The 106703-nt window shown below is 41.3% G+C and overlaps 3 protein-coding genes across 3 annotated transcripts; 2 read left to right on the plus strand and 1 right to left on the minus strand.

The window, feature by feature from the left end:
- Nucleotides 1–20330: 20330 nt before the first annotated feature.
- Nucleotides 20331–24654, minus strand: barx1 (BARX homeobox 1). Its single transcript, XM_071538946.1, has 4 exons — nucleotides 24051–24654; nucleotides 22120–22411; nucleotides 21475–21559; nucleotides 20331–20877 (listed from the first exon to the last, which is right to left on the minus strand). Exons 1-4 carry the CDS (start codon nucleotides 24250–24252, stop codon nucleotides 20710–20712), a joined length of 747 nt encoding a protein of 248 aa, XP_071395047.1. The 5' UTR covers nucleotides 24253–24654; the 3' UTR covers nucleotides 20331–20709.
- A 5459-nt stretch (nucleotides 24655–30113) lies between these two features.
- ptpdc1a (protein tyrosine phosphatase domain containing 1a) lies at nucleotides 30114–44191 on the plus strand. The gene is made up of 10 exons (XM_071538941.1): nucleotides 30114–30242; nucleotides 33601–33696; nucleotides 37166–37337; nucleotides 37909–37989; nucleotides 38253–38371; nucleotides 39202–39339; nucleotides 39417–40579; nucleotides 41751–41936; nucleotides 42555–42665; nucleotides 42788–44191. The coding sequence occupies exons 2-10, from the start codon at nucleotides 33609–33611 to the stop codon at nucleotides 42899–42901; spliced, it is 2172 nt and encodes a 723-aa protein (XP_071395042.1). The 5' UTR covers nucleotides 30114–30242; nucleotides 33601–33608; the 3' UTR covers nucleotides 42902–44191.
- Nucleotides 44192–51944: 7753 nt separating this feature from the next.
- wnt7aa (wingless-type MMTV integration site family, member 7Aa) lies at nucleotides 51945–65199 on the plus strand. Its single transcript, XM_071538932.1, has 4 exons — nucleotides 51945–52476; nucleotides 53064–53290; nucleotides 57084–57355; nucleotides 63085–65199. Exons 1-4 carry the CDS (start codon nucleotides 52406–52408, stop codon nucleotides 63562–63564), a joined length of 1050 nt encoding a protein of 349 aa, XP_071395033.1. The 5' UTR covers nucleotides 51945–52405; the 3' UTR covers nucleotides 63565–65199.
- The last annotated feature ends 41504 nt before the right edge of the window (nucleotides 65200–106703 follow it).

A 106703-nucleotide genomic window follows, 5' to 3' on the forward strand; every position in this document is an offset into this window, starting at 1 on the left:
AAGCAGAGCAACACACTGCAGCGTTATGCCTCATACTTCTCTAATGAATAGATGTGTAATAACTTCAACAGGCAGTTTTCAATTACATCCTATTGGAAACAAATGGGTTTTATTCCTAGGAATACCAACTGAATTTTATACACGTCCATGCAAATACCTTGTGTACTTGCTGCTTGGGTAACAAATTGCCATATCATGTGTTACAATTACCTCCTCAGTTTGGCCAGCCAATACATCTTTCCAATGAAATGGGTTGAAAGCTATGAATTATGGCCATATTTCAGTCTAAAAGAAACAAACCACTAATTGCGACGTGGCCTCTCGGTAATTTCAAGAGAGAGCCCAGAAAGGCACTCCAGCATTGGGGAAATCATTTACTGCTGCTCCTGCTTTATTTTGGTTTCAAATAACAGACACTACTAATTTGGTGTGGGCCTGACCCCTGCCCCCCTCCTCCGCTCCCCTCGTGCCCCTCGGGGGAAACTCCAATCAGCCCACAGCTCAACCAACGTTTTTTTTCCTCCCTCTCTTTTGCAAGCCCTCTCCGCTACCAGCAAACTCGAGACCTTTCTGAAATGTTTCTGCTAATTCCCATTTCCTTTATAATCACAAGCTTTCATGTGAGTGGCTGGCCGAGTCGGTTGGGGGGGGAGTGGTAATTACTCTGGGGTCCCAGGCATTAACCCGGCCAGGTGTCACTGGATGGCCTGTTTACCTCAGTGATTAATGAATGGACTGCTAGTCTCTTACTACCCCCACCCGCTGCTCTTTTATTCAACATGGAGCGTGCCACTGAATCAATTTGCTGAGCAGTGACAGATCTGAGCCACATCAGGCCTCAGAGGCCAGCCAGTCCACCAAGGCCCTTCTCTTCTTACCGGGCCAACTCATCTGTTAGGAGTGCTAAGCTAATTAGGACAGGGTTTCATGAACGGCGAAGCAGGCAGCGTGTGCCCTATGATAACATTTGCGTACAGCAGTATGTCGCACCAGTGACAAATACCCTGTTGATTTTCCACCCCGAAGTGGCGCATGTATTTGTCTCACAGATATCCCCTATTGTAAGTAAAGGATATGAATTGTGATTAACTATGATGATCCTTTGGTGTGCTAGTTGTGGCAATAGTGCCGACGCCGCACTATATGTTTTTTTTCCTGTACCAAGAGTCAAAATGACTAAAGCAAAGGTGATGCATTGCCCAGTCAGAAAAAAATAAACCCAAACTTTAAAATATTAAACATTAAATTATTATACCTTTTTTGTAATCCTGTGCTGTGGCACCGATATCCAAGTAACATCTCATGAGCCACTGCAGGTTCAGGATCCAGAGTTCAGCTGCTAATAAGCCTCTGCCTGGCTTGCATTAACAGATTAACTTTTCATCATTTCCTTTTTTTCCCCCCCCTGATTGTACAATAGACCTGGCCAGACCTCACCTGATGACTCTCTGTTGAAACGGTAAATATGTTTTACCATCTCGCAGGCTACGGCAAAGCTGTTACCCATATTGTGATGAAAAGGGGTGTGAAAGCAGAACTGTGTCGTCCCCTCATGTCTGTCAGAGGGGATATGGAGAGAGGAGCGAGGAGGCTTTGTGTACACAGGTGATCTTTGTGTACACAGGTGATTACCTAATCAGCATGTCCTCTCTAAGAGGGGCCAGCGAGGGTTCACGTCACTCAGCCGCCACAAGCAAACCTCCCAGAGCCAAATACAGCTTCATTGCTATGATACTGAGACAAAAACACAACCGCTATCATAGAAGGGAGGAGATCAGACAGAAGTCAAGATCTGTCTTCCACAAATGTACATGAAGTTAAAAAGAAATACTGTAACTGAGTAGCTTGTGTACTGAAGTCAGTAATTTTACTTTTATCAAGTAGGCCTGTGTTTTAATGAAGTATTTGCTACATTTTAAATCACATCCATTAAAGAGTACAAATGTTATAGCTTCTCCACTAGCATTGCATCACAAACAGACCGATCTTAAATCGCATTTGCAACAAACACAACTATGTGGAGGAAACTGAGTTAACCAGCTGTAACATTAAATGCTCAAATTTATCCATGATAGTAGCTTAATTATCATCAGCCATCCATCCAGCTACAGTGTCATTGGTTTGCGTTTGCCTGGTTGTTTAGTTAGTTCCTTGCTAGTTAGTTTTAGCTAGTAGCAAAAGATGTCAACCGATGGCAATGTGTTAACGTTACTGAATAACAGATATAGGCATTTACAGTTGTTGTTTTTTAAATCATGGAATGAATAATGACATGAATTTCATCATATTTTTAGAATGCTCAACATAGTCTATAAAACAGCTGTGATATTACATATTAACCTCGTCCTCTCGCCTGTGTGCACTGCATGGAAAAGGTGTTTTTTTCACTACATAGTAGGCTACATTTTAAATGACTTACCTTTTACTTAAGTAGATTTAGTACTATTGCTACTAATACTTTTGTACTTTTGTAGCCGCATAACCAAATAACCATATTTCTACATTCTGCAACAGTAACATTCTGAGAGCAATAACACATTTAGCTAAAGAGGCGTATCAACCGCTCTTTACAAAAGTCGTGATATCTCATTTCCAACTAAAGCAGAGTCGGTGAGTCAGTAGTGAGACAGGGTAATAAAACGATCCCTTTCGCCATAATCACTGCGTGTCACGACAGACCGCATTCCTACTTATCTATTCAAGCTCAACCGGCGTGCCATGACATCAGCGCTCGGCTCACAGTGAGCATTAAGACGGGCCATTAACAAAGCTGATGAGTTACAAACTGCTGCTGCTATCATCCCGGAGCTCTTAATGGATTGCATTTTGATTGTGTCAGCCAACACTTCAGCAACCTTTTTACATGACGGTTGAAGTTCGGGCCGTACACTTCCAGCAGCTGCTTTCTTCAGACTGTCTGTCAAAACAACACGAGGGGAGAGGGGTGGGGGGGCGGCCGAGCCAGGCGGAGGTGGGTGTTGGGGAGAAGTGGATGGGGGGGGGGGGGGGGTATTAATTGTTGTGACTAACCCAGGTGGGGATGTGGAGAAGTCAACCTGTCACTGAGGAATGCTACGGAGAAAAGCGTCTACGCAACTACCTCCAGAGAGCCTGTGTTCACAGCACAGGTGTACTGGATGGTCAGATGGATTAATACAGTGTTAATGAAATGAAAACATGTCATCTCGCAGTGCTCAATAGAGTGTTTTAACACCTGCGGTTTTCTGTGCTGTTTGCACTTGTGTGTCAGTTTATCCAGCGTTTCGTAGGCCGAGGGCAGACAAGAGGAATTAGGCTATCATAACACCGGCATGAAATATTACATTTTGTTCCTGTTGACTGCATAGCACAGAATTACAATTACAAAGGGATCACAGTGGTGATTAGCATAGATGACAAAACATATTGTTTTAGGCACAGATTGACCATCATTTCTGTGTGTGTGGTCTTGCGTAATTTTTTTTTTTTTCCATAAACTGTAGACTGGCTTAATGTTTGTTTGGTTACCAAAATGCCATTGTGATTAACAATATGACATTTTGCCAAAAGCATGAAGCATGAAAAATGCCTTTAGGTTTTGTTGGCATTCATTCAAAATATTAATTAAATTCATTCTAGACTAGTCCATAACGCATATGGCAGTATGTGTTTTTTTCCCACAATGCTTACAAAAGCTGTCGTTTTCACTTTGGAGAAGCAGTGTCACAGTTTCAGTTAAGTGTGTTTAGTTTCAATACTTTTTGTACTCTCATGCACTAGCTGTTATTTTTTATCCCTATGGCAAACACACAATAATAGAGCTGAAAAGATTCGGAAAATGTCTCACTTCATGACTTTGACAGATGGTGACAAACGTCTTATTGAAAGGTATGAATTTGACAAATGACAATATGAGCCAGTCAGTGAAACTTGATGACGCAGACTGGATTTATTATACTGTAACGCCGCATGGGCATCTTGAATGAACATTAGCAACTTTCAGAGACGCACCGAGAGCAGCCTTTTCTCTCCGGTGGGAAATATCACAATACAGAAATGTTTTAAAGGTGTGCGCTCAATGCAAAAACGACCATATTTATCTCCTTTTGTTCTCTTGTCACCTGTTATCCTTTCCAAAACTCTACTCATTTGTGCGAAATTCAACTGTATCATGGGAGGCCGTTTCTCGCCAACACTCCTGCCTGGAGCGACAGAGAGCAAATCGAGCATTAAATACAAATCAACTGTTATTAATTCTAGCATGACAGGAGCGAGGCTGCTTTCATAGCTGTGACATTTCCTTAACGCCCTGGGAGTGAAGGACGGGACGGGACGGGGTGGGGCGGGGGCGCGCCGTGCCACGGGAGTCACGTGTGCACCGAGAGAGGGGCGAGAAAGCTGCTGAGGAACGGCCGCTCTTATATACAAACATGCAACAAAAGCAATCTTCGCCCGTCATCCATCAGCGGCTCCCCTTTGTAGGTCCAGGTAGTTTGGCAGACGGGGTCATCGGTCGGCGTCTGGTTTACACCTCTCTCTCTGTCGCGGGGCGGCGCGGAGGGGAGGGGGGGGGGTCATGGTATCGATCGGGGGGGGCCCGGGGATGGGAGCCCTTGACCCGGGCCTCCTATTTAAAAGCTATAAAGGAAGCCCCCCGCTCCAATCTAATGTTTTCCACCAAGGTGCCAGAGGAGGCGGCGGACACCTGCACTATGTCAATCTGTTTAGATTGTGAGCCGAGGCTGATAGGGCCAGCTGGGCCGCTCTATCATTAGATCCAGCCGCTTACAATAACAGAGAGCAAGGCAACACAGAAACACATTAGATTTAGCCTAATTTATGGCATTTGATGACAAGAGTACAGCTCAGAATCCAACTTGGACATTAGCTGGCTAAATTGATGCAAAGCACTTACGGAGCTCATCCACCGGTCTAGTGTCTAGTGCGAAGATGCTTGTCTGCTGTAAATATTATGTTTGAGGAATATTTCAGCTTGTCAAAACAAAGCCGCGCAATTGCTTTTAACGTCCTTAATCTTTGGTTGATTGTTCAAAACAGATTCTTGACTCACTCTGCCTTCCATCTGTTGAAACGGCTCCCTTCACTGCCTTCTAAAGCACGATCAGTTCAATTCAATGGTTAATTTTTGAATGGAAATATAAAATGTATTCTGCATAGTGAAATGAGGACTACATAAATATTAACTTTATTGTGAAAATGTTACGAATGAATTTATCACCATAAATAAATTACAATAATGATGCGTGATAATACCATTAGAATTAATTCATTGCCATAAATACCGTTTTGCACAGTATAATCATTTAAACAATATTATAGAAACGTCATTTTTTTCTGATAAACATTGTCTGAGAGGCATATTGAGATACCTGGTCAATTTATTTTAGGTTTTATTTTATCTTAATGTTTCAAAAGTGTTCTGCTCAGTAATAGCCTCAGAGAAACTAATCCCAGGGCTTTTCACGGTCGGGAAAATGTGCTGTTTGATTAACAAAACGAGGAGCTGGGAGTTAACAGGCCGTTGTTTCCCAGGTCCACCGCCATTTTGGTTCCAACTTGCATTAAAAAAATTCCTGCTGCAAGATGTGTTGCTCAGTTGGTTTAAGTAATTTGGCAATGATCAGAAGGTGTAGGGTTTAAACCCACAAAGCAATCATGAAAATAGACTTGTAAGACATGAATTTTTATGTGCGGTTACTGAAAAATGTTCGTGTTCTGGGATAGAGACAGGCGACCTAATGTTTATTTTTTTGATCTCTATTTTCTCCATGAAATATATTCTAGGCAGAGGGAATACCTTTGAAAAAGTTTCTATCAGGCAGCTTCAAGAGTTCTGCTAGGGAGGCAAGGAGAAGAGCCCATAAAGTGTGTGTGTGTGTGTGTGTGTGTGTGTGTGTGTGTGTGTGCGGTGGGTCCCATTGCTAAATCTAAATTGCAGCTAATTACTGGGTTGTTTTCTGTCAGAAATTTCCCTCACTGTTTCCATAAACATTAACACCTACCCAGCTTTATAATAGAAGTCCTGTGCTCCCCGAGTCGCCGATGCTGCCGCCCAGAACCACACAACTTTACAGTGTTATGTTGTCAGCTTGTCCACAGTTATCATAAGGGACATGAACTTTTATTCATAGCCAGCATACGCTTTCATTTAAAAGGAAATTAGAGTCATGGTAGTCAGTTTTTGTCAAAGCTCACAGTCCTGTGCGCATGGGGCCAGGGGCTGCAACAGAGAAACAGAAAACCAGAGGGAGGTAGCAACAGAAAGACAGAGAGAGAAAGAAAGGGTGAGAGAAAGAAAGAGAGAGAGAGAGAGAAAGAGGGAGCGAGAGTGCAAACTGAAAGCTCCACTTTGCTCCGTGTGGCCGAGCAGCCTTGGGCAAGGTTAGCAGAAAGGCACCCATCTGGCAGCGTGAATTTTGACTGGCACATAGTTAAACAATGATGCAGTTTGACAAATTTCAAACAGAGCTTATGAAAAGATAACATAAACACAATAGTCACTCCGGGCTCGGCGTCCACCTGTGTGTGTCACCCCGGAGTGTGAGGTAAAGGCCACTGCTAATGAGCAGAGCCGCTCTGCGCTCTTGGATTAAGGTCTTTGTAAAGTAAATCACTGTCAGATAAAGGCACAGTGTTTATGCGTACCATTAATATTTTGATCAGTATGTTTAAGAGAGCCAGCTCCTTAATGCACACTGTCTTGTGCTTTAATGGGATGCACTGGCATATCTGCCTCTGCCCCCCATTGTGTTAACAGGTCATGAATCTTTTGCCAAATTAAGCACCATACTGCTAGACAGGATTTTTTTTTTTTCCCTTTGTAGAGACATGTGTCCGTGTAAGGCTAGGTGAGATTTTCTTGGCAACTGCAGCGTTATTTCATTTGTGTGGGGTGAGGTGGGGTTGGGGACACTAATGTTTGAATATCCATCTTTGATTTGCCTTAAAAGTAACACTAAAATAATACTAAAATGTGTCATTTTGGCTTGGGTGGCCTTGGAACAAAAACACCTTTTTACCCTTTTTTTTTTTTTTTTTTCGTTTCAAATGTCATTGCACCGTTTAGAGCTAGCTCTTGAAATGTGGTTTGGCAGTTCGGCTGGAGAACTTTTGGCTTCATTCATTCATTCCCGCAGCAAAAACATTACGCTTCACCAGGAGTCACTGCAGAAGTACTACATTAAAGAGCAGTTAGCATTATCATATGCACTACAGCACAGCAGTAAGGCACATGGTTTCTAAATCTCTTTGGCACCTTCTAAGTTCAATATCAATAATAGTAATAATAGTATCAATAATGTGGCCGATGCAAGCTGTACTGCAGCAACAAAATGAATCCAATACACCATCATATGGACTGAGTCAAAAATCAGTCAACAAAGAGGCCAAAGCATATTGCATTACTTTGGATTGTATTACTCAGCCAAAGATCAGATATAGATACTAAAATTGAAGGTGATACGTGTAGCATTTGTAAACATCACCGTATTGTTGTCAAATTAATTGTGATACCTCAGTATAATTACTGTAAACAAATGAGACCATGGTGGAGATGATTGGTAGCCTCTATCTCAGACCAGTGGTATTCTAGTGCTAGTGTTTCTCCAAATGAAGACCACATTTCCCATAAACCCTGTTGCTTCCTGTCACAAAGAGGATGTTGCTTGTCTCTCCTCCCACTCCTGACGTCTTTGGCTTTACTGAAGAGGATAAACATGATGGAAGTGATTTTTCCATCAGTCTTTCACTCCTTCCGTCATCTGACAGTGTGAGAAACTCTGGAAGCTTTAGCAGTCTGCACTGGAAGAACAGCGCCCTCTTCCTGTTTTGTTCCATAAAGCAATTATCCTTTGTGCCGTAAAGCAGTTTGCAGAAAACTGAACCCAGTGCCACACAATGTAAAATGCAATGTAGCGGCTGGTAGAGGCTGCCAATCTTCTCAGTGATCAGTGACTCTTTTGTTTACTGCAATTATACTGAGGTCTCAAAATGAATTGGCAAAGATTTATTAATGTTAAAATGTTACACAGAGCACCTTTACTAACTAAATTAGATTCAGTCATTCACACAAACTAATCCTGGTTATAATGTTAGGTGCACCAGTTTTGTCAAAGTCATGTACAACATGTCTTTCATGCACATCTTTTTTGCCGACTCCACATATCTTGCCATTAGTCATGACAATACAATGGTGATTATAACTGTCACCTCTAGTTAATGTCTTGGAGGCCATCATAGAATTACTTACAGTTCCTGTGCCAGGAGTTTCTGATTGTTTTTACTGAAATCCACATAAGGCCAGTGAGGAAACTTCTCCAGTGATTCCAGAACCATGTGAGGCACATCTGGGAGATTACTATGGCTGTGTCTTAGAGGCTACAAACACCAAAGGCCTTCTGCTATTTTAATCCACTTTGAATATTCCACCAGCCTGCAATCAAACAAAATGAGAAAGGATTGGACATACTACAGAAGGTTGTAAAATTAAAAACAATTGTGGGAAATTAGGAAATATGATTGTTTCATGCGTGTCCGATTCGAACGAATGACCAGCCCCCATGCATCCTAAAACTACAGCAATACTTTCTTGAAAGATGCTACTTGTAGGATTTTCTCATCCATATATTGTTGCTAAATTAGTTGTGATGACACATTCTAATGCTAGCCAAAAAAAAGAAAACCTGAACAACCGTCACTTTTACAAACAGCAGTGCCAATGATCTGCTTTGTGTTTTCATCTTTGAGCTGTTTCTTCAATACCGGTTTTGTCAAAATTGTAAACAAAAGAGTAAACACCAAACCCAAATCTGTGTAAAGCACTGACATCTAATGGTACTGTAAAAACCATGCTACTAAAATTGCCATCTGCTATCGCCTGGTCTTTGGTGATGTCACCACCTGTTGTACTCTATAGAAGGTGACATCATCTGGCACCAAAGACCAGCCAATAGCAGATGGCAATTGCAGTAGCATGCTTTTCACCATTAGATGTCAGGCTTTACACAGATTTGGGTTTGGTGTTCACTTACTCCTGAAAAATTCAAAAGTTGGTTGATCCAGCGCAGACCAGAAGAGGTTAGAATACACTTTTTTTAATAAACTACACAGTATAACAAAGTGAGCGAACAACATATTTTGCATGTCGTTGCTTCATCAGTTTCGCTCCACCATATCACCATGAAACCACCATATAATAATCGCTGCTCATGCTAACTACCCAGTTCTTCTATTTATTCCAAACAAACAGAAATGCGCATCACTTCCTGTGCAGCAGAGGATTTTTCCCAGGAAGAACCTACCAGACACCGGCTGTTTAGAACAGCAAATGCAAAAGCTTTCATGAACTAGATATAGGTTGAATCATTATTGTATTAATATGAATCGGAGCTAGAGAGTATAGACGTACTATACTAGACATAGTATAGTAGACATTTACTTATTATTATGATTATTACTTTAAGCACTTGCACAATACTTTTTAAAAAATTTAGTCTCCATCTTTGGTGCTCAGCGTTCATTGCTGTGGTGTTTCTGCACTGCTCTTCCCAGATATCACCTGCCAATCAAACTGTGTCCAGTACTATGTCCAGTTCTTCTTCTTATTCCAAACAAACCAGACATGTAAAACACATCACTTCCCGCGGAGCAGAGGATGCTTTTTCCCAGGATAACAAATGTAAAGTGTTTAGGATAACAAATTTTTCATGATTCCTCCCCATGGTTCCTCCAGGAACCTTTTAACCATCTGGTACCTGAAGGGGAAGAGCTTCTCCACAACCATCTGAGAGGTTTGGAGACTGGTGCAGAGAGGAAATACTGTGAAGAGACTCCCAAACAGCATCTTAGCGCACAAATAGTACAACAGATATTGGACAATGGTATTCAGCTGGTGTAGGAGCCCAACTACAGATGTTCAACAACACAGATTACATCCGAACATTCCTGATGAAAGACACCAGACATACATTATGTTTCTCTTTCCTGGAATATATTATGTGGTATTTGTGAGCGAAAGCAGTGCATGGGATTCTCTTTTGTCCTTCAACCATTTGGTACCTAGAAGAACGTATATAGTTGTGCTCCAGGCAGGAACTTGTTCTCCAAATGTTTATAATCTGTATTTTTTTTTTTTTTTACAGCAAATGCACCTTCTATGGTTCTATCAGACAGACGGAACTTTGACTAAAGTTTTGAAAGTAGTCGATTTTTTGACTCCATTCATTGACAATTTATGAAGTTTCCTTGCCTATTATAGCTCTTCATTGTGTCTCACACCTTTACACTTGGACATGCATGATGAAACGAGCCCCATTTGCCCTGTGAACCTTTGCTTTTGGCCACAACCTACAGGATCCATTCGTATTCACTATGTAAGACCTACATAGAACCATGAACGATTCTTCAAACAGTGAAGAACCCTTCAGAGGATCAAGTGGTTCTTCAAATAGTGATGGTTCTATAAAGCACCATTATGCCCACAAAGAACCTCTGAAGATCCAAGTGTTTTTAGGACATAATACACTGAGCGCACCGACTTGAACTGCTGATACTAGATAATAATAACATGTTTCGCTTTGTGAGTCACAACAGGAGCTCTGCTGCGAATGATAAGCATCAAGAGTCAAAAGTGCAGAAGCTATAAAGCTTCTAATGTTTTCTTAGAAGTTCCTTTGGTGGACACACTAAGTTTCCGGTTCTTGGGCTTCATCTGTTTTCATAATCTCTATCACTTGAGACATAGAGTGCTTTTGCACGACTGCTGGTGACCTGCTTTCAACCATTTAGCTAGTATAGCAGTGCTTAAGACTATCAGCTACATCTTGCCAAAACCTAATAAGTAGCACTGTAATACAAATATGAACACAGCACACATCCACATCACATTATGGAGAGCAGTAATAAGAAACGAAGCCGCTTCCTCGCGATCGTCCAGTGATAAGATGCCTATTGTAAAGTATCTCTCCAAACGGCTCTTGGGAAACGATTTGAGGCGTGCAGAGAAATCATATGTGACAAACTGTCATGACTTTTCTATTTTGTTTAAACACAACAGTCTGTGTCGGGAGGAAGGCTTCACTTAGTTTTGGGGGGGGAAACAATTCAGCAACAATTCAAACCATTCAGCATAAAGCATGACAACTGGCTTCTCACGAGGGAATTATCCGAGAAAAAAACGCATAAGAGGTAGAAAAGCATCTCGGTGTAAAACACACACTGAAGAGGAATTTTACTAAACAACAAATGAACGATTGGGCAAATCCTTTAGCTATGCACCGTAAGTGCGTCTTGAAGTTGTTACCAAAGATAGGCCGGTGCCTTGTCATGTCTTACTTCTGAAAAGCCCTAGAAAGTGGGATTGACTTTCAAGCTGGATTTTGAAAGGAAAGGGGTTTTGTGCTGTAATTGCTATATAATGAGGGTTTCAGTGACCTCCTGCCACATCTTGGCCATGTTTTTTTATTTACTCGTCTAGTGAAAGGCAATGGCTCAGTTAAACAGATGGAAAAAATATGTCTCTCCAGCTCCTGCAGGAATTTGATTTCTCCCAACAGCTGTCTTGCTTTATACAAGCATGAAGTCAGGGAATCGCCCATCTCAAATCAATCACGCCGGTTGACGTTTCCTGCAAACTGTGTTCACAGAGCTAACTGGAGGGGCGGCGGACTAAAAAGGGAACATCACATTGGGTAGAGGAGCTGACGGAGTGATGTGCTCTTGTTTATGTCCTCTAATGCCTTCTCCCATTAGCTGCATGACTGTGAGCAGTGATTTGGGGCTACAGGAAATCACCTGACACCTGCAGGAGGAAGCCGTAATTTTAATAGAACTCCATTAAATCTGAAAATTGGTGTGCGTGCATGTGTGGTGATGATGTTAGGGTTTACTAGTATTATCATTTAAATTTCCTATTGACATTGAATAGCAGCAATACCATTAAAGTAATAATCCGTGACATTTTCATATAAATAAATGTCGGTTTTGCTACTCTCTCTCTGTCATTGGTGTAAAACAGTAGGGATTCAACCTATAGTCAGTTCATGAAAGCTTTTATATTTGCTGTTCTGAACACCTGGTGTCTGGTAGGTCTTTCCCAGGAAACATCCTTTGGTGCACAGTAAGTGACGTGTTTGATGTTTCCGTTTTTTTGGGGAATAAACAGAAGAAGAACTGGGTAGTTAGCATGAGCAGTGATAGCCACCATGGCTGAACAGACAAAGAAAAGAGAAACTCAAACTGCATCAACAGAAAATCCAAGGAGAAAGACAGTACCGGACACACTGTTTGATTGACAGGGGATCTCTGTGAAGAGCAGTGCAGAAACACCATAGCAGTGGTGTATTATTACCAGTGATAAAAAATCAAAACAAAATCAACAATACAATTTCTTTGCTGTATTATGTCAACCAAACTGTGTTTATATCTCTGATATGGCTCAAATACCCACGGGTGTATTTTGGCATCAAAATAATAATAATAATAATAAACAACCTCCAGAGAAAATAATTTTCCCCCAGATGGATATGACAGGTAGAATGTACATACTGGTCATTATGAATTATAAAATGTGGCTCTGAAGTCTGAGGACACATACAAATTGTATTTATTTAAACTGCAGCCTTGGGTGAGTGCCCACTCACTGGCACAAGTTGTTGTAGAGAGCAAAACAGTGAGGACTTTATTCCCCATCACTTCAAACTCCAAATGTTGTTCTCCGGTTCAGTTCATTTCCCCCTACGAGTGGTGAGAGTTCAGCCTCATAATGAATGGCCGCTACATGGAACTATTTATAAAAGCTGAGCGACCGTAAAGGTGTCATGTGTAAATGTGCCTGCAGCTGATTGCCACGATAATGGATTTTTCTGTATGTATGCAATGTCAGAAATTACCTGGGAAATGAATCATTAAATTAATTTTATTTACAGTATGTATTTGCAGCGTGGCAATCGCATTGGTCACAAGTCCTTAAAGGAGACCTAAGCATGAATCACGAGAAGTCAAATCGGTTTATAAGCGACTGGTCCCTCTTGCTTTCGTGTTTTTAGACAATTCTTGAACAATACTTTGAAGAAAAAAATTCAGATTCAGAAACTACATGCTCGTGAGAACATTAAGCTAGCATCGCATATTTAGAACATTATACCTATAATCACCGCAATACTATCCTCACAGGTATTATTGGTAAGCTTTAGTATGACACACTGTTGGAAAATGATCTATTTAAATTTCATTTCGAAACTTGGATGCTCATACAACGGAGTCATTCTGGCTGCACTGGCTACTTTAGCTCTACTTAAGTGTTTGCCATGCTAAGCCCCCCCCAACCCCCCCACCCCCCCCCCACGCATTTCCATCGCAAATGCATTGAGCAACGATAACATACCTCCCCTTAATATCAACATCGCTCAGTTGGAATTATCTCTACAAATTTAATTTAGAACAGTTTGACAAAAAAAAAAAAAAAAAAAAAAGAGTCATGTTGTCAAGGAGAGTCCAATGAAAACAAAGAGAAGAATGGCAGAGCTAATGTGGAGCCGGGGCCTGGACAGAGTTGGGTTTCAGTCTAATTGGGATCATACGCCGCATGTGCAGTTTTGGCACATACGTTAGATTAATCAGAGGCTCTTTAATCGTGGAGAAAAATTCTCCTGTGCGTGGCCGGGGCGGGACGCTCGGGCCCCCCCCCCCCCCCCCCCACCAGACCCCCAGCCTGGGCTCTGTCTAAGCATGCACCTTTTGACTCCATAAACACCCGCCTCAGAAATTGGGGTCAACCCCCTTCGTTTCGCTCGCACCAGAACGCTATCATGCCACCACGAAAAGGGGTCCCCGTAATGATTAAATTGCGTTGAGTGTGGATGTTTCCCGAAGCTGCGGATTCCTGGCGGCTGACTCTTCCTCCTGATTGTAATTTATGTCGGAAGTCATCGCTGTCCAACACTCGGCCTGTTCAGAAAGCCCAGGAGAGAAAGCGCGCACGTGGATCATGCCTGCGTGGTCCAGCCCCGCCGAGGCCTTCGCTCCGCATCGGGAGACAAAGGCGACCTCACACGTTCTCATTTGTACGATTAAAAAACACAAATGGCCAAGTGCAATAAATGTATTTCTACGATTTGGTAATGTTTTTCTTTCTTTTTAGCTCGGCCCTTTGCCAAAATCCAGTCTGCTGTTTGGGTTAACCTGTCATTAATCTGCATATGATTAGGCCTTGACATAAATTTGACATTCTGGGCAAGGACTGATTAGCCATTTGCTTAGATGGTGGTGGTGGCGGTGGTGTGTGTGTGTGTGTGTGTGTGTGTATGGGGCAGGGGGAGCTGCAGATGTCCATGTCAGCCAGGGATCTTTAAGTGAAACTGAGATCTGTTACCCAAGACCACCGAGTAAAAGGAAAGGTGCACTTTAGCTGAAATGATATTTTGGATGATTAGCAGGAATTTTAAGAATCTGGATTCCATAATTGAGTGGATTGTGAAGAGCCATCGGTGAAAATGAACACAGAGGATTTATAAAGCCTCGGAGGCATTGCCGCACTTCAGCAGGACGGAACTCATATAAATATTATGAACGGGGGTTTCACAGACATCACGATAATTTAAAAATCGGCTTCATGATGATTTCATCCGTGCAAGCAATGATTCACAATTGTTATTTTTTTCATTATAATTATGATTTTGTAATTTATGTATATGTTAATAGTGTTTAGTATTTACCTAAATATTGATGCTGAGATTGTTGAAATAAGTTCTGATCCTCACTGCTAAGAGAAAGTCTTTGAAACTCAGAAAGTGGCAGCAACTGATTCATGATCTCATATTATTGGTGCTAGCAGACCACACAAAAACACACAGACAAAATCAGTAAAGAAAATGATTTTGAAGAATAGTGTGGTGTTTACAAAGCGTTTTGAAACACCATATTGTGTGTCAGCCAGAACTCAGAGATTTGGACCTCTAATTTAAGACACTTTTCCTTTTAACTGAATGATCTTTCTGTCCCTTTTGTATTTTTTGTTTACAACACTTCACATGTACACCTGGCAGAATTGGCTTTAGCCTGCTGGAGTTTAAAAAAAAAACGCCCACAAACTCCCATTCTCAGGGCAAACACCTTAACCTCAAGGCCATTGGGATTTTGTGACATTATAAGTATGATTTCTCGGAAAACTACATTGATACACAGGAGCAAATAGAGACAGACAGATAACAAACTGCAACTAGTTAGACATTCATTTGAAGGTTTTTTTGGTTTCACATACAGTGGGACTGCTACAGAAAACTTATTTCAGAGTTTTGCTGCTGTTTTGGGGTGTCCCAAAACATACAAATGGATTTAGGCTACAAACATTTCAGATTCAATAAGATGCTTGGTGATTAAGGGAAATTTAATGCTGTTTTAAATCATATTTCCTGGTGCCAAAACACAATCATGGTGTTTCAAATCACTTTTTTTTTTAAAGAGCCCTTGCTGTCTAAAGGACGTTGAAGTCTTAGGCCTACTTGTAGGCTCTCACTAAATACCTTTATTTATTTACAAATTATCAGGAAAATATGCCTGGTTAATTGAGAGAACATTACAGATTTACCTTTTTTTCCCTCAATTCTGAAAACTCAGCAATCATGCCATTTTCAGCTTGCTTTTACCATTAAGACATGATTACAGAAATGTAGTTTAGCCACTATTTTAATGCCTAAACATCACTCAAAATGTAATTGTCTAAAATGTTTTTTCAAAGTTGCAGTTACTCTGGCCTCAAATAGAACAAATTGGAGCAAAATGACATAATCTGTCATTGTGGTAAGTATTAGTCTAATAATCTGCAGGCGGTTGTGGATGTGATGTAATGTGATGTGATGTCAAGGTTTATTCCACACTGCTGCAAATTGTGGCGCAAAAGAAATAGAAACGTCTGTTGATGAATGCTGATAAGAACTAACTGATGAATCATGTTGACGCAGTGAAAGGGGAAGGCATTGATATATTTCCATGCGCACTGTATTTGATCAATATCTGACTTCAATGTGAATTTTGTTAGATTGCTGTATTAGAGTGAAAGAAACGAATGAACGCGATTTTTATTTGTGCGTGCGTGTGTGTGCGTGTGTGTGTGTGTGTGTGTGTGTGTGTGTGTGTGAGAAAGAGAGAGAGAGAGAGAGAGACTACACTAGCATTTCCCTTACGGAGGGAGTAATCCTGTAATACATTTTAGAGGGATAAAGAAATATCACAGCAAAATTTAGCATAGGCTACTATAGGAATATTTCAGTAATAAAGCGTACAAGAGTACAAAAACACCATCAAGCACAATAAGGTCACTGTAAACTCACTATTGAATCATTATATATTGCCACAGACACAATATATAATGATTTTTCGTTTGCGTTTGAAACCGCATTTTCAAATCCACGGTTGCAGTTGTATCTGTTTTGCGTGGCTATAGAATCTATTGGGCCGAGCTGTATGCTGAGTGAGCTGCCTGGAGGCCATTGGCTGGTTTTCAATGTGACTGCTTAGGCCTGCATTAAATGTGAATACGGTAAATGCAGATGTGAATTGGCCTGATCGACAAAAAATGACGCAAACCTTTTTGTTGAGCTGAGTGAACATAAGGAGTGAAAACTATTTAAACCCTGTTTTGTACCTTGGCCCTATTGGACCGTGATAGCAGCCACAGGCCAAAGTAGTATCAGTATCATTCATAAAGCTACAATTTCCTAAACTGAAGTAGAATGGCTGTAGGCTGTAACACCCATAATAGGTCCATCAACAAGAGCAGTGATTCTCAACCTTTTTCATATCAAGGACCCCTAATTCAGTCCACATTAGAGCTATGGACTCCCATTTGATGATATTTTGTTTTTTGGACTCAAATATTTTTATTGTAAGATGATTTTGTCCAGAACTCAGAAACTATGATCAGAACAGTCATTCTTCTACATGCTCTAACTGTGTTAACTTCTTGTAAATTAAATAATGGTGAAGTTTAACAATTTATCAACTTGCTGGGGACCCCCTGGAACCTCCTCAAGGACCCCTGGTGGTCCCCGGACCCCACATTGAGAACCACTGAACAAGAGTGTCGGACTAACCAAAATACCCGAAAAATCAATATGCTATTAGTTTAAAGTGCCCTTACCGCGCTTAATAATAATGTTTTAATCACTATAATATTTATAGGGGCATACTGAATAGGGACCTTATAGTGACTTTATCTTAGCCTACGTCATGGCATTTCTATCTCCTAGTATCACTATAATATTCCAACTCCTATAGGGATTTAAAGTGTGTCTGTAGCACCCAATAGTGAGTTTATGGAGACCTTGCCGCACTTTATGGTATCTTTTTCTGGTCCGGAGCGTCTTGCATCCACGCATCCATCTAAAATTAATAATAGGATTACCATAGTTTTCCGTTAGGGTCACACTAAAACCTGGACCGTCACTTTGACCACAGTCACTCACCAAGGACACTTTAAATTTGAAGCATAAGGCCAATGGGCTCATTTGGCTTTATGGCGCTCCATTAGGCCTCCTGCCGTGCTTGTTGTGTCAAGCCTAATAAATTAAAATACTCTCACCATTGCGAGTTCAATGATACTGAAACACACATAGGGAAGTGAATAGACTTTGTACTACAGGCTCTTATGGGAGATGACCTCTAATATGAATGCGTCATAGCATTCCCGAGATCTATTCTGGATTTCAGACAAACCCCTACGAGAACTACACAGCAGGCTGATTCTATTTTAAAGAGATACTATTCAAATATCACAGTGAAGCTATTGGGCTATTATAGGAATACTAAAAATTCCATAAAGAAGGATAAGGTCACTATAAACTCAGTATTCATCCCACAGACACACTATAAGTCCCTATAGGAATATTATAGTGAATATTCATAGGGAAACTGTATACATTGAACCAGAAATCTATCAGTGTTAACAATTAGTCTTCGATTTATGCACCGTGAGAGCATCTAGGCCCTCAGATGAAATATAAAACTTGATATGTAAAAAATGATAATAATAATAATAAAAAGAATAGGTGTATAGAATCCCACCTATGTTGCGGTATATTATTAAATAATGTTCCCTAGCTTTTATCATCAGAATTGGTCATGTGGTATCAGACCTGTGCGCGCTGGCTTTGATCATATATAGTATCTCAGTGTGAATTAACGCCCATTTGGTCTCTGTTAAACCTTCAGCCTGAGACTCAAATTTCCCCGGGCTTTGTAGTTTAAAGATTGGACTATTTTGAGTATGAGGAGTTACAGGAAAGGATAACCTAGTCCTCAATCAACAAGGCGAATTCTTCTGAATCTGGTATACTAAAACGAAAAGTGATAGTATGTTGTGTTGTCTATTGATTATGGCCCATGCTTTCATCTGAGGCTATTCTTTTTTTTTTTTTTTTTTTTTTTTTTTTTTTACATATTTCTGGGTGGATAAATTGGCATGCAACAGAAAAAAACGGACAAAATTCCCGATCTGCATTGAAAGAAAAGGTAACATTTTTCCTGCTTTTCTGCTTTTTTTCTGCTTGCAAATAGGCTAAGAGTGTAAATTACAGTCAACTTTAAGGACTTAGTATTAGTTATGGGAAATGTGACCTCAAATTCATTTTTTTTTTCTGCAAGCGTTTTCCTAGAGCTGCAAAAAATGCGTCTCCGTTGGGGTTTAATTCCCGTGCCATCTAGACATCATTCAGACACAACAGTTTGCTGGATGCAGCTTTTTCCTCCCACAACACTGAATGGTGGTTGACATAAAGCTTTAGTATGAATTATTAATAAGCATAAACATTGCACACACAATAACTGAGCTGTTGTCCTTACCTGGATGATGAGAATAATTCGAATAAACTGCAACAAGTAGAACAAATTCAGGTTTGATTAATATTCATGTTTTCATGCAATCTTGCTGCGATTAGATTCAACGCCTCCTCCCCTATAAACGCAACAAGCACCGTCAACCCTCTCTACCCCTCTACTGTCATAAACTATTTCTCTCATGTAATTTATGATTAATCCAGTGTGGAGGCTCAAGGTAAGGTTGAATGTTAAATAAAGACAGTATCTGTAAAAATAGTACAAAATAATAAGATAAGAATAGAAATAAAACAACATTTTGAGCATCTGCCTGGCCGGCTTCAAGAATTATAGCAATACATTTTAGAAGGATATATATATACTGTATATATACAATATCAGCAAAACTTTAAATATCACTATAGGTCGAAAACCAGAGAAAAGATAATAAAATACCATAAAGCACGTTAAGGTCACTATTAACTAACTATTGAGCACCACAGACACAGTATAATCCCCTATAGGAATATCATAGGAATGTAACAGACTAGTGGTTTTTCGTAGCCTACTCTCAAGCGACTGATCCATATATAATTATCCGAATATTACATGCAATCGACTATTGAGATGAATATGAAATAACATAGACCGAATTAGGTTAAATTGTGGACATGAAGCCATGTAACCACAGTGTTCTCATAATTGCAACAAGATACATTAAATCTATTAAAAACAAAAGCCTACTAATAATGTCACACCTAAAATATACAGTAATGGGAAATACTAAACAATCTTTAACTAATGCATTTCATTGATTTGAAGTGGCATATGCCCAAATTATTTTTACAGTAAAGAGTTCCCTTGGACTCTTTTCTTACTTTCTACTTAGTCCCTTTGTCTCAGTCTTGCTCTCTCATTCTGCTCAAGACTCTCTCACAGTTACAAGAAGCAGAAACCTCCATCTGAGAGCACTGTCTCTTTTTTATACTCAATTCAAAACAGAGCGGTGGTTCACTACTGTTCAAAGATGCATGGTGTCACGTCCAATTCTAAGCAAGGGATGCATGGCTCCTACTAAATGGGGATGTGATTTTCTTGTTTATACAGAAGAGATGGCAGCAATAAACCTGGATGCATTAGTCTCTCTCTCCCTCTCTCTCTCTCTCTCTCCCTCTCTCTCCCTCTCTGTCAAGCACGTCCATTTGCGTGTGCACCAGTTGCCATATGGCCACATGCCCTCCAAAATATGTCAGGACTTAACGAGACGTTTTCTGATGATGACGCTATGTAGCCATATTAGGCCCTGTGCCATGTGAATGACCGTGTGTGGCTGATAAGCCTATAATCTATCATCATCACCGACGTAAAAACCTATATATTCGCTTGTAACCTAGACAAACTAGATCAAAAGCCCAGCGTGGGCCTATTCCCTTTAGAATGAAAGGAGCACCGTATTAGTGAAAATATATTTAATAATTAAACATAACATAGTTACACAAAAGGAATGCAAAAAAAAAAAACGGAAGAGTGAAAGTGGGTCCTTAGAATATGCAATGAAAGGGTAAGACCTACTGCGAAGGTTTGCGTTCCCTCCTCAGCAGCGGGGCAAGTTCATGGTGAGGGAATGCATGGTGGGGCAACAGACAAAAACACATGGGTCTGGAAAGCAGCCCGGGCCTTTCTGCGGGGCCTGTCAGTCCTTTTGCAACGGGAAACAGGAGGCTGCAAAAAAGAAGTTCCACCTTCGGGAAGATCGGTGCAGATCCTCTCCACGCCGTTAATGCCATTTTTTGGGGTTTTGGGGGGGGGGGGGGGGGCCTTATCCGCGTGGAGCGTCCCAGACGTCGCGCACACGAGTCAGAATTCAGAGTCAAAACAGAATCTGGCAGCCGTTTTGCCGGGTCACTCCTCCTGATTGTTGTCCGAGTGGGAGCCGGAGGCTTCGGACTGGCGGTCGAGCTCGCCGGCGGACCTTTCTTGTTCGGAGAGCTGCTCGCTAGTGGGTATGGAGTTCTTCTTGGGACGGCCTTTGGGTTTAGTGGGCGACTCCAGGCCTCCTCCTTGTAACACCTGCGGGTCGAATGGGAAGAGAAAAGTCAGGTTTAGGTCGATTCCTACAGGGCTACAGACAGTCATGTGGTGGTAAATGCAAAGAAGGGTGAACTATGACCTCCTGTCAGTGATCTGAAGGCCCAGCAATAACTAATATAATCAAAAATCAATTATACTCTGAGAAAATCATTAATTTTTCCCTTGAAAGACACCATCCTAATACTACTTACTATGATGTATACAATGAATTTCATATGATAAAGGTTTATGTCTGCCTATAAAGGTGGTAATCTCTTTTCCTGCAAATAAAAAGATTGGCAAACTGATTTATAGGTGGGTTTACACTCCATTACATCCCATATTGTACATCTAAGTCGGCCCTAATGCAAAGGTCAGGGTCAATTTGATTCCATTTCAATTGATTCCATGCTAATCCATTCCACTGCAGTTCATTTCCCATAAGGCCTGTATTGCACAACGAACATCTGTATCAGTAGTGTAAAACAGAACTGATCCCAATAGGTTGTTGTTGCATTAACCTTATGTAAAAAGTCCATTACCACAACATCATTATGACAATCATCATCATCATCATCATACGGAAATAGAACTTACTATTTTCTTCCATTTCATCCTTCTATTCTGGTACCACGTTTTCACTTGCAGCTGACTGAGGCCCAAAGACTCAGCAAGATCTATTCTGTAAGGAAGAAAAAAAAAACATATTTTCAGGCTATTTTTTTTATATATATATAGTCATATTTCTTATTGTTTTTAAGCATAATAGGCAGTTTTGGTGTGAGGTATTTTTCTCATTCCATGATTATAGCAAGGGTGTTGACTCACTAAACCATTTGCCACAAAAAAAATCCATATAAACTAAATTTCTGGGGACAAAGTGGAGCAATGACTGATGACTGATGATTATTATTTGGTCAGTGTTATAAATGATTAGACGTATGTCACAAAACTATCAGCTTAGAGGGAACATTGATCCTGAATGCTCCTCTGATGTGATTTTATTATTTTTTTAAGTTATGGCATAACAATGTAAATAATAATACTATTAATAATAAAAATAATAGTACAAATAATAACAATATTAATCGGCTACATAACATCAATAATAATAATAATACAATATAGCCTAATAATAATAATACATGTCATACGATTTCATAAGATTTTGCTTGACCTTTGATCTACAGTATTCAATTTGGACTCGCGCCTTGCCGTACCGCGCACGGACTACACCCCTACCTGTCCGGCGTGGAGAGATACTTCTGCTTCTCAAAGCGCTTCTCCAGGCCCATGAGCTGCAGCTCGGTGAAGACGGTGCGGCTCCGTCTGCCCTTCTTGGTCTTGCTCGCTCCGTCGCCGCCGTGCTCCAGCTTCCCCCGGAGGTGGAGGTCCAGCGGCAGGTGGTGGGACGCCGGGCCGACCTGCAGGCCCGGCGGCCCGGCCAGCAGCGGCGAGCCCAGCGGGGAGCCCAGCGAGCAGGACAGCGGGGACATGGGGAACTTCAGCAGGCTCGTCTGGTCGGCCTTCAGGACTGCGGGACCGCGGGGGGAAGAAAATCATGGAGGTTGTTTGATAAATGTAACCGAGGCTATGGGTTGTTTTCATTGGTCCTGTAGGTTCATTTAAGCTGTTGTAAAAAGAGATAAAATGCACGGAGCCACAGGGAGACGGATGTGCAGAAGGCTATGGGGTCCTGGGGAGCTCCGGGGGCCCTTGAAGGAGTCTCCAGCAAAATGAAGAATCATTTAACTTTTTTATTTCACTCAGTAGAGGTTAGACCCTTATAATTATCCACACTTGCAGTGTAGACAGTTATGTAGCCTATGTAGCCTATATAAAGTCATATCTGACAATAAAATCCTCTCAGATGAGGGTCAATAGGGTCAAATGTTATTAAATGGGGGCCAATGCTTGGGTGTCCTTGATATGAAAAAGTGTGGGAACCCCTGGCCCTGGCCTCATAGGATTTTTATCAATAATGTTCAGAAATGTCTTTATAACAAATATGACACTGTAGCTATTATTCCTGGTGCAGGAGGAGTTTCTGGACAAAAATAATAAACGCGCAGGGCCTAATATTTTGGGATATGACATTTTATATAATCATGTAACTATTTAAAACAAGGCAACTGGTCAATAATGATGTCAATCCACCACTTATTGAGCCCACTCGTTAGAGTTATGTTACCTAATTTGCTTCATAATATAAAAAAAATATATTTGGGATAGAGCCTACACAACGCATGACATGGGCTACTTTTCATACAAATTGGAATGAATGGAAAAAAAATTCTACACTTGTCAACACCGTCTTAAATTATTGTTTTCAGTCAGATACATTTTTTAAATTTACTGGTGGTTCTTGCTCTGTGAATCGGGTCGAAAACCTCCGAGACACGACGCGCGTCTCTGCGCACTTCTCCTCCGTTTTTCGATTGGTTTCATGGTATAAACCGGCCTTTGTTACAGAAACGAATGGATGTTTTGCATTGCGGTATTTAAATCTACCATAACTATAATCACGTAGAATATTTTCATCTGGAGAGCTCTTTGGGCACACTGATGCGCCTGGATCCAAACGGATAGGGTATTACCACACAATTTTACGCACCCTGCGCAAAATATTTAAGCTTGTATTGAGTCTTAATTTCCCCCCCATTCTTCTTAAAACAAGTGAAATCTGCCAATAGGATGAGATAACTCCACTTGTTTCTAATCAAATCAACTTGTTCCAAGAGTTTTCTTAAATTAAGAGACGTTTCCTTGATACTAGTGGAGCGATCTGACTTATCCTGCCTATTTCAAGTCATTATTAATTCTAGAAAAAAGAAAGAAAGAAAGAAAGAAAGAAAGAAAACAGGAATGAAACAAAACTGAATTTGAAAGAAGTGAACTTATCTGACCTCACACTGGCAGATTGTTTCATTTGTTTAGAAATAATATTTTCAGACGCAACACAGAATGGCTTCTTCAGATAAACATGTTTGCACTGCTTTTAATGCGGAAAGCTCATCGTAATCTTTCACGCACGCAAATAATTAACCATTACAATACAGAATCTATTAAAATCCTACAAATTTCACCGCAATGCCAGACCGCTCATATCGACACGACCCCGTCGCTTATTAAAACTTTTCATAGCCAAGGAGTTGAAATCCGGCCCAGCTTACCCAGGTGGCTGTGGAAAGGCCGGGCCGACAGGAGAGCTTGCACCCCGAATTTGAGCAGCTCCCCGGCCGGGGCGGACACCTTGTGCTCCGGATGGTCGGTCAGGATCTCCTCTATCATGAAACTCCTGTAACGATGGGATCTGTGGTCGGGGTGAGCCTCCGGAGGATAGTAATGCGCCCCCAGGTCCAAGGGATGCTGCATTATCTGAGTTTTTTCTTTCTTTTATTGTCACCGTAAAAGACACCGAGCGATTACGCACCGATTCTCACTCCTTCAGTGGCCCAAGCCAGCGCTCATATTCCCTCTATAGACTGGAGAGCGGTGCTGTAAAGAAAAATATCCTCAGGTTCTGGATCAAACAAAACAAAACAAGAAAAAAAACAAGTCCAGGTAAGTGTTGACTTCTTGTCTGCGCGTCCTCGTCGGGTTTTGCGCGCTACTGGAGTCCAAATTTGGTTGAATTTGGCGAGGAAACGGGGAACCAAGCGCAAACCTTTGACCCAAAACTTCCAAAGCCAGCCTTGTTCATGCCCAGTGTGTGTGTGTGTGTGTGTGTATGTATGTGTGTGTGTGAGAGAGAGAGAGTTGTAGAGCTCTGAGCGATTTGTCAGCCGCCGAGCGCGTCACCTTGGCAGTGAATTGAGGAATAAGCTTTGGGTTTTATGAGTCTCGTCTCTTAGCTCCACCCCGGTCTCAGGGCTTGTCTACTCGCCGCCTTCCCAGGACCCAAAGTTAAATGCAAAGTCGCGCTACTCCCGCGTGGATTTGCATGCAACAGGGGGGAAGATGGAAGAGGGAATTAGGACCTAAAACGACATTTTAAATTCCCTGCAGGGGATACTGAAAGTCAGTGTAGCCACGAGTCTCAGATCACTATGATGATGATGTGGGGCTGCAGGAACCTCTGAGGAGAGGAGGTGACATGAAAACTAAAAAACAACACGATATTCTTTTTTTCTGCTTAGGTCTATGCAAGGTCATCAATAAAGATTTGAAACTATAGCCTATTTCACTGCTTGATAATACCCATACAACACACCTTCAGGTCTTATAGGCCTATATTATAAAACATATAGGATTTTTTAGATTATAGAATATATACATTTACTTTTTTCTTTTGTTTTTAGGACAGCAAGATTATCCAATGCATTTGGAGGTGTCAGACCATACCAGCAAAACCAGATTTTTTTTTTTAGCATAATTATTTTTGGGAAAATATGATTTGTTTGCTACTGCAGATGTTTATGCTGTTTTATGAAAGAAAGAAAAAAAAGGAAACATGTCTCATTGGCGCATAAGATTGATGGCTGTTTGTTTTGTAGCATGTGAATAATAAACCTCATCACCTCGGGCCTAACACTTGTTCATGTAGCAGTACAACATGTCTGTATGTCTGATGATATAAGGCCGTTACAAAAGCAAGCAAACATCAGCTGATGATATCAGTGTTTAAAGGCTGCAGTGAGGACACTGAAGCAGTGCGAGGGAAAAACTATCATGCCTGAGATCACAAGACCCATTCCACAGCACCTCTGGGATTTTTCCTTTGAGGTTATTTGCCCCCAAAAAATTGAGAAATATCCACCACAGCATATTTTTAGCATGACTCAGGGTTTATTTGTGAAAAGTTCTCTGGTCTTCTAAAATCAACCATGGAGCTGAGAGCTTCAAAGAACCGTAGAATGCATGACTGTTGATTGCCTATTTCGATTTTTTCTTATTGAATCCTTATTTGTTTTACTGTTTTCTTGAATGCATTATATAGTGTACAGTGAAATGTGAAAGGGAAGACTGTAGAGAGTGTAGAGAGAGGGAGGTGACATGTGACAGACATCATGAGCCTGACTCAAACTCACAACATCATGAGAGGGTCATGATGGGAAGCAGGGTGCCACGTTTAACCTGCTGAGCGACAGGAATACCTCTTAAAAACCTTTATTTAACCACTTCTTACGCAAAGATTTTCAGGTGAACCTTAGCAACATCCAAAAAAGTTACAAATTATACATATGAAAAAATCCAAGCCGATAAAAGCAGTATAAAATGCCAGAATGTGCAGCCTTCCCTTCCCAATTTCAGTATTCTCACCCTGTTTTGTTTATGACCTGTGGATGAGCATACAATGATAATGCCAAAGCACAATATTGTTGAATAGTAGCATGGGTCGACCCCTTCAGGGACAGCGGTGAAAATCGGAAAAAAAAAAAGGCACTCCCTCAAAAATGCTAGAGGTTTTATGGGCATGCGTTCCCCAAAAAAAAAACATTTTGAGAAACCGCTTTTAAATACTCATTTCTGGGGAGAGAGAGGGATCGTGACTTTCAACTATTACATTAAAACAGCATCAGAGGCTGAATCTTTAAGCATCAACACAACAGAGAGAAACATTAGAGGAATATAGTTTTCAAAATTTCAAATTGCTCTAAGTGTTAAATGTATTTTTAATCTGTGAAAGGCATGTTGAGGTATGTGTGCAATGTATGCAACACTATGATTTCTAAACAAATCAGCTGGAAACATGAACACTGTAACGGTGTAAAGCTTCAGGAATTGTGGAATGAAAAAATAATCTTTTAAGCAAAATCTTTTAAATTCATTTCATAATTCCATATGTGCCTTTTGAGAATCTGTGTACACCTTAACATAGTCCACTGAGAAAAGAAGGAAAGAGGGGTGCTCTCTTCTCTTTTGTGTTGTATTATTACTTATTGTTTACCTTTTGCATTTCCTTGTGGATTTTATGTAGGCCTATGTAAATTATAATATCATTGCATTTGTTCTAAATTGATTTATTTTATTCGAATTATTTATTATTTTTCAAGTATGTACCTCTGTTATTGTTGTTAAACTCAAACAAGTCATGCTTTTGGTTGTAAATTGTGTGTTTTCATTTCAATAAACATTTGGTCGTAAATAAAGGAATGACTAGTTAGACTAATACTGTTGTGTTCAAAGGTACAAGGAGGTGGCATCTTTCAGTTCACAGACCTTAGTGTTTCTTCTCCAGTAGAATGAACTGACATTGCTGGACCTTTTCTGCCTCTGTTGGTCACTGCTGAGACTGCAGGTGGAGTAAAAGCTTTCCCGCCTGCTCATGTTGAACTGCTGCCACTGTAGTGCGTGATCTGCACTGTTTAAGAGAAATAGTGGCAACACACTAGGTTTGAGAGAATAGGCGTATTGTCTGTTCTCACTGGAAAAGATTACATGCAACAACATATTTGCTGCTGTAGAGCCAGATGAAGATTTGTGCTGGCAGCTCCATCCATCACTGTTACTAATTTAGTCTAGTTGTATCTATCGTGATTCTATTCTTAAACAAACACTTAGAAATGTTACTTTCATTAGTGACAATTCATGAGCTATTTTCCATTTCCATTTATTGAAGATGATTTTATGCATTTCTGCTTCACTGGATATTTGAAAGAGACGGGTAAGATGGTAGAGGGGTGTGTGTGTGGGTGTGTGTGTGTGTTTGCAAATCACATTGACACACTCTGGTTTCCCTCAAAATTTACATGAGAAAAGAATGAAGAAAGAGTGATGGGAATTACTGGTCAATGTGAAATACCGTGAGAAATTGCTTAACTGAACGCTGATCTGAAGGGCGAACATTAATCAAAATATGAAAAATGTTTTCCAAGGCATTAATGGGAGAAGGACTCTATCTTTAAAAGGGGAATGGGGTGTTTCTGCTTGGGACCCAATCCTCTAACCCTAACCCAATCCCAAGCTCATGTCTATCATATCTCCACCACTTCTAGCCCATTTATCCCATTCAGGTTGAAATGCCACTGATAAGCATTCTGAACTGAAAGCCAAAACAGTCGTTTAGAGTACAACCTTAATAACAGACAGAAAGTTCCTGGATCAGTCGTGTTTAAATCAATACGCTCAGCAGGAAAAACATAGTTTGCAGTGGAGTTGACAGACAGATATATTGTTCATGAAGGAAGTGGAAATCCCTCATCCAGCTGGCTCTTCCTGTGGGTTTACACTGTATTTCATTCAGAAAATAAAATCAGGAAATATTAAGGGGTTAAAGTGAAATAAAAAGTGTTCTAAGAAAAGGCCCATTAAATTGCAGTGTCAGTATCAGTTGTAGAAGTGAGAATAGGACACACTGACTTCAAGTAATTACAGTCACAAACTATTAATAATATTGAGGCATAAAACGTTAATGGAATTGATGTGTCATGTTTGTAATACATCAGTAAAACCACACTGCTGGTGTCTTCCTTTGCATCTCAAGTAGGATTTGAGTCATGTGATTGATTCAACCTCGCATTACTCTATTACAATAGGAACATTTTAAACTGACAATTTGTGACATATTACAGATTTATTTTCAATAGTTTAAATTCCCCCTAATGAGTCATCCTGTGGTACCATGAGTTTAACCTCAAATTTCCTGGGGCAAACTAATCAAAAAGTAAGGGAATATCTTCAGAACACTTCACAAAGTTGGAGCAATGTAGCGGATCAGGTTACTGATTACAGTTTTAAATGAGTAATTAATAACCTTCAATTAATTATGTTTTGAAAGTACATTTCTAAACCCTGAATACAGAATATATGGATGACAGCCAAAAAGCCTCCCACTGGGATGCAGGAGGAAATTAACTGTCTGATGATACTGATAAGTCACAAGCTTCTCAGGCTTGTCTGTCCCAGTAATGCTCGCTTCTAACAGAGATTATCATGGAAGCAGAAAAATATCCATGATCAAAAGCTGACAGTCTTTACTTTTGCTTCATATTCATACTTTGATCTGAAATACAGATCAGATAAGTCTTCAATCAAAAGGAACAATTTTAGCTGACTGTCTCGATGTGTGTCTGTATTGCCTATCCATTTCCAATGCAACAGCGTCATTTTAATAAATAACCACTAGGCTGCAGCAGAGGACTTCAGAATAAAGATAAGACACACTGAACACAGTCACACTGAACACTTGCTGAGCAGAACTGGGACTCTTTCCCTTACACCTAGAAATGAAATAAAAAAGGGAAATGAATCTAACATTTGGTGATCAGAAAGCAAATTACAAAATAAACTGCAATGTTACTCCCTTCTTCATCGAAAAAACTGAATTAGGTCATTATCTGAACAACCAAAACGTACAAGAATGAACAATCCTTACAAATCTGTGGATTAGTGATCTTAATCTGAATACTGAAAGGGGGAGATATATAAAAGTATGGTGCCCAAAGACTAAAGGCTGTGTCAGCACTGTGAACTAAGAAGTAGAAACAGCATTGCATTTTTCTATTAGAATGTCCAAAATATTAAAGTATACAAAAAATATATAAAGTACAATTTGAAAGTGCCATTGTTAATTTCTATTTCCTCTGAAATTCATTCACACTCCCATACAATTACTGTATTTGCCTATTCTTCATTGCACCATATACATCTGTGTTGTACCTTATTTTATCCTGTACTATTGTAATAATCTTTGGCAACACTACTTGATTCATGCCAATAAAGCTTTCCCTGAATCTGAATCTAAAAGTAGGTACTTTGTAAAAACTTTGCTTCCAATACAATGTTCATGACCACATCAATGTGAATCACAGAATGTCATAGGTATACTATAATGTTTTTTAAAAATATGTTTAATGGGATTTTAATTGTATTTAAGAAAACAGAAAAAACAAACAGCACATCGAGGCACTCTTGACAGAATGGGGAAAAATAAAAAGGAAAAAGAAAGAAAAGGGTAAGAATGAGTGAGTGTATGAATAACTAAATGTTAACAATGAAACTGCCTACTTTGAAAGTTACCTACACTTGTTTCAAAGTACTGTAGACTGTTTCATTGTTAAATTGCCTGTAAATCAGGCAAATCCTACTGTAAAAATACATGCACAAACTAATAAACAAAAAATCAAAAACGTTATTATTTATGACTATATAGTTACATTATCAGAATATGATACAAATTTGATAACTACACTATTGATCTCTGGCTGTGGTCACGTGATGCTACTGGAGCGTTTCAAAATGACAACATGTCAGGTTGCTAACTTAGCTAGTAAGCTAGCTTTGCTTAGCGAGCCAAATGATGTGGCTAGAGGAAACATCTAGCTTGCTACGTGCAAGGGATGAAATGACTATGGCTTCAGGTAGATAAATCGACTATGTCAAAATTCCCACGGAAAGTACCGGACTCAGAGGAGAAAACCACGGTAAGTTAGGCCTATTGTGGCTACCAAGCTAACGTTAGCTAATTAGCTAACGCGTTAGCATGCAGCATCAGCACCAGTCACACTAGTTTGGAGTTACACAACACTCAGCGAGAATCAGCGTTGTGACGCTCGTGCATGTTGGTTATCAACTAACTTAACCTTAGTAAACATTATGAGCTAAGCTAGTTAGCCAATCAGCCAATTTAACCAGAGGGAGTGGACAGTTGTGCAGCAAAATAGCAAAGATAATCTGCTTGCTAGCTAACTAGACTGGCCAAACGTTGACTTGTACCCTATTTTTATTGGGGTTTTTTTTTATTTATTTTTTTACAGCCTATGCTTGTACCAGACTTTGACACGTACAGAACCTCTGAAACCTCTGAAAGCATGGTTATCAACAACTTGTCTCAGCTGGACATATTCTTTGGAGGACAAGGCTACGTCCTTGATATATACATATTTCTATCCTGGCTCATTTAGAGATGACAGGTGGAGTGACTCCTTTACTGTAGCTCAGTGGCTCAGTACTATTGTGCGAACGCTCCATCCATTGAATTTGATGTGATGAATTGAGCTCAGAGTTTTCAAGGACTGTATTCACAGAAAAGGTGCAAGCTTTTCCAACAGAGAGCCTCATCTGCTAACACATCACATTTCACTTGAATGCAATTCATCAACTTAAAATCGGTTATCTGCAAGCAATATTAGACTACACTTTTAATGTAATTCATTTATGGCCAGTTTAGCCCCATAAGATCTAGGCTGATTATAGTGTAATGTTAGTCACAGAGGTACTGTGTCTCACAATGTCTAACATAGCGGTTTTCAGTCTTGGTCCTCAGGACCCAGAACCTTGCTGGTTTTCATTCTAGCCATCGAATCAGGGACGATTAAACACCTGGGATGCAAGGTAAAAGCAATCAAGTGCAATTAACTACGTGGGCAGATAGAAACTCAGCAGTACTCTGGGTCCTGAGGACCAGACTTGCCAAACACTAGTCTCTTTACACTACACATTTTTAGCCCATGGTTATCATTAGTCCTTGGCTAAAGTTGACCCAGGGTTATTTCAGCCCTCTTTCAATCTGCATCCATTTGCCCAGGACCAGGTTCTCATGCCATGCCAAATCAGAGTTAGCCATTCTCTGGGCTAACTGTTCCTGGTCTACAGTCAGGGTTAGTAGCATAGTTAGCACACCATTAAAAAGGTCCTAGAATGCTGTGAGCCCTGTTCTAAGTACTATGTCCAACTGGATTGCAGATAGCAAAGTTGTAGTGTTAAGGCAGTCCACTCTGCTCTTCAGCTTGCTGTCTGATTGGGATCCCTTCAGACACGATATGTATCACATAAAACATGGAGTGACTGTGAAAAGCACCATGTCATGGGGCATATTTCTTTATTAGCAAGCTCAGTGGAAATGGCTCCCACGTCCCTCTCTCATGCTGACTCATTGGCAGCATCTCTACAAGATCACTCTCAACCTTCACGCTGTCTCTCGCTCTCACATCCACCAACAGATTGGCCTCCCAGTGGACACCAGCTTATGGCTCCACCGAGAGTGTGTGAAGCGTGCTTTTGGTTTGGTTGTCTCTGTAAGTGGATGAGCTGAGGGGATTGAGGTGGTGTTATGTGGTAACCATATTAACCCTGTTTCATAATATTTTATTCCTTTGTCAGGGAGAACACTACCTCATTCACCAGCTTGTTACCATCAAGAGCTTTCTATAAACAACGGCAAGTGGTGTTGGGCTCCAGCTGGACAGACTGGTGAATTGATTGTATGGTCTTCCTAGCAGTAATGTCGGAGACACTTCAACCACTGTCATACTGTGTTTTGGTGCCATATCAGTTTGTAAAGTGACGTGTAGATTACAGTATCAAAGATGCCCAAAAACACTGCTGGAAACACACAGACTCTAACTTTACACCATGAATTATACATAGACTAGAGGAGCATTGGGTCTCAACTGGTTTTGCATCCTCACCTAAATTTGACCCTGTCCATTAAGTTGCAACAGTTGCCATTAAATAGGTTATGCTTGGTATTGCTTAATTTTGTTCCAGCTCAAAAAAACGTTCTTCAGTTAAGATAGTGGCACTTGCAGCGCAGTAGGGAACAATGGATCACAATTAGTGAAAGCACAGTATTTTCCCCAGTGGGCACAGAAGGACATGTGAGCACAACATGAGCATCTTGTTGGTTGGTCTATTCTTGGTGGGTAAGCCAAATGAATCTTCCCTACGAATCTAACAAGCTTTTTACCTATTATTTTATTGAGAGGGATTATATTATGCAACTTTGTAAAGCCATGAAAATGGAAGGGAAACTGTGGTTTGTGCTTGGAAATTGCTCTTAATACAACAGTAAAGATAATACTGGAAAGGTGATTTGCAGAAGTTTTAAAAAGGTAAAAGTGCATTCAGCTTGTGGATAAGTTGGCAACAACACTCACATTTTCTATTTGGGTGAAAAATGTAAACAAGTCAAACCGTCCCTCAGGTAAACTCCCGTCTCTTTGATGAACAGCGGGCATAATCCTTGACCTTTGCCCATCAAAAAGTTAACGTGATGTAGAGTGTGCCTACTCAATTGTTAATGGATCACAGTGAAGCTGTAAAAGGTGCCGTGTTTCACTTGTGCAACACTAGTCAGTACAACAGTGGTGGGGCCTATTAGGGCTCTTGGTGTAATGTGAGAAACATTTGGGCCGCAGAGTTAAACTGACACTCTCGGTGCACTGTGTGACACCACTCTGATATTGGGGCTCATAAATCAGATGTGTAAGTCAAGACGTGTTGCTTCAAACCAGCACAATAGCCAGTGGATACTGTGGTCACATCAATAATTGATATATGTGGCATCTTCCTCCTTAAAATGCAGGATTTAATCTCAGACGTGGTTTAAGATAGTCTTGCAATTAGTAGAGTAGAGGCTCAGCTGAGTGTAGATGAGACTGGAAAGGCTGTCTGAATGTAAGCCCATTTGAAAGGCTCTTCATTTTCCTGCGTTGGCGACCTTAAAGTCGTCGCGGTTTGTAACTCGGCACCCCGGCTCTCGGACGCGCTCCCGGCTCCCTCTGTTCTCCCCCAGGCCACACCCACCCGCTCCCAGAGGTGCGGCGGTCAGACTGACACATGAGCTGGTGACATGGTGGCTCAGTTTGCACATTTCCCTCTCTTCTCCCTCGAGTCATCCTGCCAGGCAACGCAGCTCCCGCTCCTCACAGCTCGTCCGTGTGCACCTTGTGATTGTTTGCTTAATCAGCAGTAGCTTAGCTTGTGCCAGCATTTTTTTTTTTTTTATTTTTTTTTTGTTGGTCGTCTGCCTTTGACACAATGTTTGTTCACACCTTTCAGCCCCTGCCATGGCAGCTGGTGTCAGTCTGCTGAGTGACCTGCCTTACTCCATCAGTAGAGCTTGCAGTGGAGAGATCAGCGCAGACATGGAGACAGGTAGGGAGAGCTCTACAACACAACAATGGTGGGAAAAGGAAAGCGGCTTGATTTTTACTTCGCAAAGCCGAGGCACAGGATTGTTAGCTTGCGATGGTCTAATTCAGTTTGGTCATGTAGCCTATTTATAGCTTGCTGAAGTTAAAAGTGAATTACAAATCAGATTTTTTTTATGTGGGCTTATGGGTCACTCAATATCAAGGTCAGCTTCAGCATCAAGAAATGAACTTGCAAATGTCAGATGAAAGAAATTATACATTTATTTCAGTGGTCATTCTCAAAACAGATTTTTTTTTTAACCATTACATTTACCAAAATGTATCTGTTTTTACTATTGGCTGAGGTTTAAGAAAACTATAAATTCACCTGAGTTGACCATCTTAAACTTGGAGCTTAGTGAAGGCTAACAACAAAATGCAATAAATCAGTTGTCTGGTGGTTAATTATGGTTATTATTATATTTGATTTAAATAACCATACACTAAGAAATAGTCAAAGACATCATAGTCTGGACCATAATTGCCTATTAATCAGCACCGAAATCAGTGTAATTTGTTGATATTTCATCAGTAACCACATCCAATAAGCTGTATCAAGATATCAGTAACCATAATAAATAACTTGTATCGAGACGATATATATTAGTCCATTAAATATGTTAAACAAAACTCCCCTCATCAGAAATGACTACAGCATAGGCTGGAAGAGGGAGAAAAAGGGGAGGGGACAATAAACTGCATGAAATCAAGTTCTCTCTTATGCAATATTAAAAAAGAGAAAAGAGAAAGTAAATATTAAAAAAGAAAATATCTAGCCTATTCACAACAGTAACCACAGACTGCATCAAGGCACCAGCAACAACAATAAATAGCCTGCATCAAAACGATGTATCTTAGCCCGTTGAATATCAAAACCAACACTCTCCTAATAAAGAATTACTACAGCAAAAGCTGGAAAAGTGAAGAGGGGTCAGTAGGCTGCATGTAAATAGGGTTGTTGATTAATAAATAATAAAGAACAGGACACAAAAAAGATACATGACCTTACATCCACCCATAAATTGTAACCACGCATCGTATTGTATCAATAATTATCATATATAGCCTGTCTCAAGCAGTATGGCTACATCAACAAGTAGGGCTTGGCTTAGGGCTATAAAAGACAAGTAAACGCCTTCGCAGAAATTGTGAAACAGAGGCAGAATTTGAAATTAAATCTGTAGAAGTGAAAGAACGCTTTCGCAGCAGAGGAACTAAACGCCCTCTGAAACAAAGAATGGCTGAAGACAAGACTGATATCCGCACTAAAAATATGCACTATGCAATCGCACGCCATTCAATTTAATCATGGCTTTCCTGCTTCTCGTAAATTCTGGGGGATCGAAAAAATTACACCATCCCCTAGAGGTGGAGATATTATTAATAGATTGCTGTGCAGAGAAGCTTTCTGGATCACTGAACTTAACACTGTTGAACCATCAGGACTTAACAAGGAGCTAAGCCTTACTTGTCTTTTATAGCCCTAAGCCAAGCCCTACTGGTTGATGTAGCCATACCGCTTGAGACAGGCTATATATGATAATTATTGATACAATACGATGCATGGTTACAATTTATGGGTGGATGTAAGGTCATGTATCTTTTTTATGTGTCCCTTTTTATGTGTCCTTTTTATTTATTAATCAAGAACCCTATTTACATGCAGCCTACTGACCCCTCCTCACTTTTCCAGCTTTTGCTGTAGTAATTCTTTATTAGGAGAGTGTTGGTTCTGATATTCAACGGGCTAAGATACATCGTTTTGATGCAGGCTATTTATTGTTGTTGCTGTTGTCTTGATGCAGTCTGTGGTTACTGTTATGAATAGATATTTTCTTTTTTCAAATTTACTTTCTCTTTTCTCTTTTTTAATATTGCATAAGAGAGACCTTTGTTTTCATGCAGTTTATTGTCCCCTCCCCTTTTTCTCCCTCTTCCAGCCTATGCTGTAGTCATTTCTGATGAGGAGAGTTTTGTTTAAGATATTTAATGGACTAATATATATCGTCTCGAAATAGAAGTCAACTGATCAGTGTGGCCGGTTCTCAGTATATTTAGTGAGCGTACTTAGTTTCTACAACTAGTGACTCTATGCCTTCTGGCCCTGCAGCCTCTCTCATACTGGCTGCTGGATGCTTACAGCCAGCCTGCCTGCTCTTCCCACACAGAGAGGCCTGAGTGAGCCAATAGTATCACTTCACCTTTTGGCTTCAATTTGATGGTGAACTGGGTGCTGAATTGTTGAGTGGACTTTCAAGCCTGCACCATTACATTAATACCACAGTTACAAGTCTTACCATTGTTTGTAGCTGATCTAGTTTTTTTTTTTTATCTTAAAGAAAAGTGTGGAGAAAAAAATATACAATAACAACATAACTATTAAGTTGTTTTAGTAGTAGTAATTAAGTGTAATTATATTTAAAGAATATATATTCTTTTAGATGGAAAGAAAACTAGACTAAACTAGAAAAGAAAAAAATTGAAACTGTGATGTTTTTCAGATAGATACAGTTCAATTAATATTATTTCCTTAATGAATTGGAAGAATAAGTTTGAGTTTAATGAGTTTATATTCTACAGTTTTATAATTGAAAGATTTTGAACCTTTCTGTTAAAGCTACTACTTTAAAGTCACATCCCTGTGCTTTTTGTGTTAATAATGTGAAATAATGCTTAATCAGAAAGACTGTTGTGGAGGCAGTGTGTTGTGTACTTTATGCAACCACATGTATGGCCTTTTAGATAAAGCAAATGCAGCATCATCTTTCAATAACAAGCCCGTTGCCTCAGAGCGCGCACGTGTATCTGTTCACACTACTCGCCCCCATCCAGCTCCTACTGACGACTTTGGAGGTGGTTGTCATGGAGACACTTCAAAAGCTGCTGATGAACTGATAGGTTGTATTGGCCTCCCTTGTGCCAACGGGCGATTGTTCTGCGATGATTCACCGCGGGCACAGAGCCGCCGAGCCCCGGAGCCTCCGTCAGCAGAGAGGCGACACAGCCCCGGACCGTGAGATGCAGCGTGGAGGCCTCCCCCGCTCCCTGGCCGGGGAAACGACAGGCAGCGGGAGGAGGCGGGACCGCAGGCACTCGGCCTCGGACATCCTGCTGAAGGTCCTGCAGCGCAGACGGAGCTCCGCCGTGGAGATCCTGTCCTCCTCCTCCCAGAGGGTCATGGTGGCCGTCAGCGTAAACCAGGATCAGCCTCCCACCGAACGCAAGACCAGGAGATGTAATGACAGCTGAGATAGCGGAGATACCGTCTCACTTCGATTGCTTACCGCTGATAAAAATAACTAGCATTTTGCGTAGGGGGGGGTCTTGACGAAGCCTTGAGTCGCAAGGGAAATGAATCTTAGAAGTTTAGGAAAAGCAGTGATGTGTGGTGTTGTTTTGTTTTGATGTATTTTTTTTCCTGTTCTTCCCAGCCAACGCAAGGGTCCCCACAGCAAAGTACACCAAGATGGGGGAGACGCTGAGGCACGTCATCCCCGGTCACATGCAGTGCTCCATGGCATGCGGAGGGAAAGCCTGTAAATATGAGAACCCCTCTCGCTGGAGTGATGAGGAGCAAGCCATCAAAGGACTCTACTCGTCCTGGTAAGTCGTGCACTCTTAACACAACCCTTTGTACAACTCTCTTTTGTTGCATTATTCGTGTAGGGTATCTTCCCCCTCGGTACTAAGCTCTGTTAGAGTTCACATGGCGTCCACATCAATAACTACACACACGAAATCCACATCAATAACTACAGTACACACATGAAGTCCACATCAATAACTACAGTACACACATGAAGTCCACATCAATAACTGCACAAAAAAGTCAATATGTGCCTGGCTTCTGCTTTGTACTGTAATCCTTTGTCTCATGTTGGAACGGAATAATTGAACAAAGCAGAGCGTTTGTTTCAGTGCATCAATATGTTTTGCAGGGCTGCTTTGATATATCGAGCTCTTGCAAGTGTGTGTTTGCTTTGTATTAAAGTGAAAGCATGAGAAATTGCCTTTGCTCCTAATCAAGCCTAATGAAACATTTCTTTCTGTTTATGATTATGCTGTTTATACCACAGACCCCACACACACACACCCCAACTTTTTTGTACTTTCAGCATCTAAAATGACCCAATGCCCTCTCCTTCATCTAACCTGTAATATCCTCCACTTACAGGATTACAGACAACTTGCTAGCTATGGCAAGGCCTTCCACTGAAATTATAGAGAAATATAATATAATTGAACAATTTCAAAGGTACAGTATAGTTTCATGTTCTTTTGCAAACCTTATTTGAATTTGAAATTTGAGTTTGATTTACTTTTTATGTGACGTTTTATTAACCAATCGAAAAAACGATTAGATTGATTATCGAATGATTTGTTTTAGCCGTATAATATGCTGCAGTGGTCTCAGATGTCGGTGTCAAAAGAGTACTGCGACTGGATGCGGTCTGTTGTCTTGTGGTCTGTCGTGCGGAGTCTCCTTGCATGCTGACACGGGCATGTCGCTGTGCTCAGGTGCGGTTTGAGGACGGTCATTAACCTGCAGCGGCCCGGAGAGCACGCCAGCTGCGGCAACTCACTGGAGCAGGAGAGCGGTTTCACTTACCGACCCGAAACCTTCATGGAGGCAGGCAGTGAGTTTCTCTCCATCCGCCGTCACCAGCACATGGTCAGACCCGCCTGGAAGGGTGAAACATACCAACATGTATATACTGTATGTATTGGTAGTGTGATTCACAGACTAGATAGGTGATTGGAGAGCTTTGGGGAAAAAAAATCACTGAAATGTTGGTGGTGGACTGCACATGAACTGATGGTGATATGCATGCTGAAAATGTATTTTAATGTCACTCTAGAGTTTTGTTCACTATTTGCATTTTTCAAAATGCCAGTGCTTTTTTTACTTCACAGGAAAGAGGGAGCGGCTGCTTTTGCTGATGTTGTGTTTTTAGACAGAGTGGAGCGCTTTCTAAAATTGAGAAAAGTAATGAAAAGGCTTTTCCTCCATTTGCAACTTTTGAGAGATTTAGGACTCTAATCTGTAATGTGTCCCCTGGTGAAAGAAGTCTATCTGGGGCAAAGTCATGTCATGTCTAATAGTATTGACTTAACATTCTGGTATTTCCACTTTGTTTTGTTTGTTTTCCTGTTACATACCAAGGGATTACACACGTGTTATGTCTTCTGAGGTTGGCAATGTTGATTCCTCTTCCTAATAAGCTCTCCTGAGATCCCAAGCCACACACTCAAAGCATGAGCTGCACTTTGAATAGTCTCGTCCTTCGTTTGACACTCAACAATAAGCCTCCAGTGTAAACACTGGCTCCTTATGCAGCCCTGGGTATTCAGTGGACTGCATGCACAGTTCTTCAAGGTTAAATCGAGACACTTCTTTTTTTCTAAGCAAAACTCTGTAGCTAGATATTGATCTATGAATCCTATTTTCTGACTTTTTGTATTTCAGTCTACTTCTACAACTTTGGGTGGAAGGACTATGGTGTGGCATCTCTAACTACAATCCTTGACATGGTGAAAGTCATGTCATTTGCCATCCAAGAGGGCAAAATGGCTGTCCACTGCCATGCTGGTCTTGGGAGAACAGGTTTGTAACACAAGCAATCATAATGGTTTTGAAAATGCTCAATTTGGAAAAGTATCAATTGTATTTTTTCCATATAGGTGTGTTGTTGGCTTGCTACTTGGTGTTCACATCCCGGATGAGCGCTGACCAGGCCATTCTGTTTGTGCGAGCCAAGAGACCCAACTCCATCCAGACTAGAGGCCAGCTGCTGTGCGTCAGGGAGTTTGCCCAGTTCCTGGTTCCGCTCAGGAGCGTCTTCTCCTGCGCCGAGCCCAAAGCGAACGCCGTCACCTTGTCCCAGTACCTCACCCGGCAGCGCCACCTGCTGCACGGCTACGAGGCGCGGCAGATGAAGAACGTGCCAAAGATCGTTCAGCTGGTGTGCGGGCTCCTCCTGGACATCGCGGCGAACCGGCAGGTGCTGGTCGAGGAGGAGCTGCTGGAGATCCCCGACCTCACGGCCGAGGTGGAGAAGACCGTGTCCCAGCAGGCCCTCCAGCAGCTGGGGAAGGAGATGAGAGGGAAGGGGATCCCCGTGCCTTCACCGTGCTCGTCTCATGCTCCCAACCCGCCCGCTCCGCGATCTAGACCCCTTCACGATCAGCCTCTCGCCAGCGATAACGAGCTGGACCCGCTCTGGAGGCAGCAGAATGTAGAAAGCCCCCTGAGATCTCTTCTCTCTGGCATCAGGAGGCTCAGTTACAGTGATTCTGCCCTAAACAAACTGGGACCATGGCGGAACCATTTAGGGAGTAAGAAACTACAAATCAACCACCTGATCAAACGCTCCCTATCTCACAACAGCCTTACAGCCTGTAACCAACCCAGATTTCATGACCTCCCTCCTCAGGACGTTAACAACAGCATTCAGGACCCTGTCTTTGCGGCTCCTGGCTCCGATGGCGTGCCGAAAACGGAACCGAGCCAAGACACTGGATCCCCCTTTTTACAAAAGCAGCTACACAAGGGGCACCATAGTTTGTCCCTGGATCTCTCAGAGGGAAGAAAAGCACACTGTAATGCCACACTGCCAGCCTTATCAACAAAGAGTAGCTTAGTAACCAGTGAGGAGCACTCAGAAATGGATATGTCAGTGGTGGGAGGCGCAAACAAAGGGAATAACACAGAGGGGCTGAGAGATGTTCCCTTCATCACCCTCCAATCAGAGCTCTCCCTGGAGGCCAGGCGCCTACTGGTGGCCAAAGCACTGGCCATGGACCTGATTGACAAGGATCTCAGTTCCAAGGTCGCAATGTGGCAGGTAGGGCACATTCAAGACCGGCATGTAACAACATTTTGCAATACCAAAATGTCCAAACAGTAGGGCTGGGCGATATGGTTGAAATCAATATCATGATAATCATAAGGATTTTTCTCGATATCATGATATGGTTCATGTATGCAAAATAACGTTAAATAATCAAATTAATGTTCATCTCATTGAACCGAATGGTGATGTTAGGTGTGATGTCAAACAAAACTGAAATTTTCAAATAATATTCCTACCATACCTCATTTTATCAGAGTTTCTAAGTAAAATTTGCTTGTCATCATCAATTTAGACAGCAGAAATGTGTGTCACAATATTAAAATATCTTCATATCATCACAATATGATTCCACTGAAAGACGATAAACGATAATATTGAATCGCCCAGCCCTACCAAACAGTATACATTATGGACTAGGATCCAGTCTGTCTGCATTCTTACTCAAACATGGTCAACTTAAAGGTGGCACGTGTAGCATTTTAACACAAATAACACCATCATTACTACATTCATTTTGAGATATTATAATTACCATAAACTAACGAGACCATCACCAAGAAGACAGGCAGCCTCTACTGGCTTCTACCCTGTATTTTACATCGTGAGCCACCAGGCTGGATTTCACGCGGAATCTGCTAGATCACTTTACGGTGCGATTCTTCCAGCACAAATAAAGCTTTCAGAGTTTCTCACTATGGCAGATGGTGGAAGGAGTGACAGGCTGATGGAAAAACTGTCTTTGTGACAGGAAGCGACAGGGTTTAGGGTTAGGTTCAGGAAATGTCTTCTTAATTTTGAGAAACACTAGCACTAGAATACCACTGGTGTGAGATAGAGGCTACCAATCACCTCGACGATGGTCTCATTTGTTTACAGTAATATAAGGTATAACATTTAATTTTGACAATGATTTATTGATGTTTAAAAATGCTACACACAATGCAACACATGCTACTTTTGAAAAAACAAAACAAAAAAAAAACACTGATTCTTACAATTTGAAATTAAATGCATTGGCTTGAAATTGATTGTGATTTATTATTGAATTTAACAATTCAATGTGAGCATGACATATTCAAGAACCAGAATATTCTTTGCTTATTGACTCGTGTTCATTGTCAGAGAGTGTCACACTTGGTGTCGTGCTGTTTGTGCTCCGCAGACCGAGCTAAACTCCAGGGAGGGGGCATGGGAGAGGATGTGCATGGAGAGAGACCCTCTGGTCCTGGCCAGCCTGATGTGGTCGTGGCTTGAGCAGCTCAAGGACCCCGTCATCAGCAGTGAGGACGTCAAGGCCCTCAGCGAGAAGAACTACAACCCGCAGCGTGCCCTCGATTCACTGGAAAAGGTAGCTGCTTTAAACCATCTGTTTGGAACATCTTCAAATTAATCTGTACTTGTTTGTTACCATCTGTTTTAACACCAAAGTATGTCCAGATGACAAAGGATGGTCCACTGATAGGAACTCAAACAACATTTTCACATTCAGACTCAGGAGGATTTTTCCTCTAACACTGGGCCGATCTATTCTTTTCCACTTTGCTCATTGCTGCATTTTTTTCTAAAGATGCTCTATGTAAGGTTTCTCTGCCTGCTTCTCCATCCTTACTTTTGATTCACACGGTGCACATGGAGCATTCAAAGGTTGTGATTGGTCACACACAATGGAAGCGCTTGATATACCACACCAGGACTGTCAGGGGAACTGAAAATGTAACAAACACTTCAATATTTCCCAAATTACACAATTATTAATCGTTAGCGCCCCAACGTGAAGAATAGAAATGTAAAGCAGTTTGAAGTAAATGCCACCATTTGGGTAGCAAATGCACTGTCATGGTATTCAAGTAGTGTGTGTACTATTTGATACTGTTATTAATCACAACATTAAAATGTGTTCCTGTAAACTCTGATAATATTGTGTATAATGTCTACAGCACTGTCCTCTCCTTGCTCCCGCTCACAGGGCCACAGGCTGACTTTGCTGTGTGTTCTGGACTGTGCAGCTCATCTTCTGGCAATACCTGAAGAAGTGGAGACCACTTTTCTTAACCAAACAATAAAAATGTTTACCAAGGTGAGGTACCTCAATATACAACATAAGGTCAGGAACTAGCACTATTCTGTAGGTGTTAGTCATACAACTGTGTGGGTTTTTTATTTAATTTTTTTGCGTCTAATATTTCCTTTTCTCTCCAGATTCACGCTGCCTCAGAGAACAACCAGGCTTTATACAAGACTTTGAAAGCAATCCTGACACCAGTTCTGCATGAGATGCGAGGGAAAGCTATGGAGGAGAACGAGAACTCCTGATCCGGCCCTTCAAGTTCAAGTTCAGCTTTATCGTCGTCTGCGTCATAAACTTCATTTAAAAGATATTTAATTAGGAAACGCAACAAAAATGCTTGTGCTCTGGCACTCTCAGCTCTTGGACAAAAGGAACAAGACACAAACACACAAATACACCAGACTCCAGACAGTACAATCAACCAATAAGACGAGACAGGTGTATGCACCGTATTAGTATGCAGTGCCTGTGTGTGTATGCAAGTTTGTGCGCGTGCGGGTACTGTCTCTGAAACGAGTCCCGAACAAGGTTCCACTCTGACTTCTGGGCATTATCCCTCGCATCAGATACTGCTGAGTTCTGCCGAGCTTTAGTCCGACAAAATATTTTTTTTTACACTTAATATTTGAGGGTCATGCATGTCATCTTTCTTCGAAGCTCTTTATAGACTCTTTGTTTTACTAAGCACTGCCATTCTCTCTGTTCATGTGCCACAACGCTCGGTTTGAAAGCATTCCTCTGTCATTAAGTGTCCTGTTCTACTGTAATACTTGGATTCTATATTGCTTTTATTATGTAACTGTTAGTCGGTCACAAACGACTGAGAAGAGAATTCTCATGAAGTGAATGTAATGTTGTTCAGCTTATTTAAATGTTTTGCACAGCTGTTAAGGCTGTTAAAAAAAAATAGTAATTTAAACCAAAAGATGTTTTTACACTGTGCAGATGCTACAAGGTGTCTTATTTATTTGAATCTTCTCATTTGAAATGGAGCAATTTGTATGATAACTATAGCCTAGATGACAAAATGCAAGGTAGCTTTGTTTTAGATAGAAAGTAAGGAGTTCCTACTAGAATGAAATGCAAACTGATGCTACTGTTACGGTAATGCAAAATAGCAGGCCACAGTGCATTTGCTTTTCCAAGCAATTTTATGTCCTTAACACTATGTGCACCAAAAAAGACACAACTTCTGACTGTACTGTTGTACATGAATTTGTAAAACATCGACCTGCCTCCACTCTGCCTCAACTTAAATGGCCTATATCTGAACTTACTGTAATACGCTGCTGTGTGTAAAGTAGGCCTGCCTGTGTTATTTGTGTAGCTGTCGAGACGACTCGGTGACTCTGACCTCATATGTGGCATGTGTGGACACAATGTAATGTAGATCTGCTGACACGTCGTGAATGTGGAACACTTACAAAGGTAATCTGCTCAAGCCTCTGAAAGGAAATGAGACATTGTACTGTGGGGAATTTTCAACAAGCACTATTTTTTCATTGTTACATTGGGCTACTTCTCGAAGAATTAAACAAACTTAACGCAAGCCGTGTGGATCGAGTCTTTTCCTTGATAGAAATGAAAGGCCAAGAAGCCTTCCTTTTTTGCCATCTTTGTTTTTCATGAATTTCTATCAACTGATCAGTGAATGAGTTTCCATTTCAAAACTCAGAAAGGAGGCATACAGCGCCTCCTGGTGATGCTACAGCAGTTCAACATCCAACCTGAGATATTCACCATTCAATTTGAAAACAAATTTACACGTACTCTTACAAATTGTTGGCATGCAAGTAAAGCACAAAGGATAAATATGACTCCTAACAAATACTAACTTGTTAGGAGTCATCTTTAAACCTTTATACACAAAATAGTTTTTAAGCATAGAATAATCTGAGGTGTTTTTTTCTTTTATTCATGACTGATGAATGTCAGGGAACATTTTTTTCCTAAAAATTGATATATAGTGTTTTGGAATACAACAATTCAATTGTATGAATGATGCTTAGAGGGGTTTATTTTTCAGAAATGTGTCAGTTGTGTGATCCATTACATCCATCCATAACAGACTGGACTCCCTTGATGACAATTGTTTATGAGGGACCTGTAGTGTCATTTAAGAGATGTAAGAAATTTAAATCATTCCAGTGTGAATGTGTTGATCTCATCCTAACAGCAGTCAGGACAGACCTCTTGAATCAAAGTGGTCTACCTTACTAGATTAAATTACATGAAGGCAAACTTCCATTTGGCCTATAAGGCTGCTCTTGCCTACTGCTGACCTCTCAGGCTGTTTCCTCTGATGGATTTAAAGTCAAGGTGATTTATAAAAATATATATATATATATATATAAAACGTAACCGCAATGGGCCACCCACAGACAGAAATATAAGTGCATTAATAATATTAGCCATAAAAATAATAGCATGAAGAACTAAAGAATATTCTACAAAATACTTCCCTAAGCATTACTTTAGACCATGCAATGCATTTTGCTTGTTCTTTTATATAAATGTATTATATATTTATTATTACAGAAAATTCCCGTTTTCCCAGTCGTATCACTTTGTTTTGGTCGTTCGTTTGCGCCCACCTCTGACAGCGTTTGAAGACAGCATACCCTCCGATCACTAGGCGGCGGTAAAGGGCCTAATCAGTTTGTCAACTAACATTAAAACAAGACGACGAAGAAGAGCAGTCAGCTCAGATATGTGGTTTCTTCTTTGTCTTTGAATACTTTACAAACTTGGCCGAGGAAACAATGACCATGTAATTGCAAGAATTTTTAATAATATTTTTCTACATATGCCGGCCTGTATAACAGAGTCTAAGCAAGTCTGATGAAGCTGGGGTTTGTGTCGTCCTGTGGAGGGCAGTAGTAAGCCTAGTTGCATGTAAACTGCCGCAATTTTCAGAAGAACAAGAAGAGCAGCCAGAGGGTGGAGGAGCGTTTCGACATGGCAGACAGGTGGGTTGATAGTATTAGCCAACCAAATTTTAACTATATATCTTAATGCTTGGGTATGTATATATTAAAAAACTTCGTAAAAATACATGGTATTATTCTGTACCATCAAAACCAGCTACCGGACTTTTATCCGACGTTAGCTTACCAGGAGAACCACGCCGGAACGTGTTGCTAGCTAGTTGTTAGCTAAATGTATCTAGCTCGTTAACGTTAGCTAGCCAACGTAAGTTGTAAGGAGTAGTTAACAAACGTAGTTAGTAGAGTGAGATGCATTCTTCGAGCATTCTGTGCCTTTCTTTGCTGCATCAAAACGATATTTTATAGCGATACACTCATACAGCTAACATACCGTAACAATTAATGCTCAGTCACGTTGGCTGGTTTAAAACGAATATTATAACTAGCTAGCTTCCTCTGATGAACCAGCGTCACTGTGGTCCTGTCCTCAGATTGAGGCAAAATAGCTTACTTTCCAACGTTAGGGCTAACACAGATACATATATAGCTAGATACAAGTAGCCTAAACTCCGTTATTTTACCATGGATTTTTGTACGTTAAATGTATGTCAAATGACCAAAAAAAGCAAGTTGGTAATATCTTACTGGGACACACCTGAAGAGACATTATTGTTACTCTGTTTCATTTGAAGGGTAGCTTCCTTTACCTGGATACCTAACTAACCTTGAACAGTAAGAGTAAGGTGCCTCTGCCTGGAAGTCAAAAGAGAATTGGCTTTAGACAGGACTGACTGCAGTCCCACTGAGCTGGAGACTTGCAGCCACCAAGAGAAAATACAGGGTTTACATGGAGATGGGAATGGACGGGCTGCTTTCTCCCTGTTACTTGGCCACAGTGTGTGCCACAAATTGAAAATGTATAATGTAGATAGTCAGTTCAGGCAGCTGTAAATTCCCATACCAGTCTGGCTTGGTCAAGATAGTAATGCAAGAACAGTCAATGTTCTTCTCTTTATTGGCTGTTTGTTGTTTTGTAAGTGTAATATTTCAAGATATAATTACGAAAGTGATCAGAAGTGAAAGTGATCCCTCAGTGGCCTTGGTCCAAGATGGCGATGCTGCACCAGCAAAATAACCACTGATATGGTCTACCACAGGGTTGGGCAACCATGTGCCATGAAGTGCCAAGAGTCTGCAGGTTATTTGACTGATTAGTTCCTCCTCTTTGGTGGAAGTTTGGTTGGAATGAAAACCTATATACACATGGCTTAATGGCACATGGTTGAGAACCACTGATTTAAATCATTTAAACCATAACAGATGTTGTTTCGATTAGGCAAAGTGTAGTGGAACTAAAGTAATGCCATTCATCAATACAGGTTAAACACAAGGAAATCTGTAGTCATTGGCAGGGTGGGAAATTAACACCCCCCACCCGTCAAATGTGAGCGATTTTGCGTAGTGCCTGGTAAATGTTTTGGAGCCACTACTTGTTGTGGTGGGTGAACGAAGTCTGCCCATGGGACAAAATCACTAGGTATCGCACCCGTTACAAAGCGCCCACAGTGGCGCTGATACGCTTTTTTTTTCTCCACATGACCGCTCCGAGGCACCATATTTGGCACCGTAGTTTAAAAATAAATTGTTTTGATATGAAATGTAGTTACCAAGGAAAACATTAAATAGTGCAGCCTCACCGCCCACTAGGTTTGTTATCCTGAGGCTGATAAGATCGTCAAACCGGGAGTAGAATGTGGCAACATATTGTTTTGGAGTTAAGATGTCAGCAGATGCAGAGAAAAAGAGAAGTGGTACGTGCTGCAGTGATTGAAGAAGATATCAGGGCTGAAGAAAAAGGCGATATTTCAATGAGAAGTGGTGACATAAGGAGCAAGGCAAGATGCACGACTGGCTGCTTTTCAAACTTTCCAGCCAAACCATGAATCATATTTGGGCATTTTTGCCTTTACTAGATAGTACAAAGTAGAGAGAGACAGGTACACCAATTACTGGTAGTAATCAGTTTAAGGCAATAATTTGATTAAAACATTTACATAGTTTGAAGAGGTTTCTCTAATAACCCAGTTTACATAGATTAATTGAATAGCCTAATTGTTTTACCACTTGTGACGGCACTATGGAAGCCGAGAGCAGCCATGGTGGCTTATAAATTTGTTTATCCCATTATATCGACATCACAACTTAATCAAACTTTGTTTTCTCATCATCACAATTTATTATCTCATTATCATAACAAAAACATCTCAAGATCTCGACTTAAGTAGGTAACTGATTATTGTTGCAGTTTCTGCTTGTGGGGTACCTTGATTAAATAAATGCATTGATAATTCATGATCGCTTTCTCTGACATTGTCGGTTCTACTTCAGACTTTCTGCACATTGGCAACACTGTCAGGCTCATCTGTTATGTCCAGATAACAAGAGAATTCATTTACAATCCCGAGATAATGGAATAAAAAAATGAGCAAACATGGCTGCTGCTTCCGTATTGCACAAATTGACGAAGGCCAAGCCGGTTCACTATTTACTTTCTAAAGGAGGAAGTTCATCACCTACTCGCATCAACCAAGTTCACCTAGTTGACGATCAAGATGCAATCCAAAAATTAATCTATAGGCATTCAGGCAGCAGTAATAACCTAGCTGCTTTTTTCAAAATGGATTAAAAGACCTCCTAGAGTACGTCTTGGCTATTAAAAACCACTCATGCTGTTTTTTTAGAGCACCATCAATTTATTTGGAGCAATTTAATTACCTAGATTATGTAAATTACAAGAACATTGGCTAGCTAACTACTTTTTTCAGTCGACATTAGAACAGACCAATCGGATAAAAGTAAGCGATGGCCTTCTAGAGACGGTTGACTATACTAAAATGAACAAAATGATTCCATGTTGATTATTTCCAGGATTTAAAAAAGTGTTAGCTGTACCTAATTTTTCCATTTCATTGTGGGGCTAAAAACAATGCCAAATGCCCATCACAAGTTACCAGAGCCCAAAGTGATGTCTTAAAATTGCTGACTCACTGACCAGCAGCCAAAAAAATAACCCAAAGTATTCATTGATATGAAATGGAGAATGGCAAGCAAATCTTAGCAGTTGTGAAGCTGTAACCAGCAAATATTTGTTGTTACTTGATATATGACTAAAACGATTAATGGATTATCAAAATTATAATTGATTAATTTTCTGTCCATCGACTAAGTTTCAGCACTATTTCAGACCCAAATAACACTGCACTACAAATCAAAAATGTTGGAGTTCTTAAGAAATTTGACCTAGATGTGTGATGATCCAGTGTGTGAAGGCTCATACTATCTACTACTTAGTTGTCAGTTTGAGTATAGTTGCTCAACACATTAAAGTGAAATGCAACTAAAAATGCATAACACATCATAATTGACTTCATATGCCGGTGTTGGGTTGTGTATTCATTAGTGGCAAAACACCAACTATGTTGTAGGCAGAATGCAGTATGACAGCTGGAGTGTGGGTAGATTGAGTTGGCATTAGAATTCAGTGCTGACAACAGCTGTGATGTTTCACATTCTTTGTCAGTAATAATGATTTTAAGAGTGTGTTCATAACTTGTTTATATTGTTCTTTTGGTCTGAATCATAGTGGAAAAGTTAACTGTTGCATTTTTGTATTTGGTTTGTTTAGGTTCAATTACAAGCCAACCAGGGCTTGTAAACAAAAGTCACATGGACTCACAAGCTGCTCATTTATTGGACAGAGCTTTGGTGACCTGTCATCCTGTCAGGTTAGAGATATTGGCGGCAGGAGAGCGTCAAAACAATCTGATTCCAGTCTCTGTAACTTTAGCTAAGCATGATGGACTTATCTACGCTCTTTAATACCTGCCTTGCCTACCTGTAATTCACCTTCTCTGGTGTTCAGACCAGTTTAAGAACACATGAAGAAATAGCTGAATATGAGCATCAGTCCAGACTGCGGTTTGCTCTCAGTTCATTTTGTTATGCTAGGCTTTCCAAGCATGAGTAACTGCTAGCTATCAGAGGTCAACATACCTCTCCTTATACCCATAAACCCTTGCGTTTTGATTTGTTTCCTATAGTTGGACCGATTCTGCTCACACTCCTAACAAGCCTCATCACAGTTCTCTTGGAACAGGACTGAGACTTTCATTTTCAGTCGTCTTAGTGCAGTTATGTGTGCATTGTCCCCATGTGGCCAGATGAACTGAAGAAAAGCAGTAAACGCTCCAGAGTTTGAATAAACCACTCCTAACATGCTTGGTGTAAATGCACCTCAAGGAGTATATTGTTGGTGTAAAGCCTATTTCCTAACCAATCAAATCAATTTCTCTCCGCAGTCTGGGATCTCATCAGTCAACTGGTGTCAGAAGGTCTGGATTCACCATGTGCTTTTCTCTGGTTTCGAAGATTCTCTTCATCATCAAGTTGCCAGTGGTCCAGTCTTTCCCAGCAGCAAGCGGCTTTGTTTGCACTGTGGGGTGAGGTAGTAGGTTGTATAGTTTTAGGGTCACACCCGCACTGGGAGATAACTATTCAACCTACTGTCTTTCTCAAAGTGACAAAGACACATCTGAGTAGTCCGTCCTTCATTTCTGAAGGCCATTTTGCCAACATTACCACTCTAATGGATCACGATGGCGCATGCTTTGATGTTAATTTACGCATAGTTTTACTTAAATTGCTCATGCAGTGTGAGGTAGTAGATTGTATAGTTGTAGGGTAGTGATTTTGCCCTGTTCGGAAGATAACTATACAATCTATTGCCTTCCCTGAGGAGTGGTAACTCTTCTATTTAATTTGAACATTTTTATGTTTGGTTTTCAAAGTGGAGTTCAGGGACCACCAGGGGTCTCTGAGGAGGTTCAAGAGGTCCCAAGTGAAAAAAAACGTTGCCATTATTTTGTCTCTTAGGGAAATGGAACATTAGTTAGCATAATCTCAGATCAGGGGGCCCTTGACCAAATATCTCCTTGGGCACCCTCACCAAAAAGCCTATGTATCCGGGTTTTCTTATAAAATGTTTTGAGAACCCTTTGCTTGCTTTAGTCAGAGGATTACATAGGTTAATTAGTCCTGATCCAAGCAGTAAGAATGGTTGACCTGTGTAGGATTTCTACAACCATAAAAGGATGCAGTTGTTTTTCGAATTAGTATATTAGGGTTTTCTTTCCCCATGTCAATTGTGATAGAGCATTGACGATCATCTTTATGAAATACTTCTGAAACATTTATCCACCAAAATATGACTTCCTTAGTGGTTATGTTTTTAATATTTTGTTTGTGTGCAGATGGTATATGAATTGCATTTCCTTGAGCCTCATGAAGAATTATTTTTTCAATATGGAAAACAAGTGTTGGCTCTTAGTTGATCCACGTCAAACCAAATGTTTTAAATACATGTCACACTTCTAACTAAACCTTCAAATGGTAATGTATACAGTAATGTTTTGTTTTCCATTTATGATGACGCTATTCTCTCTTCGTCTGCCATGTGGTTTTTATGAGGAATGCTATTGCAGTAAGTCATGCTGAAAAAAGTTGTGTCCAGTTGGTTAGATTTCATGGAGCTTTTCTGCTCAAATGTATGGGTGTAATTGGAAATGCTGAGTAACTGGTTAATAAATCTCAAATTATTTTGATTTTTAAATTTGTCTTGTACTTTGTCTTGTATACTTATATTTGCGTGAATTAGGGTGTTCAAGTGGACTACAGTGTGCTATACCAAAGCAGTCACTTCAGTTCATCAGGCAACCCTCCCCCCCCCCTTTTTTTTTTCTTTATCCGAGTTCAGTAGTTACACAATTTTGTCAGCAGATGGCGTAATAGCAACGCCTTTTGACAACTCATGACTTTACTGTGAAGACCACCCTGAACTGCATACATTATTGCAGAATTATTGGCAATAAATAATGCAGGTTGGATAAACATGATTTGAACCAGTTGAGCTGCAGCTATTACAGACTGTAGTCTACCTGTTATTCTTTGGGTCGACTGTGCATGGTGTGAGAAACAGCTTATATGCACTGCATCAATTACCCGATTGTCAACAAATAGAAATGGAATAAAGTGAGTGAAGCTGTAGGTCTGTTAATGTGCGGTAATTGGCTGGAACTGGGAGCATGCCGCATCACAGGAAACGATCAGATATGAATCGCAGCAGGTCCTCTGTGGGGAGATGGGGGGTCAGAAGAAAAGTCAAATCCACTCCGCTCAGAGTGGGAGGGGCGTTTAGTGTTGGAAAATAAATAAAAACTGCCGGTAGTTGCCTATCAGAGTGCTACCGTTCAGTGGCGGGGTAGACTCATGAAATGAACACGAAGCCTGTAGTACCCCGAGAAACGGATTGGGCTTAGAGCAGGTTACAATAAGATGCGATGCAACAAGTGCAAGGACCCGAATAGTTTATTGGTTTCTTACTAGAGCTGCACGTCTTACCGGCACTGAGCGTTTTTCAGCCCTGCAGTAGGCTAGATGAAGAGATGAGCCTGTACCTGCAGGCTGAATGTGAGCGGCTCACAGGCAGAGACCCTGCTGAACACGCCCTGATAGAAAAGGTAGAGAGACGCGGAGCCTGATCATTAGAGGAGCCGCACAGCTTACCTGAAAACAAGCGATCCAATGCTACACACACTGACACCCGAAACATACCAAATGAAATCAGGACGAGTTTTTCCAGAAACTTTCGTTTGTCCCGAGGAGCTATTCACGTCTGCGGCTCAGAACACCTGGAGATCCTGCAAGGCTTCATAGAGAAATAAACCTGGTTGTTGCAACAGATCATAAATCCACCGGTTGAGCACCATGAGTAGGAAAACACGTCGGTGGATTTTCCATTTTTTCCTATGCCTTGGAATTGTATATTTGAAAATCGGGTGAGTTAATAGGATATGATTTTCTCTGCATTTTCAGATGGCCGCAAGTTTTCGGAATGAATGTTGAAAAATGTGTTGAATCGGCTAGTGCCCCGAAATTTGACGCTGCCCGATTGCTCGTATTGATAAATTGTGAAATGTTAATTGGAATGCTCTCTGCTTATAGGCTACTAGTCTATTCTGTAGATCTGTATAGGTAACTGAGTCATTTAGGTTAGACCAGTGGTCCCCAAAGTAGGATCCGGGGACCCCCAGGGGTCCATTGGGGGGTCCCAGGGACTCCCCCAGCAAATGAGGAATAGTTTAATTTACTATTATTTTATTAATGTGAAGTTTGAACGGTGTGGATATCTATTTTGATCAGTAGACTATAGGCAATGCCACCACCCCACCTAGTTATTTAGGTCTGTATAAAGTCATATTTAGCAAAAAATCTTCTCAGATGGTGGTCCCCACAAAAAAAACCCCAAAAAACCTTAGGCTCTCAAATGGGGGTATAATGGTTTATAACCCCCGTTACAACCAACAACCATCAACATTCATAGGGATATGTAATGTTTTATTTCCCCCTTCCATCTTCCTCACAGGGGTCTATCATCCGTCGTTGCATTGGGAGCAAGCATAATCTGTAATAAAATCCCCGGTCTGGCCCCCCGTCAGAGGACTATTTGTCAGAGCCGACCCGACGCTATCATAGTGATCGGAGAGGGGGCTCAGATGGGGATCAATGAGTGTCAGTTTCAGTTCAAACACGGACGCTGGAACTGCTCGGCCCTGGGCGAGAGAACCGTGTTTGGAAAAGAACTGAAAGTGGGTATGTTACACTTTTAATTTCATTTGATCGCATGCAGACCAAACTGTACATCTGCAATAATAGGCTAGGCACTGGGAAAACATCATGTTCCTGTAATATTCCTATAGGGAGTTCATACTCTGTGGTACTCAATAGTGAGTTTATAGTAACCTTATTGCACTTTATTGCATTTAAATCTCCTATAGGCCCTATACGGATTTATACTTTTCCTGTGAAATATGTTTAGTATCTTTCTATATTTTATTGTATGATTACTACAGTTTTGCTTCCTAATTGCAGTAGACTACTGTATGCTTCACTTCAATATTGAGGTATTCTTGCAAAGTGCTATAAAAAGCATTGTTGAAACATGTCAGCACACCCTGGATTTCCATGGTTATCATCCAAGCAAGATTTTTTTTTTTTTCACTATTCAAATATTTATTGCTGTGGAATGAGCTATTTAATTTTTTTGAGGCTGTTTTCCCTTTTCTCCTTTAATAGCTTTTTGTGCAAGAGCAGCATTGATACTTTGATTCCTTCCTCAACAATACTCTACTTGGCATAATCCTCATGCAAACACCTTCTCATACAATTCTGTTTCTTTGCAGTAAGCTAATGTAATATTAAAACCCCCAATCTCATATATAATGAGCATCTGCAAATGTAATGCTGCCTTTTTTTTACATTATCACTTAATATATTGCTGGATTACATAACAGCAACGGGCTGCTAATGCAGTGTTGTGTGCACATTGAGAGTCAGCACTTGATGTTTTCTTGAATCCTTAAGCTATATGTTATCTTCAGTTTGTTTGCACAGTGGAAGCAAAAGCCTTCAAGGTATATAGTAAAGCTGCATTCAAACACTGGATAGGAAGAGTTTTGAACATTGCTATAAAATGTCAAAAATCATGCAAATTCTCTTCCTTTATACACAGCATGTTTCCTCTGAGCTGTTGGACTGGTAATACTTTGACAAATGTCTGTAAAATTGAAACTGAGAGTCAGTCAGTGCATCTGCTCTTGGTGGGAAAACGAGCCAGAGATTTTGGCCTGTTTGTGGAATAAGGCTCGAGGCGATGGATGCTCAAATGACAGGACTGCGGAAATAAACGGGGAATCATATTTAACACTGGTTTCCCCATGCCTTGTTCATTCAACCCACTCAGTCACCTCAGTAAAAGGAGTTCGGTTAAGAGAGAGAGAAGTAGAACTTGAGTGGATGTTTTTTCAATTCAAGTTGCATGAAGGATCATAGCTCACATTTCTGTCTGAAGCATGACTTCGTTATGATCGCTGCATTGTACATGAAGCCTGTTAATTGCAGATCATAATGTTTGAAAGTTGTGGTATTAGCTGCAACAAAAATGTCTAACCCAATTTGCCTTACCAGTCGGATTAAATGCAATCCACACAGTAGTTAACAATGGCAAGATGAATGCCTTGATGGGCGAATGAGTATGCCTGATATAAACAGTGATCTGACAATTATTAGAGCATCCTATCCCCACAATTCAGTGAGTTACAAAGTAACTACTAATTATGATGATTATGATGAGACTTTGAACTGAAATAGTTCTACATTTTGATTCATGGTATTCCCTTGGTATTCATACTTTTTTCCATAATGCATGTCTACAGTAACTGGTGTGCTTTTCCTCACCATTATGTTATTTTTGATGTTGTAAGATCAAAACTTAAATGCTCTTTATCTGCGTTCAGCTGAACCACCTTCATGTATGTTCATAAAATACTTTTCCCTAAAAGACGAAAAGCTTCAAGTTCAGACAAGTGCTTTCTAGTTTATAAATTTACCTCCAGGTTTTGCAGCTTTGGCAGGGGAGGTTTAGAATCATTTTAAACCACTGCTTCAGGGAAGTACTAAAGCATTTTTTTAATCTGCCATATCTGTGCTCAGATTTATTCCAACTCGGTAAGAGAAAGTGATTTGTCTTTCAGGAATGAAGGCATAGTAAACATTTCAGCAGCCGGATCTTACCTTAAATTTAGTTTTCTACCATCCTCCTTGGTATTTGAGCTATTAAAAAGTTGAAAATCTACAAAAGTGGTTCATTTTTTGGGGGAAAGGAGTTCCAAGATGTTTAGGTCAGGAGACAGCAGGTCAACTTGAGCACTACTTGGGTCTAGTTGCCCTGCACAAACTCTGTCTGACTCCATTGTTTTGTTTCAGCAGACTGGAACACTGATAACTGACACAAAACATAAATTGGGTTTTTATTGGCAGTGATGCAGTAATGTACAGTATTTTGGCATTAGGATCAAGTATTCCCCCCTACCCCCCTCCTCCCTGCCCCCCCCCACAACTCTCTACTTGAAGTAAACCACCATTGGTAACCACACTGACTTCCTGTTTACTGGCTTGGAGGCATGTAAATGATTTATTAGCAACTTAGCCAGGCGAGAGTTCATTGAGCCAGGCCTCCTGTAATACTCATCTGCAAGGCAATGTCACATCTGATCAATGGCCTTGTCGATAACAATAATAATACTAATAATACAAATAATAATAATAACAACAACAACATACAGTATTTTATTTGTATAGTGGTACTCAACAGCAATATAAAAAACCAGGGAGTTGGGACCACCCAGTTGGTCAAAACATTATTCATAAAATTTGAATGATTAAACCTGAAATATTTCATATTTCTGGTTTAGATAACCGATGAAGGTGGGATGACCGAATCATTGTATCATTAATACAGTTCTCTCCAATGAGGACAGTGTGCGTTGTGCAGTGACTTCGTGCAAGTGGTGATATTTCAGGTTTACAAATTTGTTGCTGGGATAATAGTTTCATTCATAAAAAACAATCAAACAAAAAAAATCATTTTATTCTCTAAATATCAGCAGCATCCATCTGTGTGTGTGTGTGTGTGTATGATAGTGGTTGGAAGGCTATTAAAGCTTCATTCATAATTTTTCGATGATGTAAGTGAAGCACCACTGCTCAATAGCCTACTCTTGTCCACTTGTTCCAGCAAAGCTCAACACACACACATAAATTTCAATGGCTGAACTTGAAGGGAAAAAACATGACAATAAACTTAGAGTGCTACGGGGGCTTAAATATTAAAGTTGATGACTTTATTGCAGATTTCCTGGCACTACTAATCATTTTTGGATTGTTTTCGCATGTGCTCCAAGAGGAATTATCTCCATTTTAATTAAAAATGCAGTTGACCTGAAGCACTCTGATTTATAGAGTGGAAATCCATTCTATTTGGCTGTCCATGTAGGGAGGTTCTGCATGCCTCTCAGATTCACCTCCACAGGGTGGATCCCAGTTGTGACGGAAGCTGGGACAAGGGCCAGACTGATGCCTAAACATATCATATTTTCTCTCCCACTAGATTGTCTCTAAAGTGCAACATTGCCCACTCTATGTATTCAATAGATTGACCATTCCCTGGTGAAATGGTGTGATGACACCTGGATTCAGAGACTGGTCACAAGCCTAATGTTCCTATGATTGTCACTCAGTTGAAAGACAGTTGAAGCTATTTGCTTCCTAAAAAGCAGGGCTTTTCTCATTTTCCAAATACAAAAACCAATGCTCTATTATATCTTCTAGAAGATTCAGACAGCCACTTTTTTGCCCTCGCCTTTTTCCTGACATTTATCTGTTTAAAGAGAGCTTGATTAATGAAGAAGGCTTGGCTCAGCTCATGTATTTTATGATTTGGTTTGAAGCAGCTATGCCAGGTATGTAAGGAGGCTTGATGGTGCCTGAAACAGTGAATCTTGATGTCAGCAATTGTGATTAAAAATGTCTTTTCTTTTTATCCCAGGCAGTAAGGAAGCTGCGTTCACCTATGCTATCATTGCTGCTGGGGTAGCCCATGCAATCACTGCAGCCTGCACCCAGGGTAGCCTGAGCGGCTGTGGCTGCGACAAGGAGAAGCAGGGCTTCTACAACCAGGAAGAGGGCTGGAAGTGGGGCGGCTGTTCTGCAGACATCCGCTATGGCTTGGGCTTCTCCAAGGTGTTTGTTGATGCCCGGGAGATCAAGCAGAATGCCAGGACTCTTATGAATTTACATAACAACGAAGTGGGACGCAAGGTATGATCATGTTATGCTATAGTCTATTTTCATTTCTATTTTAATAGATCCACAAATCCAGTTCATCTCATAATCCCCTCATCATCATAATCACCTCATAATAAGTAATTTACAGTAAAAGCCCAGCATTGTGTTCTTAGCCTATGAAGATTATACACAGTTTAAGATTGAAGATTGTCAGAAGCACTGAACCATTGAATGTTTTTGAACAGGTGAGTATTAAGAGCTTTTGTGAAGGTGCCTAGTGAATTAGAGCCTCTGATGTTCCAGAGGGAAGGAGCTGTAATAGAGATACAGAGATGTCTATACACTTTGTTAGTTTGTCCATGTGGTGGAAGTCAAGACGTTTGCATCAGCTGATCTAAGCCTACAGGAAGATGTATGACACTGGAGGAGGTCAGTGAGATCAGAATGAGTGAGGTTACTGAGGGCTTTGTACATAGTGAGAAGCAGCTTGAACATAAGTTTTTGTAGAATGGGAAGCTGGTTGACATTTTAAAGGACAAGAGTGATGTGATCTTTGGAGCAGCTATGAGTGAGCATATGAGTGGCAGAGTTTTCGACGTATTACAGTTTGGAGGATGTGCTGTGGAGGATGCTGTGTCAGAAATGTGATAATTTCATGATTACATGTTTCAGCAGCTGAGAATAACAGAGAGGGGTGAGGATGGGTGACGTTCCTTCTGTTTTTGTTATTTGGTGAAAGCTGGAATCCGGCCCTTTATCCGGTAATAGTCAAGTTACACAATACCAGTTGGCAGTAATACGTCTCCTTGGTCTCCATGGTTGGAGATGCTCTCCATATAGACTGCTATTGACATTTTTGACCAGGTGGAACAAAAGCCTGCTAACTATCCAGCCAACTAGCCAACAAAGATTACCTTCATTGGGTAGCCGAGTAGCGCTAGCTAATTAGCATACTAGCCTACCCAAATAATTTAACCTTCCTGATGCTAGTGGCACACATTGTAGTCCGCTGTTACTGTCAAGCTGCGATATTTACACCATCAGAAGAGTTGTTATTGCCTAATTTCATTACAAAAGTTACAATCATTGAAAGTTAAATTACCTGTTATGGGGATGCCATTATTACTGTGGTGGGAACTGGTTACTGGTGAGCTGACGACACACGAGCGACACTGTCTGCTACACCATTGATAATATACTGTAATACTTCCGTGGTTGTTTGGTTGTAGTCCGAACCTCATTTCACAATAGACTTAGTGGCAATGTAGAGCCAAGTGTCATCAGCATATGAGTAGAAGTAGGGACCATGGCAGCAGATGATGTGAACGAGGGGAAACGTAAAGAATGAAAAGGTGGGGACCAAGCACCATACCTTGGGGGACACCCTGAGAGACTGGGCAGTGTCAGTTTTGCAATTGGTGTTGATTTCTGCCAGAGAACTATGACTTAAACCAGGAGAGGGCAGTGTCTGTGATGTTAATGGAGGACTGGCGCCAGGAGAGAAGTGGAGAGTGGTTGATGGTATTAAAGCCTGCATTTAGGTTTAGAAGGATGAGAATGTTTAGAGAGCTCGAGTCAGAAGAGAAGAGAAGAGGTAACTTTTTGGAGGACTGTTTCTGTGCTGGGCAGTGATCTGAATCCAGATGGGACATGTTCATACAGATTATTTGAATACAGGTGGGACTTAAGATGAGATTCATGTTTGGAGATGGGTCAGTAATTATTGCAGATATCAAGGTCAAGACCCGCCTTCTTGAGAAGAAGTGTTACAGCACCAAATTTAAGAGCCAGTGGATTTTTTTTGTTGCCAGTGGAGATTGAGGAGTCAGTTGCTGTGATAATGAGTGGGCTGATTGTGGGAAAACGTGTCTTAACTTAAATTGTATGATCTCTTGCAGAGGCAGGCAACTGAAGGAATAGACAAATGGACTTTTGGTGTGATACAGAGCGGTTATGTTTAGGTTCAGGGGTGAACCAGTTTATTAAGCAGTTCTAGAGATTGTGTGGCTAATTTTGAGTCTGAGAATTCAATCTGTATGTTTAAATCTTCCAAGTGCAGGCTGGAGGCAAGTTGGCGGTGTGTGAGGAGGGGATAAATAATAGAGGTAACTAACCAGAGATTTGGGGCCACAGATTTTAAGTGAGGAGTTCAAATGAGGTTGGAGCTTGCATGGTTATTTGACCGACTGTCTGGCTTGAGTAGTGCTGCAATGTCACCACCATGACTATCATGCTTTGTTCAGTGCAGACATTGTATATTGAGTTTTTTTTGCCAGTCTTCAGTAATACAAAGAAATGATTATCATAAATTTGCTGACGAAATGACTTTGTTGGTTAGGGACCAGGAATTTAACAGAGCAAGTTTTGAATGGTGTTTTGTAATTAGTTGATGACTACGATTTAGTTAGGGGTCTCAGATTGGCTGCATTCATTTGAGAATTCATATATTGAGAAAGTGGAATGCATCACCCAGACTAGAGAGACTGGAGCATGGTTGAAAACAGTGACATCAGGAGCCTCTGCTGACAAAGCGTGGTCACCGCAAGGTCCCATAGTCATTTAGAGTATACATTTACTCCAAAGTCAAGCAGTGACTGTGTCTGATAAGATTCACAGTGGAGTAACTCAGGATCATGACCACCAGTGAGTGCATTAGCCAAGCACTGATGCTGTTAACCTATGGCCAGAAGTATGGAGCTAAATGGAGGATCGATAGACACCACGGGACAATCCACAAAGTGGCACAGCGAGAAAGCAATCTACTGTGAAGCAATAGCAGGCAGATGGGATGGACCGATGGGAAGTCTGGGAAAAACTGTGACCTCTAAAAGTACTGCAGACTACAGATGTCCACTGGATAGTTCTGAGATTTTGATGTGCTCAAAATGGTGTAAAAGGATTGTTCCTTCATATGTTTTGGGGCCTTCAGGTCTGTGAAGGCAATTTCACAGATTTTCATTTTCACTATGTTCAAGACACAGCTGCCACAAATCCCTAATGACTCAAAGCATAATGATTTGCTGTACATCATCCAAGGCCTTCTGAAAGAATTCAGATGTAAATGTTGAATATTTACTATTCACAAAACTATTTTGTCCACGCTTGAGTAGATGTATCCTGAGGGTTTCATTATGTAAATAACATAACAATGATTAGGGTTAATCAACACTGTATGTCCAACCCTCTTTGTCCTGATTGTAGAGTGTGTAAGAGATACACTGTATCAGTGGCTGTGCAAGCTACCCATTACCTCGCTAGTTATTGTCTCGCTAACAAGGCTACTGTAACAGGAGAAACTCTCAGACCTTGTGAATGTTTTTTTTTTTTGTTTTTTTTTTACAAACAGTGGCTCTGTTGAATACTACATTGACTGAGAGGTGTGCATTTTTTGCCAAAAGCCCAATCAAAATGCCCAGTGTTGGAGTGGTACTGGCAATGTTGTTAACATTCTAATACGCTAGTCAATATTTCCACAATTGTTTTCCACTTGTCTTATTCTACAAGTGGTCCCATTCCCATTTTATTCCATGCATATTAAAGCAATATGAATTCACCCCATAAGGGTTTCAGAGTAGTACATGCTCATTTGCTAACACCCTCCAGCCAGTACTACCACTACCAGCAAGGCCCATCCCTTTGCTGTGTATTTCCAGGATTGTCTGTTTGAGTGCCCATGGTCCAGTGTATCTTTAAATGCATCTCCTTGTCAAAGTTCTTCAGCATGTCTAGGTAATAGAAATAGGAAACAGAGGTTTGAGGGAACTGTGTATATAAAAACTTGGGAATGTAAACAAATTTGCTAAAGGTCATTGGCTGTGATAGATTTCGTGTCAGTGCCATAGCGACAGGTTGTGGTCCCATCCTGCAGGAAAGAAGAGGTTGTTTCAGTACTCTGGACAAGGCTTTGGGGAGGGGGAGGGGCTTCATACTTGAGGTCTGGCATCAGTCAAAATGTGATATAGTGTACGAATCTCTTAATGTACACTTACTAAACCAGATTCCTCTGTAATTATTGTAGTAGGCCTTTCATATCTAATTTTAAATGATGTCAGATTCTTTTGAGTGCCAACTTTGAAATTTTCTTGAGAAGAATAAACAATGGTGTAAAAGGTGCCATGGGAGGCTTACAGGGGTTCGGTTAAGCAAACAATGGCAGCTTCGTTGGCATTTCACTTCAATGAACTCCATGAATTAAATGTTTGTCAGGTCTCGGGGGCATGACCACACTAAGCTGTATGCATCCAAGGCTTTTGACAATTACCCCAGGAGACTCCAGAAAGTCTGAGGGCACATGAGAGTGGAATAATTAAAAAGCTGGGTGAGGCTTCTTTAATGCCAGTAAGGGTTCCCACTCAGCGAGGAGGAAGGAGGGTTAGCTGATGTCATTCAGCCCGAGGCAGAGAGAGAATACCCAGTCTGCTTTGCCAACCACACCGAAATGTTCCACTCTAACCTTGAAAAGGCCATTCACCGCTGCCAATCTGCTCTCTATAGATGCTTCTTTCTGGAGACAACTAAATTGTCCTTTTAATCACCACATGCTCTCGTAAGTTAATCCAGCTTCTGTGTGAATTCACCACCTTATACAAATCAAGTTCTTACATCCCACATACGTGGAGGGGTTTTGTGTTCATTGTGTCTGTTTTTCCCTGTCTGTCCACCAAAATATCTTTGCAATTGGTCGAGAGAGAGAGCCATGAGACAAAAACCAGATTGCTCTGTGGAGGCAGGCAGGGGACAAAAGTTACATGAATCCATGACACATCCTTGATACAGGCATGGAAGATATTGCAGTCCTCAGACTACCTTATTTCATTTTGTTAATCTTTTATTAAATTGTGATTTAAATAAACCCTCTTAAAATCAATTGGATTTCTGAACACGTTAATGACACAGCCTCATTTATCAATTTGCTTGTATGTTGTTTAAATATGTATGTGTAAAATAGAGCCATAAGTCTTACGGCACATTTGGAATGAACTGTGGGCAGTTAGAGTATATCAATTACATTTATTAGCATATTTGTTACATCTTTTCTGGTTTCTGTAGCTGTGACACTTGAAATCTTTACTATTGGTTGATTGTAATGTTGGTGTTATAGGAATTTAATACAAAATTTGATCTAAAATGTAAATAGGATTAGGCTTAGGGTTAGTACCTTCCTGAATTTCCTTTCCAATTTTGGAGATTCAAGGATTTTCATTAGTCATTTATAATATTGCATAACAAAACATGCAATAAGGTAGGGAGAGTGCACGTGTTTTTGTATGTGTCGTCCATTAGTTCGTCGTCTTGTCTTTTAAAAGAATGGCATATAGCTACATGCCATATGGAGACATAGCAGGTCTAAGATCTGTGGAATGCTTACGTTCAATTGGAATGCTAGAAAACTTTTGTCTCAACCTGTTGAACTATTCATGAAATATGTTAGACCAAGACCAAGACTCATTCTGTGCTATAGGTTTCCTACCTGCTCATTATGAAAACGACATCAACAAAGAAATTGTTAGAATTTGTGATTAATGTTAGAAATTCTTAGTGAAAAAGATCTTCTGCACACTTCAGATCCAGATCCAGACAATTTACATTTATTAGGCCAAGCTCGGATGAAGGTTGTGTAGACCAAAAGCTTGGCCTAATAAATGTAATTGCATGGATCTAAGTCTGCTGCAGATCTTTTGTCACTGTGGATTCGACTGTTTCTCCAGCAGCTTATGTGTAGACAGCCCCGCTTCACCTGCGTTTTCTCCTCTTTCCTGTAGCTCCTGGAGAAGAACATGCGTCTGGAGTGCAAGTGCCACGGCGTCTCGGGATCCTGCACCACCAAGACCTGCTGGACGACGCTCCCCAAGTTCCGTCAGCTGGGCTACATCCTGAAGGACAAGTACAACCAGGCCGTGCACGTGGAGCCGGTCCGAGCCAGCCGCAACAAGCGCCCCACCTTCCTCAAGATCAAGAAACCCCACTCCTACCGCAAGCCCATGGACACGGACCTGGTCTACATCGAGAGGTCGCCCAACTACTGCGAAGCGGACCCGCTGACGGGCAGCATGGGCACCCAGGGCCGTCTGTGCAACAAGACGGCTCTGCAGCCCAACAGCTGTGACCTGATGTGCTGCGGGCGAGGATATAACACACACCAGTACTCGCGCGTTTGGCAGTGCAACTGCAAGTTCCTATGGTGCTGCTACGTCAAATGCAATACCTGCAGCGAGAGGACAGAGGTGTATACCTGTAAATAGAAGTATTTATTGGATGTGTATTCACGCACAGAGCTAGATCTGGGCGTGTGTGCGCTCGTGTGTGTGTGTGTCCGTCTGTGTGCGTGCGTGTGTGGGTGTGTGTGTGTCGCTAATGTATTTTTAAAAAAAGGGTTCTCTGTGGCTGATACACAAATGCGTGGAGAAACCGCCTAGCTGCTGGCCTGTGAGCTGGACTTGGCATCACAACAATCACAGCGAGTCCTGCCTTGAACGTAGGCTACTTATAGCCAGGACGATTGGTTCCTCCAACTTGTGTTGATTATATTGATGCCAATGGACATCTGCCATGACACTGGACTCCGCCATGACTGGACGGTCTGAGTATTGTTCGGAGCTTGTTTGTAAAGTACCATGTCAGTTGCCACGTCATGCCGCAAGCTCGACTTTTCCGCTGGACATACCGGCCTATCGGCATGAATCACCTCAAACAGCGATAGAAATATTTGCATTTTTTTCACATAGGAACTAGACTAATCATAATTTATAAAAAAAAAAAATGAGAAAACTACTGATGTTTTTAAGAGTTCACTGTTGACTAAATCTGGTAAGGTTTTCAGATGGTGTAGATGCCTGACGTTTTTAGTTAAAAAAAAAAAAAAAAATCCAAGTGCACTTAAAAGTATAAAGCATTTTGTTGTTGCTATCTTTTTTTTACAGACACAGCTTAAACACTGGAGTGGTATGTGCATCATGTAATATGGAGGCTGATTTGAGTCGATGAGCCCGGTCCCCAGTGTCTCAAGTCATAGAGTAGGTCAGATTTGAACTTGACTGAATTCAATATTTGGGACAATGCAGCTCCTGTGCATAAGCCTGGCAGAAGAGCGCTTAACTACTGAAAAGTGGGCTCAGTATGATAGTATTGTTTTTCTACTTGTTTCTATCCCCGTTCCCCTTCCACTTTGCTGCTAGTTGTCTGGAAAATCATGGAGTTTGTGACTGAGCAGCCATATTGACTCTTCAAGCTAAGATGACACCACCAGGTGCGAACATGAGACATCCAGACATAAATCCCCCTTAATGTTGGTTGATAGAATATATTTTGTAAGAGATTATTTTTATATGAATATTTTTTTATTTATTTTCTATTTCTTTCTGTAAGATATGCTCCCTACCCCGTTTCTAACTGTGTTCACTGAGTCCGGCAAAGGAAAGCAGAAATTGGAATGACCCTTAAATAGTAGTTTGGAAAATGTGCCTTGTTTCCTTTTCTCGGCAGAGGAGAATATAGTAATCTCATACTGGACTGTGTAGTAGTGTGGTTCATAACCCATCTCAGAAAACCAACATCTAACTCTGCTTCACTATCCATTCAACTATCAATGATCTTGTCAAGTTTATCACTAACACTTAGATAAAACAGTCAGACAGAGGTACCTTGAAAGGGACACTAGTGACCAGTCATGATATCACAGTATAATGACAGTTTGATCATAGACAGACTGAATTATAAACTGCCTTTGTATTTTGCAGAGATTTCTCCAAAATAATTGTGGTATATCGTGAGCTTAGAATTATACGTTTCTATCTGGCTGGAGAGCTATTCTGAGACTTTGAGCATCAAAGACATGACAAACCATCTGGCAAAACTGTTATGTGTTTTATTATGTTTTTTTTTTAAAAATATATATCCTAAGAGGTACTTTAAAAAAAAAACATAACACCACACAAGCATAAGTAACATTCAAAGATGATGAATATGTGGATAACTCAATTTTGACATATAGATATATATAAAAAAAGTCATTTAGAACCTTATAATTCCAAGCTCACAGTGTTTGTTTGGTTATTGATGAAACAGTTTTAATTGAAGTGCCAGTGTTAATAAATATTGGCTCAGGACATTCATTGTCTTTGCTGACTTATTACATGTAAGCCCACATTGTCTTTCCATTCTTTCTTTAGTTAATAAATGTTGGCTCAGAATGAACCGAAGGTGGTCTGTTTGTGTCCAACGCAGTTCTGTTTTCAACATGGCCGGAGCAGAGGAGAGCGAGGTAGGTGTAGCTGGTGCTGAGGGTGTCCCGGCAGTGCTGTGCTCCTCAATGAGGACTGGGAGTTCAGGAGCCGCGGGGCTGATGGATTACTCTGACATCTGCTTCATTCACTCCTCGGCAACGTTGCTACAACAACCGCACTGTGCCCCCCAAAAATGCTCCTCGCCTCTCCGAGAGGCCAGACTGCCCATTAGCAAAATGGTAACCATGCAAAACCCAGATAACTTTTGGATGCTATTTATTTTGTGGCAAAGGCAAATGGGAAGAAAGAGGGGGGGGGAGGGGGGGAGGGGAGAAAAAGAGAGCTTTACAATTGCGAGGGATGATGTCAAGAAGGATTTCAATCTGAGCGCTAGAAAAGGTCTTAACTCCCGGGAATAATCGGCACAAAACATTCCTCGCCTAAACGTTGCCTCAATAGACTTTGACGCTTTGAAAAGGCAGCTGGCCAAACAGCCTCGGTTAGAGTAACACCGAGGCTCTGTCACTGAGAACTGAACGACATTATCTCAGTGTTGCGGAGAGCGACGGGTGGTTACGTGCTTGCCTTTCCAATTCAGGTCGCTCATAATATGGCTTCCGGCTCATTTTGAACACAGAGGTAACAGAGAGACATGATCACAGATGGGGGGAACTGACACCTAATCATACTTTTCGTTCATAATATATTTTACGACATGCCTCCCTCTCCTCCGCCCCTAACTAATTCACAGACCTACTTCTGCACATATGTAAATCTGATCATGTGAATAGCCAGAGATGCACATTTGCATACTATGCACATACGGTATGCTATTGCACTGGACGGCTTATCGTTGACTAAACCCTCTCCAAAGACACTCAACGGTTTCTCACACCGGTTCATTTTTTGAGAAATTGGCACCGGTCTGGTAGCAATCCTGGTGCAAGTCATCGGGGAATGAAAGGATTTCTCTCAACACTGCAAGCCATCCCATTAACTCCCATAAACTGCACCAAGTGCCTCCCAATTTTTGTTTCCATTACATGAACGGGACGGATGCGCGCTTTCGTCGCATATTGAATCAAACCGCTTGCTTACTGAGAGGGGCGCAAAGTAGCTGGCACAGGCCGACTGCGGGAGGGGCCACTGTGACATGAAGTCAAAGCAAAGGACTGACTCATCCCCCACAAGCCTCGCTCTGTCTGTCAAAAGCTACACGCCAAAAGGGGATCACTGAAACACTAATTAACCGCTTCATGGTGTTTTTCCTATAAACACCGCTGCGTCACTGCCAAGGTCCCTGGGTGTTTGATGCCTCTGCTCGCTCAAGGGGGTCTGGAGGCAGCCTCTCCGTGTGTCTCTCCGTGCACCTGTGAACACCTGCATTGGAGGTGGTAGTCCCAAGATTTACGACTGCCAAATCTGTCGCGTGAGCTGGCTGTTGCCGTTGCCGCTGCTGGATCCGTGCCTTCGCCTCCGCGTCTGTTTCTGAAGCTGCTCCTTCCTGGCTCTGAAGCAAGACCCTCCAAGTTGTAATCACCAAGGACTCCATATTTCATTTGCGCAGAGCTTATCGCGTTGATTTAAACCTCTGTTTGATGTTGCGTTGCAGATCGGGGGGGCCTTACGGCATGAAAAAAGTTGGCGCTCCATTGTACATGGCACTGGGTAACAGTAGGAGGGTATCATACTAGGCTTGTGCAAATGAGATTCTTTGTCTCAGCGTTGATTCCTCAAGACGGAGCCTGCTTAATAACTATCATTATACCCGAACCTTCACAAGAAGGATTAATGAGGGTCCAAACAGAAATCTTCATCTCTGCGAGCGATGACGTCGTCGGCCAAGTATGAGCCAGAGACAAGGAGCGCATACCTCGGAAAGCCAAAGGGTGTTATGAAGCTTTATTCTAATTGAAGGATGCATAAATCAAACATTTCACGTCACATTCTTTTAAACAGTGAATCTATCGTAAATCATCATTTGGCTCAGAGGTGATTGAATAATAGATGTTATGCTATTTGTTGGTTATAATAGTCCATGGTTTGAGCATGCCAGGTAATGACAAATCTATAGCCCTGAGGTAAACTTCTCCATGTTATTTTTTTTTTACTTTGTGTCTGGTTGTAAAATTTTATCAGTGCTGCAAAGGCCATGCTCTTATGGCATTAGGCAATGAAACTGTTGGTACTGTGCATGAAAGCATGAAGAGGCATTTTAGAGGGGATTTTGACGTTATAGCCTTCATCTTTTAATTTTTTTTGCAGCTTTTAACTGCGGCGGCCTGCATGCCATCCCCTCGCCACTTCGGGGCTGATCTCACCTCACACTCATATTTTCTCATGATATTCGTGACAAAAACACGTTTTGTAAATACGACATCGAACTCTATATTTAAAGGATTACACGGGTTTTTGATATTGCACTCATGCCAACGAACTGCTTCTTCGGGTCCAAGCGAAGGCGTTCTTCCCTTCGTCTCGAGCAGGTACAAAACTTCTGCCACAGGCTCTGAGCTGCTCTGCTGTGGTGGTTACACACTGGGAGATGCAGCCATGCAGGAGGTCCTAAACCCCCCCCCCTTTTGTCTCCTCCGGTGATTGACAGTCGGCCTAATCCCGGAGAAGCCAAAGGAAATATCATCAAGATGCACTTAATTACACTTTTTTTTTTTCTCCTGCAGGCCTTTCTACCACATGTGTGGCATGTATCTGAAATTACACTCCACGTATGAAAAGGCTTAGCGGACGCTTTCTCGAGCTTGTGTTAGCTTGCCGTTCGCGCCAATTTGTGGAATATGTAGAGGAGCGTCACGTTGTTATTAGGGCTTACGGATGGAACAAAAATTACGAGTTGTCCCTACAAAGGTTTACATCAGACGCTACGCCCCCCCCCCCCCCCGCTCCGTCTTTCACTGTAAAAATGTGTGAAGAATGCAGTAATGACACACACATGAACCGGTACGCCGAGAGCACATGGGAGGTACGTCCCTGTGGCCGTGCTGACATGAAAACTAAATAAGCACGCATGAATACATCGGCCGCGCAAAAACGGCTTCCTGCTTTTACGCCCAGCAAGCTATAATTTCTTTTTTTTTTTTTTTTTTTTCTCGAAATAAAAAGGATGCAGAAGCTTCTTGAAGGACACGGGAGCACTTGAAGGATGAGAAAACTCCCATGTCTGGTGCCTGCAGCAGCAGAGTGTGGGTGGTGAGGTTGAATCAACAACGAATACATATCCTGCAGCCTGCGGTTTTATTGGCTGAAAAAAACGTGGAGTTCCTGCGTGAAGGATCCTGATTAATTGTAGATGAAAAGATTTAAAGATTTTATTTTTTTTTTTCTTCACAGAGACGGAATGGACGCTCCCCCCCCCTCGCAGAAGTCGCTCCTTCTCGGCGGTTTCATCACCTCGCGCCATTCACAGTTGATTTAGGCCGAGGAATGCGGCGGATCATCCCACGGAGGGCAGCTGGAGGAACCTGAAAACACGGCTGACAGTTGTGACAGTCGCGCTAAAATAAGTTTGAGTAATGAACAGCTTGATGACAGACCGACGCTATATCGACGCGCCTAAAACAATTGCGCCCTCTTCAAATGGTTTTGAACGATGAATGAAAAGGGTCTTGACTCTCAGCCAAAGTGATTCTGATGTTCCCATTGCTTTATCAGCGCTGTTATCACATATAGACACTGATGGCTGCAGAGGACACTAAAATGTTATTTTAGATGGGCATGATTTACATCCTACAGGATTCTTATATCATATTGTTCTTGTAAATAGTGCATATTATTTATTGAAAGGTCTTGGTAACAGCAAACATGCAACATGGCATTCTCAGATAAATACATTTCTGTTTTGCTACTCTCTATAGCACAATAGTGATTCAACCTATAGTCTTTTTTTTTGGAATAAACAGAAGAAGAACTGGGTAGTTAGCATGAGCAGCGATAGCCACCATGGCTGAGCACGCAAAGAAAAGAGAAACTCAAACTTCATCAACAGAAAATCCAAGCTCCGCCCACTCTGTTTGATTGACAGGTGAGCACCAAAGATGGAGACTACATCTCGCTCGAGCTATTGGTGATCATGCTTGCTTAGTGGCTGCAGTCCTCTCCGACCCTCAGCTTCACCTTAATGTCAGGGGCCGAGACTTTTCATTTCAGAGCCCGCACAGGAAAGATCCGGCACCAAACCCAGACTCCCGACAACCTGCGAGGCTTCGGCGGCCTTCTTCTCGTCAGCCCCCCCTCCTCTTCTTCTTCCCCTCTGCTCCACACTCTCCTGACATTTAGAAACCCGAGCGGAACGTTATCTTCACGTCCAATCACTGGTTCACGTGCTCATCGCTTCACAGCTAGGGGAAACTATTCCGCTCGTATTCATCGGGCGCATATCTCCATGAGCCTCATGAGAAATGGCCCGAGATAAGAGGGGGGGGGGGGGGGGGTTGCTTTTGTAAATGTGCATGAATCTGCCGTTCGCACCGAAGCGGCGTGCTTCAACAGCTTCTCCCATAGAGCTCTTAATCACACTGGAAGCAATACAGATTTTTTTTTTTTTTCTAAGCTTACTGGTATTATCTGTGTGCAAAATGCCCAGGTGTTTTGTTTTTTTTTGTTTTGTTTTGTTTTTTTTAGATTTAGAAACGATCCGCATTCAAAATAAAAGTCTTTTTGATTTGTCAATTTCGCAGTTCACAGTGAGGTCGCCACAATGGCACGGCCTTATAAACCGTGGAAACTGGGAGATTAGTATAATAATGATGACTGCTGAGGCTTAGTCATTTGCGCTGGCAACATTAGGCCAGGATCGGATCCGTGAACTCTCCCGGCGAAGCTCTCCGCCGTGTTGCTTTAAAACAACAAGTTTCGACAAGCGACAAGACATGGATTCTGCGGGGGGAAAAAAAGACCTCAGCTCCGCTCTGTGCCAAATGTCATGCAGTGGAAGACTAGCAGTTGTCTGAGATTATGCAGTTCCTTATATGCAAGACGGTGTGTGCCACAGGAAAAGGCAGATTCCGTGTCAGCTGTCAGGGTCACAATACTGCGGGGAACAACAACCAACCTGTGGGTTCGGTGACCTTTCATCTCGCTGCAGCCTCTGATGTTCACGACGATGTCTGGCAGAGGCAAAAAAAAAAAAAGAGGAGAATGAGATCAAAACCTCCTGAAGGGCCTCTGTCCTTGCAAACGGCAACCGGCACTGTCGGGATGGGTCTACCGCTTGATATTGTTTGAAGAGCAATTATATTAATCTTTAAGGGCAGGGCAGGAAGCTGAGGCACTTTCACTGTTTAACCAGCCAATTTGATTTTTGGAATAGAAAAAGGACATTGAAGTGATAGAAGCTGGTTAGCTGCCAGTGGCTGGTAGAGGAGACAAATTCACCACTCGCAAACCAATGGTTAGTGTTCAGCTGATGACTGGTGTTAATTCTGCACCCTGCAATTAGGGGATTAGCTCTATTTCATGTACGGCTTCAATAAAAGACAGACAATAACTCGGCTTCAGTGTTGACAGTTAAGTGCCGTCTGACTTGGCCGCTGTCAGTGCTGCACGGTGCATGTTAATGTGGGCTGTGAGAAATGTGTACATGTCAATAATACAACGCTGTGAATCGGGCCGGAGCGCCGCACCTGGCGACTCCAGAAGTTAAGCAAACACGCGCGGGATCTTCAAGTTCATATTTCTCGGAATAAGGAAAATAAAGGCTATTTCTTCCTCCTGCTCTCCGCGCGGCGCATTCTCCCTTTTTTCCCATGCCTGCCTCATGTTGCTTGTTGCTGTCCCCCCTTCTATCATTGTTTAGACAGCTTGAGGCCTCTTCAAGAAGGGAAAGTTGATATTTATGTTGAGGCTTTCGGACTGACCATAAGCAGGAGGAGCTCTTGCCTGTGCTCGGGCAGCCTGGCACCGGTACAAGCTTTCGTTCGCCGCTCTTTAGGGGAAGAAATGGACAGGTTCAGACAGCGGCGCTCGCGTTCAACAGGTGAGGCTTATTCCCCCCCCCCCCCCCCCCCGTGTCTTCTTTTTTTTTTTCTCTCGCTCGCACAGGCAGGGCTGCGTCACCGGGGCCGCTCCACTAACACACTTTTTCCATGGAGATACTCTGGATGCTCCTCTTTTTCCAATTGATCTGGAAAGACATTCCATCTCCATTTAGCCCTCGAGTGCGCTTGAGCGGGTTCCAGTGATCGCTAGCTGCGGGAGCGGATCCCCGCCCGCCGCTCCGATTGGCCCGAGAGCGCGGTTCAGCGCGAGGTCAGAGGTGTCCGCCGGTGTCATCCTCCGCCCAGAAAAACACAGCTGGCCAGACCAGTGATGTCAGACGGAGGATGTTAATTAAATAACCGATGCCGCCAAGGCTGATTGACATGGAATTAATATGTTGAGACAGGGAGGGTCGGCACGAAGGACAGATTCTGTACAGTCCTACAAGTGGTATTTGTGGTAGAACTACTGAATTATTAATTATTTAAATGTATTTCAGCTCTCTACTCCCTAGGTGATTAGCTGCCTTCATTTCTTCTATGGGGAATGTAATCATAAGCTAGCTGGCTGCTAGTTAGCATTAGCAACTGCCGTTAGCAAACATAGCTTATAGCATATTACATACATACATAGAAGCACTGCTAACAATGTGCTTTATTAAAAAATGCTAGTTGTCTTATCATCATTCGACGATTTAGCTACATATGTAGCCTATAGCACTATAAATCACTATAACGCAGCAGTCCATGCAAATCAATAGCCACGCTGACAAAACTCATTTGCATACAAAGAGGATAGGAGATTAAAATCACAGCTAAGGTGTGAAGATTTATAGATAACGGAATTTCCGGTGTTTACCGGCATTTTTATACGGAGTTCCCAACCGAAAGCTAGGTATCAAATTTCATAAATATCTATATATGTTCGTAAATTAGCATATAGAACACTAAGTTACGTACTTAAGGTAAACGCGATATTAAACTTTAAAAAAGACAGATGGAGGATTGTTAATTTATGAGAAACTTCAGTGAAAACAGTACAGGATGAAATATATTGGTATATGATTGTGATTTTTTGGTCATATGCTGTCTGGAATTGGATACCCTGATGTTAGTTAGATAGATTGATAATTACATTTTCACAATACACAACTTTTACTTTTACTTATACTGCTCAGTGCAGGACAGAGTTGAGTTGTATAAGTACAAGTGTCTCACTGCTAGTGTCCTTGGCTGACTTTGGCTCTGGAGGACCACAGTGCCAAAAAGAAGAAGAGTAAGAACCAGAAAGGACTGTACTCCTATTGTACACCTGACTTGAAACGGCAAAAACAGATCAAATCCAGCTATTTACTCACTCCTCCCGAATTTCTGGGCCACATGATAGGCCGAGCCAGCACTGTGCCATTGAGAGACACAATGGCCATCCCTCCCCAGGAATAATGTAGCGCTCCTCTGGAATGCCTAGCAGGTTCCTGGAGGCCATTCCCCATTCAGCAAACAATCACTGCCAGGTAATAAAAGAAGCATTTGTGTGATATGTCAGCAGTGTGTGCAAGGCTTAAAAGCAAAGAGATGGTGTGGCAAGATTGCATTCACTTGCTCTCCCAGAGGGGAAAGCTATACTATTATTACCAGTGGCCATTCACACAGCTACCTCTTTGAAATTAAATGTGGCAAGGCACTGTCAGACGATACTTGTGCGATCACAACCGCCATAAATTGCAGTTCCTGAGGAGCACTGATCTCTGGTTACAGCTGCAGGTACAACAAAGACTTATCCCTAGTCATGAAATCCCTCATGGATCTAACAGGAAAAATTATGGAGGATTCTCTCAGAAATATGACAGAATCCAGCTGGAATCTTGTCTTGTCAACTACCAATCCTTTAGGATCTCAACTGTACAGTCCAGTAGAATTGGTTCAGTCCTGTAAAAATGAGATTGGAGGCCTTCATGGGTTTTGTACAATTTTAAAGTGGTAATCTGTTTAATTTTTTATTTTTATTTTGTCTTTATCTTTGGTGCTCAGCACTCATTGCTGTGGTGTTTCTGCACTGCTCTTCCCAGAGATCACCTGTCAATCAAACCGTGTGGGCGGGGCTTGGATTTTCTGTTGCTGCAGTTTGAGTTTCTCTTTTCTTTGTCTGTACAGCCATGGTGGCTATCACTGCTCATGCTAACTACCCAGTTCTTTATCAATATAACTTATTTCAAACAAACCAGAAATGTAAAAGAGCTACCAGACACCAGGTGCTTAGAACAGCAAATGTAAAAGCTTTCATGAACTGGCTAATGGGTTGAATCACTTGTGTTATATCAATCAACCATATCAACCTTTATTTATATGAAAATATCTTGGATTATTATCCTGTAGTCATTCTACTAAATCTTATAAGACTAATAGGATCCTGGAAGATGTTTTTTTTTTTTTCCCTATTGGATTCTCTCTCTCACACACATTTACACACATACACACGGACTCACACCTTAAGGGAACAATGTCATTCAATTTATGACACGATCATTCTGTTGGCATAACCCGTTTATGTGAAAACGCCTCTGATAGGACCGACTGGAGATCCACCCGCTGCGCTTTGTCTTCAGCTGCTACAAGGCTGGGTGCCGCCGAGCCATAAAGCTAGTCTGTACATGTGTGTTTTCTACATGCTTCTTAAAACACATGGAAACACACACGTTTGTTTTGTCTCATCTGCCTGTGGTGTAACCCTGAGCTACAGACTTATTAAACCCATTCATCATTTCACCCAGCGCAGACTGTCACAGCACTTTTAGCTGGAGGACAGCACCAACAAAATATGTGGTTTGGAGCAATCAGCTTTTGTTGATATTTCCTTTTATTTGGTCTAGATTTGGGTGAACTAATTACTCCTTACGCGCACTTCTGTCCCTAAACCTTTTTCACACGTGACCTTTTATTGCCAAATAGTGATCTGAAACCGCAGTGTTTTGGCAGTCTGAGGCCGGTAGTGCCTTCACTATAGCTTGAATTTATATTTGAATGTGTTGAAATATATACAGTATAATTCTGCACACTGAAATGACAGCTTACATGTTGTAGAAGAAGGGCCAGGCTTCTTGTGGAAAAAAGGTTTCATCTTGAACACATATGGTTTACATATATATATCTGTCCATTGCATCACAACTCACTACTGACTCCTCACATCTGGACCTTAAGTAACTCTCAATTAGCTAATGACCTCATCATTCTGCCTGTGCAATTATGTCTCTGGCAGACCGATGGGCACATGGTCATTGTCTGAATAACAAACTCATGCTTTCCTTTATAATTAAGACAGACAAAGCTGTTGTGGGGCTTACATTGATGTCAGTGGAACGACCGAGTGCAGTGAGTTAAAAGCTACTACACCCAACCTATGACACAACCCATGTAGGACAGCCGCTGTCGTGTCAAAGCGTAAATCAAGCTATATATATTCTGAGCACGTTTCCCTGCAGAAAGTTATAAAGAAGTTTACATCAAAGAGTTTATCAGTCAGTGAGTACACTTTATTCCAGGGGAGACTGTGTCCGGTGACTTACGGTTAAGGGATTCTGTACGAATGTATGCCCCTGTCTACCGCTGGATTGTTAAAGTTAATCCTCTTAGCTCCAGCCCAATGTTAAACGCTGACAATGAGGCCCCATAATGTGGCTATCAGGAGCAATCTCATGGCTGTGGAGATGCTAAACAGCCTGCTGTGTTGGGTTAGGCCCCCAAAAAGCAGAATTACGCCTTGAAAGAGGCAATATTTTTCAAATTGTCGAGCTGTTGAGCAATGATAAAGCTGCCTGTCACATTTTTCTCCCTGGCTACAGAGGCTCCCTTTCAGAGGAGCTCCCGGCCCTCCGATGTGACACACAAACCCCCTTCCGGCCTTGTTTGCATTCAAATGTGATAAAAAGTAAAAGGTGACTTTCCCTCACAGCTGGGCAGAAAACGGATTAGGTCAAAGTGACAGGCTTCTTGGAGATCCCGCCTGAGCGGCGAGTCACACTGTGGAAGAAAGAGGCCTCACTAAGCTCAGCTTTGGAAGCCAATTGAGGGGTTTTGCTATCCCTTTCACACTTCCAGTGTTCCCAATGGCAGCTAGCCAGCCATGGTGACCAGCTCAGAGACAAGGTTAGTCATTCAGCAGAATCGCCTCCCGGTGCCAGGGTGCAAGCCTCCCCAACCTGGAGGTTTGACTGTGACTATATGGAGTTTGATTTGAAACAATATTTAAGTGCTGTCCGATTGTTGAAGGGAATATGTGAAAAAACAAAACATGTTAATCATTTTAGCTTGAATTTCAGTCAGTGATCGTCCACTTGTTACTGAGACATGTTTCATTCTAAAATGTGTGGCATGCTGCAGTATTTATTTTCCACTAGACCCCTACTCTATGGCTGCTGGCCCCAGATTACAACCAATTGACTGTCCCTAAAGCAGAGTTTGTTTAAAGCTCAACTCCCTGTTGACATTGGCTTAATCCACTGCAAGACACAGGATGCTTCTATTTGAAAACAAGCAAAGACAGTTCCATTTACATGCTATGGGACACAAGTTCACATCACCAGATGACTCGCACAAGTCTATGAAGTTGCGCTAAACTTTTTTTTTGTTTTCAACCATTTTGCTGGAATATTTCACCAGTAATGCCCTTCTGACTCACTGGTGAAAGAAATTATGTTCATTATCATAAGAAATTCAGGATGCAGCATATGAAAATTTGCCAGTGTGGGCCAAAGTTAGAACTGCATACTATTTCAAACTGCGTCTTATTAGAAAGACAGAGGAAGTTTGGGACAAACCTGGGTCTTTGGATTCACTTCAACACTTGACTTGATTATTATAGGGCTCAGGCACTAGGGCGCCATCTGCAGGCTCCTCTCACTTTCTCTAAGGGCTGAATTTCATGATTTACTCACACACACACACAGACATGGTGTGGTATGTATGTCAAAGTCTTGACATACCATCTGGCAAAACTGTTATGTGCTTATCTGTCTTTTTAAAATATTTAAAAACACACAAGCATAATATCATGAATATGTGGATAACTCAATTTTGATTAAAATTGTTTTTATTATTAATTATTGTTATCCCAAAGTTGAGTCAGTGTTCAGCAAACAAATTACAACCTTTGCCAAGACCATGATCTTAAAATGACATAGGCCTAATATGCTGCAACATGACATAAACACATTACTTGTCATAATTATGACTTTATCCTGACACATTATTCTGCATTGCTACAGTGTGCTTCCAAGTTTAGCCACTGGTGACCACCCAATTCTGACAAGCTGCCTCTGATAATTTTGTGTTCATTTAACGTCTGAATTAGAATTTACAACCTCACAGAACATATGCAGTTAGCTGTGCAGGTAAATGCATGCATGAGTCTGTTAGGAAAGATGGTGTATATCAAACGTTTAGTGTTGTTTCAAATAGAGAGAGAGAGAGAGACTTTAGAAAAAGTGTGGCTATGTTGAATACGTAAAGCTCTAAAAACCTCAATGTCATTTGATGTATCACTGTGATCACAGTCACTTTAAAATGCATTAATTATGCTGATTTATTTGGCTGATTTATATTTGCCTGCAGGGATTTCTCCAGTGATTCATTAACAGAAAGGCTTTGGAAAACCCATTCTGGCTACATTCAATTAGGAGTCACTGATTAAGCACCATCAGCTCTTCATGAAGCTAACAAAACCGCTTATTCAACTTGGCCTGGGGTTTCTGGGCTTGAGGGAAATGTTATTCTTAGCTGTGTCAGTTATAAGCCTCTAAATAGCATTTGAAGTTGTTTCACGAATTGTGACAAGTCTCATTTACAAGAAAAGCTGGTTACATCCCATTTAAGTCAGGCTAGAAAATAACTAAATAATAATTTGCTCATTTTCATTACAAGCCTCTAGGCCTGCTGTATATTTCAAGTCACTTAATACCATCTTAACTTATTTCGACTTGATCTGCGAGAGCGTTAAGTTGTTCTTACATCTAATAAATCAGTTACATGTCAAAACACAGGATTACAAAGTCCTACAACAAAATAAATGAGTTCTGTCACCATCAACCACATTAGGTAATTTATATATTTATAGTCTTTTTGATCACGATTCAAGGTGCCAACACCATAAATAAATATGTGTGCGATTTAGTTGTTCGGCTCTGTTATTACTTGGCGTGTAACACGTCAGGGTCACACAAAGGTGATCCCCTGTTCTTTCCATGATCATCAAATGATTGAGATCAGACTATATGTCAAACCTGAAGGTACACCCATGTTCAGATGGTTTTCTCTACTAGATTTATAGGGACTGATATCTGGTAATTAGTATAATTTAATAAAACTGTGGGCTAATAGGGAAGAACATTGTATTGTCCATTAACGTTCCAGATTAGGTAAACTCGAGTCGTTTTCATTATTATCTCATCTGTAAGGAGCGGGGGTGAGAAGGTGTTTTTCATGAGACAAAGGGCTTTGAAGAGGTTCAGACAGGATATCTGAAGGTGGATAAGATATCACCTCAAAGCTGGAGTGTCAAACCCCCAGCTAGGCAGCTGTGTATATCCCTGTCATCACTCACACATTACCTGTCTACACCTCACACACACACACACACACACACACACACATAGACACCATACAACTGAAATCTCCCAGTGACACACACACTGTTTTCAATGTAACTTTAATGAATAATCCCATGCATCTCTGAAATTCAGCTCTGATAAAGACACAGAGAATCATTATTGTAATCCATAGAGACAAACATTTGGAGGTGGAGGTGTGTTTTCTGCAAATTTTGAAATATCCCAGCTAACTTAATAAGTAAAAACCGCTCTTACCCCGAGGGAATTCCCTGTCAGTGAAATATACAGCGTTACTGAATATGCTGTTCTGTTTGAATGAGTCCACAGTATGTACAGAGTGTCTTTAAACACAAACACAGACCCAATATCTAACATCAACACAGTTAAACCAGGTAGAGTGTTTTAGAACAGTGATTCTCAACCTTTTTCATATCACGGACCCCTAATTTAGTCCACATTAGGGCCACGGACCCCCATTCGTTCGATAGAGAGAATATTTTTATTGTTAGATATGATTTTCTCTAGAACATGACTATCTGTATTGTAGGTAGAGAGATAACAGAGAAACTATGATCAAAACAATCATTCTCTTACATTCTCTAATTGTGTTAACCTCTTGTAAATGAAATAATGCTGAAGTTTAACAATTTATCAATTTGCTGGTGGACCCCCTGGAACCCTCTCAAGGACCCTTGGTGGTCCCCAGACCCCACATTGAGAACCACTATTTTAGAGAGTGTGGGCATTTGTGCAACATTTGTGTACCTTTTTATTACAGTTCTATTAAAGGTGCTACATGTATCACTCTAACATCAGTAAATCATTACCCCATTCATTTTGACACATTAGTGTAATTACCGTACAGATCGCCAAGAGAGAAGAACTGACTGACAGCCTCACTGCGTTTGGCGGGAAATCTGCGGGATTCTCAAAAATATCGAAAATATATATGTATAGAAAAAAACAAACATATTCCTCACACTACACCGGACAACCTTCATGCAACACTTGATAGAGCCTGATCCTTGAGGTGCAGATGGTGTTCTTTAGGCAGAAAATGCAGAGATCTGAGGAGAGTGGGAGCCGATGCGTATGTTTTTTGGGACGGCCCCAGAGCCTGTCGGACAGGTTTTCTGCCTTTTCCACCGACATAGTTTCCAGGCCCTCGAGGCTTCCACATACATCTCTGAGAGGCACCGCGGAGCTGCAGGAGCGAGCAGGCACCGCGGCAGATAAAGATGACAAACCTCCCCAGTTTAACCCCTAAATCTGCCATTCAAAATCACTCTCTGGATCTACAAAGACAGCTGCTTCCTCCCCGAAGGAACCGACGCAAAGCTTTATCTTATCTCCGCCTCATCCCTCTCCTGGTCATTCCTGAAGGGCAAAAGTACGTTGCAGTGAATGCATTTTGAATTAAAAAAAACAAACAAACAAAAACAGTGCATTGACAGCTTAAATCTAATTTAATAGTGTTTTGTTTCATGCCCGAGCGAATTTGGGGTAATGAAGTCATGGAAAAAGCCTCTGGAGACAGCAATTATCTTTTTAAAAAAATGGTCTCATGGAGTATTGTCTGCTGTAAGGAAGCGGATGCCATTTCCAACGCAATTTGAATTCTCAAAGCAGATTGTCTTGCGGTATCTAAGCACACCCGCCGAAACAGACAAACAAAACAAAACAGTCGCGGCGTAATTTGGCTTAATGATGATTAAGCAACGCAATCTAACTCAATTTTCCACCCTGGCGACATGTTGCCATACTTACCCGTTAATAAGACACAACACGCTCATGGTGTCAGGGAAGCATCACCTGGAGATACAGTGTGTATGTGATTTCACATGTACTGAGTGTGAGCCCGGCCTTGTCAGGAGGTCTCTGGAAACCGTCTTCCAGTAGACATTATATCATCAGCTCGTTTTATTGCGCTATGATGGCCGCCCAGTCAGCTTTGGCAGTAATTGTTGGAATGTACGTACTAAAAATGAAATTAAAAATGAATCTTCGCAAAGGTTACCGCCATCAGCAACACTGTTATCATCGTTATCGTCATCGTCTACACCCCCCGTTGCTATTTGTTGTTCATTTTGCCGTTTGACTTATTGGATTGAAGACACGGGTTGACAGAGTTCTTTATCCGAGGACTGACAGAACATGTCATCTAAACGGTCTTACATGCATTTTCAGGCTGTAAAACAGTTTGTTAACAGCGGTAATGTCAACGCTGAAGCAAAACAGAGCTGCATTTTGAGTTATGATGGGCTATGAACGTTGAAGAAAACGTACTTTCTGTGAAAGTCTTCAAAAATGAGTTGTGAATGTACTTAAGATTTAGCTGCCCTAAAGAAATCCTCGATTGGGGATTTTAATTTTGCCATGTCTCCTTAGATAAAAAGTGATTGACAGACTCCAATGGAACAGTACCAGCCTCTGTCATTTCCCCGGGGTTCAGTTTTCTTTCCTCTACTATATGGGAAGCCAAAATCTGGCTCTCTACTATATGGATAACATATGAAACTTTTTCAAAAACCAATTAGATAAACTCAAAAATGCATTGTCATCAAGCTAAAAACAAGGCTGTTTTCCTTAGATCCTGTAAAGTTGACATTTTGGAGATACAAGGTTTTCACTGACAACAACAACACTGACAACAGTGATATATTTAATTTGTTGTTCCTGATCATGGTTATCACATAAGTGTTGACAACAAAGGAACAAATTTACTATTGTTCCAGTGTATGAACCCTTCTAAAAGCAAACATGGGTCCAAGCAGCATGTATATATAGACATAAAAGGTTGCAAATGTTACAGTTGGTGGGAAAATGGGATGATACTGAGGATGCCAGCGGACTGTCATGCAAGAGAGGACCAAGGTCACAGTTCACTTCTGCACCTGGTGACCTTGACATAAATGATCCTCATAATAGGGCAATTAAGTGTTTTATCTATTCTATCATCACCTTCGTATAGCTGCATTTCAGAGCTAAACTGATGTCTTTATATTGCATGTGCTGAGAGAGAAGGAACCACGCACGTGAATACACTTGACTGGGAAGGATTCACGGAATAAAGTGTTTCCAATCATTTTATCGACAGCAGTGTCTCCCAACACCTGTTTTTCAAACGGCACTCCCTGAGACTTTCCTCATGAAAAAAGTGAAATGTTTGCGGTTAGCGTCCCCCGCCCCGGCTAAAGCTTGCCCCCTCGTCTCAAGGCAGCGAAGCTAATTATGTCTTGAGTAGCTCTGATGACTCCAGACAACAGGAAAATTACTGAGCTGTCCCCATCAGTCAGAGGGCCCGTCTGGGGGCTGGAACGGTAGATCACGGCGGAGCGAGACAGATGTGAAGCACAGGGCCCTCCTCCTGTTTCCTGCCAGAGGGCCGATGAAAGAACTGTCACTTTCCTGAAGCCTCTGGTAGCACGGCGGCTGAGAGATAAGCGATAACAAAGACAGCGAGATAGAGCCTGATGATACCCAGTCATACATCACAGCTCCTCTCTGCAGTTCGCACAAACAGCAGAAGAGGAGAAGGCCAGGGGCTGATCTCAATCATCAGATAGTTTAAGGCAGGCATGAGGCAGAGGTGCTCCGAACAGCGAGCGTGACGGGCGGACATGAAAACGGAGTTGCAGGGAAGAGTGTAATAATACCACAACTGGCATCAGACCAGACCAGTGGTTCACCACAAATTAGCACCTCCATGTGATATTACCAAAATAGGTGCAGGTGGGTCCATTTGGGAGTCGTTCAGCCTAGCCTTTAGTATAAAGCTGCAATAGGCAACATTGCACATTGGCGGCCCCAAGTGGCAGTGAGAGGTAACTGTTTTCAGCTGTCGCTAGATTTAGCAACTTTTCAGACCCCCTTAGCAACTTTATTTCTCAAAAGCAAGTAGTGACAAATCGAACTACTTTTTCAGCCCATGTGGGGAACAATTTTGATGTGTTGACTCCCCGGGCATTTGGCAACAAATCGGTACAGCTGATGCCAAAGCATGTACATTTGCGCTAATGCTTTATCTAATCCAAAGAGGTTAGATTCACAGCGCTTCCCATACACAGCATAGTGTTGAGTCCAGTTTTCTCTGTTCGCTCTTAAGTTTTTGATTTGTCACATCCTGTGTGCGGAGAAGATTCTATGGAAGCCCATTCCCGCCACTCAATAAAAAAAAAAAACGACTCAATTCTGACTTTATATTTCAGAATTCTGACTTTATTTCTCAGAATTCTGACTTTTTATCTCACAATTCTGAATTCCGATATATTCTGAGATATAAACTCAGAATCATGAAAATAAAGTCAGAATTCCAAGATATAAAGTCAGAATTCTGAGAAATAAAGTCAGAATTGTGATAAAAAAAAACAACTCACAATTGAGTCATTTTTTTTATTTTATTGAGATAAGATTCCTTGCCAGTGACCATACCTGACACCAGAATTTAATTTGGGCAAATATATATATATATATAGGACAAATCTACAGGGTCTCATTTAGTGGTGATGGGACACGTTTCTCTGTTGCAGCCCCACTTTGTGATTTAGGCTGATCGGACAGGTGTATTTTTACGTAAAAATCTTACCTATAGTGCAGCTTTAAGACGAGTAGCTGTAGCCACAGTCATAGTTGTGGCTTTGGCTGGACAGGAGCAGCCTGGCTGTGGTATTTGGGGGTAATGAGAGGGAGCATGACAGCCCTTTCACAGGCATGTTGAATATCTGTGTTCAGGAAGTTCAACACCTGGTCTGCGGTGTTCTTCGTCACAGTGAACGCATGCAGGCTGTCTCCTGAAATTATCATGTCTTCATAGACGTCCCCTTGCTGATCTCACCTCCACATTAAGTTATTAAGTTCTCAGCCTCTCCCCAAAACCATCTCCCATGCAGGTTATTAATAGACATAATTTGGGCTTAATTACAGGTTTATAACTCACCACTAATAATAGGAGGCACTGAGGCACTTCTCTTTGAAGAAGAGATCACAATCTTCTGGAAGATGGATAAGCACCGGTCCTGCAGATCAAGCTGATACCTTCACTTCAACAGCCTTGGGGATCTTAAGGAGAGAGGTTTATTAATTTACGTTGCACTTACACTATTGCTTCAATTAGAAAGTTTACATAGAGCTACATGGAAGCAAAATGCAAGCCTACATATGGTTTTGTTGTAGTGGAAACAAATATAGCTGAGGTACCACTGATGTTCTACCTCTCTTTTATATGTGACTGTGATGTGTTTATGGGTCACTGGTTGAGGGATTCAAAGCCTTCACCATTTGTACAGCTTCAAACACCCTGTTTGAGGAAACTTTGCTAACATCTTTCAGATGGATAATTAAAATTTTGGATTTAAGGGTATCTATAGGTTTCAGATAGCCACATTTAAAATGTTTTAAGACCTTCGTAATTCCACCTGACATTGAATTTAAGACCAATCCAACCGCAGCCTGTTTCTGATTGAACATCGCTGATTAAAGTTGTGAAACTATAAATGGGCAGAATAAGAAAAGGGACACCAGGACATTAATTGTTAAGGGACTTGAAGTCCAGTTGTGTTTAGTAAAGTACATAAGATGCATATTGCACTACTTAACCCTGTTCTGTATTAATCTAAGGCTGGACATGCAGCGCAAAGAAACCGGTCATTCCATGGTGAAAAAATAAGCCTTGTAATAACGGCATTTAAGAAATTCTAACACCTTTAATGCCTTATACCCTGGATTTTTACTGTACCACAACTCATTTCCAAACGCAGATATACAATATGAGCGGCTGATTCGGAGGTGGCCTGATTCGAACAATGTTCCCTTTATGTGTCCCGTCCCGTGAGCGTCTGTCAGCTGCCTCCCCCCCACTCCCTGCCCCCTCCCCTCCCCGTTAGGTTTCCCAGCAGTCAGACAGCTCCAGGTCAGTCTCTCAGGTGAGTTCTACCTGCAGCTGAACTCTCCACTACCTCCTGTTGTAGCCGGCAGCACCGGCAGCACTCCCTCTTATCCGCTAAACAAACGGTGAATTCCAGCTTCGTGCCCCGGGGCTGTGATACTTCCACCACACATAGGCCTAATATGTTTTTACATGAAGCTTCTAATAAAAAAAAAAAAAGGGAGGATTTGCTCCTGTGCTGCAGCTCACATCTAGGTGGGGATTATGTAGCTGGTTGTCAGAACATTTTCTGCTCAAAAATGACATTTAAATGCCATGATTTTACTTGAAGGAGCATTGCTGTAATCTATGCACTGTTTCTGCGTTTGTTTTCCAACTTGAGGAATATTTCCCACGCAGTGATGTATTACAGCAACCCAAAGTTTACACAACAGTAATCTAACCATTACCATCTACTGTAAGTACTGCGAATGCTAAAAACGACTTTTTGTTTTTTTTGGTATGGCATGAATAGAGATAAGTGCTCCATACATAGAGGTTTCTGCTTGGCACGGCTTCAAATTTGTATAGCCACAGGAACAAAATATCAATTTACAGGCAACAGTATAAAAACAAAACAGGATCATACCAGATTCTGCCAACTTTGAGGCCCGTGAACCCCAGTTTACCTGATCTTTCTTTGATGGGGACTCAGAGATGGAATCCCCCTCATTGGCATTGACAAACAACAAAACAGGTCATGTTTATGACAGATCTGTTTACTGAGTTTACAGCAAAGCCTCTACACGCCCGCACATTTCAGCTGGGGATAATTTGAATGTATATGTGCATGCGGATCTAACACAGATGTTGTGCAAAACAAGCTATCCACCTATAGCTAACCACTACATCAGCCAGGCTGTGATGCTGCAGGAGTGTAGAAAGTGGATTCCAGTGGTGCAGCTGTGCAGGAGTTAAGAGATTAGGAGGAGGTGTCTGAGGACTGGTCAGACTTTGGCAGCCAGGCCGGGGTCTATAAAATGAACATCTTTTTTCTGTGTATTTTTATAGCAAGGAGATATTTGGCAGCTATTTGTGCCAATTCATCACTTCCATAGGATTCAGGCTCATCTAGAAATGTATCAAAACACATAGAAAACCTATAAAATTACCATGTTTGATGAAAATTCCATTAAGCATTTTATGTGGTATTTGAAATAAGGCAATTTTCATTGGTTTAAGAGGTGTTGGGGATCTGGCCTGTTGGTCAATTTACCCATTCAGTGATGAGAACACAGACACCAACATCATTCCTTTGTCCCTGGTAGATCATTGGCTCCAGTGCTCCATGCTAACACTTTAGCATACACTATGTTGAGTGAGAGTAGCTCCATGCTAACACTTTAGCATACACTATGTTGAGTGATAGGCTCCATGCTAACACTTTAGCATATACTATGTTGAGTGATAGTAGGCTCCATGCTAATATTTTAGCGTTGAGTGATCTGTGGGCAGTTCGCTAGTGTGGGCTGCCCACAGAAAGCCCGCAGGGAGCCCAAAGGAAGGGTTCTGCTGTGGGCCTCGCCTGGGCAAGCCCGCATTGGGCCCGTTTGGGTTTGGTGTGGCTTGGCCCTAGCCCACAGTGCCCACAAAAAGCCTGCATGGGCCCTGCAGGGGCTTGTTTGCAGGGTAGTAGCTCCATGCTAACACTTTAGCATACACTATGTTGAGTGATAGTAGCTCCATGCTAACACTTTAGCATACACTATGATAAGTGATAGCATGCCACCAGCATTATCCAAAGTAAGAATACTGACCTTTTAGTAATAAAAATGTTGTTAATGGTTTTCATTATTTGCTGTGTAGATTCATAGCCTACATTTTAAAAACAAAATATCATTAATTCAGTATAGCTGACGTGTTGGGTGGGCAACCATGTATTCATCCACTGCACAGTGATTTTAAGATATACAGTCTCCCTTCTAGTTCAAAACCGTCCCTGCTATATTTCTTTGTGTAGCCTATGATATTTATTTTGTGTAAATTCTACCAGTCTCCCGCATAAAACTATCAGACTTACATATCAGGCCTACTTACCATTTAGCTTTAGTTCTCACTTTCTTACTTTTGAGATAATGCTAATTGCCTACTCAACAGTGTATGCTGAAGCGTTAGCATGGAGCACCAGAGCCAATGATCTACCAGGGACACATGGATGATTTTGGAGTCTGTGTTCTCGTCACTTAACTGGTAAGTTTGACAACAGGCCAGTCTCCCAAAAACTTGGCGTGTTCCTTTAAGGTGCACATTCAGATACATTTGATGTCAACACTGCCTCAAGCAAGAACCAGATTTTGGCTTTCCACTGAATCAACCTTAAGTGGTTATAGTATGAACTGTTTATATATGGATCTGTGAAGAACTTACATGGAATGGTTCTAGATGTCACATTGCTACTTTGCAAAACTACAGCAAAATGACTCTATCTAAAGTCCATATTGGTTCTTAGGGGGAAAAATATTAACAATACTAAAATTCAAAACAACATTTCAAAGATGTTCACAGATCTTTGAAGATACACTATCCCTTATAGGAGACATTTAGTGTACTGTAGTACATACAGTATCATCCTGACATGGTGCATGTTAAAACCATCTAGTTACAAAGAACACCAAATGCCAAATGGAAATACTGTAAGCCTCTAAGCATATACCTAACACTCTTGGCACTCACATAAGGAGCCTTTCACATGGATTCATTGTCACATATCATATTATATGGCGCACAGGTTTAAATTGCTCAGAACTGGCCTAGACCATAAAGCTTAGGGTTACAGTTGTGACACAGTTACCCAATGAGCCACACACAATGACAGGATTCATTATATTTTCTTAGTCAGGGTGGCATGAGAATGAACACAGAGGGGGTGCAATTATGGTTTTGTAATTCATGTTTTTGTAATAATCATCACAAATGATCAAACAGGTAATTTTCCTGCAGGGCTTCTGATGCCCAGCTAGTTTAATACACAAAGCTATTACTCCTGAGAATCATTTTATATCAGTAACAGGAGGTGGAGACGAGACTGGGAGGAGATTAAATGAACATGACTCACGTTTAACAGAATCCTCAAACCTGGAATTTAAAAAATTGTGTCTTTCGAGAAACGTTGACCTTTAAAAACAGCGAGTTATCATCAATCCAGCGTTGAATCATCATGCTCCATCTGCAAAGCATCCAGTTTCTCATAAACAACTTTAGCCGTTGCATGAATCCATGAAGGTATTGCTTTTTCGCCCTGATTTATTCGGGCTATAAGGGAAGAGCACCTAGAGATGTGTTTATGTGACAGGTGGAGGAAAAAAAGAAAGCACTTGCGCCTTGCAGATTCCTACCACAGACAATTAAACACATGGCTGTTTGGAGCTGAGCACACAAGCAGGTTTTACTAGTGAGGACAGGACCGGGGTGGAATTCCTGAGGTGTGCACTAAGTCGGCAGTAAAAACACTCCATGTATCTATCCCGGACTCCCACACACAGGCAGCCCAGTGTAAAGTGGTCATGCATCCCGACGGATCTGTCACCAGATGCTTAGTGTGTCCCACAGTCGCTGACGGCCGTGGCCCGGCTCTTTGTCTGCCTGACTGCCGCACAACAGAGCAGATTCACATTCCCAGATCCGCAGTCACCACTCGGCCTCGCTCTCCGGGAGAATACTTTATGACGACCTGACACACATTTTGTCTCCCCAATTTGTCATCCGCTGAATGGATGTTCATTAGTTGTGGAGGAGAGCTATTCCCAATCTGAAAAGGCAGAAGCAAGAGAGCATCTGGCCCTTTTGCGGGGCGGCCTCACGCTTTCAGCCAGGAACCCATACCGGTCCGGACTGGGCCGGGTCCGCGTTCGGCCTTACAGCATGTGTTCATTCAGAGTGATTATCTCCTGGGCTGTCGCTGGGAGCGGGTGAGGTGTAAATCACGCTGAGGAGACAACAGCTTCCTCCTCTAATTCACCGGGAGTCGGGCCTATCGGATGGACGTGTTGCGGCAACAGGCTGAAACCCGATGAAGATTCCACATTAAAGAGGAAAGATGCTTTTTGTAATGGCAAATTCTTGAAGCGGGGCTCAATACTTCAGTGACATCGTTTCTCCCGAGGCGAGCCCCGACTCTCCATCATTATGAAACTCTGTCCATTACTCGGCTTCGGGAAATTTATCAGCCCTAAGTCCATTTACAACAGACAACGCCGCATTCCTAAGCTGATTTGTTACTCAGGGCCACAACAACTCACTAGAAAGCATAGAGGAATGCCCAGCTGAGAGGAGATGGGCTGAGGGGAGAGATGCAGATAGAGAGAGAGAGGGAGAGAGAGAGAGAGAGAGAGAGAGAAAGAGAGAGATTTAGTGGTCTTTAATGACCAGTGTACCTGTATATGGTATTTACAACACAGTCAATAGAAACTGCATTGTATAAGAGTTTTTTTCTCTCCATCACCTTTACCCAAATGTCTGAAGACACACATTTCCACAATGTTAAAGATCCTCTTGTGAAAATAAGTGTTGTAAGATAACCATACAGTATAAAGGACACACTGGACTCAATGAAACAGGTGAGGACAGATAAATCCTATTTGTAGAGAATACGCTACAGCAAAACTAGAACATCATCACACACAGAAGATTCAGAGGAAATTCCTTTGGGAATAATATTTAGTTTGACTTGAGACCAAGACCAAGCAAAAAGCATATCCTTGGTCCACTGAGGTTGAGTCAGGAGGTTTGAGAGCTGATTAAGGCCAATGGGATGTGTCTGCAGACACAACAACAATGGTAGGAGATGCTTGCATGTCAATAATGTCTCATATAGACACAATCTGAACAGATGATACCTTCAGAAAATGTGTCCAATGAAATGAAAAAAATAAAAAATATTTTATAACATACTGTATTTCTGCAAGTATATCCAAAATATACTGGGGTTTTTTTTGTTTTTTTGTTTTTTTGGATGAACGTCATCTACATGCACAAATACATTTTTTGCCAATTTCAGTATAAGATCACTGAAACATCTCTAAACATAGTGTGAAATATATATGAAATGTATTTTTCCATATGGGGGCTCTACAGATCTTGTCTTGGAGAGACCATGACAAACCACATTTTTTTTTTTTTTTTTAATGATTCAAGGTCTAAAAAATGCATTCTGGATCTGTGAGTAACCACGCTTGCCATTGCTTGCTGTTTTTACTTGTGCGTGTATGCACTTGGACAAAACCCCGTGATTCACCTGTACCCAGCCGAGTCTGGTGGAAGTCTTTTCACGGAGTAAATAAATCACCTTGAAACTGAGCTGATCTTGGCAGAGCCCAACAAGGAGCTTTGATTGAGGCCTAAAGTAATGTCGCAGTCTGCCTACATTTGTGTGTGTGTGTGTGTGTGTGTGCATGTGTGTGTGTGTCACAGCAGTAACACCGGAGCAGACTGCATGCCACACAGTGAGACAGCGCTGGGATCCGTCATCAGAACCATTATCCTTTGTTGCAGCCAGACCCACCTACGTCAGGCGATGAAAGTTCAGGTTAAAGTGCACTCGGCTGAGGAAGGCTCTCTGCTCTCTGCTTTCTTTAATCCCCGAATTCATTTGGCTTGATAGGACAGGAAATGTTTGCATCCATTACATGGCTGCGTGACTCACCGCCCAGTGACCTTTGAGAGGAACTATTTAAAGATATTGGAGTTATGGTTCCGTCTAACTGTCAAGTGAATCTGAAGCGTACTTTTGTAAATGCAAATGAGGTGTGTTTCTGTCAGCTGGGTTGAGGCAAATAAATAAGAATTCTTGGAAACACATCTGCGAAAAGAATGTAAGAAATCTTTCAAGAATTGATTATTATTGAGCAAGCTGTTGTTGGCCATATTTCCTGCTTTCATCCACAGACAAAAACAAAGAAATGCACTTGGTGATATTCAAATACCAAAAAATGGTCATACAACCATCTTATTTATGGGAACGACAGTTGGTATGATTATTGGTATGAGTTGGTATGATATTTCTGGGAGGTGTTCTGCAACAAAATGTTACCCCCCGTCGAGCCGATCATGCTAAGCCTATGTCATTACTTATTCGTTATATTACTCACATAGTTTCTTCATGGACAATTTTTTTTTTCAGCGAGCATAAAAACTTTTTGGGGAAACCTTTATCAAATGTTGCTGTCTTCATTCAGCTTTTCTAATTTTCAAAAAATACTTTGAACGGAAACAACTCCTAAACCTCATGTTACTCTACTGAAAACGGCTCCATCCATCCGTTTGACTGTTCTGTTTCTGGTATTTTAGCAATTTTTTCTCTTCTTCTGACCATAACTGCACATTCCCACCATGGAGTGGAATGAGGTGAAGGATTATTATAGTGTAAAGTGTGCAGAAGGACAACAGCAGAATACAGACTCACACACACACACACACACACACCTACAGCACGTTCCCTCCGAGCCTTATAGCCTCACCACAAAACACACGAGAGGCCACCCACAAAAATGTTTCTCATAACAGCTCCAATCTCCACTGATAAGCCCTGAGCCAAGATAAATAAGAACACGCTCCTCTGCCAGCCTCCTGGTTTACACTGTAAATACTGCCTGAGTGTGTGAGGCAGTTGGTCAACGTTTCCTCTTTTTTTTTTTTACCTCTACCACACCCCAGCAAGCGCTGCAGGTCCTCAGCTGTTGGTTTTGTCACAATCAGAGGTGGTAATCCACTTTGCTCCAGCTCTCCTGCATTCTAGACATCAGCTGAAATAAAGCTTGTGCATTAACCGACACATAAACTGATATATTGCTTTTCCTATCCTGTAATTATACTAAAGCTGCGTTCGGAATGGTTGGCTCGTTCACTCACTCACTATTCCCTAGGGATGTTTGTCATATAGTGAACTATATCGACGACCTAACAAAGTTTCAGACACTGCATTAACATCATTGCTGCAAAAAAATGCGGCAGGTATTCGTGATGCACCGGACGCACCCCGCATTTCATAACCAAAAAAAGCACTCATGACAGCAGGTTTTGAATATTAAATTACAAATAAATTCATGTGCAAGTGTGGTTTTGTCAACTAAGGTCTCCTAATGGCAGTGGTGGAAAGTAACTAAGTACATTTTTACATTTTTTAGTACGTTTATGCTACTTTGTACTTGTACTCCACCACATTTTAGAGGGAAATATTGTACTTTTTACCCCATTACATTTATTTCACAGCTATAGTTACTAGTTACTTTTCAGATCAATATTTTATATTTAAAACATTTGATTCTTTATAAAATAACTATAAAATAGCATTGTTATAGATTAGACTACCCAAAAGTATAGCTACATTGTTAAGATTAGCTTCATGTTGACAACTTTAAAATGCTGCTTACATGTACATGTATGTCAATAAATCAGTATTAATATTCCAATAATTTATGAAAAATATAACTCTGTAAATGGGGACATTTTGCATAATGAGTACGTTTACTTTGATACTCTAAGTACATTTTGCTGCCAATACTTATGTACTTTTACTTAAGTAAGATTTTGAATGCAGGACTTTTACTTGTAATGGAGTATCTTTACATTGTTGTATTGCTACTTTTACTGAAGTAAAACATCTCAGTACTTCTTCCACCACTGCTTAATGGTAGCAAGCTGTTTTGATTTGGCAAACAATAAGCATGTGAGCTAACGATAGCTAGCTCACAAGCTAGCGACTAGCACAAGCTTTCATATTTGGTGGCTAAAGTAGCTAGCTGACCTGCAACAATGAGTCCTGTCAGAGCCGGCCCAAGCCTTTATGGGGCCCTAAGCTGAATTTGATTTGGGGGCCCCCCACCGCCTCGGCGCCGCCAATACTATTGACTATTGTCAATGCTTGATCATTCGCACACCTACTGTAACTCTAACACACCCATTATCAATTTTATTAGTTGTAGCTGTGTTGCTTACATCATACCAATGTCAGCCTGGCATGTTTTTACCCTTCTATGGTTTTTAATCTTAAAAGGTAGCAAACTCACAAGAGTGGTCTGGTGTTAATTTGCACTTTAATATTCAAAGTGATACAGTAGCTACTAAGTGGCATACTGAACGTGGTGTACTGAAAAGTAACAAAATAAACCAGCAGACAATGCCTAAATGGTCTGTTATTCTTTTTTCTTTTAGGTTTTGTTATCTTGTAGGGCTATATTTTTTTAAATAGGGAAATTAGTTTTGGTTGTAATATAATATATCACAAAAAAAACAACAACAAACATTTCAAGCGCTCTTGGGGGCCCTAAGCACGTGCTTAGTTCGCTTATGCGTTGGGCCGGCCTTGAGTCCTGTAGCCGTTTTACTGTTCTTGGTTCAGGTTATGCTTCTAACTCGAATAAGACGTCTTTTGTTGATTTGCCTAATGCTGACAACCGGTAAATAGACCAATTTCTAACATGTTGACAACTCTTCTTCTTCGGTAAGACACAATCTCATTGCATTGTGGTATACAAGAGAAACTGTAGGTACATCGTCTACTACAAATGTCAAGCTGTGGTCGGTTGATGGCAGTTTTAGTTGTTAGAATTGAAATATTGCAGCTTTCAAAAGGTCCCTCTGTGGCTTTTGTTAGACTCGCTTTCAGTGCTGTTAGATTTTCAAAAATCATGCAAGCAAATAGTAGTTCTAACACCCTTCAGCTGACGGCTTGTTGGTCTTCTCTAAACTCCCTGAGATCATAGGCCTTTCTATTGTTAAATTCATTCATATTATTAACATTGTATTTCTGAACTCATTGCGGTATTTCAGCAGTTTTCATGAATTCAGAGGTCTGTGCACGCACCCCTCGGCCTCCCCCTTGAATTCATTATCACCTCTGATGTGTAAATGGGGAACGGATGAAACAGATCCTTTAAAGCCCCTTGTGTTTATCAAACAGAAAAGTTGGTAAAATATCTGTCCCACTTCAGAAGGGGAGACCGTCGAACCGCTCTCCAAGGAGAATTAAGAGGAAACCTGGGAGTCCCGTGTCGAAAGACAACTGATGGAACGGAAGCGGAGTTGTGCTTTGTTGGCTGGTCAGGTGTCGTCTGTCCACTGACCCCAGCATAAGCCACAGCTTTCAAGCGGCAGACACACCCTCCACAAACCACAGGCCACAGGAGACGTACTGTAGTCCCTCACTCATAGCACATTCCACTGGGGAAGCAGAAATCCACAAGGTAAACTAAATGTCAACCCTAATGAAAAATAACTCTAGTCAATTTTAGAATACTATATCAATTAGAATGTCAAGAATGTTTTTGTTTTTTTTCAATAAATTAATTCATCATTTAAAGGCAGTGAGTTTCCCTACTATTGAATATGTATGGTTGGTCACCCTGCCTTAAAGAGCTGCTCACCCTTACATTATGCTGGGTTTCAGTGGAGAGTTTTGGGGTCCCATGATGGTCGTTTCAGACATGTTTCCACTCTGAAAAGAGTAAAACACTGAATCCTTGTCATTTTTGGCATGAAAATTATGATTATGAACCTTAAAGATACTGAATATCAGCGCAAAAAAACAAATATTGGTAGCTTCAAAAAATTGGAATTGGCCTTATTGGTCAAACAAATGTCATAGCAAAACTGTAAGTCCCTATAAGAGTATTTTAAGAATACTACAGTCATACCAGAGGCTATAAAAAATATCCTAAAGCACACATACTAGGTACTAAATTTGGTTATTACCTGCTGTTGGACATGTGACTTTTTCTTCATACCTTCTTCATTCATTTCATAAAACTTCAATATGATCTTAAGTTCATAAATTATTTAACTGGCAGTATGAGGGAGATTTCAAGGAGATATTCAATGTGACCCACACATACTGCCTTGAAATGCATATTCAGGACCCTTGCTATATGTAAATATATTTGGATAATATGTAAATTTTGTAAATTTCTAGCTACTATGTGCACATACTGCTGCCAATCAAACACGCTCAAAATATCGCCCCCAAGCTATAACAGGCATTTGAGTTTTTAGTCAGTTATATACAGTCAAAGCCCAGGTTCTCATTCAAGTAAGAGCCATTGGAACCCTTATTTTTTTCCGTGTGTATTGTTAAATATCTGCCAGGCTGTCTCCTGAGGCAATGTGCTGCCAGCCCATCACTCATGAGTGTCTTCAGTGTCGGCGTATTCCTCCACACTCATCATTTGATTATCTCTTTTTTGCCGGAAGCCTTGAGCTTAATACCTGTGTTAATAGTCTCACCTCCTGAGAATGTGCTGGATCAGACAGACACCCGTGACCGGCAGACTGAGGTTTTCTAAATGGGAAAAGTGGGAATTCCCTATATTGCCACTGATGAACTCTTCCCATGGTATTTCATAATGAGTGCTCACTAATTGACTTATTATCACATCAAAGGGTTCTGGATTGTGCCAAGGTTGTCACTCATACATAAATCCAGAAAATGAGGCAATTGCCAAATATAATGTGGGTGATTAGACAGCAGTTTCCATCACTTGTTTTGGTTGCTGTGACATTATCATGAAATAAGGCTTATTATTCAATTTGTTTCAGTATAATGTCTCTTTAATGAAGAACACTGTAGTAAATTATGGATGAATTACATTGGAGATAAGTGAAATTATCTCAACCACAAAGGCTTTTCACTGAATAATAGATTAAATGACGAGCGAGCGCGCTGTCCAGAGAAAGCTGGACTCACCAACAATGGCTGAACCTCTTCACCACCTCCACCTCCACCACACATTAAGAGGGACACATGTATTTTACTGGCGTCACCTGACAGGATTTCTGGGTAATGTAGTCCTTCAAACGTTCAAACTCTGAAAGTAATCTCCCACTTGGGGCTACCAAAGTTCAAAGTTGCCCAGTGCAGATGGACAATGGACATTTTTTGCAGACTGAAAACCATGACAACTGTAAGGTATTCTGCGGCTCTCATTCTAAGATTGCATTACATTACATCACACTGTAAGACATGCATTGGGATACATTATATATTAGTGGCATCCAGGGTTATTATGGTTTTTGATTTTTTTTTAGATTTTATTTTTACACAGATTTCAATTTTATTTCAGTTTCAGTGGTTAATTTTCTTTTTTTTTGTTTTAACAAATATTTCCTTTTTGTGTAGCCTAGTTATTATTTAGTTTTAGTTTTATTGGTATTTTGTATATATTTGCAACAAGTGTTGTGTAACAAGCAATCAAACAATAAATCATAAATTATTTTTACTTCATTCTCTTTTTTACCCTGCACATAATTAAAAAGACTAAAAATATTTTAACTACATTTTTATTTTATTTTAGTTCATTTTACAAGTAGACAAGATCATTTTAGTTCTGTTTTTATGTTTTTTCACCAAGGGTCGTTTTTATTTTTATGTCAGTTTTCAATAATGTTTCTTAACACCTAGTTTTCATCTTAGTTTTAGCTTTAGTTTACGATGGTGGCATCTCTACTATAGGTGAATACACTAATACACTGTATGTTTCCCTGGCTGATATATAGCTGAACCCTGCGAAAATAAGAGGTCATACGTGCATGCTAACACCAGCAAGCACAAGCAGGAACACATGCTTCCATAAATCAGCCTTTCATCCTCTCTGTACCTAAAGATACTGATCTACAGCATCTACTGTGTGCTCTGCATCAACGCAACCATGAGCACCGGGAATGCCCATACGGCCCAGCACAGCTCCAGGTTTACTGCAGCACCATCAATATGAAGCAAAGTTTCTCCATGGTCTGCAACTCAATACCTGCTTATCCCCCATCAGAGAGGAGATATCTTTTGATCACGGGACCCCTACCGTTTTCTCACGTTGCGACTCGACCACGCACTTCACTCGCACTTCACAACCACTTAAGAATGCATCAGTGGAATGATGCACACATTTCACAAACATCGGTGTAAACATGGCCGCTGTCATTCATTCAATTAAGACTCACTGTCCTGATGAAATGTCCCTTTAAGATGCTTCATAGGGCAGCACACCTGAGCTTGAGATAATGTTTGATCAAAAACAGAACATTTTCCACTGAGATATCACCATGTCCTTTGCTTCTTTCAAATACTGATGCGAGGAAGAGATGCAGAAAAACACAATCAATTAGTTTTAATATTATTTCTTATTTGATACAATAGCTCTGTTGAATACTTGGTTCTGATTGGCTGAGAGATTTACTTTTTTTTAACTTGCAAAACAGTGATATGAGCAAGTAAGTGGCAAAATAGCAGGGAATCCCAAATTACAAATACTTAATGAGAATATCAGTAGACCAGAGAGACTAATTACAACTGTATATTGCTATATTACTGTATTACTGCATTAATGCATTGAGCTGGAGCACAGCAAGTAAGAATTTCATTGTACTATGTACTTGTACCTGTACATATGAGAAATAAAACTTGAACTTGATATTGCGCAGGCCTTGCTCACATGTCCAAAGTCAGACATTGGCAATTGGCAAATCTAAAAACTGAGATGTAAAATCACAATTGAAAAGATAAACTATGATATGAAATTCTAGTATGATGATTGAACTTGAGTTACAATCCCATTTATAGATTTGGGGTTTGTGCATTGGGTTTGTAGCAGGTCTCTAAACCTTCCACATCTTCTAAATCTGGACATTGTTAGTGTCTTATAGAGAGGATATGACACCTATCCAGATGTACAGTACTGTGCAAAAGTCTTAGGCAGATGTTAGGGTTGTTAGATACTTTCAAAAATAACTAAATGAAAAGTTAAAAAAAAAAAGTACTATAAAGAGCAGTCTACGGATACTAATCACTAATGCAGAAGACAAATCAATAAACATCTAAGACAAAATTTATATAAAAAAATCTAGGGTGTCTCAGACTTTTGCTCAGTACTGTATGTGCACCCACATGAACATAAAACTGTACATACATGCATACGCCCACATATGTACACACACACACACACACACACACTCGAGGCTGTGAGTGGAGCCCATTCTTTACAGTTCTTAAGCAGATAAGTGTGAGAGAGGGGAGATAGCCTCAATCTGCTAGGATCTGACTGAGTGCACAACAAAAGCCACAGGTATCTGTAGGGATGATATGCATTCCATATATTTTTCTGCTGGGTGGCAGAGACAGTAATCTCCTGTGTGTCTCTCTATGCTGCAGGCCTGTATTAGGCCTCAGGCTATACTGAAGCACAGCCAGTCTACTGGCCTATCGGGCTCAAGCTCAAACTTGGAACACAGAGCAGAAGGACCGTCTGGGAAATGTCGGAACCTCACGCATAATTCGAGCCACAAATAGACAAGATACAGGGTTTCTCCTCCCATCAATTCTATATTAGGGATAGCACTGACGCTACAAACAGGTGGTGGATTTTCCAGACTCTGCTTTGGAACAGCGCTGACCGAGGGCCTGGGAACAACACGTTTTCTTGGAAAATAACAAACCACCTCCCACCAGGGACAAACCTACAGCTTCCCCTCTGTTCCTGAATACTTCAGGAGGACAAAGGTCGCCTCATCTATCAGATATGCCACCTTTCCTGGAGGTGCTGGGAAATCTGCAGATCAAAGGTGCAAAAGCATCTTTTCGGGGAAACAAGAAGATAACAATAAAATGAGTGTCCATCTTTCGAAATTAAAGTCCTAACTATCAAATTTATTGACTGTGCTGTTGATACAAGAACTGCCCATTTGAGTCAGCTCAACATGAGTGTTCCATGTATTTTAAAGCTTTTCTTTATGTGAAATTTATGCAGAGACATAAAACAGACCTGTGTGTTGAGTTGCAATGGCTTATCAGGGCTTTAAGTTCAGGACTACAGAAAAGCTCCACTGCCAAGTTACATGCAACAACATAATGATGATGTCTTGATGTCACCAGCAGAAAATATCATTATAGTTAACGACCTAACGTATACAAGCGGGCCACTTATAAAGCCTAAGGCATAAACCATATATTTGCATACCGCTGCTCTGCCACTGATGGATACTGATTGACATTTACACATGATAAGAGTGTGGACTTAATGAGTTTCTCAGTAGGAAGAGATTCATCATACGGGGTTGGAAAAAGTGGGTCAGAGAGGGTCATAACACGCGACTGTTAGTCACACGCATCGCGCTCATTTCCTCAAACTCATTTTGATCCTCCACCAAATGACTCATCTGCACCGAATTTCGCGATCAATAGACTGCATTTACATCTGTGCTCTGCGGAACTCCCCGAGTATACTCTTGGTGGAATAGATTGTATGCAAATGAGTCACGACTGCAATTTAATGCTCTGTTGAAAAAAAAAAAAAAAAAAAAAAGTCAAAAAGCAAAACACGCCTGAGACTTTTACGGTTTACAAATGTTTTACATGAGATCACTGATACATCATAAACATAAGCAAGTCATGTTTGTGTACTTGCTTATGATCCTAAAATCAGAACATTTCGATGTGATGAGCATGTGCCTTTGAAACCGCGGGAGACTGACGAGGGCGTTCTCCGAAGAAAATCCCTGCTGTAAGCGTCGCGGCGAACTCATCATCTCTATGTCCTGTGGACTAAGAGGTTTGGAAGGAGCGCAGGGAATTACCACTGTGCCCCTGGGGCCGAGACAGAGAGCTGATAATCGCTGAGCTGCGGTCATCATGGCACGCACTGAGTAATTAAAAGCTACCTGTAGTTTCTTGCTGCAGTGCACCTTCAAAAATGGGGCCCGGCTCACTGAGGGCCGATGTGAGGAGCGGTTTCTGTCATCGAATCTACTCTAGAGGGTCTTTCTTTTTTTTGCTCATAGGATGATAAATAAATAGGTGAAGGAAACAGGGTTTTCACTGTGGTTTTCACCATGTTGACACTCTTCACTTTGATAGCTGTGGAGTTGCAGGTTTTATATGATGGGAGGGGCTGAGGGGGGGTTGTTCAAAAATCTGTGATGGTATTAATGGGTGGAGTTTTTATGTTTGAAGCAACCACTAAAGATACGCTGTTTTCCAGAAAGCAAACGTCATGGGATTTTGACGTAACAATACAAGAAAATAGGTATTATTTTAATTTCCTTGCCATTTATTGTTAAACCCGCAATAAGCAATATCAGACCTGAAAACCAATCCTGAAACTAACGTGTGCTATGTGGAGATTTCATTGAGACATAATGACATAAACAAATATCCACACAGCAGCCGGCTGTGTTGCTGTTTTCACCTCTTTTCTAAAGCTTGTTGTCAAATTACGCTTCGGAATGAAGCTCCTCCCGCTCCATTCAGCAGCTTTTCATTTTTTAAAAACTAGCTTGTCTCCTGCCTCGCTGTTTAAAAGCAGCGCTCTCCCCCTCCCATTCCTGAAAATGTTCTCATAATGGCGGAATCGATGAAGCGAGCGAGTAATCTTGTTAAACTAGTAAACTTGTTGAACTTGTCAATGTGTTAAACTAGTAAACTTGCTACCATTGTGTCATTGTGGGACATGTAACCTTCAGCGGGAGACAGGCCTAGCAATTTGAGACTGGTAACCGTCTGGTAACGTTTAGTTTAGCTGTTAGCATTTGCAGTGTTTGTCCATGGCAGGCCAACGTAGTGCAGTTGCTTTGCTGTGTGTTATTTACAACTGTCTTGCGGTTTCTGTCGCCCTCTAGTGGTCAGAATCAGAATTTGCTTATTGCAGCTTTAAATCGGTGTGTGTTACGATATGGAGAACAAGCTAACAAGGTGAAGAAGTCGTTGTTCATTCCATTGAGACTTTAACGCTTTGCTCTTAGCAGCTGAAGTATCTCTTCCCCGGTGCAGCTTTGCTCTCGGGGGGGCTTCATAATCACAGCTCTGGAGCGACCTGTGTGGCGACTCAGCTGACCCGAGGATCAAAGCAGCATGGTGTACCTGTGCGAGCATCACTTGTTGAGTACAAAGGCCCGTGCTGTCAGACTGACCCACCATGTAGCTGACCTGCAGCACCCAGACAGACTCAGACATGAACACCCCCCACCCCCCACCCCCCCACCCCCTCCTCCTCCCCCAGCCTCGCCAAACACACTGCTGGAACACTTCAAACGCACCACTCAAGCTCTGAACTTCATTACCTCACATGAAAGACAAAGATTTATCTTTCCTTTGAGCCAGACATTTCGTTTGATGCAATGCACTGAATGGCATTCAGCGACCTATATGGGCATAGCGCAACTTTGGCCCTTGACAATCCCACTCAGGTCCGTCACAGAGGTCACCTGTCAATCAAACAGCGTGGGCGGGACTGTGATGTCTTTTTCCTTGGATTTTCTCTTGATGCAGTTTGAGTTTCTCTTTTCTTTGTCTGTTCCGCCATGGTGGCTATTACTGCTCATGCTAACTACTCAGTTCTTCTTCTGTTTATTCCAAACAAACCACTGTTGCTGCAACGCATCACTTCCTGTGTTTTCTTTTCCCAGGAAAGAGCTACCAGACACCGGGTATTTAGAGCAGCAAATCTAAAAGCTTCCATGAACTGGCTATAGATCGAATCACTACTGTGTTATATCAATTGCTGATAGAGAGTAACAAAACGGCAAAACGGTCTGATAACATCGCTCAACAAAAGTAATGTCCTCATCACACATCACTGATTCTACGGAGGAAACTCATTTCCTAGTGTTTCTGTTGGTAGCTCTTATGAGGCAGTTACTCTCCAGTGAACCTGGGAAGCAAAACATTTCAGCGTTGGGGGAAGGTAATATTTCTCACTTAGTCAAGGGGAACAGAGCTGTGTGAACCAGAATGAGAGTTTCAAGATGACATGGCAAGAGACTAAAATCCAGAATAGCACTATATATATATATTTTTTTTAAGCCAAAGGAATACACCTATCCCAATCCTTTGACTGGCCACAATGGCAAGTGGAATTTCAAAGGCCAATTTGATTCTTTAGCTGCCTGTACATACTTATTTAACTGTTTAAATAAAAAAGGAAGCCTAAACACAAGCTGATTTCCTGCTAAAGTGAAGTGAAGTGAACTTAGCATAACTTGGCTGGTGCAAAGTGTTAAATTCCAGACCAGTAAATGAGCCGTAAGAGTCAAAGCAAACCCAAAATGAAAAGCTGTAATCATGGTGAGTTCATATGTACTGGTTTCAGTGACTTGTATGAGCTGCCGTTTAATATAGACAATAGACATAGACAACTGCATTCATGTGAAAAACATATGAACTAAATAATGACAAGTTACACGTCAACCAGGTCCCCTGAAGGCCGGAAACATGTTAAGGAATGATAAATGCGCCTTCAGTTCACTTTTCACTTTTTGCCTTCTTTTTACAGTCACGCCCGTAGGGAAAGTGAGTGCTTGGTATGTCACGGAAAGTCTCCCCCTTCCTCTGGTCATATATGTGATAATATGATACTATATGATGCATTGGTACTCACTCTGCTTGGTTCACTCCTTTCACCCCACCAGATCTATTAGCGGAAAACAGTGCTCCTGGTGTTGCACGCGTTCCAGCTTTCAGGGAACCCGGTTTACAAATGTAACCTACCTTCCCTTTCACTTAGTCCACTTGCACAGCACTGAGGGAATGTATCATCCCACCCTGACAAGGCTCATCCGGCGGACTGAGAGGAAGACGGTGGTTACAGCATGCTGCAGGCTGTAACGTCCAGATTAAAGGAGCCTCCACTGACCCGAACACACTGAGATCTGTCAGTAAGAACATCCACTATCCAGGCAGCCACCGCTACCCAGGGCTCACTGGTTTTTATCGCTTTCTCAAATGCTTTTCATTACTAGGGATATGGCCCGAAATCATTAAGATCACAGTCCTCATCGCTCTTAGAAGAACAAAGCGGAAATATCAAGAGATTAAAAGGCGAATTGACGTTTGATCTTAGACCGGTCGTGAAAAGCTGCAGTACGGAGCCGTCAGAACGTTCAAATTTTCATTAAAATCAAGCGCACTCCATAATGCTACGGTAGATTAGGTCGCAGTGAAACCTGGCCAGCACAGGCTGCAGCCAAGAAGATACAGTTTTCGCACCAACCCTATTTCTCAGCCATAGCTTCATGCAAAGCCCACAGCATCAACAGGCCAACATTCTGCTCTCCAACACACAGTTACTGTTAGAATCAATGTATTTGTGAACTTCTACCTCAATGGCCGATAACTGTAAACTTGATTATGCTCATGCCAAAAATTACCAGTATTCAGTATTTCCCTCAGAATTGTATTCTTGTCATGGGGAAAAAGCATTTGGATCATCATGAGACTAGTAATGATACTAATAATAAATCAAATTCTGCATACTCAATTGTACAAAAAAATGTGATCAAGCAAACTGCATCATATCCATCATATCAGAGGTGTATTAGATGTCTGACTTTTTCATGAAATGCCAATAAATCAGTCTAACCCTGTAGTTGAGCGCGGTAGGCCGGGCCCAAGCCCACCCAACCTGCTCAGATCCGCTTTCCTCTCCCATGATGCTCCGAGGGGTTAAACCGCGGCTTTGCCTGCCACCTTACATGATCAGAGATGCGGGGGGGGGGGGGGGGAAGGGAGATGAACCGGTGGGGATCAGAGACCTCCGACTCGGCGTCAAAACAAATTTTCATCCAGAAATCCTGGCTCATTGTCGGGCCATTTTTTTCGTCCGCTGCTCCTGACTCCGCAGCCACAATTCAAACGATCAGTCTCAGCCCAAACTCCTCCAGATGCTCCTGTGAATGTTAAGAATCCACTCAGGGTGTGCTGACTTTTTCATTTTGTGTGTTTTGTTATCGTTACAGGCAGATGTCTGCGACCGCTAGATCCACTAACCTAATGGATATCAAACACGCAGGATTTCCACCGGCGCACGCTCCGCAGACCCCGCTGTTTGCTTTACAAACCAGAAATGCAAATCTTATCTCGGGGTTGTGTTATTTTTTAGTGTAATTGCATTTTTCAATCTGTGTACCTTTCCACCTATACTGTGTAATTAAGAGGAGCTCTGGGAGCGATTAGGATAAAAAACGAGGGGGAATTTTCCATAACGTGCCTATCCAAGAAAAATACTCCATCACCTGAAATAGCATTTGCGTGATTGCAGCTATGACAAAGACGAATCAATCAAAACGAGACACCGCGGGTCACATCAAGAAACATTCCTAAACACATTAAACCCGGGAGAAGAGAGTGAGATAAGCATGACTAATCGTGAGTGTGCCGACAATTGCAAGGTACGCGGCGCGGTAAACAAAGCGGGGATCTTACGCAAACAGAAGCTCTTTTGATTTGTCGGCACTTTTCATACACAGGCCTCACAGGCTACTACGGCATGATAATAGAGAAGCCCTTCATATCACTGTGATCAGACGAGAGTATAGGATGAATAGTGTATAATCAGCCAATGATAGGCATCACTTAACCGGAGCCCCGTGACAAGACCCGGCGTTGCCGTACGAGCGTGGGAGCCCGGAGCCTCTGCTCGGAAAAGAAAATGCCTCATATCTATCTCTGGAAAAAGCTGACTCAGGTCTTCACGCCCGAGTCTGATTAGCTCTGATTATCGCAATGTTACGTTCGGAGCGTGTGTGTGTGTGGAAAACAACAAGTTTTGAAGTGAGGTGGCTGTGGAGGCTGCAGGCATGGCATGGCGGCGGGGGTGAGCGGGGAGGAAAGCCTTTCGGGGGAAGAATGTGTTTTCGCTCGCCGTCCAGCATGTGCCGGAATGGAAAATGTAGGCATGCATCTGATGCGCCGACGCTCAGACAGGTTACGCAAGTGTATTGTGCAAGTGAACATTCTTTCAGCAGCATGCTATGGCTGTTGGATTAGCACAGTCTGCTGCCCTCTATTGTCTACCTGCGTCTCACTGCCGGTGCCACGAAGCTCTATGAGGACGACCAGGCCAAGGTGATTGCATACTGTTATGGAATGCTACAGTATAGGTGATGTACCGATGTGACACCTGACATTGAGTTCATGAGGCAATATTCTCATGACATCAGACATGAAAACAGAACATAGCTGTGAGATTTGTGTTTAGGCAAGGCTGCAATGCATGTTCTCCTTTAATGCGGTTAATCAAATTTTGCAGCTTCAAGTCTGAAAGCTGCAAAATTCTGTTCGTTTAGTCTAAATTGATCAAGATAAATTGAAACCGGTGGGGGAGACTGGGTCGTTGCAACTGCAAATGTAAAAGGATTCAGCAGGGGGAAAAGGAAAAATAGAATATATGCACACAAATTGAATATAAAAATTAGCATGAAAAACAATATAACTAATAAAGCAAGCAAAACAATAAAAGCAATAAAATGGAGGTATGAATTACTTACATACATGGGTTTCTATATATGTGTTGCATATAAATCATGTAAAGTAAATATTTAGTAAGTAAGTATATGATGATGATGATGATGATGAAAATACTTTATTGTCAGATCCAGTCTGAAATTTTTCTTGCATCACAGCAGCTCCATTTGCAACATCACAGACAAGACAAAAATTAAGACAGGACACAAAGATACATACATTCAACATATCATTAACAATCACAGAAGTCTATTCAAGGCCCTTCAACGTACATTTGATCTGGGCTTAAGCTCCATATTTAATTTTAGGATTGACTGGTGTACAAAAGAGTGCTTCAGTCTAGGGTTAGGGTTAGTAAATCGGTTCCACGATTTAATAAGGTTAGACTGAAGCACTCTTTTGTACATATTTAAATATAAGTATATAAGTATATTTAAATATAAGTACCACAGAGTGCACTGTGACTTTTTTGTACCACAATATATTGTGACCGTATATTGAAAAATGGGCTTCCTTTTTCTGGAAGGGACAGGGAACAGTACATCACCTTTATACATAGTGCGTTGACATTTTGATGGGGTGTCACCTCTAATTCCTTCCCCTCCTCAGACCAAGGAGAAGATCTGAGTCCTTTGACCTGCTGGGAGAATCAGGCAGTTGTGCAGAAACTCCCCCTTCAGATGGCGACTGAGCATCCACGATCAGACGGCTCCATGTCAGATAGCAGCCTTGTGGTTTTGAGCTGCAGTCCGGTAACAGGATTCAACACATGAGAGAGTGGGGCGCATGTGCTGCTTTCTGCCCGTCTGACAGCACCGGCAAATGGGGAAGAGCAATTAGTAGCGGCAGCCCCGGACTGAACCCTGCAGAGAGCGACTGATGTGAAGTGCCAGACTGTGAACTGACCGCTGATGTGATGTGAGAGTGCTGCAGCAGCTCTGTGCGCTCCTGCAGAAGGTTTAACCCTCCTCAGCTGAACAGCAGCCTGCATGCTGTTCAACCTGTGTTCTGTGTATAGCAGTGAGTCTCAACCTTTTTAAATATCAAGGACCCCTAATTTAGTCCACATTAGGGCCACAGACCCCCATTTGATGAGATTTTGTCTCTCGGACCCAAATCTGAGAATGGTTTTATTGTTAGATATGATTTTGTCCAGAATTCCATGACTATCTGTATTGTAGGTAGAGAGATAACAGAGAAACTATGACCAAAACAGTCATTCTTCTACATTTTATAATTTTGTTGACTTCTTGTAAATGAAATAATGGTGAAGTTTAACAATTCCCCCTGGAACCCCCTCAAGGACCCCTGGTGGTCCCCGGACCCCACGTTGAGAACCACTGGTGTATAAGATGTGTGCTGTGTGGATCTGTATATTCACATCAGTGTCTACTCACTATATACTGCAGCACCATGATGACCACAGCCAGTTTCACCTTGTAGGACCCATGATAAACCAGTCTCCATGCATTAACTACAGTATGTTAGAGTCTGTGTGGGGCTTTATAAGGTGCAGCATTATTATAGTTTGGGGTTTTTCATTTTTATGTTGCTTTTGATTTTGATTTCAATTTCTGGTAGTTTTAATTTAGTTTTTCTTTAGTTTTAGTTCTAGTTTTGGTGTTTTTGGTAGGGGTGTTATGAATTTGAATGTATGAATGTATGAATTTTTCAATTAGTGTTCAATAAAAATAGCCAATCTTTTACCCTGCATATGAACAAAAAGATGAAAACTAAATTCAGCTATATACAGTATATATGTTTTTAATTTTATTTTTTTATTACTTATTTATAATTTATTCGATTTTTCAGTCAGTTTTACAAGTAGACAAGATAGTTTTTGTTTACTTTATTTGAGTAATAACTGAATATATATTATTATATATTTATAACTGAACATATATATATATTCAGTTTACGACAGTGCTTCTTAACACCTAGTTTGTCTTAATTTACAATATCATAACCCGGGATGCTGTGGAAGCTCAGTGTTTCAAATGAAAAAAACCCCAAAAACATTGATGTAATCACAAATTTGATGTCCACTCAACAGTAGAAAGATAAAGGAGTAAAGGCCAGTCCATTTAGGGAAATCTGTATAATCCAGCAGCCGGACAAGCCAGTGTGCAGGTTACACAGCCTAATACAGTGAAGCACGGAGGAGTTCAGCTGGTAAAACTGCCTTCCAGCCTGAGGGTTATTTGAAGTAAAACCTGCTTGATTTCTCTGCAGCCCAGAGCCTTCGGTCAGGTAAGAGCTCCCGTTTCTTCACATCTCCACTGAAGATCAAAGCGAGCCGGCCTGAATGCTCAACATCAGGGTGTGTGATGCATGACCTGCTGATCTGCACACATCACTGATGGTCTCCAGAAATACTTTTTCCATAAAGACGTTGCTTAGCTGTCATTTCGATGCCTCTTCATTA

The sequence above is a fragment of the Centroberyx affinis genome, unplaced genomic scaffold (genome assembly GCF_046629955.1).
Source record: "Centroberyx affinis isolate AG114_WGS23_722 - 3 ecotype Tasmania unplaced genomic scaffold, CSIRO-AGI_Caff_v1 ptg003375l_1, whole genome shotgun sequence".
Classification (NCBI taxonomy): Eukaryota; Metazoa; Chordata; class Actinopteri; order Beryciformes; family Berycidae; genus Centroberyx; species Centroberyx affinis.

Bases quoted from the DNA above. Each gene is read 5' to 3' on its own strand.
- wnt7aa (XM_071538932.1), top strand. From the start codon at position 52,406: ATGAGTAGGAAAACACGTCGGTGGATTTTCCATTTTTTCCTATGCCTT. The intron at 52,477-53,063 runs GTGAGTTAATAG...TCTTCCTCACAG, and splicing joins ATTGTATATTTGAAAATCGG to GGGTCTATCATCCGTCGTTG. The intron at 57,356-63,084 runs GTATGATCATGT...TCTTTCCTGTAG, and splicing joins ACAACGAAGTGGGACGCAAG to CTCCTGGAGAAGAACATGCG.
- ptpdc1a (XM_071538941.1), top strand. From the start codon at position 33,609: ATGGCAGCTGGTGTCAGTCTGCTGAGTGACCTGCCTTACTCCATCAGT. The intron at 37,338-37,908 runs GTAAGTCGTGCA...CTCCACTTACAG, and splicing joins AAAGGACTCTACTCGTCCTG to GATTACAGACAACTTGCTAG. The intron at 42,666-42,787 runs GTGAGGTACCTC...TTTTCTCTCCAG, and splicing joins CAATAAAAATGTTTACCAAG to ATTCACGCTGCCTCAGAGAA.
- barx1 (XM_071538946.1), bottom strand. From the start codon at position 24,252: ATGCAGCATCCCTTGGACCTGGGGGCGCATTACTATCCTCCGGAGGCT. The intron at 22,412-24,050 runs GTAAGCTGGGCC...GCGGTCCCGCAG, and splicing joins GCCTTTCCACAGCCACCTGG to TCCTGAAGGCCGACCAGACG. The intron at 21,560-22,119 runs GTAGGGGTGTAG...TCTTCCTTACAG, and splicing joins TATCTCTCCACGCCGGACAG to AATAGATCTTGCTGAGTCTT.